Source organism: Hibiscus syriacus, unplaced genomic scaffold, assembly GCF_006381635.1.
Source record: "Hibiscus syriacus cultivar Baekdansim isolate YM2019G1 unplaced genomic scaffold, ASM638163v2 tig00117026_pilon, whole genome shotgun sequence".
NCBI classification, from domain to species: Eukaryota; Viridiplantae; Streptophyta; class Magnoliopsida; order Malvales; family Malvaceae; genus Hibiscus; species Hibiscus syriacus.
Genome location: NW_024063529.1, coordinates 142,168 through 286,346, shown reverse-complemented (window position 1 = coordinate 286,346; position 144,179 = coordinate 142,168). Strand labels below are relative to the sequence as shown.

Sequence of the window (144,179 nt, the reverse complement as noted above, 5' to 3'; positions counted from 1 at the left end):
ATTGTTGCATCCACTGGGGCGGCACATCGCAACCGGACAAGCAGCTATCTAAGCACTGTCGGTCCAGCTCTGCACTTGCCGGTCCGATGGAAAACAAAAGCACAACCACCACCATCGTCATCGTAACCATGCGCCATAGCTCTTACCTTTGCCTCTGCTCAAATCCATGCCTGTATGACCTCAATACTGCTACAAATTTTATTGTTCATGCGTGTATATACACACACTGTAGTATATCTGCCAAATTATCAAACATGGAATGTGTGATTTCCTTGCCATTTAAAACAAATTAAAAAAATCCGTAGTTAATTGGTATCAATATGCATCTGTAAGTTTTAAAAATGTCAACTTTTATTTTTCGATATGTTTTTCTACTGAATTAAAAATAAAATCATTTGACGGGTCATATTTATGAATAAAAATCTTCTAACCCCCATTCAATGCCTATACCCCATCACATTTAAATGACACGTGCAATAATAATTAAACATCAAACTAACGGGAAGTTTGTCATTCTTATTTGAGAAAATAACCTCAGTGACCAAAAATCTCATATAATATACGATTTTAACCAACTTTTTCCGGATTTACCAAAATGACCAACAAAATCGCAATGCGATCGCTAATTCGCAACGCGATCTCCATTATCGCAAATTCGCGTTGCATTTTCGCAATGCGATAGTTGAAAATCGCGTTGCGATGGTCTACAGTATCGTTGCGATTTTCCCAATTCGCAATGCGAATAAGTAAATCGCAACGCGAATTGGGAAATTCGCAATGCGAATAAGTAAATCGCAACGCGAATTGGGAAAATCGCAATGCGATACTGACTATCGCAATGCGATAATAAAAAATCGCAACGAGATACTTACTTTCGCAACACGATACTGACTTTCGCAACGCGATTTACTTAGCGCCATTCGTATTAACGCGTATTTTTTTTTCAAATTCCAAACACGTATTTTTTCTTAATAAATCGGAAAATGAACCGTCCACAGTAATCGCAACTCATAACCTCAAACCCAAAAACACAACACTCAGTCCCATCTCCATCTCTCACTCTCTACGGCGAAATCCGTCCCCATCTCCGAAGATTTCCGTCCCCATCGCCGGCGAAATCCCTCACAACCATTCACAGTCAAAAATCCCTCACAATCATTCAGAAATGGAAAATCAACCTCCGAGGGTTAGTTTTTTTTTATTTTTATTTTGAAATTTTTGCATTATTTTAGGTTTTTCATATTGAGATTGATGATAAGTTTACTGGTAATTTCAATAATAGATTAACCATTTCACTTAGATTTCTTATTAAATTCATTCGATTGCTGCCAATACTGCTAAACTGTTTAGCCTGTGAAGTTAGTATTTGTCTTTGCTTTGTCTTTTGGTTGAAGTAATGCAGAAGAAGAATAGTTTCGAGAATGAGAATCGCAACGCGGAAATGACTATCGCAACGAGATAATCGCAACGCGAAATAAAAATCGCAACGCGAAACCAAAATCGCATTGCGATTTTCATTTCGCGTTGCGATTTTCATTTCGCGTTGCGATTTTAATTTCGTGGTTGCGATTTTCATTTCGCGTTGCGATTGTCTGGTCGCGATAGTCATTTCGCGTTGCGATTCTCTCGTTGCGATAGTCATTTCCGCGTTACGATTCTCATTATCTCGTTGCGATTTTCATTTCAACCAAAAGACAGAAACAGTGTTGCAAATTTTAGTTTCAAGAATAAACTACTATTTATGTTTATTGTTTTGTTTTTGGTATATCTTGACAGTGTAATTTTTGGTATATCTAACTTGGTATGTTTATTGTTTTTTTGTAGAAATTTTTTTCGGCTTCATTGACATTAAGGAATAAAGTTAGCCTAGCCACTACAATTGCTTCGAAGCTTTCACCTGCACAAAGAAAATTGTTTGAAGAAACCTGCTTCGGGCCATGGCTGAGAGTACAGCATCCGGGTGGAGATGCTAGTTTGACCCATTTGTGGCTTCAGACCATGACTAGCGATCTACCCGACAGTATACAACGTGGTGAGGAAGAGATATGGTTTCATTTTCCACCGGCGTATACTTGTTTTGGGCGGAAGGAGTTCTGCTTAATCACTGGTCTACGATTCGGACATGATGATGTAGGCCGGTACACTCGTCATATCACCCGCCCATCATGGTTATCCAGGGTTTTTCCTGATGAGTCAATAGAGAAGCCGAACTTACACGTCGACGACATGAAGAAATTGTTTAATAAGAAAGATGGTTTTACACGGATGAATGACGTCGATGTTGTCCGAGTATGCCTTCTACTACTTTTGTATGCCGGCTTTCTAGGTAGAGAGGCCAGACAACCTATTCCTCAGGAGCTAATATTATTGGTAGAGGACCTAAATGCATGGAATCTGTTTCCGTGGGGTTCGATATATGGAAAGCTACCTGGACTAAGTTGTCGTCTGCCTTTGATGACCGCAAAAGTTTGCGGGGCGATGGGTCGAAATACACTTTGTCAGGCTTTGTTTGGGCCTTTAAGGTAAGAATTTCTATATAATGTTTTCAAAATTATAATTAATTATTTAACAATTACTAATGTTTGTTATTATATTGTTTGTAGATTTGGATATTCGAGGCTTTCCCCAGCATGCGGACATATGCATTAAAATCCTCAGATGATATTCCTAGGGCTATTTCCTGGAAGAGGAAACGTATGTTGGATTGGGAAGACTTAATACCATATGCGACAATAAATAATGTAAGTTAACACAAATACTATCATATATAAACAAGTTATTAATAGTAGACGTTTAACTTTGTTTTAGTTTTTATATTATTAGGAGGCCAACACTCCATTAATGAGACTGACACCCACGGAGGCTGAGCTTGCCACTGATTGGTGGCAAGCTAGTCAGCGTTTTTTTGATGGCACGAATGATGAGCAGCCTCCACTTCCTCCACTTCGAGAGCCATCACCTCACCAGAGCCATCACCTGATCGACCCGACTATACACCTCTACAACGAGAGCCATCACCTATCCCGTCACATCATCGAGTCTCTTCTCCACCATCACCTCATGATAGGCGACCGACAAAGATGCCACGACTTCTATCTCCCTGTTCTCCACCTCCACGGGATGAGTCAAGGGAGTTACGTGATGAGGTCAATGCCTTGCGTGAGGAGATCGGTACTCTACGCGATAACGATGGTGCATGGCGTGTGGAGGTGTCTACTTTACGTGGTGAGGTTGCCGCTCTACGTGAGATGGTAGTATCGTTGCAGAATGAGGTTCATACTCTACGCAACGAGGTAAGTTTAAGATTTTCCATATTTAACTTGATGATAAATTTACTCGTAATTTCACTTAAATTAACCATTTCACTTAGATTGCTTAGTAAATTTATTCGGTTGCTGCCAAAACTGCTAAACTTTTTACTTTAACACTGTGAAGTTAGTATTTGTCTTTGTTTTGTCTTTTGGTTGAAAGTTTGAAATATATTTATCTTTGTTTTCACTGTTTAAATATCATGTCTGTTTATTTACTGATATTTGTATTTTTATTTAGCGGACCGATAAGGTGGATGCTTTACGTCGGGTTTTTCTTGCACGACAGAGTTCACGCATCAGACGGCGTGCACGTGCTATTAAGTCTCCGTGTACCCAATAGTGCGAAGACACCGCAAGAAGAAGCTCGACTCGCCTATCATCCCTCAAGAGTCCACTCCTATCGTTGAAGAGGCCCCTATCATTCCTCGAGAGTCCCCTCCCACCGTTCAAGAGGCCACTGTCATCGTTGAAGAGGTCCCTCCCACCATTCAAGAGCCCGATTCACATGGCGTCATATGTAGGATTCTTGAGAAACCCTCTGACGTGCCGGACATGATGGATTCAAGTTGGCTCTCGTATGAGTTACCAGCCAGTACCATACCGGTATCTGAAGAGGAGAGGAAACAACTACCGGACACAATTCTGGATAACACCCTTTGGGCTAAGACCGCAGTTGATTTTTATCTACACGAGCGAAGCCAGGGGTGTTTCACTGACATATGCAAGCTCAATGATGATATCTATTTGTTGCTTGATCGGTCTTGGTGGGGCGTATTATTAGGGGTCGAAGACAATGGCTATTTCGATGGAGGGGTAAGTCTTATATTTTTCTTATATTTTCATTTGATTAATTTGTTTAAAAATTAATGTAATTCACTAATATATGTATTTTTTTGTAAAACAGCATATCGATGCGTGGGTGTCACGTCTACTAATAATTAGGAAACTTAAGGAAAATAAAAGAAATACACGGTATACAATAATGCCGACGGCTTTTAACGCAGTTCACTTGAAGAATCAACGAGATGAATCATTTGCGTTGGGCAATGGACAAGCTAAACTTTATCCTGCATGGTGGGAGGTCGATAAGGTTAGTGTTTATTTTAGATTGAGTTTAAAGGTATTCATAAATAAGTGCGCAAATGAATGAATTATTACTTATGATTGCAGGTGTTTATCCCTGTTTTGGAACGTAACCATTGGCTTCTCGTCGAGCTTCAGATCCCATCCCTTAAGGCAATAGTATATGACAGCATGATAAATTACATATCATTGGATGATTTAAGAGATATTATTAAGGGATGGAGCTCTTATTTGGCTAAATACTTGGATGCGATAAATTATTGGACTCGTTCTGGAAACAAGAAGCCAAAGAAGCTCAATATTACAGTTAGCAGAGACGAGACCGCACCACAACAAACGAAAGGACCCAGAGGGGATTGTGGTCCTCTCGTATGCTTGGCGTTGGACCGTTTGATCACAGGAAGTATAAAGTATCTACCTCCCACCGATATAGATAGAGCTGCAGTAGGCTTGTGGTTTCGACATTATATGCCTAGATCGATATATACGAGACGCTGCCTACCTGCATCCGCGTTATAAAAATGTCCATAAACAATTGGTATGTTTATAGGCTTGTGGTTTGAAAATGTTTGGTTAAGTACCTAGAATTCAATAATTTGCTGTTTGTAGGTTTTAGATGTGTAGAAAGTGTTGTTTGAGCAAATGTTTGGTTTATGCAGGTTAATCTCAGAAGTGAGCTGCGTGAAAATGATGTATGGCTGCAAAAGTTGATTCAATAGTAGAAGTGTTATTTTCTCTAATAATTATTGCTTATTTTTTGATTGTTTAATTGATTTGTAAAAGGTGATTTGTAAAAGTTGATTTGTTTAATTGATGTTAACATAATTCTTATTTGTGCTTGTTTAATTGATTGAAATGTAATGGTTGATTTTGTTGATTTCAATATGCATTATGTTGAAGGCAAAAAGTACTATCGCAATGCGAAATGAAAATCGCAACGAGAGAATCGCAACGCGAAAATGAAAATCGCAACGCGAAATTAAATTCGCGTTGCGATTTTCATTTCGCATTGCGATTCCCTCGTTGCGATTTTCATTTCGCATTGCGATTCTCTCGTTGCGATTTTCATTTTGCATTGCGATAGTAATTTCCGCGTTGCGATGGACATTAAGATGATTGCCTATTAAGTGATAACAACTGGAACAAATCATAGCAATTTTCAAACTCAAGTTACTAATACATGCCTAACTGAAAATGTTAAAAGTTCACACATAAAATCTACATAATACAACGTTTGCATTTAAAAATCACCTAAGTTAACAGACCCAAATCGCAACGATAGAATCGCAATGCGAAATGAAAAAGGCAACGAGGATTAACATGCATAAACTTTTAACAATTATTATTGAATTCTAGGTACTTAACCAAACATTTTCAAAACAAAAGGAGTATATATGTTAACAAAACTTGCATTATGTGTATTTTATGTGTGCACTTTTAACATTTTCAGTTAGGCATGTATTAGTAACTTGAGTTTGAACATTGCTATGATCTGTTCAGTTGTCATCACTTAATTCATTTGACTATCGCAACGCGAAAATGGTTATCGCAACGCGAAATGAAAATCGCATTGCGATTTTCTCGTTGCGATTTTCATTTCGCATTGCGATTTCATTTCGCATTGCGATTTTCTCGTTGCGATAGCCATTTCGCGTTGCGATAGTCTGTTTTGCCTTCAACATAAAGCAGATTGAAAATCAACAAATCAACTATTACATTTCAACACAAATTATGTACACATCAATTAAACAAATCAACATTTACAAATCATCTTTTACAAATCAATTAAACAATCAAAAAATAATAATAATTCTTATTTCTTCATCAATTATTGAATCAAGAATCAACAACTTTGTGACCTCGTACATCCATTTCACGCAGCTCACTTAAGGATTAACCTGCAGAAACCAAACATTTGCTCAAACAAGACTTCCTACACATCTAAAACCTACAAACAGCAAATTATTGAATTCTAGGTACTTAACCAAACATTTTCAAACCAAAAGGAGTATATATGTTAACAAAACTTGCATTATGTGTATTTTATGTGTGCACTTTTAACATTTTCAGTTAGGCATGTATTAGTAACTTGAGTTTGAACATTGCTATGATCTGTTCAGTTGTCATCACTTAATTCATTTGACTATCGCAACGCGAAAATGGTTATCGCAACGAGAATATCGCAACGCGAAATGAAAATCGCATTGCGATTTTCTCGTTGCGATTTTCATTTCGCATTGCGATTTCATTTCGCATTGCGATTTTCTCGTTGCGATAGCCATTTCGCGTTGCGATAGTCTGTTTTGCCTTCAACATAAAGCAGATTGAAAATCAACAAATCAACTATTACATTTCAACAAATTATGTACACATCAATTAAACAAATCAACATTTACAAATCATCTTTTACAAATCAATTAAACAATCAAAAAATAATAATAATTCTTATTTCTTCATCAATTATTGAATCAAGAATCAACAACTTTGTGACCCCGTACATCCATTTCACGCAGCTCACTTAAGGATTAACCTGCAGAAACCAAACATTTGCTCAAACAAGACTTCCTACACATCTAAAACCTACAAACAACAAATTATTGAATTCTAGGTACTTAACCAAACATTTTCAAACCAAAAGGAGTATATATGTTAACAAAACTTGCATTTGACTTACCAATTAACAATGAACACTTTCATAATGCGGATGCAGGTAGGCAGCGTCTCGAATATATTGCTCTAGCCATATAATGCCGAAACCACAAGCCTACTGCAGCTCTATCTCTATCGGTGGGAGGTAAAAACTCTGTGCTTCCCATCGTCAAACGCGCCAAGCAAAGGCATACGAGAGGACCACAATCCCCTCTGGCTCCCGGCGATTGCTGTGGCGCGGTCTCGTCTCTGACAACTGTGACATTGAACTTCTTTGGCTTCTTGTGTCCAGAATGACTCCAATACTTAATCCCATCCAAGAATTTAGCCAAATGAGAGCTCCATCCCTTGAAAATATCTCTCAAATCAGACAGTGATATGTAATTGATCATGCTGTCATACACTATTATCTTCAGGGATTGGAGCTGAAGTTGGACGAGAAGCCAGTGACGACGTTCCAAAACAGGGATAAACACATGCGATCATAAGTAATAATTCATTTATTTGTGCACTTATTTATTAACACCTTTAAAAAATTTAAAAAATTAACACTAACCTTATCGACCTCCCACCATGCGATCATAAGTAATAATTCTTGCGGAGTCTTCGCACCATTGGGGTGAACGGAGACGTAATAGCACGTCCACGCCGTCTGATGCGTGAACTCCGTCGTGCAAGGAAAACCCGACGTAAAGCATCCACCTTATCGGGCCGCTAAAAAAAATTAATACATAAATCAGTAAATAAACAGACATGATATTAAACAAAGACAAATATGTTTCAAACTAGCATTGTATTCACCCAAATCATTATTCTATCATAGTTCACAAAATGCTCAGATAACATTCCAGAAGTAAGCACTTATATAAACATTTAAAAGGACAACATATATAAACATTCCAGAAGAAGAATAGTTTACTTTCGCAACACGAAACTTAAAATCGCAACGCGAAATGACTATCGCAACGCGGAAATGGCTATCGCAATGCGAAATGAAAATCGCAACGACAAAATCGCAACGCGAAATGAAATCGCAACGACAAAATCGCAACGCGAAATGAAAATCGCAATGCGATTTGTGTTTCGCGTTGCGATTTTGTCGTTGCGATTTCATTTCGCGTTGCGATTTTGTCGTTGCGATTTCATTTCGCGTTGCGCTTTTGTCGTTGCGATTTTCATTTCGCATTGCGATAGCCATTTCCGCGTTGCGATAGTCATTTTCGTGTTGCGAAAGTAAACTATTCTTCTGCTGCAAATTGAAACTTGAATGGATTGCATTACTTCAACCAAAAGACAAAAACAAAACCAAAAACAAATACTAACAAAAACAGATTGGAAGCAACCGAATGAATTACGAGTATGAAAAATCTTAAACTTACCTCGTTGCGTAGAGTATGAACCTCATTCTGCAACGATGCTACCATCTCACGTAGAGCGGCTACCTCACCGCGTAATGTAGACACCTCAACACGCCATGCACCATCGTCTTTGCGTAAAGTACCGACCTCCTCACGCAAGGCATTGACCTCATCACGTAACTCCCCTAACTCATCCCGTTGAGGTGGAGGTGGAGAACAGGGAGATAAACGTCGTGACATCTTTGCCGGTCGCCTATCTTGCGGTGATGGTGGAGAAGAGGCTCGATGATGTGAAAGAATAGGTGATGGCTGTCGTTGTGGAGGTGTATAGCCGGGTCGATCAGATGATGGCTCTAGGTGAGGTGATAGCTCTGGGCGAGGTGATGGCTCCCGAAGTGGAGGCTGCTCATCAACCGTTCCATCAAAAAAACGCTTACTAGCTTGCCACCAATCAGTGGCAAGCTCAGCTTCCGTGGGTGTCAGCCTCTGTAGAGGAGTGTTGGCCTCCTAACAATATAAAAGCTTAAACAAAGTTAAATGTGTACTAGTAATAACTTGTTTATAAACATATGGTAGTATTTATGTTAACTTACATTATTTATTGTCGTATACCGTAGTAAATCTTCCCATTGCAAGGTTCGTTTCCTCTTCCAGGAAATAGCCCTGGGAATATTATTTGAAGTTTTATTGCATATGTCTTCATGGCGGGAAAGGCCTCAAATATCCAAATCTACAAAATATAATAACAAACATTAGTAATTGTTAAATAATTACTTATAATTTTGGAAACATTATATTAAAATTCTTACCTTAAAGGCCCAAATAAAGCCTGTCAAAGTGTATTTGGAACCATCGCCATGCAAACTTTTTCGATCATCCAAGGCAGACGATAACTTATTCCATGTAGCTTTCCATAAATACGAGCCCCACGGAAACAGGTTCCACGCATTTAGGTCTTCTACCAATTTGATTAGATCATTTGGAATAGGTTGTCTGGCCTCTCTGCCTAAAAAGCCGGCATGCAAAAGAATTAGAAGGCATACTCGGACAACGTCGACGTCATCCATCCGAGTAAAACCATCTTTATTATTCAAAAATCTTGTCAGGTCTTCTACGTGTAGACTCGACCTCTCCAGCTCAGGGAAAACCCGGGATAGCCATGATGGGCGGGTAATGTGTCTAGTGTACCGACCTACATCATCGTGTCCGAAGCGTAGACCGGTGATTAAGCAAAACTCCTCCCGCCCAAAACACGTATACGCCGGTGGAAAATCAAACCATATCTCTTCATCACGACGTTGTATAGTCTCTGGTAGATCTCTAGTCATGGTTTGAAGAAACAGGTGTGTCAACATCACATCTCCACCGGGATGTTGTACTTTCAGCCATGGCCCGAAGCATGTATCCTCAAACATTTTTCTTTGTGCAGGTGAAAGCTTCGACGCAATTGTTTTGGCCAGGCTGACTTTATTTCTCAAGGTCAATTGAGCCGAATAAAAGTTCTACAAAAACAATAAACATACTAAATTAGATATACCAAAAACTACACTGTGAAGATATACCAAAAACAATAATAAACATAAATAGTAGTAGTTTATTCTTCAAACTTAAATATGCAACACTGTGAATTTCATATTTGTCTTTGTTTTTTAGTTGAAGTAATGCAATTCATTCAAGTTTCAATTTGCAGAAGAAGAATAGTTTCTGAAAATGAAAATCGCAACACTAAAATGACTATCGCAACGAGAGAATCGCAACGCGAAACTAAAATCGCGTTGCGATTTGCATTTCGCGTTGCAATTCTTGGTTGATTTAATAAGCAATCTAAGTGAAATGGTTAATCTATTATTGAAATTACCAGTAAACCTATCATCAATTTCAATATGAAAAACCTAATAATAATGCAAAAATTTCAAAAAGAAAATAATTAAAAAAACTAACCCTCGTTGGTTGATTTGGTTGATTTTCCATTTCTGATTGTGAGGGTGGCTCTGAGAGATTTAGATAGACGGATTTCGTCGGAGATGGGTGAGAGAGTGAGAGATGGAGATGGGACTGAGTTGTGATTTTAGGTTTTAGGTTATGAGTTGCGATTACGGGATATACTGTGGACAGTTCAGTGTTCCAATATATTTATATTCATGTTTGGAATTTAAAAATAAAATACTTGGCCAGGATACTAATGGCGCTTTGAAAATCGCATTGCGATTATGTATTATCGCGTTGCGAAAGTCAGTATCGTGTTGCGAAAGTAAGTATCTCGTTGCGATTTTTTATTATCGCATTGCGATAGTCAGTATCGCATTGCGATTTTCCCAATTCACGTTGCGATTTACTTATTCGCATTGCGAATTTCCCAATTCGCGTTGCGATTTACTTATTCGCATTGCGAATTGGGAAAATCGCAACGATACTGTAGACCATCGCAACGCGATTTTCAACTATCGCATTGCGAAAATGCAACGCGAATTTGCGATAATGGAGATCGCGTTGCGAATTAGCGATCGCATTGCGATTTTGTTGGTCATTTTGGCAAATCCGGAAAAAGTTGGTTAAAATCGTATATTATATGGGATTTTTGGTCACTGAGGTTATTTTCTCTTCTTATTTTCTTTACTTTTTTATTTTAACATTTTTTGTGCGTAAAAATTAGTTAACCTCTATTTGATTTTTTTTAAATATCAATTTAATTAGGGATGACAACGGGCCGGGTTCGGGCCGTGTATTGGTCCTCCCATCCCCGTTCCCGTTTAAAAAACCAGTACCCGTCCCCGTTTAAAAAATCGCGGGGATTTAAACGGGGATCTCCATCGGGGTAATCGGGGAAAACCATGGGAAAACGTGTATCCCCGTTTAGCATAAACGTTTATTTAAACGGGTATCGGTAGGATTGTTCATTCGGTTAATCCGGTGGCCGAACCGACCGAACTACCATTAACCGAATTAACCGAATTTTTTTTCTTTAACCGTTAATCGAACTAAATTTTTTTTCAAAAATATTAACAGAATCGAATAAATTTCGGTTAATTCGGTTAATTTTTGAATTAATCGAAATTTTTTAGAATTTTCGAATTTAATACTAGAGAGCAGCTGATGTTCCATTTGCTAGGGAAGAACGTGATGTTGGTATAGGTCCCGAGGCTGATTTTAATATGGCTAATTCACATGCTTCGCTTTGTCAGAAGAACGTTAAAGCTTGTGTAATGGAGACAGCTTGTATGAGGTTATTGGAATGCGAGGTGAAAATGAGGGTTGATATCGAAGAGACGAAGACAATATGCAAGTTGCATTGATTTTAAATTCTGCTGGACATAAATTCTAGCTTGCCAATGCTAGTGGTGGGCTTCATGTGTGTAATAGTGAACTGGACGAGGACCCTGCAGCAAGTACACGTTCGTTGGAAGTGGCACAATACCACCAAACCAACCAGACTTTTCCCATTTAACTAGACAATGTTTGTCTATTAAAAGATATTAAAGGTTCACACGTGATTGTAAACAAGAAGTGTAAGCACTATTTTCACGATTAAAAGAAAAAAAGAATATTATGAGACAGCGAAAATTGAGTTAAATTCTAGAAATTGAAGCGGAGACGATGTTTTAAAGTGGGACAATATGGGGTGAAAAAAATAATAAAAAATATTTAAGGGTTAATTTAAAATATGTTATTAATATTATATATAAAAAAATAATTATTTTTAATATTTATCGGGCCGAGTAATCGGGGCAGGGATTACCAAACCCGTCCCCGTCCTCATCCCCGTTTAACATAAACGGGTTTTCCCCATCCTCGTCCCCGTTTATCATCTCCGAATCCTACCCGTTAAATTCGGTTTCCGAATCCCTAAATTTAATACTATTTTATTTATTTTATTTTATTTTATTTTATTTTATTTTTCTCATTTTGAGTTTTATTCTTAATTTAAATTTAAATTCAATCAAATTTGATTTTTTATAGTTTTAAATAGATAATAATTTGATTCTGATTAACTTCAGTTTTTTTTCATTTTAATTTTGGATTTTAATTTTTTAAATTTGATTTCAAAAAGTAGCTTTTGGAGATTATGTGATAAAATTTCAACATTTTTTTGTAAATATTTTTAAAGTAATAATTAATAACATGCTTAAATTATTTTTTTTAAAAGTTCAAATTCTTCAATTTCATAAATAGGTATGCAAACGAATTGAAGAAACACGAACGAGGGTATGTTCATGTTCGTTCATTTAATTTTAACCGACTAAACAAGGAATACAAACAACTAAATGAATTGAATTTCTTGTTCATGTTCGCTTGTTAAGGAATGTAGTTTGATCGTGTTCGTTCATGTTCATTCATTAAAATGATAAACGGATATGAATGAACAAACGTAAACAAACACAAACCAAAGAACGTAAACGAACTAAAATAAATTGAGTTTATATTTGAGAAGATTTTTTTTTCTTTCCAAATAAATTTAGGGTTTATAATTTTCTTTAATTGAATTGACTATTTTTTTTTGAGTTTAAAATTAATTGCATTTTAAAATATTATGGGTTTTAGGTTAAAATTGATTAATTCTTAATATTTTAAACGGGTTTCAAGATTGAGTTGAATATAAACGAACGTACATAAATGACCATAAATGAATAAACATAAATGAACGAACATAACGAACAAATTATCAAACCTTCGTGAATGAACGAGCCATTTGTTCGTGTTCGTTCATTTAATTAAATGAATATAAAATCTTATTCATGTTTATTCGTTTGATAAATAAGCGAACATAAACAAACTTTCCGCCGAATGTTCACAAACGTTTCGTTGAACTTTCGATTCATGTAGATGCCTATTCATAAATAAATGTTAATAGTGTTTGTATAATTTATGGTTTGGAAAAACTTGTTTAAGGTTGAGCAACAAAAAATTGAGTACTCAAAAATTGATTCAGATGATTTATGATTTATATTTTAAAAAATTATGATAACTCAAATTGAATCAATATTTTATAATTAAATCTATTTTTATGATATAAAAGTTATTTATATTTAAAACAATAAAAATAACTTAAACGTACTATATGAAAATATTAAAAATATTTTTTATTTGATTGAAAATTAATTGCTTTAAAAATATTTATGAAAAACTTTGCAATTGTATTGCATAATATCTAAAAAAAAAATTTGAAATCCAAATAAAAAAGACGAAACAAAATTAACCAATTATCATAAATGGTTCAATTTTTTTAAAAATCAAATTTAATGGTAGATAAAGGAGATTTAGAGAGGAATAAATAAATAAAATAAAATGAATTAATTGGAATTCATTATTGAGTTTTTTTTAATTAAACTGGGATTGATACTATAAAAAGAACAAAATTCTAATCAAAAATAAAGAAAACCAAGATAGCGATTCTGTTGGTTTGCTGTTTAGTTATCAATATACGTGGCAACCTAAGAGTGGTGGGCTATAATTAAGGGCATGGGATGGGGGGCAGAAGAATTCTGTTCCATATTTATATATATCTATGTTTCAGGTATAATAAAGGACATGGGATGGGGGCAATGATCTGTTCACGGCGTGTATGTCGGATATCCGTTTCCAGTTTAACGAAGAAGTAACCAGCGGTAGTGGAGTACTCAATTTCGTCTCATTGCGCTTCTAGTGATGAGGTCCTCTTTTTGTATGTACTCAGGATAGAATAATAAACTACACTTATATTTCCACAATCGCCAACAAATGACAGCAAATTTCACAGGCCAATTATTATTATTATTGTATGCAACCTGACCTGGATTCCAAAGGTTTCTCTCCTTCCACTGCTTGAAGGGACTCGAGAGGAGATCATTTAATTTTCAGGTATGTATCACTTTCGACCAAACATATTTTTTCATTTTGCAATGGCGCCGAAGAACATGATTCACATCTTCAGGTCCTCCATGACAGATTGTGCACTCCTCCAAGCTCGACAAATGGAGTCTGAACCGTTCGACATTAGTGAGGAGTCTTCCTTGAAGAGCAGTCCATAAGAACACCCTGATCCTTTGAGGTACCTCCAAACTCCACAGTTTTTTCCATGGTATTCAGTGAGTAAATTTCCTGTCAGATTCCTATCGTCAACCAAGAATATCAGGACCTAAGCAAGCTTGGGGGCGTGAACAGCATCAATACTACGTTGGAGGATTTGATCTGGGAGCAAATCAGAAAGTCTCTCCCAATCCTAATAGCCCGAGGGAAGAATCATACCGCAAGCAGGAGCAGGGAAGAATTAGATCTCTTGAAGGAAAAGACAAGGCGGTTTTCTCCATCTAATCAATGGTCATACCAGAAGTCAGTCTCTCGACCATCACCGATATTCCACGCGATTTTTTCAGTGAAATCAGGCCAAATACATTTTAAACTTCTCCACAATCTTGACTGAGCCATTGTCATGGTTAAGAGTAAAAGGTAAGGTTCCTTCCCATTTATATTTCGCCCCGATAGTTTGCACCCAAAGCTTCTCCGGTTTTGTAATTAACTGAAAGCCGATCTTCATCAAAAAAGGCTTTTTTTTTGTTGCTGCAAATTGTGCAAGCCTAAGCCTCTGTTCTCAATAGGTTGTTGAACCGTTTCCCGTTTAACAAGATTCTCCCAACTTTTTGAATTTATTTATTTACTAGGTTCTCACTAATTTTAAAATTAGGTTAATTAAGTCCTATTTTCTAATTTAAATATTTATTAAATTCTTATCAACTTTGAAATTAGATATTACTTTTTAAATCTCTATTAGTTATAAAATTAGGCAAATAAAATCCTAACTTTAATTTTTAAATTTTAAACTTGATTAATTAACAATTTTTAACTTTGACCGCTCATTTTATTACTATTTATATTCTATCATGATTTCGTTTCATCTTATACTATATTTTTCATATGTTATGACTAAATTTGAAGGTAAAGTATATAAATTTATGTATTTTACACTAAATTTAAAAAAAAACGATATATAATTTAGATATCATTTTATAATTTTTAATAAATAAGAAATTAAATAAAATAATGTATTATAGTCGACGGATTAATTATATACTTTATCTTAAATTTAAAAAGAATTTTATATTACTTTATCATCACCTTTCATATCCCATGCCCATCCTTAATTATGGTATCTTAGGTTTTGGATTTCTGTAGGTTTCGAACTCGAGTTAATCCGAGTTTATATTATTAATTCGCACCTGACAAATTTGCGCTAATCCAAACAAATTTTGATGTTGACATTGTTTAGTTTTATTTAATTTTTTGAAAGGCTTAAAAATAGAGATGGATGAAATTTCTGAACCTGATAAGTCTCGACTCGATCTGACCATCTAGGAGCGTTTTCTTTTTTGAAATTTCAAGACTCGGGATAAGACGAGTTATATAGTAAAAAGTTTCGGGGCGGGACAGGGTCAAGTTTAAGGTGAAAAATCATCGACTCGACCTTACACAGTTAATTTTTATTATACATAGATATATATAATATTTTAAGATTTTTATTATTAAAAATATAAAAATTAATATAAATATATTATTTTTAAAATATTAATATATTCGGATCGAATAGGGTCAAGTTGGGGTTTTGGTCTAATAATAGAGATAGGAAAAAACTTAAAATTTATAGAAGTGGATAGGGTCAAGTTTTAGATATGTATTTCTAGGTCAGGGTCGGGTCGGATGGCCAAAAAACCGGCCCGCCCCGTCCTGTGCCCATCCCTAGTTAAAAATCCCCTTCATATCCGAGTTGAGTCGAAAGTCAACTCTATCATAAGGGAAAATACGAGATTATCTATCTCTTGGGGATCATAACACTTTTATATAGCTGATTTAAGAATTGATTATTGTCTGTACTTATAACCCTACCATTCATCAAATTATAAATACAACTTTAATAGTATTACACTTTTAATTCAATAATACTTCTAATACCTTATGACTTTATAACATTATTGATCACTTAATCTATATCATATTTTATGATAGCAATATACATTAAAACATGTGCCCGTACTTAATTGTGGATTTTTAATCCAACATTATTTTGGTATAAAAACCAATTGAAAGGGGCGTTTTTCCCGAAAAATCATCGGTGACCGGTATATTTACCGATCTAACACCGGTCAGACTATATTTCTCGATCTAACACCCTTAGCAGTAAAGCGCCCCCTGCACCTCGTTATATGCTGATTTGGTGCCACGTGGGGTAAGGCGCCCCCCTGAAGCACGCCTTATGCTAACATGGATACACGTGTGTAAAGCGAGGGTAGGTGTGTAAGTACACATAAGGCGCGGGGCAGGGGCCGCGCCTTACCTGTGAATCTGACACGCGTTAGGAAGGCGCGCCTCCTGCCCCGTGTTATACCCATAATTACCCTCATACCCCGACGCTTCACACCCCAATCCTCCCTATAAATACCCCATCCTCAATCACTTTCATCACACCAAAATCTCTCAATTTCTCTCAAATACTCTTATAATCTCTTCTAAGGTATATTTTATTATATTTTTAATATTTTGTATTTAATTTATTTAAGTATTTAATTTATTTAATATTTTACTTATTTAATTTTTTTGCACATATAAAATGGCAGACGATCTACTTCGTTTGGATGCAAATCATATATCTCGACACTTTGCTGATACGATAACATTTTAACGTTTTAATTTAATTTAAATTATTAGTAATAATTTGTTGATTTATTTAATGCATGATTATTAGATTAAGAATTAAATTTTTTTAATTATTTAATTTTAGGAGAATGACCATGTATTATATCCTTTTATTAGGAATCTTAAGTTAGTGATATCTAGCCGTGTCTTGCCGTATATAGTAGATGTTGGATTCAGTTACATAGGTAGATATCAGGGTCACTGTAAGATAGAGCCAGACCGAATTTCTGCTTTAGTAGAGCGATGGAGGCCGGAGACCCACATATTCCATCTTCCGTACGGAGAGTGCATGATTACACTTGAGGATGTTTCTATGCACCTGGGGCTTCCGGTGGATAGAGATGTGATATTGGGGATAGCGCAAGGTTCATGGACTGCTTTGTGTCGAGATAATCTAGGACGTGTCCCGGAAAATTTTAACAGTAGTCGGATACTGTTAAATTGGTTAGATGCCAATTTTCATGATTTGAGCGAGGATGCGTCTGAGGATGAAGTTAAAATGTATGCACGGGCATGCATACTGCAGCTGATAGGAGGGTTGTTGATGCCGGACAAATCGCGTAACCAAGTTCACTGCATGTGGTTGCGACACCTTGGCGACTTTCATCTAATCGGATCACTCAGTTGGGGCTCGGGAGTTTTGCCTTTCCTGTACAGAGAGATGTGTCGAGCCACTAACTACAGGCGTAATGCTATCGACGGATGTCTCCTGTTGCTACAGTCTTGGGCATAGTATCGATTGCCCTTTTTATGTCCCGTTGTCAAGAACCCATTCGTATTTCCACTACTACTGAAGTAATTGTAAAATTGATTTCGTATATTAATCATTTTATATAACGTATAATATTTTTTTCCCTCGAATAGGTGGTCTACTGATAGGAAAAATCATCAGGAGCTACCTGATGATTTAGAAAAACTTAGGGTGCTCATCGATTAGAAGGCTGACACACATGTATGAATTTTAATGTTTAAAAATCGATTGTAGATTATAGTTATATAATTAGATTATTATTTTGATAAAAATTATATATATATATATATACATTTGTTTTAGTTTGATTGGGTGCCATATTCTACTGATGGTGTGAGGGCGGTGATCCCACATGAGTTGAGGGAACCATCAGATGTTTGGATGGCGATGGTCCCCTTGATCTGTTATGCGACCGTCGAGTGGCCCTCAACTTGTTTGTTTTAGTTATACAATTTGGTTGTTTTCAACCAATTCCGGAAGCACCTCGCAATATGGACGAGTTGCATAGCACAGATAGACACGACAAGACAGATACAGATTGGCTGGTGAGGCATCATGAGTGGATCGTGTTGTGGGAGGATCGACATCGGAGCCTTCCCCGTAGAGAGCCCATTTTACTTGACCTCTTGATGGTTGCTGACAGTTATTATGACTGGTTCAACAGTAACGGGAAACCGTTTCTGCTTCCCGAGGATGCACGAGGGCAGACCTTTCCGCGACGTCGACAGAGATGTTCACTGACACAACACCATCGTCCCCCGACTCGTGGACGGAGAGCAGGTGCTTCCGGTTCATCCTCAGCTGCACCAGCAGGACCTTCACAGCAGCCACTGCCTTTCCATTACCAGATGCCGCCGCCGTCGCCTTCACATGGTTTTATGACCCCGCTGCCGCCACCGTCACATATGACCCCTCCTGGAGGCTATTATGGGTCTATGTTTGCAGATTCGACTTGGGTTTCATATACTGGATATTTGGCGGGTTCAGCCTCATCACCCATGGCCGCAGCACAGACACCTCCTGTACAGTTTTCACACTCAGCGATGTCTGGGTTTTATGAGTTTTCCCAGTTTTCTCAGACCGGTGGGATAGTCAGTCATACACCTCCAAGGTCTTTATTCTATGGAGGTGCTTCATCGTCATCAGCTCCTCATCAACCTAATGTACCTACTCAGGACGACGACGACGACGATGATGATGGTGATGACAACGAGGAGTCACAACCAGTGATACGAAGAAATCCTCTTTGAGACCGACAGCCACCGCCCTGCAGAACACATTCGCGTCGCAGGCATCGATAGATTTTATTTTTTATTATATTTGTATTTAGTTTATTGGACTTTTTAATTGTAATTTTTTATTATTTCTCATTTAATACTTACTTTATTTTGTTAAATTTATTGGACTTTTTTAATGTATTTCAGTTAATTTTGTTTATTATCATTTAATATCAGTTATTGTAATTTGGCTATCATTTACCATTTAATACTTATTGTAAGTTTGTTGTATTTAAAATTATTTTGAAATACCAAATTGTTATCAGTTTGATAAAATTTAATGATTGTATTCAATAATTTTCTTAAGTTTGTCACTTATTATCTTTTTTATTATAATCACATATAACGCAAACGTTTAATCTCGTATTAATGTATCATTTTTTTAATCTTCATCAGCGATTATCGAATGACATTAACTTGAAGTAAATGCAAATTAAAGTACAAGAATTATTATTTGATACGAAAACAATGTCGGTTTCATCTTCTCAAATTTCACCATCATAATAAACAATAGCTGAAAGTCGCGTCATTCTTTGAGTTTAAATGTGCGGCAATATTATATCTGCAAAAAAATCTGAAACAAACCTGATTAAATAAATAATATATGAACGAAAATATAACACAATAAAATTTTTACACATCAACGTAAATCATTTAAATAATATAATTCAGAATTAAAGGTAAGGAGCGACCCCTGCCCCGCGCTATACCTCTACGTGGCGTAAGACGCGCCCCAGGGGCCGCGTTATACCCACGTGTATCCATGTCAGCATAAGGCGCGCTTCAGGGGCGTGCTTTAGGGGGAGCGCTTCAGGGGGGCGCCTTATCCCACGTGGCGCCAAATCAGCAGATAGCGCGGTGCAGGGGGCGCGCTTTACTGCTAAGGGTGTTAGTTTGGGAAATATAGTCTGACCAGTGTTAGATCGGTAAATATACCGGTCACCGATGATTTTTCGGGAAAAACGTCATTCAAATGAGGGTATGTGGAGTTGTAATATGCGTTTCCTTGCCTGAGTAAATGTTTAAGGGTGTTACTGTTGGGATTTTCGGAAGCTCGAATCGACAACCAGAACGGTTTGCAAAGAGGGGTCGGAACGGTTTTGTGTTTAGGGAGTAAGGAGATTGAAAGATAGAAAATTGCACAGCGATTTAGAGTGGTTCGACTTTCTCAATAAAAGTCTACGTCCACTACCTTAGCTCCTCACCAAGGATTTTCCAACAAATTCACTAATTTGTTCTTTCTTTTGATGATAAAGAGTAACCTTACAAACTCCCTAGTTTTTCCGGGCTAAACTAGAACCTTTCCCTAGCTTTTACACGGGCTAAGCTAGAACCTTTCCCCTTTACAAAAGGATAAGAATGTAAACAAGAAAACCTCTCTAAGGTAGGTGTTTACAAGATTGAGCTCTCAAGAATAAAATATTTACAAGAGAAAGATGAAATAAGATTGAAAAACTCTTCTCTTGTGTTTGATTGCTTGGATAATTGTTCTCTTACTTCTTCAAGTGTCCTTAGGTTGTATTTATAGCTTGGAATGTGTTTGAAGTCATATCTAGCCGTTGGGGATGTTTTGGAACCGTTTGGGAATGATTTTTCTGCAAAAATAGGCTGCCCAGAATGGGGGGAATCGTTACCCCTTCATAGGGAATCGATACCCCTTCATAATATTCAAATATTATGACCGTTGGGCTGATGAACAGTAAGGGAATCAGTACCCCCTTGGGGGGAATCGGTTCCCCTTTTACATACTGGAATTTTTGAGCCTCGGGTTACTGTTCGTAAAAACATTTTTGTGCTCAATTTTAAATTAAAAGAACTTTGAATTATTTTTGTAAATTTTGAATAAATTCAATTAAGTCCAAAAACATTTTGTAAATTCAATTCAAGTCCAAAAACCATTTTGTGCATTCAATTCAAGTCCAAAAACCATTTTGCCTTAAATTGTTATATCGAAACATAGTTCAACATTCTCCCCCTTTTTGATATAACAAAACATTTGAAAAATTGTTTTTGACAAAACTCTCCCTTAGTAAAATGTTTAATGAAAAAGATACTAGTTGTTGGAAAACATATGAAAATGTTAAGCTCCCCCTTTTCTCCTTTTTCATTAAGAAATTGAATTTTTCAAACCATAACCTCTCCCCCTTTTTGTTATATCAAAAATAATTCAATCTTTGAAGTTCAAAATAACTTTGGAGAGTAAGTAGTAAATTTGACATTTTAAAAATCATTTGAAAAATCAAAACTCCCCCTGAATAAATGCATTCCAAATAAAATTAAGCTTTTAAGTTCATGACACTTAAACAAAATATTGAATTTCTACAAATAATAACAAACATGTTAGAGGCACATGAAATTCAATATATCCAAGTCTAAAATACTTTATGCAATCAATTGTTGAAATTTGATATTAATACCAATTGTTAAAATTAAGTGCATATGCATAAAGTTTTCCAAAAATGTTATGCATTTGAAAATTTTGATATCAATTGTTAGAGAGATATCATTTTCATTTAAACCACATGCATAAACATTCAAATTTAGGTCAAAATTTTTTAAAATTTGTAAAATCAAAGTATTTGAAAAATTGATATCAATTGTTAGAGAGATATCAATTGCATTACAACCAATTTTGACCAAAATTTTATTATGATGAACTAAAAATTTTGAAAAATTATTAAGACATTAAAATGTTCATCATAATTTCTTTTAACATACATGAGATTAAAAATAATACATAATTACTTAAAATCAAAACTCATGCATGCTTAAAATTAAATGAGCAACCAAATAACCAAAATTAAAAGCATTAAGCTTAGAGGTTACCCATTCCTTTTTCATGTGTGGCTAGAGCATCTTGAATATCATCATCTTCATCACCATTGCTCACACACCTACAAGAGACATTCATTTCGATTTTGGTATCCAAATTTCTTTGGATCCTTGGACGTTAGTTTCAATGCCCCTTGTTCCTTTCAGAACCCATACTTGTCTAATTTTAAAATGTTTTCCTTTCTTCAAAGGACAAATATGTTCCAAATGACCATGAAAATGGCAATGTGAGCATTTTTCCATTTTTACACATAATATGTTATTTTTAGAAATTAATTCTTTTTCTTTTGTTAAGCCTTCAAGCTTAACTTCTAACTCAAAATTTTTCTTTTCTAAATCATTTATTTTGATTTTTGAAAGCTCTAAATCATTTTTCAAAATTTGATTTTGATTTTCAAAATCAACTTTTGCTTTCAAAAGTAAATTATCTTTAATTTTGAGTTTTGAAATTAATTTCGTATATTTGGAATTCATGGTCTCAAATCCCAAATAAGCATCTTGTAACTCATCAAAAGTAAATGAATTAAATTCATTTGAGTTAGAAGATACCTCAACTTCTTCATGAGTGGCCATGAGGCATAGGTTGACTACTTCATCTTCATCATTGGAATCATCTTCATCACTCCAAGATGCAACAAATGTCTTCTTCCCCTTTTTCTTTAGAAGAGGACATTCATACATGACATGCCCCTTTCTTTGACAATCGAAACATACCGGGGGACTCTTCTTCTTGGTTGATTCATGTTTCACTTCCTTGGAAATCATGAATCTCTTGAGTTCCTTCAAGAGCTTGACCATTTCTTCTTTTTGTTCATCATCGTCTTCATCAACCTCATCACTTGAATCTTGATAGCTTTCATTGATGCCTACATCCTCATTCTTCTTCTTCTTCTTCTTCTTGTTTTTCTTCTCTTCCCTTTCTTCATCTTCTTTCACCATCATCTCATGAGTGAGAAGGGAACCAATTAGCTCGTCGAGAGTGAGAGACTTTAGGTTTCTTGCTTCGATAATGGCCGTCTTCTTTGATTGCCACTCATTTGGAAGAGAGTAAATCATCTTCCTCACAAGCTTCTCATTTGGGATTACTTCTCCATATCCCTTGAGACCGTTGACAATCATAGAAAATCTATCCGTCATAGCTTTGATGTCTTCATCGGGTTTCATCTTGAAGTTCTCGTAGCTATGGTTGAGAAGACTTTTCTTTAATTCCCTCACTTCGTCGGTTCCTTCATGAGTGACTTGGAGCTTATCCCAAATTTCTTTGGCACTGGAACAAGATGAGACTCTTCCATATTCATTTGGGCCTAAAGCACAAAATAGAATATGTATAGCCTTAGAATTAAGCTGAAAATTTTTCTGCTCTTCTCTACTCCAATCGTTGTACTTGCCGGGTAGAAAGGAGTAACCGTCCATGATTGAGTACCAAGCTCTTAGATTGTATGATTGAATGAAGTACATCATCTTATTCTTCCAATGTGCATAATTTGCTCCATTGAAGAAAGGTGGTTTGTTGACCGGTTGTGAATCCATAATAGGATATTCTTCAAGATAATAAGCACCGGAGGTGGAAGCCATCTTCTCGGTTGTGTCGGGAATTGGTAGAGCTTCTTCGAGGATCGTCTCAAGGTGGTTAAACCTTCTTAATGAGTTAGGCTCTGATACCAATTGTTGGGATTTTCGGAAGCTCGAATCGACAGCCGGAACGGTTTGCAAAGAGGGGTCGGAACGGTTTTGTGTTTAGGGAGTAAGGAGATTGAAAGATAGAAAATTGCACAGCGATTTAGAGTGGTTCGACTTTCTCAATAAAAGTCTACGTCCACTACCTTAGCTCCTCACCAAGGATTTTCCAACAAATTCACTAATTTGTTCTTTCTTTTGATGATAAAGAGTAACCTTACAAACTCCCTAGTTTTTCCGGGCTAAACTAGAACCTTTCCCTAGCTTTTACACGGGCTAAGCTAGAACCTTTCCCCTTTACAAAAGGATAAGAATGTAAACAAAAAAAACCTCTCTAAGGTAGGTGTTTACAAGATTGAGCTCTCAAGAACAAAATATTTACAAGAGAAAGATGAAATAAGATTGAAAAACTATTCTCTTGTGTTTGATTGATTGGATAATTGTTCTCTTACTTCTTCAAGTGTCCTTAGGTTGTATTTATAGCTTGGAATGTGTTTGAAGTCATATCTAGCCGTTGGGGATGTTTTGGAACCGTTTGGGAATGATTTTTCTGCAAAAATAGGCTGCCCAGAATGGGGGGAATCGGTACCCCTTCATAGGGAATCGATACCCCTTCATAATATTCAAATATTATGACCGTTGGGCTGATGAACAGTAAGGGAATCGGTACCCCCTTGGGGGGAATCGGTTCCCCTTTTACATACTTGAATTTTTGAGCCTCGGGTTACTGTTCAAACAGTGATTTACTGTTCAAATAGTTATTTACTGTTCAAATAGTAAATTACTATTCGTAAAAACATTTTTGTGCTCAATTTTAAATTAAAAGAACTTTGAATTATTTTTGTAAATTTTGAATAAATTCAATTAAGTCCAAAAAACATTTTGTAAATTCAATTCAAGTCCAAAAACCATTTTGTGCATTCAATTCAAGTCCAAAAACCATTTTGCCTTAAATTGTTATATCGAAACATAGTTCAACAGTTACATCCAAGGGAGATAAGAAGTTTTGGACGGGGTGCTATGTACATGTGTAATAGTGAGAAAATAGAGCCTAGAGGTGGTCAGCTTTGTAGATGACAACAACAACAATAAAACCCTATTCCCATATGCAATTGGGTAAGGGGATGTAGGGTAGTAGGCTGCCCCCAATGCCAGGTTGAGAGCAGCTTCCGTGGAAGACCTCCGGCAGTCAGAAAATTAAAAATAAAGATAAAATACAATGCATGTATAAATAAATAAATAAATAAATACATAATTGAACAATCTTCAAATGCGCGTCTGAATGGGAAGTAATCACTGCGTAAAAATCTCTGCATATAGACAGAAACGTAAGACCCGACTAAATTTAAAAGGAGGAAACATGAAGTGAAGGATACACAGAAGTCAGCGATAACAAGCTACGAGAAGTAATATAGTCAAATGGGTTAAAACCTAAACTAAGGCAACACTACTCCGCTACCCTAGTTCTAAGCCTTCATAAATTCCAATGACAGAAACGTATAAAAAGTAGAAGTCATGGAAATTACTACAAAGGTATTAAAAAGAAAACATAAATGTTACACCCTATGGCTGTGACCCACACTACTCAGCTACCCTGGTCTTAAGTCTCCATACTTTCCTATCAGAGGTCATGTCCTCGGTAAGGGCTAAATCCTTCAAATCAAATCTCAAGCAGTCTACCCACTTCCTCCTTGGTCGTCCTCTCCTTCTGGCACCGTCGACTATAATCGACTCTACCCTCCTAACCGTATCCGGCGGTTGTCACCTAAGGACATGCCCAAACCACCGTAGTCTTCCCTCCCTCAATTTTTCGGATAAATGCACCACCCCCAAGGACATCCTAATTGCAGAGTTTGGTGTCATGTCCCACAGAGTCCTACCACATGCCCATCGAAGCATTCTCATTTCTGCGGCCTTTATCCTCCTTACGTGATCCTTCTTGATTGCCCAATATTCTGATCCATACAACAGCGCTGGTCTTATTGCCATTCTATAAAATTTTCCCTTTAGTTTTAGAGGCACCTTCTTGTCACACAAAACTCCAGTAGCAGCCCTCCACTTTAGTCATTCCGCCTTTATACGGTGTGTAACGTCATCATCTACACCCCCATCTTTATGTATCATAGACCCTAGGAAGGTGCAGCTCGTTCATGCTATGTGGATTGAAATCTATGACGATTTATTTTGCAAAGGCAGGTGTAAAAAGATATGAATGTCCATTGCTCGATGGATGCTTCAGGTGCGAGAGCCAAGCTCTCGTATAAATCCATGTGCTTCAACCTTCAATCTTAGGTCCATACTTCTAAATCTTATACAGACATTTTCATATTTTATGATTATTTACATTATATGAATTAAATTTGAGTAATTTAAAATAAATATTCAGAGATTGAATTGTATTTTATTGAGATCAAAGTAGTGGACCTCCTCTGTTAATCACAGTAGGAAAAAAAACAGAAAATACATAATTTATTAATATCATCATTTTCATTCTTCAGTCGTCATGAAAAATCAATATCTGATTAATTCATCATCCACAATCCCTCCACGTCTATCCGTCGCAGTGGCATAGGAAGAGCATTCCCTGTGGCATCGTTTGACGCATTGAAAGAACCATTCCGAACTGCAATGGAACAAGCAGGAACCGAAGCATAATACATTTAACTTCGCACTTGCCGGCTCTGCGGCTAACAAAAGCACTAGCAGCAGCACCGCCATTGCAACCGTCGAGTTGCAGCTCATTCCTTTGACTCTGCTCGACTCCATGTCTGTAATTTCTTAATGCTGCTACGAATTTTAATTGTTCAGATAAACTAGACTGCATATATATAGTAACTGACAAATTGTCTGACATGGAAAGAGTGAATTTTCTTACCATTCAAATCAAAAAAAATTAATTCATTACCAAATAATTTTAAGAGTAAATTACTATATATACCATTAGATTTAGACCAAATATCTGTCTATTTAATTATAACATTGATCTTTAAAATATAAATAACGTAATAATATAAACGAATCTTTATCATAACATATAATATGATCAAAACAATAGTTTCTTGATGTGACTGTTAAAATCTGACGATCACGAATCAGAGATCCATATTCAAGAATAGTATCTTGAAAAAAAAAGGTAATTTACATTTCGATCATTGAGTAGTTCAAATCTGCAGGAAGTGTGCATTCTCAATGCTGAAATCAATTTCACAAAACCATAGCATCAACTTTAATGAGTCGGTCTCTCCGGTCCGAGGAATGGCAAGAAGTTCCAGAGAACGTTTCAGAGGTTTCAAAGACTGAAAGGACACTCATAGTCAGAACCGGTTGTATACGTTGAAGAAGTATAGGAAGGAGAGAGCTTTGCAGCCTCTATGAAGAAAACCCAAAATAACCCAGTTCCCAGTCCATTCGAGACGGATAAATTGTTGGATTAGTATAGTATGTAAGACGATGTTTCAGCAAATTTGCTGACAGCTCTACATCATCTTGCATATTTGAAGAAGCTAACTCTGCCACTTGAATTTTGTTTTCTTTTAACTTCTAGGGACCCTGAACATGCAAAACAAACAGAATCGAGCATAAAAACCAACACAAAAACGAAAACGGCTTCGGATACATTCCCAATAAGAATTATGAACTAAAACTCGGCCACAAGCATTAAACCCGCAGGCACAAAAGCAGTAAAGTGGAATGAACCTTTGGTCGCTAACAAATGGATGGATCGATGTCAACTGTTAGCGACTGTTATGAAGGGGAGGAGTGGACACCGAAATGTCAAATATCGACTGGTTGATCTAAGAGAGCGTATAAAAGCATAAACAGTTTGTGCAGGTACAGAACAGCATCAGTCACTCGTTTCCTTGTCAAGCATATCTTCAGTAAATACTATGTTCTTAAGATCGGCTAATTAATGCAAGTCATACTAAGTAGCAGTTTGTGATAATTCGTATTCGATATATTTTGGCAAATTTGTTGGACTAAACGTGGTTTTCTTGATTCGATAATTAAAGTTAGTTTCGAACAAAATGATCTGTCAGTTATCCAACGATGGAATCATCATACAAGTTCAAGAGCAATATGACTGATGTCATTATCATACCTAAAGATCAGGACTCCGTCAGAAAGTAGGACTAAGATCTTCATCAACCTTGCCAACTGGCTCGAGTATTGATGAGTAGGTGATGATATCGTATTCAAAACCTCTAGCTTTCATCTCCTTCATTAACTTCGCAGCCTCTTCAAACATACCAGCTCGACTGAGAGAGCCAAGAACAGTACTATACGATACCACATCCGGTTTAATCTTTGAATTCTTCATCTTTGTAAGCATTTCGATTGCCCGGTTTGGGCCACCTGTCCTAGCTAAGCCATTTAGAATGATGTTATGAGAATTCAAGTCCGGGACGCAACTGTTTTCTTCCATAGTTCTCAGTAAGGATTGAGCTTCATCTATCATGCCTGCTCTTACCATCCCCGACATGAGTGCATTGTAAGTATAAACATCAGGATTGCATCCCAGCTTCTTCATCTCATTGAATAGATCAACAGCCTTACTCAGATTACCGCACTTTCCGAAAAGTTTTATCATCACGGCATAAAGCCGAGCACTTGAACTTCCACAATTCTCTTTCAATTCCTGAAATAACTCATTTGCAGCTTCATATCGTTTTGCCTTTCCTAGACTGTTGATCAGGCTACAATATGCAGCCGGACAAGGAGGAAAACCTTTTTCATCCATCTCTTCAAGGAGTAACAAAGCTTTCTCGACTCTGCTTGCCTTGCAGAGGCCATCAATAAGGATGGAATACGAATATGAACTGGGAACAACACCATCGGACTTCATCTTCTCAAACCACGAAGATGCCTCGGAAATCGGGGCTTTGTAGTCAAATAAAGCTTTAATTACAGTGTTATATGTTACAACATTTGGTACACATTGCCAAGACTTCATTTCATTAAAAACCTTAAGAGCATCTTCTAGTCGACCCACTTTGCCCAAAATGTTAATCATGTTGTTAATAAGCACAACATCAGGCCTACCACCTTCTTTTAACATGCTCATGAATATTCCATAGGCATCTTCTACCCTTCCGGCTTTTCCGAGCCCCTTTATCAACTCTGTGTAAGTGAACAGTAGGGCTACAGCCATTTCCTGTCATCTCCTGCACTAGACACAAAGCTGCCTCGGTCTTATCTAGCTTAAAATAGATTTCAATTAAGGTTGTATATATCTTTGGTGTAGGCTGCAATCCACTCTCCTTCATTTCCTGAAACAATCTAATGGCGGAATCATAACGGCCTAACTTACCGAAAGTGGACATAAGCGCACTGTATGTTACTGTGTCCGGTAAACAGTTACCCTCATTACACATCTCATTATAGAGCTCGTGAACTTTTTCGTGGTGCCCTTCTTGCATCAACATCAGGATTATAGCATTGTAAGTACTAGCTGTCGGCTGGCACTTGCGGCTTTTAATCTGATAAAACACGGAGAGAGCCTTGTTCACCATTTTACCCTTGCCTAATATTCTCACAATCTCGGACAATTCAGCGGGACTGATAACACATGTGCTCCGAACCATGTCTTGGATGGTTTTCCACATTTCGCCAATAAGTCCCGCTTCATCTAAACAATGAATCAAAGCCAAGTATGTCGTAGAGTCATTTTCAAAATTCTTTCTTTTCCCGGCCCACTTGAAGAACTGGATCTTAACATTAATCTCTACATCTATAGCCAAAACCTCACAAACCAACCGTTGGTCCACCTTCAACTTTAGCACTTCCAATGCCTTCTCTGCATCAGGCCCCCACTTAAATATTTTCAAAATTCTAATAAATCTCTTGTCCAATGTCCGAGCATAAGGGTTCTTCTTCGGTAAATTCCGCTTAAAAGCCAAGTCTGGCACTTCGTTCTCGAGACTAGGCAATCGGAACATTTGTACTATCTCATTATCTGTTCATCAAAATTAGTTTCACACATTTCATCAAATGAAACCATCAAACACATAAAAGATAGATTTAATCAGCAGAAAAGGGTTCTGGGAAGCTGACCTGTTTGCTTGATTCTTTGGCAGAGGTGAGACAAAGTCGATATCGATCGCCGCCTCAAAGCAAACCCCATTAGCATTATTTACTGCGAACAATGTATGTGAAAACGGTGCAGGTGAAAAAAACTACAGCAGAAAACATGTGAACATTAATGCATATAATAACCAACAGATAGGAAATCATAGCTAAAAATCGAAACTTTTAACATTACTCAGCATACAAGGAGCAGAAAGAAAATCATAACCACAATTTCCACTAATTAATTTAAACAAGCTAACATGGATTATGGATTTTGGGGAAAATATAAAAAAGAAAAGAGAAAGACCCAGAAATTATTAAAATTTGTTACATTTTATAGCTTGGGTTTGGAAAGGAACCTTGAAGAGACGGAACAGAGAAGAAGCTGGAGAGAAACGGAGAGGAACAGCGGCTTCAGTCGTCAGTTCTCACTGGAGAAGGGCCAAGTGCGGTGGGGTTGAAAAATTGGAAAATCATGGGATTGTTGGTGTTGGGTTGGGCTATTTTATCGTTTTAATTTGTGGGTTTTAAAGTAATCGAATGACAATCCATTATGTTTTTATCTACACAAATAAGTCGAGTAGGGTTTCAAGCTACACCGTTGAGGTTGATGAGTCGAGCCAAGCAATTTCATAGGAACAATAAGGTTATTGAAGGTTACATTGTCGTTGAAGATAAAGGGTGCTTGGTTCTTGGATGGAAATGTAAGCCCATTGAAGGTTACACTGCTGTTGAAGAAAAAAGGTGCACGTAACTTGTTTGTTTAAATTCCTCAATATTTTTTGTTAGCGTGAATGAGATGATTACTGTAAACCAGTTTGGGATTTAAGAAATTTGTTGCAGATCAACAAAAAACATGAGGTTAGAGAGAGAAGAAAAGAACGACTGAAGAGGGGAGCGAGGAATGGTGTACGGCGAAAGTGTGTGGGGGGAGAAAGCTGAGGTTACGGCAAGAAGAAAAAGGGCAAATTTAAAAGTTGTCCCAAAACTTCTCTGGATTTACTATAAACGAACCGAACAAACATGAATGAGGTATGTTCTGTTAGGAAATAAACGAGTAATTTTCCTAAAACGAGTAATTTTCCTAAAACTATATTAGTGAGAATGCGAAATAAAAGCAAAAAATGATACCCGAAATTGATAACAGAGTTCAACCAATTATGTCTACGTCTTCGGACTGCTGCATATCTTTTACTAAAGAGAGAAAATTTACAGGTGTTTACAAAACACTTACAACTCACAAGAATACTCTCTAAACTCTTTAGTATTAGGAGAAAAAAATGATTTTGGATGATTTTGAAGCTAAATGGGTTATGATATTTATAGTTGAAGCTTAAGGACTAAACTTATAAATACCCTAAAGTGTGAAGGGGCTAAAATATAATTTCTCCATTACCATTTTCAACAAAATTAATTGCACCGAATTCGGCGCCCCCCATTCTTGATTTTTAACGCCTCTCAATTTTAACTTTTCCAACAATCTCCTACTTGAAGACTGATTTTAATCTGTTTTCACACATCGATCAATGCAGCAGCATTTCTGGTCTTGTTACTCTAGCATGCCAACTGAAGCTGGACACAACTTCAGTTTGTCTGTAGTCACCGTCTTTGTTAATATGTATATCGGATTTTGAGCTCCACTAATCTTTTCAAGTTTCAAAATCTTATCTTCTAGAAGAGACCGGATAAAATGATATCGCAATTGCATGTGTTTCGTCATGGAATGAAAAGACGGATTCTTCGCTAGATGGATAACACTTTGACTGTTTCAATACAAGACATTGTTTTCTTGTTCTTTGCCTAACTTTTTCAAGAAACTTTGGAGCCAAATCATCTCCTTGCTGGCTTTCGTAACAACGACATATTCTGCTTCAGTTGTGCAGAGAGAAACTATCTTCTGTAGTTGAGAAACCCAACTCACTGCAGTACCTCCTAGAGTATAGACATACCCTGTAGTGTTTCTTTTGATGTCAACATTTCCGGCTAAGTTAGCATCTACATAGCCTGTCAGTATTGTATCTCCATCTTTGAAACAAAGTGCTTTGTTTGTGAACCCAGAGATATCTGAGGATCCATTTGATTGCTTCCCAGTGTACCTTGCCCGGATTATTCATGTACCTGCTAACAGCTCCCACTGCATGAGCAATATCTGGTCTAGTACAAACCATGGCATACATCAAACTTCCAATTGCTGAGGCATACGACACATTCACCATGTGTGCACGTTCCGTCTTTGGTGACTGTTCTTTGGAGAGTCTAAAATGAACACCTAAAGGTGTACTTACTGGTTTAACATCTTGCACGTTGAACCTGGAGAGTACTTTGTTGATGTACTCAGCCTGTGATAACATCAAAGTCCCCGACTTTGTGTCTCTCTTAATCTTCATCCCAAGAATCTGTTTCGCAGCGCCCAGATCTTTCATTCCAAACTGCTTAGACAATTTTGCTTCAAGTTTATAATCTCTTGCATGTATGAGCCTGCAACGAGCATGTCATCAACGTACAACAATAAAATATGAAGTTGTTGTCGAACTTCTTGATGTAGCAACAATGATATGATTGGCATCTGGTAAAACCACTGCTACTCATGAAACTATCGAACTTCTTGTAGCACTTTCTAGGAACTTGTTTTAAACCATACAAGCTCTTCTTCAACCTGCATACCAAGTTTTTCTTGCATGCCTCTATGAAGCTTTCTGGCTGCCTCATATAGATTTCTTCCTCCAAATCACCATGAAGGAAAGTTGTCTTTACATCTAACTGCTCAAGATGTAGATTCTCTGCAGCTACAATTTTCAACACCAGTCTGATTGTAGACAGTTTCACGACTGGAGAGAAAATTTCATTGTAGTCAATACTTTATTTTTGCTAAAAACCTTTGACAACCAATCTTACTTTGTAGCGTTTGCTCCCATCGTGCTCTTTTTTGATCCTGTAAATCCACCTGCTATGGAGTGTTTTCTTGCCTGGTGGTAATTCAGCTAATTTCCACGTCTGATTTGACATAGGCGAGTCCATCTCATCTTTCATGGAAGACTCTCACTTGACTGAATCCTCTACCTGCATTGCTTCATCATAGCACTCTGGTTCACCATTGTCAGTCAGCAACAAGTAGTGCAAATAAGGAGAACAACACTGGGTTGGTTTGGGAATTATGGAGGAACGTCTCAGTTCTGGTTTGCCTGGTTCTTCTTGAACTGCTTCAGGACTGATCTGAACATCATTTCCAGAAATCTCCTCAAACTCAACAAATTCCTTTGTATCAGCTTCGGTGTTGGAGCTACTTGATTCTATGGTTGACATGTATTTGTACATCACATTCTCATTGAAAATGACATATTTGCTTCTGATGATCTTCAGATTTTCATAGCCCTAAAACTGATAACCGAACTCATCACCACCATAACCAACAAAGGCACATTTGTTGGATTTGGCATCAAGTTTACTTCTTTCAGTAGAATTTATGTGCACATAAGAAATGTAACCAAACATTCTTAAGTGTGAAAGGTTTATTTATTTCTTGCTCCAAAATTCCTCTGGTATTCCACCATCCAAGGGAACAGAGGGCCCACGGTTGATCAGGTAAGCTGCAGTGTTGATAGCTTCAGCCCATAGCAATTTGGGCAAGCCGGTATGTATCCGCATGCTTCTGGCATGTTCATTCAGAGTTCTGTTCATGCGCTCTGCTACGTCATTCTACTGTGGTGTCATGGGAACTATTGTCTCCATCTTGATCCCATTATTTTCTCAGAAATCTCTAAATCTACTATTTTTGTACTCTCCTCCATTATCAGACCTCAACCGCCTGACTTTCAAAACAATCTCATTTTCCACCATGGCATTCCATTTTCTGACGGTATCAAAGACTTCTGATTTCTTCTTCAGAAAATAAACCCATATATTCCTTGTAGAATCATCGATGAATGTGACATAATATAGTGAGCCTACAAGAGATGGAACTGGAGATGGTCCTCATACATCAGTATGAACCAACTCTAACTTTTCAGCCTTGGGTGTCTTGCCAATATTTGAAAAATTGACTTTCTTTTGTTTGCCAAAGATGCAATTCTCACATAGTCTGGCATCTATATTCTTTAGATCCGGCAGCTTCCCTTTTCAAAAAAGTTTCATCCCTTTCTCGCTCATATGTCCAAGCCTTTGGTGTTATAGGTTTGATTTTCCATCAGCATCTGCAACTGCAATGATATTCTCTAAATTTAAGGTTACATAGAGAGTACCAGTCCTCTTACCACGAACAATAACGAGTGCTCATTTGGTAATCTTCCATTCACAGCCTGAAAAGGTTGTACTATATCCTTCTCCATCAAGCTGTCCTACAGAAATCAAATTTCTTTTGAGGCCAGGAATATGTCTCACTCCTTTCAGCTTCCAGGTGGTCTGGTTTGGAAACTTTAATCAAATGTCTCTTTTTCCGACGATCTTTAAGGTTTCATCATCAGCTATATGAACCTTCCCAAAATCACCACTGACATAGTTTTCCATGATTTTTTGATATGGGGTGGAGTGGAAAGATGCCCCTGAATCCAAGATCCATGATTCAATCTGTAATATCCTGAAATTCAGGGTCAGTGACTAAATTGTAAATTTTGAAAACTATGTGTTTGATTTCGAAATAAGTTAAAAAGTTCATGGAATTAATAGTAAAGCTGGAAAGTAATAAGGGTATTATGGTCTTTTCTAAGAGAATATTTTTATTCTCTCTTTTTAAGGAATATAAAAACGTGGGAAATGAGGAAATCTATCCAGAGTCTTCTTCTCCAGCTTCTTCTTCTCCCCGTAAGCCTCAGTTAAAGGTGAGTTTAATTTCAGCTATTTAATTCTTAGATTTATAAGTTGATTTTGATTCTTTGAGTATTATATAAGTTTAAGGAAAGCTTATATAAGCTTTAAACATCAAGAATAGAGAATTAAAAAGGAAATTATATAAAGGGTGTAGAAATGAACTTTTGTTATGGAAAGGTTTTTGAAGTTCTAAAGATGGATTTGACTTGTCAAGGGTCTAATTAAGAAGTTAGAAGCAATAGAATTGAATTTGGAACATGTTGAAAATTTAGTGTAATTCTTGAATTATATATGGAGAATAGGATTTTGATGTTAAAGAGGTGATTAATGAATAGAAATGAGTTTGAATATGAGTATGTAAGTTAAGAATAAGAAAGGAAATGATATATGAAGTTATTAAGCTGAAAAGAGTAGATTTTCGGGCATAAAAATGAATTCTGGGCTATGTGCATCGATGCACATTCAATGTGTACCGATGCATCAAGGCTATTTCCAGAAATTTTTCAGTGTGTATCGATGCACAGGAAGTGCATCGATGCACCCATTAAAAATGGAAACATCGAATGTAGTTAGTGCATCGATGCACACCCTTAAAATGAAAACATCGAAGGTGATTGGTGTATCGATGCATGGGTAGTGCATCGATGCACATGTTAAAGAATGCATCGATGCAGTGTAGAATGTATCGATGCACTTCAAGGGGAAATTGAAATAGACATTTCTTTTGGTCTAAGAAATTATAGATTAGAATATACCAATTGGATACTGATATGTATCAATGTATGATTATATAGATATCGAGCACGAACAAGTTCCGTAACAATTATCAAGTCAAGATTCGATCGAAAGAAAGGAAATCATAAAAGTGGATTGAAACTTAGTGAGGCTCAGGTGAGTGCATATTAGACAGTGTGTTATGTTTAATGGAAATAAGACTTGTGACAAGTCTATTTCCTATAGTAGAATGCATGAACACATTAATATGAGCATATGTTTGACATGATACATGTGTGTTATTGGTTATTGCATATGTTCAATGATATGTGTGAATACAGGTTTATATGATACATGATGAATGTATATAGTATATGTGAACACAAGATGATATGAAAAAGGATATAAGAGTATTATGTGATTTATAGAAAACATATGTGAACAATAAATAACAATGATATACATGTTATAGGAACACAAGAGAAGTGTTATAAGTTACGTGATATATACATATGAAATCATATGAGCAGTGATAAGTACATGTGAAGATATGAAATAATAAATAATAATGCCCATGTTATATGATACGAGAGCTATAGGTATAGTTGGCATGCCAAGAGTTAAGGGTTTACGCGGTCCTTCGGGACATACAGTGATCCTTCGGGACAAATCTCATAGCCCCTAGTGGGACCTCATACGAGCTATGGTGACAGCATAGTGCACAACCTCAATAGACTCACATATCTACAGTTCTCATAGATGTACATGGGCGAACAAAGAGATAACAATAAATATATATATTACATGTAAAGTATATGCTTTTGTGTTATGAATTGTATTATATGATATATGAGATGATGTGTATATTGCTTGATTAATTGAATCATATGTGGCTTAAAAGAATGAATATATGAGTACATGATTATGAGACATAAATGATAAGAATATGGATAGTGGAATAAGGTTAGTAATGGAAATAGTGTGAGATATGTATATGTGTATATTACATTGTATGTAATGTTAAATTGTTTTGGTATGACATCATGAGATGATGTGTTCCTGCATGTTTAAATAATAGAGTTCTTTTATAAATGTAATGCCTCACTAAGTCATAGACTTAGCGTGTGATTGTTTCACACGTAGGTTACAGAAGTGAGAAGAGAAGTTTAGAGGAGCAAGACATGTCAGATTCTCCTTTCCACAATTCAGATCAGAAATAAGTTTAAATTATATGTATTTTGTCATATAAATGTAGTTGGCATGTAAGATAAAAGATTTGTACTGGATGCGCTCTGATCAATTTGTAAAACCATACGTTTTATACAATAGAAATTATTTGGGTTTTATTGGAAATGTCTAACTGAATTTCATTAGATTTTGACAAAGTAAACGTTTTGAATGGTCAATGTGACACCTCGGACTCGTATTCGGGTCGGGTACGGGTAGGGCTATAAAAAGCTGACCCGACCTGCAAAACTGACTGAAACCGACCCGAGTCAAAACTGTTTTTGACCTGCACTGTAGCGATCTGAAACCAACTCGAGACGAAACTGGTGTTGACCTGAACCCGATTTGGACCTGAAAATTGTGGATCTGAACCCGACCTGCATCCGACCTGAGAATGACCTGAACCCGAATTGAATCGAAAATATGATACCCGAACCCGAACTGCATCCGACTGATATGAACCTGAACCCGAGATTGACCTGGTAAATAACTGGTATTACCCGACCTGTTTTCAACCTGACCTGATTTTAACCTGACATGTTTTTAACTTGACCTGTTTTTAACCTGACCTGTAAATGATCCGACTTGTTAATGACCTGATCTGATATTTACCTAACTTATATATTACCATGGACGAAATAATAAGATTTTAATAAAATTATGAGTTTTTTAGTTTATGATGTAATTAAAAAATTAATATGATTACTTTTTAAATGTTATAATAAAATATTTATTATGATAATTAAATTAATAAATAGACATATTATATAAAATTATTTAATAAAATTAATAAAATTATTTAAATGTAAAATAGAAAAACACATGATTAATAATGCAAAGGAAAATTAATATAGTTTAATTTATATAAATTATATAGTTTAATTTATATAAATAAAAAATAATATTAATAATGAAAGTATTTATTATGTAATATATATTAATGTTTTACATTATTAATATAAATAATTTTGGCAATACATTAGTTTACATATGCCCAATACATAAGCTCGCTCTTTTATTACAAATATATATGCATTAGTACTAGTCCATTTGCATTATGTTTTATGGTTTAGTGTTTAGGGTTTTTATAAACTATATATTTTATTATTTTATATAGTTTATACATAGTATTTCTATAAACTATATAAGTAATTTATTTTATATAGTTTATATATATATATATACACTATACATATATATAGTTTATATATACTATACATGGTTTATACATACATATTATATAAAAATATTTAATAAAATTAATAAAATTATTTAAATATAAATTATATAAAACATGATTAATTATGTGTTAAATAATTAATATGTCACATTGCATATTATATAGTTCATAAATAGTAGTACATGTCATATTAATTTCATTTGCATAATTAGTATTTTAGTTGCATGTTAGGTTAATTCACATTAATAGTCATTTATTTTGTTGTTATGAATAAGTAATAATAAAATCCAAAAATAAGTTCATTTGCAATAGTGATAGTCCATTTGCAATAGTGATAGTCCATTTACATTAGTTTACATAGGCCCAATTTATAAACCCGCTATTTTATTATAAATATATATCTATTAGTGCTAGTCTATTTATATTAGGGTTTATGGCTTAGTGTTTATGGTTTAAAGTTTATGGTTTATGGTTTATGGTTTATGGTTTATGGTTTAGGGTTTAGGGTTTCTATAAACTATATACTCTCTAAACTCACAAGAATACTCTCTAAACTCTTTAGTATTGGGAGAAATAAATGATTTTGAATGATTTTGAAGTTAAATGGGTTAGGATATTTATAGTTGAAGCTTAAGGACTAAATTTGTAAATACCCTAAAGTATGTAGGGATTAAAATTTAATTTCTCCATTACCATTTTCAACAAAATTAATTGTACCAAATTCGATGCCCAATTCACCGAATTTGCGCCCCCATTCTTGATTTTTAACGCCCTAAATTTTGACTTTTTCTACATGTTCATGTTCGTTCGTTTAACTTTAATCGAACAAATAAACGAATACGAACATAAACGAATAAAAAAATTATTGTTCATTAAAGAATGTAGCTTATTCATGTTCGTTCGTGTTTGTTCATTTAAATGATAAACGAACACAAATTAACAAACATAAACTCTTTAAACTCACAAATGAGAAAATTTACAGATGTTTACAAAACACTTACAACTCACAAGAATACTCTCTAAACTCTTTAGTATTGGGAGAAATAAATAATTTTGGATGATTTTGAAGCTAAATGGGTTCGAGTATTTATAGTTGAAGCTTAAGGACTAAACTTGTAAATACCCTAAAGTGTGCATGGACTAATATGCAATTTCTCCATTACCATTTTCAATAATTTAATTGCACCGAATTCGGTGCCCAATTCACCAAATTTGACGCCCCCATTCTTGATTTTTAACGCCCCCAACTTTGACTTTTCCAACATGTTCATGTTCGTTCGTTTAACTTTAATCGAACAAATAAATGAATACGAACATAAACGAATAAAAAAATTATTATTCCTTAAAGAATGTAGCTTGTTCGTGTTCGTTCGTGTTTGTTCATTTAAATGATAAACAAACACAAATGAACAAACATAAACTAACTGATGTAAACGAACATAAACGAATACAATAAACGGACGTAAACAAACACAAAAGAACATAAATGAACAAAACAAACGAACGTAAATGAACATAAACTGCAACAACAATAATCACATAAAATTCATTAGTATAAGTTGTAACTTCATAGTTAATTTGTATTTAATTGTTTTGGGTTTTTTTATTTTTATTTAAAATTAATTGAATTTTAAAATATTAATGGGTATCAGATTAAAATTTATTAGACCTTAAAATTTTAAATGGGTGTAGAGAGATTGAGTAAACATAAATGAATGAACATTAAAGAACGAAAGTACACGAACATAAACAAGCATAAACAAACGAAAACGAACGAACATAAACGAACATAAATGAACATAAATGAATGAACATAAACAAACATATTATCGTTCAAGAAAATAAATGAACAAACAACCCTTTTAAACTTTTGTTCATCTTTTTCCTTCACATGTGTTGCATCTTAATAACAAGTTTTTGCAGTCTACATCAATGGATCGACCACACGGCAAAGACAAACTATCATCTCTTTTAGCAGTTAAAAGCAGCAACAGCTCAAACTATCTCAGAGATATTCTTCCTGCCAATCTTTCATGTTTCACTCCTTGTACGGATTTGAAAAGGTTGAAGCGATCAAGTGATCCAATGACCAAAGAGAAAAGGTTGCTAATTACCGGAAAGGGGAAAATGCAAGGCCCTACTTATAGAGCATGATGAATTGCAGCATGATAGAAGTTCCAGTGTTAATGCATCAGATGCCCAAAGATCAGGACCAAGAGATCTCTCTCCTACAGTAAGTACAATGAAACACGACAATTATTCTGGTGTTACTTAAATTTTGAATGCTAATGTTCATTTACTACATAAGGATGCTAGAGCTGCTGGTGTGGATGCTAAGTTTCTCGAGCATAAAAACAATGATCTTCAAAGTGCTGAACAACGTGGTGCCAAGGAATCAAAAGGTTCCGCTTTTCTGATTCGGGTAAAATGTATCATTTTTTTCTTCTAAATTTTTTTACGTATGTATTCAGCAGTCGAAATATTTAGTTGTATTGATATTTGTTTTGATTCTATGCATCAACCATGTAAAGAGAAGTTCCATACCCTTTTTAGTACCGACGCAAGCCAATATGGTAACTCTAGAACATATTGATTTATTGAAATGGGAAGGTGTAATGTGAAACCAATGGGAAAAATTCAGGACTGTAAGGTTACAAGAGCAGCAAAGTCTATAAAGTTTTGGAATGAATTTAGGAGTTCAGAAACCGATCTATGAAGCCTCTAGAGAAATCAAATTGAAAAGACATGCTTTCATTCGTTGTTTATTTGTCGAACTATCTTCCCTGTAGTGATTTCTGTTAATGTTTCTTTTGCTGCTTTCCTCTTCAAATTCACAATACAAGTTGGTTTTCACTTTTTTGATGGTGTTGTGTAGCTGATTTGGGTTGGGGAATTTTTTATGGCCTTCAGGTGAAAGAGAAAGTCCAGCAGAATACATGCAGTTTGTGGGTTATATGAAGGAAATGAAGTCCACAGTGATGAAGATTGGTAATCTTTTACAACGCATTGTGGGATTATTTTCAGGACCTGAGAGGCTTCCTCTTCTTGAGAAGTATGCATCTACTCTAAAATGGCTGTCACCTAAAAAAATAGCTTTAAATTTGAAGGTTGCATTTCTACCACAACGGTTCTTCGATTAGCCGAGCAATTAATTACATCGTCAGTTAGGCATAGCAATAGCATACTCGAAAGCATCAGATAATTTGCTAGTTTATCATACCTACACCATTGATTTTATTTAGCCTATCCATTCATTTCCTTCCCCCTTGTTAAATTGTAACCATTATGGGTGTTACTTTTTACTAGATCTTACTCTCTGTTAACGGATTCAAGGATTACGTACCTGGGAGATATCGTTCTTTGTATGAGCAGTACCTCGAAACAAAAGAAATGCCTGGCAATCAGAGGAATTAAACTTATCTTGTCGGAACAGTTACATAAGGGACGCCATTAACCAAATTGATGCTCGGCTAGGGGTCGAAGTGAAAGCTTGAGACTTCGCCTCGGCATTATACTTTCTAGATCAATGATCTTGGAGCAGTATCAGGAAGGAGAAGAATCATATAATCGCAACTGTCGTGCCAGCTATTGGAAACTTTTGGATGCGTAGCCGAGCAGCTAAGTTGAACATTCATGTATAGAAGAAAGAAACTTTCAGGCAATCTTCCCCTAACTATTTGTTGGTACTAATGCGATTATGAAGGATTGGACATGGCGACCACTGCCTTTTTTGTGTAAATCGAAAACAAGCCAACTAACTTTTGTTCAAATATGTTTCCGTATGGAAACGAGTATGCTCCAAATACAAACGAGTAATAAAATAATTTTGATTTATGCTAATTAACTTTCAAATGATTAAAGGCTAAATTATACTTTTCATCACTCAACTTTAACCATATTTCTTCATTAAATATAAAAAGAACTAATTGGATCGTTCTAGTTTTGAATTGCTCTATTTTTTTATCACTATTAAGTGTTGTGCGGAGTTGACTCATCTCATCTTTTATTTTTCAAATTTTAAAATTTCTTAAAATTATATTTTTTTCTCGTTATCGGTGATACCACTTTTCTTTGAGTTTCATTCTTATATCATGCCTCGTTTTTTTTTCGAGTTTCATTTTCTTGTCATCATTGGCATCGTTTTTCTTTAGAGATCAACGAATCGTGACTAAATCATCGGTAGAAAATTTGTTTATGTTCGTTTATTTATTAAATGAATGAAAATGAACAAGATTTTCTATTTGTTTAAGTGAATGAACAAGCATGAATAAAGGACTTGTTAGTTCATTCATGTTTGTGATCATTTGATAATCCGTTCATTTATGTTTGTTTAAATTTATTCACAAACGTATTTTTGATCCAATAGCTCATTATCCTTTTCATTTAACAATCCAAAAATCTTAACAATTCCTTTACCTCAAGGAATTCCTACATGCAATTATTCGGTTGTGAATTTCGAATATGATTATCTGTCCGTCACCAATATATTTCATTTAGAAAGTCCCTTGAAAACACACGCTCGTGTGTTCACGTGTCGATATAAATATTTCGAAAAAAAACATTAAAAATTTTCAACATATTTCAAATGCCTTACCTGAGTGGTAACAATTTTGACGGATGATATTTTTGCCTGTTCATGGATTAAATTAGACAGAACTCGGGCAATTTCAGCCTATAAATATGTTTACCTATTTCATCTGCAGGGTCTAATTATGGTTTTAGTCCCAGGGATTTAAAAAGGGTTAGATTTATGTTTCATTTACCTTCAGAGGGAACCTCAAGAAGGAAAAACCAAGCCAGCCTACGAATTCCGTGACAGTATCAGAGGGGATAGTTCTTCTGGCAAAGTCTCCAAGCATGTATACGATGTCGGAAAACACCTCGACCCTGTTAAGTTCGAGCACCGCCTTGACGTACGACGACCCCATCGCCCTCACTTGACTGTGCTCTGTCTTCCCTCGATACCCTACCGCAACATCCAGGGTGGTAAAGTCCATGGTATACACATCCCAATTCCTCACCTTCAGTGTCAACACCAAAGATATATCTAGTGTCACGATGGGCTTAGTATGAATTTGCATATGGTTTAAGTGCACCCGTGCGATCTTAATTTCGGGATCCGACGGCCAGAATACCAACACAAAAGCAACTGCGTATAATACACGTCGTCGATCTCACCATTGGATTCCCCTCAAGTGGTGGTAGTAGGGGAAAACAGCATAGTTTTGATTGGGAGACGATTCGGATGGCGAAGGGGTGTGGTAGAAGGACGCTGGCATTGATTCTTTTCGAGCCGATGATGGTTCGAATTCGAAGAGGCCATTGATGCGTTATTGAGGATAATGTTACTCGAGAGGTGTGTGTGTAAACGTAGAGGAGGATAGTGCAATGTTAAGAGGAAGGTGGATTCCTTGTCTGCTTTAAGTATGTGTAAAGTGTATATAATATATAATTGTAGTATAAATATATAATAGGGTAAATATCACTTTTGGTACCTATCTTTCGCATTTGTGTATAATGTGGTACTCTTTCTTTTCCTTTTACAATTGGATAGCTAACTTTTTTTCAATTACATTTTAGTACATTTTAATTAAAGATATAATATGTATTTAAAGATTCAAATGCCGTATTTCATTGTACATTGTAATGAGTATTTTTGTATCACATAATTATGTTATGTCCAACACGATCGTACATGAATATTTAATCATGATCCGTTTAATGTATAAAAAATATAATACCCATACCAAAAGAATTAATGCTTTAGAACAAAGGGCTTTTGTTTTCTAAAACTTTATCGTATCCCACAACGGGCGTTCGTGTTGATTTCTTAGTATACAATGCTCTTATTCAACTAAGTTACTATGACTTTTATGCCCAACGATGCTGCCGTGCCGTTGCATTGCCGCAACGGGCTCGTTGCATCTGGAACACCGGAAAGATGGAGCTGCCGCACATCGTGTTCGTAGGCAGTAGTAGCAATACCTGTGAATATGAAATTGTAATCAATTATAACTTATAAGCAAGCAACACTCGAAAATTATCCAACACCATGAAAATGCATATATTTCAATCTTCCTTTTTCTTTTTTGGTCGGCTCAATTCGTACATATTTGAGCTAATCGTTCATCAAGTACGGCAACAAATACTAGAAGGGTGTCGGGAGAATAGGATAGAGTTCAGCTAACCTACCTGTGCTGACAAGGAAGGGCGAGATACGGAAGTGTCGGACTTGTCCGGCAAATGGGACAAGTAGAATCATCCTCTGCAGAACCTGAAGACTTGTTCTTCGAGAACGGCTGAAGAAAACTTTTGACCGTCAACGAATTAAGAAGTGGGAGAAGCAGCAGCAGCATTTCCTGCGTCATAGCAAAGCAAATGCAACTATGAAAATACATTCATCACAGGCGAAAATCTGGGAAAAACTATCAGTGCCCTTTTAACGATACTACTATGCCGAGACATGTCGAAACATAAGAGATAAAAAGCCATTTTAACAATACAGCTGAGGAATAGGTTTTCCGTAAATTCTGCATAATATGCACCTCGGCTACGGTCTTTATTCTGGTGGAGACTATCCTACAAACAACTACCAATGTAAATTTCAAAAGTAATAGGACATGTAAATGTTTTCGAGCCAAACATTGAGATGCTGGCTTAAAAAGGAAATATTACCGAAAACTCATTCCACACCAACTGGCGATTCATGTACTCAAAGCTAACTGCTCGGTTCATATTAGGGGTTTCATAGACAAGTCTTGCTCTTAAAGCTCTTTCGATGAGGTTTCTATACCTGCATTAGATGAAGAGATGAAAAGGGTCGATGTGAATTCCTGAAGGTAATCAAAGAAAAACAGGTTTCCCGAACCAGATAAAAGTTCCTAATCACCAAGCATGCATGTTCGATAGAATACAGTAGTATATATCAACCCAAAAACCACACAAACCAATCAATTTCAGACTGTAAAGATGATATACGCAAACTTGATACGAAACATTGTAAGTCAAATCACTATGCCTGTTATTCTTGCTTCTTTCCTTTGTATGTTTTTATATTTTCCTCTAACACCAGTGAGACTCGGATAAACATGTTATTAAATACTTAAAACCTACCTTCCTGTGTAAAGAAATATGAGTAGGTTGCCAAATGATGCCGCCTTATAAATCCCTTCGATACGTTGCATTAAACCCCAAACTCGCCGTGCCAATGGCCTCTGGAGAAGGAAAATGAGAATCCACTTCAAATTGTGTCCAAACTCTTCCCAGGGGAATACATGAAGAAGAAGAAGAAGAAAATAAAAAGGGACAAAGGATACATAGAATCTGCACCTGCTCAGAATCACCCCATCGACGAAAAGCAGAGAATGACTGTAAACGAGCCCAAATATACTGACCACCAACCGCGGCAATGCAATACCACATCTTCTGAGCAACAGTTAGCCCCGGCCCTTCCAAACCCGTTCTTACTGCAGAAATATAAGAGTAGCACAAAGTAAGGCCATTGATAAGGCTGCACGAGAATAAAACAACATACGAGCAAAGAAAAGACAACTTAGTTTTGATTAATAACACTGGTATATTGCAGTCATAAATTACTACAAACAACAACGCAACTAGTTATAAATGGCAACCAAATAGTACCTGATTTGGTTGGCAAACTAACATGTCATGTTACTCAGACTCATGTGTGAGTGTCGGGTACGGGTACATGATATGCTTAGTTTTTTTTCTAGGTTTTTTTATGTATTTGGAATAGGGGTGAGCAAAACTTGACTCGACTCGAAAAACCGATCTTTTCGACTGGACTTGGCTTGAATTGACTTTGAGTCATAATTTCATAAACTCGACTCGAAAAAATTTCAAGTTTAAGTCGAGTTATAAAATATAACTCGAAATAGGAATTAGTGGATTGGTTTCCAAGTTTAAGTTGAATCCCTCGACTCTGTATGATATAAGTAGATCATATATGAAAAAAATATGAAGAAACATATATGTATGATTATAGAAAGCCATTTAAATTGGAATCAAATAATACCATTATTATAAATATTTATAATTAAATTTAAATAAAAACTCGAACAACTCGACTTGAATTTTTTTACTCAACTTGATCGAACGCTCACCCCTAATGTGGAGGGTTCTTGCCTTCTTGGAGAGTCAGATCCCATATTAATGTTTGATGATGTGTCAGTCATTCACAAAAGAATGATGAGTCGGAGAAACATCGTATTCGTAGCACAATAAAGATAAGTCCAAACCTTCTTACCTTTTCCTCTTATTTCCATGGCACGTTCATCTCGGTATCTCAGATTCATAAGAGCAATTCCTGGAGTAGGTTTATCTACCCAAATTGAGAACCTCCAAATGAGAAACTCAAGGAAAGCATCAAGTTCAGGTTCATACTGAAATAACATTCCTGGCTAACCCCAACAAAACAAAGAAACAAATTCAGACAATTGCATAGCACAACTTCATTTTTTTTATAGACCATGAACGGATTCAATAACAAAAAGATACCTTCATCAAGGAGAAAACTTTAACCAGCTGTTCTTTCAACATAGCTGACATCTCAACATCCAATCTAGTGGCATCAAACTGATTAACTCTAGATATCGATATCAGTATCGTTGAATGCTGCAACAATTGATTAAGAACAGTTCATAAAAGAGTCTACAAAAAGAATTCCATCCTTGAAATTTATATAATCGTAATCTATGCGCCGAAAGACCAAAACTATTTCTACAAATATCTTACCTACAACACTAATGAGACTCAGCTAGATTTAAGTTAAAAAAAAAGTTTCCCATGGATTCTTAAGGCCAATAATCGTTAATTGAACAAGTAAAAGGAAAATTAACAAAGGGTAATCTCTTTAATTGCTCAACTTAATCAAAATTTTCACACACACAAAAAGAATTACCATATTGTAATTCTCACACAAAAGTACAGTAACAGAGTGCTACCCATAAATTTTTCCCAATATCATAATGCAATTACATTCAACATTAGCAAAACTATACCTTGATACCCAAAATTCAAAATTCTCATACAAAATAAAATTAAAAACCACCCAGAATTTTCCCCAGATAGATTTCAGTTAAATAAACAAGTTCCCGTGAAATTTTCCCAAAAAATCATTAATTGAACGGTTAAAAGGAAAATGAACATAGGGTAATCTCCTTTATTGCTCATCTTCAAGTCTACAACTAATATTTCACAAACAATTTAAGAAAAATAAGATTAAAAGAGCTAACCTGATGAGAAAGAGAAACGGAGTGCCAGTGAGGAAGTAACTTTTGGTAAGAATTAATCCATGCATCTTCTCGCGGTGCTGGTGCTGGGGGTGGTAATGGATTGCTTCCAAAACTAATCATTTGATGAGATTAAAATATGATTTTTCCTCCCTCTTTTTAGAAAACAATAGTTGATGAGATTTGTTTGTTGTCGAAGTCTAGAAGATGGGGTTTGCCTCTTTCATTTTTCTCCTGGTCTCTGCTCTGTTTCAGCAATTGATGCTAACAGCTTCGAGAGGTGGACACCACTCGCAATTTGCAACTCATTGATTGCATATAGGTTTAATTTGTAAATTGGTAACAAATTATACCTGAACTTCTAGATTGGTCCTTAAAGTATTATTCTGTCATAAAAGCTATTAAGCTATCATATTTTACAAATGACCCCAAAAAGTTGATGTTAACGAAAATTCGACAACTTTAAGGGCATCCATGATATGTATAGGTCAACACATAATTAGGGATCATTGAATTATTCGAAAACGGTAGATTCTAATCCGAATCGATTTTATAGAATTAGATTTTCTTTTAAAAAATCAGTTTCAAGTTTAATAAGATTAGGTTTTATGAATGAAAAAAACGAGTCAAATCAAATTTAGATGAAAAATCTTTAACCCAATAATAATAAAATCTTCTACTATATATTTAGGAATAATTGTTATAATAATTCTCATTATATGTTTTCTCCCAAATAAAAACATACTCTTTGAATAACTATATATCTCATATTACTAGATTTATTGGCATGGTCTTGTAAAGCAATCAACTAGCAGTACAAAAGTATTTGATTTTCCAACCTAACCCACTTCCTGTGAAAGGCAAGCCACAGGATATTGAATCCATACAACCCTTTTATAATTTCCCAAGTACAACCTTTTTGTTATAAAAAAAATCGAGTGAACTTACGAGTTACGACCACTTCACACCGCATCATCCAATAAGTTCGGAGTTCGAATTTCAACATCTACAACTTTTTTCTTCAATACTACACCTTTTTTTCAATAACGTGTTACGTATATATAAAAAAGACCGATATGACCAAGCAAACTTCATAACACTTTGCACGGCATTATTCAAACACAAACAAAAAAGTAAAGAGAGAAACCCACAAGATCATCTGGTTGAGTCTCCCCTTTCAGCAACACCGATTATCAGCAATACGCTAGATCCGGTCACACCACTTTTCCCAATGTCGACCACATCGGATTTTTGGATCAGGCAAGCAACCATTCAATTGCTCACCAATGCTTGCTCTTGACAGTCGTTCAATAAGATATAGTACCAGGTAGAGGAGTAATCAAGAACATATTCTCGAGAATACAACTATTGCAAACACAAGGCAAATAGATGTGTCGCATGCAAGTCATAGCAACATGGAGGAAGTTGAGAACCCTGAAACCGGGTCAAAAGGGTTGTGATTCAAAACCCTGTAAATAGTCTGACTTAGTTTAACGAACCAGAAAAAGACTTGAGTTATAGAATCTAAATGGAATTGATACAGAACAGGCTTACCGGAAAATTAGATTCTCTAAGAACAGGAGGATGATTTCTGAACCCAAACTTGTTTCTGCAAGTCAATAGGGAAAAAACATGAAACCAAAGGTGAACAAAAAGATGACAGATTTTGCAGCTGATGCATCATAGAATTCATTCACCTCATGGGCTCCGGAGCTTGTAGGAGCTCCTCTTTTGGAAGGCTTGACCTCATTTGATATGACAGATCCATCATCTTTAATAGTATGGGCTGCTGGGCCCCGACCAAATTGCCGACTGGAACCTGCGTGAATGGGGTCATCAATATGATATTCTAGTACCTCTGTGCGTGACAACGGTACTGAATCAATCAATTATGGATAGACTAAAAACATTTTTCCAACGGAATATTACATCCAATGCTTCCATTAGCTGTCAAGATTATAGGGGCAGAAAATGAGGTAAATTAGCCTGCCCCACTTCTTGCAAATTCAAAGAGAACAACTTGATATAAGAACTGTATCCCAAATCCATCCACACTTGCAGACACCAGGATATACATGTTATGAAGCACTAATACCTTCCATGGAACTGCGAGAAGACTGTGCTGATTGTAACACAAACGGTGTCAGACGTTCCTCATTTGATTGTGAAAAATCAGCACGAGGGACCCATACACCACGATCAGGTCCATCTCTATTTCTTGTACGTTTTTCATGCTTCTCACTTCCAGAACCTGAATCATGAAGTCACATTTTTTATGAACTTATCTGAAACTCTTTTTGCATCACCATCAGATTTCAATGCAGGCATTTCAATAGGAACATGACCATTCATACCCATTCGTGTATTAGTTGGCTGGGGAAGTTTTTTGACTGTGTCTGGACTCATAGCTTGAGTTTTCTGCTGAGGCTGAACTGCTTCTGAAGATTGACTTTGGCCTGCTTCATTTCTCAAAAATATGCTCCTTATTAACTTTCCACCAACCTTGCGTCTTTGACCCTGTCCTGAAGCAGTTGGACCAGGTGTATTTGCTCCAGGAGATAATGCACCCTGCTGTTCAGACACACCCTCTGGCACCTGAGAATTAAAAAAAGGAACATAATTTGCATACGAAAAATTGAAAGAACCAATTCAAAATTCAACTCCATAAACAAACATAAAATGATACCCATCCCAATATATATAAAACTTAAATATATAACAATGGACACCATGAGTGAGTGGAAACAAGACAAACTAAAGGCAAATATCTTACATTAGGAGCCTCTCGGTCTTTTGGTTTCACGAGAAGGATTTTTTTCTTGCCAGAGTCGGCAGAAAAAGTAATTCCACTTACAGAACGATCAATGCCGCGGACTGCAACACCACTTATTATTAAGCAAAAGCATGGGAAAGGAAACACAATGAAAAAAGAAAAACCAAGAACCAAAACAACCTGCATTCTAAGGTACTTAATCTATCACCAAAACAAGATATGCATGTTTGCAGACGACTTTGAACACTCAAGAGATTGATATTAATTTAATCCAGTAACACACACTAGAACAGCATGAGCCATTTTTTTGTGTGAAAAACAATATATAACTTGGCTTTTTCACTAGAACTGTGTCTTGCAAATATTCACAAAGATAACAATAACAAGCTGGGTAAATGCTGATACAACTCTATGTGGATCATAACCTCTGCTAAGACTGTTTAAACCCTCACCAGTTCCATTCTCTCTTATTTCTTTTGCGACAGAAGTCACGGATTGATCCTCTTGCTTGGATGCTACAAAAAAATTGGACTTTTTTGCACCTTTTGCACTGTCTTTTAGAATATACTGCCAATCAAACAAGTTTCGTCAAATGATAATATAACAACTATACACCTTCAGAGATTGGACATGCACTCAGTGTAACAAACTATACTGCCAATCAAACAAGTTTCGTCAAATGATAAAATAACAAACTATAACCTTCAGAGATTGGACATGCACTCAGTGTAAGACAAGATCATTGGGAAAGATCATTGAAAATTGCTTCATATTAAAGAGGCAATTAATGTAATATTTAAGAACAAAAACATTCATGCAAATTTGATTCAATGATTTGTAAAATATTAAAAGCATCATACAGGCATTCACCTAAAGATAGCACCCAACAGGTATTTCAAAAGAAATTTCAAGGTGCTTCAAATTTCAGAAGCCAATCTATTTTGACATCTTATTAGACCACAAGTGCCTTAATAAGGCGAGTGCTTCTAATCTTTGCATGCAAAAAGAAAGCAAAAACCAATATCAACTACGAACAGAGTCACAGTTATAAAGCAAACGATCCAGATATGTAGAAACTATGCTCTTGTATAAATAAAAGGCCTCTGATTCACTGGTAGGGCGACTTTATAATAGAAGTTCACAATGTAAAGATCCTATTTTTCGGAAGTACTGAAAGGTTTACATCCACATGCAAAGTACCATATGCTCAAATGTCCAGCAATAACTAAATGAGAAAGATATTGACTTAGATACCTTTTTCTTGTCAGAGCTCTTGCTACTTGATCCGGACTTGCCTGCAGACGCAGCAGTAATTTTTCTGCCAACCTTTCTTGTAGTTATTGACCCCTGTCATCAAAACAAACTATAATTTGTTCACAGAAGGACTGCTTATTAATTGATTTTCATTTCTTTCTCCTTTTCCGGGCCACAATTTTTAACATAAGGATCCCAAGGAAATAGTGACCCATGTAAGTATTACTTAACATATTTGACTGCAGTATGTGTGACAGACATCTCATGGACAATACTGGTAAAATTGGATTTTAATAATTCAAGTGGAAATTTAAGAGGAAACCATGCAAATACTGCCAACAGTATGCCCATCCTATTTTAATAAAGTTGGATCACATAGGTGAAAGCTCAATGAGTTAAAAAAAATAAGTATATGAAAAATTGAAAGCACAAAGACTTAATGTCATATAAACAGGGGAAAGAACAAGATATAACGTGATCTTTTCCAAGGTAAAGTACCTGAGTTCCACTTTTGGCAGCTCGCTTCTGACGCACAAATTCCATTAGTGGTGTTACAACAGGAGTTTCCTTTGGAGCACCTGAAAAAGAATAAAGTGGAATCAATCACATTCATATTAGGGTGGCAAAAACTCATAAATAGAGTTCACAATTTTGCATTCCTTCTATCATAACTAACCAGATAGTTCAGCTTCTTTTCTCTCCAACTGAATCTCAGCACTAGGAAGATTCTCAACAGGTTTTGCAATCAACTTGAGAAATTCCAGATAATCAGGATCTAGTTAATTAAAGAAAAAGAAAATTCAGTACAAGATAACAAGTTATAACTGACACTTCGATGTTAGTCCAAAAAGCTTCCATTAAATAATATGACGAACAATAAACTCCTATTTAAAAAAATGCACCTTTGAAAATAGTCCCTTCACGACCATCCTTTTTATTGCTAGGATTTGGTACACGCTGTGAAGGAGCATATTCAACAATGGCCTTAAATTGAGTACCTGAAATAAGGGGAATCAAAATGATAAATTAGAATAGAAGGACCAACAGGTAAATTAAACTTGGGCAGTTAAATTAACATATTGCAATCAAATTGAACAAATGTAAACAACAATTGCATTTCATATATTTAGAAAGAATCATATAAACTGTCTAAAACAAGAAAAATGTGTCAGTACTCAGTAGTTCATAAGCATCATAAAGAATCACACATTTAACCATAACATACCCTTCTCATTAACAAATACATGCCCGTCAAAGAATTCAGCAAACTCAAAGACATCTTCAGGTCTCTTGAAGTTTATGTAGGCTCGTGAGTAAGTCTGTTGTTTATGGCTGCAAAGTGAGGGAAAAAAAAGATCCACGAGGATCAAAAGATGGAGTATAAGGAAAAAAATAACTATAAAATCATGTTCAAAAGAAGCTATCAATCAAACTTTTGAAACTGTCTTCATTTTCTATAACTTTCCATCTTATCTTAGTTAAATCACATGTCCTTCCCCAATCCTTCAAAAACGACTAGCATTTACAGTTTGCAAATTATGATAATCTCTTGTTAATTTTATGCAGGTCTCCATGAAGCAAAGAAGTAAATCACCATTAAGAGGATCATACTCCTAAGAAAAACAAATACATTAAAAAAGAACTTGGCTCTCAAATTAGTTTCAAATTTTACTTACAATTATTCCAACCTACCCTTTTACCCCAGCTGCTTAAGAACAAGAATTTTTAAACCCCGTTCAACGTCATAAATAAAAAATCCAACAGTGCAATCACAAACTCTGCTCCATTTGATGCCCTACGAACTAAATTACAAACCATAATGCAAAAAAAAAAAACGAAAAACAAACGAAACAAAACAAAGAAAAGGGGTACTACAGATTGGGGGAACTAAATGTTAGAAACCCTAACCTGGACTTGCCGAGACGGAAGGAGGACCAATTGTAGCGATCACAGAAACGTTCGTCGATTTGAGAAAAGAAAAACGATTGGGTAACTGACGGCGGCAGATGCCTTATCACCACTTTCGTTTTACGCAGCGGCTCCTTCATCTCGATTTTCTCTTTTCCCTCAAATTCTTCGTTTGGGGATTCAATTTTGCCAGTTTCGTAAAGAGTTACTTGTTTTCGTGAAGAGTAGTTAATATTCTCTAATTTAATTGTATTTTATTATGAAAATACTACAAATTTATAAGTGATTTATGGATAACAATATCTACTAATAAGAATATTTAACTTTAATAATCATGCACTTAACTTATAACAATTTTATCTATTTAATAAAATAATGAATTAAACAAATTATATATTTTTAAAATTAAAATTATATTTAATATTCATCGAAACTATACTTTCATTGTGATTTTTTATAGAAGTTATTAATTTTACTAAAAGTAAAAAGAATTTAGAATTACGATAAAAATTTATAATTATAATCGTAAACTAAATATATAATTAAAAAATCTTTTTATAATTATTAACACAAAAAGTTAATCACTTCAAATCCAATAACAACCAGACTAGAAAAAAATTAAAAAGTTTAACTAAAAAATAGACAAAAGATATATAAAAACAAATATGATCACAGTAAATGAAATATAAAAGAGAATTAATCGATTGAATGGTCATTGATAAACAATAAATTAGAGTCGAGCAATATAAGAAAAATATCAATGAATGCAAAACGTGCATTCAAATCAAATTCAAGAATCTAAATCATGAAAGATTAATATGATAACAAATAAGTATCATTTTAATTAATTATGGCGATGTCAAATCTAATCTTAAGAAAAAAATTAAATAAGAATAAAAGTCAAACAATTAAAAAATTAAAAGATAAAAAAAAGTGACCTCAAAATAGAAAAAAATATGTCATAAAAATAAGAACTATTAAAAATTTTAAAAACAAAAATATAATATAATAAAATAAAATAAAAATATGAAATGCCAATAATCGATAACTAACGTCGAAATTAACGAGGTCGTGACCCAATAAAAATAAAGAGGAAAAGGGACCAACAACGCAAAATCAAAAGAAAAATGAACTCTCACTTTTAACGTGAGTTATTAAATAATTTGATTTTAAGATTATAATATAAAAATTAAATTAATTTTAAAATTTTATATAACTAAATAATTTCTAATATACTTTAATTATTTTTTAACAAAAAATCAGTGAAATTATCTTTTTTAAAAACTTAATTAGAACACTAACTAAGTGATTTTAATGATAGAATAATTATTGTTTTTCCTTGAGATTCCATGTTCGAGCACCCTGAATGTTAGGGGCACGAGAGTTCAATGATAAATAGTAGAGAGTCATATTTAAACACATATTGCCTTGTACTTACTCCAGTTGATAGAAAAACTTAATCAGAAAGTTTTGAAATTAAAGGACCAATATAGAATATTTTTATAGTTTGGAGATTTTTCTGAAATTAAACCAACAAAATAGAGTTTTTTAATCGTGAAGAAAACAATTTCGAGTGGGTTAAGAAAATGTCTTCTGTTCTATGCTATCTCTGTTTCTCTCTGTTATCGTTTCCAAGTTTTCAGATATGAATTTCAACTCTTTTGCTTATTTCTTAAAAGCTAAGAAATGAAATTAAGAAAAACGAACCATAATTGGATCGCACTCGAAATTCCGCCCTTAAAATCCCAAAATCAATCGGAATTAATCAACAATTGTGAATTGTCATTTGTTTTCAATCAAGCCAAACAGATCAATCTTGAACTCTTCAAATTCAATCGGATTAAATTTAATTTGTTTTTTTCTTTTCATATCAATTGTTCGAAATGGATTCCAGCATGCGAGCGGTAGAATCGTATAGGAGAGCACGGATGATCGAAGCGGCAACCTCGGATGAAGACAAAGTAACGCCCGTTAATGAGTTAGATGAGATCAGCCAGCTCTTGAGATCGTCGCATGTTAGTATCGTGAAAGAGGTCTCCGAATTTGTCTTGAAACGACTCGATCATAAAAGCCCCGTCGTCAAACAAAAGGTAATGGCATTCAGTTCGCTTCGAAATTTGTTTTGTTTTGCTTAAATCTAGTAAATCATAATATATGTGCATGTATGTATATATATATATATATAATTCATAATTGTTTTGGCTTATGCTGGAAAAATAAGTAAAAAGTGAACAAATTAGCTCAATTTCGTCAAGTGGTTAAGTATCAGTATCAACATATGTATAATAATATATATATATACACAAACACATATACAAATTGCTAAGTTAATGTTCTGAGTTACTGCATGTTTACGTGCGGGCGAGTGTATCATTTGATGGTAAATTATAGAAAATGTTGATATGCAGACTTTGAGGTTGATAAAATATGTCGTGGGAAAGTGTGGTGCGGAGTTTAGGAGAGAGATGCAGAGGAACTCAGTGGCCATACGCCAGTTATTTCATTACAAAGGGGAGCCGGATCCTTTGAAGGGGGATGCACTCAATAAGGCTGTACGGAACACTGCTCATGAGGCTATTTCTGCTGTATTTGCCGAGGAAAATAATATCAGTAAGCCTTCGCCTGCGGATGACCATAACAAACGAATTCAAGGATTTGGGAACACAAGCATCGAAATGCCATCAGGTGATAAGAAATCGTTTCTCAGTGAGGTTGTTGGTATTGGCAACTATCAAGCAGGGAATTAGTAATTTAACTCAGAGTCGTTCGTTTAGAAAGAATGATAACGGAAATTACAAGGGTCCTACGCTTCGAAGATCCTTGACTACAGAAACTGACAATTCTGATAGGTATGAACCAGTTGTATTGCCCAATGGTACTCGAGGGGTTTCCAAGAATACTGCTAGTGGGCCTTGGGGGCAGGACGTAAGTGAATTCAAGGCAGAAACAAAAAATAGGGAATCTAGCTCAAATCATTCAGAGACCAAAACTCGTGAAGAGAGATTGTTGGAAACCATAGTGACATCTGGTGGTGTTCGTCTACAGCCTACTCGAGATGTCATTCAGGCTTTCCTTCTGGAGGCTGCGAAGCTTGATGCATCGGCTTTAAGTCATGCGCTTGAATCTAAGCTTCAATCGCCAATATGGCAGGTAACTTTTTGCTCCTATGTACTGATCATGAGATGACAAGCCCACTGAGGGTGATAGGCTCAAACCTAGGCTATCTACCCACACGTCTATTCTTGTGCACACCACACTCTCTTCTGATTACATGATCATGTTGCATGTTGCTGATAATTTTATATTGATTTTTTTTAAAAGAACTACAGTATAGTGGAGCATTTGTGTTTTTGGTTATCTTTTAACCTTAATCAGAATTACTGATGATCAGGTTCGAATGAAAGCCATGTGCGTGCTTGAGTCCATTTTGAGGAAAAGGAAGATGAGCACTTTCTAGTTGTGGCTTCTTATTTTACGGAGAACATGGATGTTGTTTCAAGATGTTCCGAGTCTCCCCAGACTTCTCTAAGAGAAAAGGCTAACAAGGTAAATGTGCAATCCTATGCTTTACATTTAAACAGCAAGATAATATACCATCTTTGTTACATTGTAAGCTCTGATATGGAGCACTGTTTTTGGTGCATGCTTTCCCCCCGGTTGATTTACAAGGCATCTATATTAAGCATTAATTAAGTAAACTTGTGTCATTGGAATAAAGGAAAGTTCATTTTAACTCATGCTTGAGTTCATTAAGGTCTTACATTGAGGTTCCATGATAAAGGAAATTTTCTTTTTAAAATTTGTATTTTGGTTTCATGATGACGTGTTAGAAAACTAATTTTATTTTCCCTCTTTTTTTCACTTCATTAACGTCTTGCATTTAACTGATGGCATATTTATCCATGCCTAAGTTGATGTAGGGTACTAATTCCTTCTTCTAAAATAATATATATTTATGCAGGAAATATTTGCTGTCTTACTACATTAAGTTTTGGATGCTACCTCATTTTTTCCTTTAAACATCATTCCAGAAACGGAAATATGCCCTTCAGATTTTTATTATTATTGTGGACAACTTTCTCTTTTCTTTTTGTTCAAATTTATAAATTCAGACATACTAGCGGTTGGTTCTTGACAGTTGTCACATTATGTTTCAGTTCCTTTGTTTTGGTTCCTCTGCATCAACTGCTATATTTGTGATCTTTGTATGATCATTATGTTTTATCTTTATTTCTTTTGATGTTATGGTCCTTAATATATGGGGACTGAGTATTTGTTTTTTACACTAGATGCTGATTTAGAGACGGTAGGGATGCTTTTTCCGAGTTAATGAAGTACATACTACAGTTGAATGGTTAATGTATATATGGTCTTGGTAAACAGGTGTTGAACCTTTTGAATGGGGAACAGAGCGGTGGTTTGGCAAGTCATTCAGAAAAGTCTTTGAAGGTAGAGATGACACCAGTTCAAATGCCTGACCTGATAGACACTGATGATCAGGATGATTATAATGAACTAGACAACTCTACAAAAAAACATGATCAAAAGACAGCTAATCCAACAGCAAAGCCACTTTTTGATGACTTATTAGGAGATAGCCTGGATTCTGGTCTCAGCACCAGGGAACGGGAAAATGATGATGGTCCCTTTGCGGATGTATCCTTTGACACTGATGACGGTAGAGAAAATGCGGATGATCTCTTCTCTTGGATAACTATAAATGACAAATCAGTTGTCGAAGATAATTATATGGCTGCAAATAAAAAAATCTGAAGTAATTGATATCTTTTGAACCACTTCCGAAGCTCCGCCAGAGAATCAAAATAATAATAATGATGGTGGTGTAATGGCTGACTTGTCGGTGAATGAGAATTCATCTAATTCTAAGCAGAAAGAAATCTCTTCTGAGGCACACCCTGAAAATCTATTTTCCAGTATCAACAATCATTCTAGCAATCAAGCTTCTAATGATGCTTTGAGTGGTATCCATGGTTCTCAAGCCGCTGGGATGAATGCAAATATGGTGTTTCCTTTAGGAAACGCGCCTTATACCGTTCCCCCCGGAATAATGATGAAATCTGCCTTTTCTTCTCAAGCTATGAATTATGGTGCTATGGGGAGTTTCATTGCTCAGCAGCAATTACTTGCAACAATGTCTAACTTACAACACTTTGGTAATTATAATGCAAAAAACGATGGCATCAATAATGTTTCCAGTGGATCCAACGGAGGATCACCTCTGCCTGATATATTCCAGCCAAATTTTACAACTCAAATGCCTAGTTCAATGATACATAGCTCAATGAAAGAGGACACCATGGCATTTGATTTTATTCGGTGAGTTTAAGTTCTAGCATATGCTATTTAATTTAGTCTTTACATGAATTTCCACATCACAGTGGTAAGTTTATACTCTTGAAGTCAGAGTTCCATGATGTGTCAAAATTTATGAGATCCTACGTTAGAATGAGGGAGAATCAAAATGTTTGAGCCTTTAGCTTCTTCTTAATCCTATCTTTTGTTTGTCTTGTGATTCACGGTACGTGTCATTTAATGTTTGATGACACCTCGGTTGATCTTGAATCTGGTTTCGGTTTCACAGGACCATCTTGCAACTGCTCGTGATCCGAAAAGGACGGTATAAGGTATAGTGCTTGCACCCAACATGTCGCCTTATATAATATTCCGATGCTTAAATAACAGTACCGTTGTTTTGCATATAATGACGGGGGATATCCTTAAATTGAAAAAGAGTAGGCTATAAATCTCGTATAGGCTTTGTTTGTGTTTTGCATGAAGGAAAGTTGGGAAAATCTTGTGCAGTGAACTGTTTTAGTTTTCACCATCGGCACACCTCGACTCTTTAAGGTTTTGTTTTGTTTTGTTTTGTTTGGAAAAGAGAAAAATATTGTATAGAGGAGGAGGCTTTCAGGGATAGGGTAAAGGATAGTAAATGCTGGAATTCGAATTCCGTATTTGCTGAATCCCATTTGTTCATCATGGTTACATGAACCAACTTAGACGAGTTGAAGTAATTATTTATTTATCTATTTAAAATTACTCATAATCACATTTGTTAATTTTTAGCTCTTACTTATGGAATATTTTACTTCTCTCCTTTTCTCTTGATCTTTTGAGTGTAAAATTTTGTTTCCAAAGAATTTTACGTTGATCAAAAGATTATCGAAATATATTCTTTTAGATTAAAATAATCAGTTATTGAGCAAAAAGATAGTAAAGAATCTAGGATATTTGGGTGAACATCAAGGCTCATACTTCTTACTTTAGCTTCACTTCCATCTTGCATATTCGTATCATAGTCGGGTTTGACGGACACATGATTTTATGTCGATTTTATTGAGCTTGGGAGGCTTGCTTGGTACATCAATGAAATTATGATTTTTTACACTTCTTTTCTATCACTATTTCTTTCAATTGCTTATTTTCCTCACTGCATAATCTGATTAGAACAAAAAATCTTCTGCTCCTTTTATGTGTCTCTTTTTATGCCCTTCCAATAAATTTTTTACACATGTACTTTTTATTTTATGACTACTTATGTAATCTTCCAAAATAATTATTTCCTATTTTTCTTCATCTTCAACCTTTAAACCCATTGAAACATTTACCTTTTCTGCAACAAAACCCGTAGGAACAGTCTTCTATGAATATGAAACTATTAAATATTGTTAGAAAATATTACGTTAATCCGAGAATGATATAGAAAATTAATTATAAAAATATTATTATAAAATTAAAGGGATATAACGAGAATGATATAGTTGCATAGGATAAGTAGGTGTCCTCCTTTGAACCTTCCATTGTGAAAGTATATTTACTTTACTGGTTAAACAGTAGATGCAATGTCATTAAACTGTTTTGTCGTTTGTATAAATAATGACATAATTCACACAACTATCTCTCTAACAATATAATTTAGTTTTCATGGGTATGTCTTTAGCCACGGACATCGTCTGATTCTATAAGAGTTTGAAACAGTTATGTCCAATAGTCTCCTTGAAACCATAGATTAAGAAAGGTAGACGAAAGAGTTCCGAATCATTTCGGATTAAAAAGAACTATTCAAATTTCACCTACCTGATTTACTTCATCGTTATTAATCAAAACTTGAATTCTTGATCATCATTATTAACTTCATTGTTGTTAATCAAAACTTAAACCATCAATATTTAAGGTGTGCCCCACAAAATGTACAACCACAAAGATCTTGCAAAGATTTTGAAATCTATTTATTTGAACTCCTACACATAAATTAATGGAACAATGTCTCACATTAAAAAATTAAACTAAAAAAATATTCCTTAAAGAATTTGCAATTCATAAATTCAAAAAATTGAAGAAAACTTATTTTTGGCGTAAATTTCTCTTGTTTTCCGCTCAATATTTGTTTTGCAGAATTTTGGCACTTCCCTTGTACACAAGGATTAAACTCAAACGAATTCTTTATCATCTCAAAAAATAAGAAAATAAAATATGTCTTAAGATTGTTAGAAAAGATTGCATTAATATGAGAATGATATAGAAAAATAATTATAAAAATATCATTATAAAATCAAAGTGATAGAACGAGTTTACTCTGCCTTAAAATTATTTTTCAAAATAACAATTTGAGACGAAATCAAACCTGAGAAAATAAAACAAAGAAATTAAACTTAATAAATCAAATTAAATAAAAAAAATACTCTTTTCATTTTGATCTATCGATCGAAAACAATTTAGGCTTATCACTACACAGTTTCCTTAAGATAGATTTTCGGTCATTCCTTTGGTATTGGAGTTCGTTGGTCGTATGTCTTCCAGAATATAACAACTAGATGATCAGCTACAGTAGCACAACAGTAGATATCACGAACTATTCTTGCTTTCGACAATCACCGAAAAACTAGTGAAAGAGAAAATTTCCTTCTTTTTGAACTTGTCAGAACTTATTGAAACTTTTAACTTGTGTTTAACTTAACAGGTTAACTCAGTATTTATAGGGTATTTTAAGAGAGATTTAATTAAATCAGATATCTTTTAATAGTTAACTTTAAACAGATAATAATATATATTTTAATTTGGTATATTCAAAAGATAAGTTTTTTACCATTCAACCTTAAATATATATTATTTTAAGGGTAAATTACGCATTTAGTACCTATTAAAATTCAAATTAAAGATTATCTTTTAATTTACAATAATCAAAATAAATATAAATTTAATATAAATGTAAATATTAAATCCAACAATTAAATTTATCCTTTTTCCAACAATCCAACATAAATAAAATTGATGATGTTTTATAACATGGAAAGATCCCTAGACAAAGGACTGCAAAGCCATTCTGAATATATATATATAGTCATGCACGTCACGTACTGTTGCATGTGCTGATCTAATTCTGTATAATCACATGCATGTTTTTTTTTAATTTAAATCTTTACTTTCATTGTTCTATTTTCTTTTTAATGTGATAATAGTAAATATAATATAAATGTAATCAAAACCTAACATAAACTTTGGGTAAAATCGATCAAATGGGGTGTTGAAAAACAATTGATTCGTATAAAGGGAATTGTTTTATAAGATAGAAAGATTGCTACAATAACCAGGGAAAACACAAGATCACCTAATGTCTTTGGAAAGACGTCCAAAAGACATCGTCTTACAACCCATGTGACACTATATCAGTTACACTGCTAAATTTTTTCCTCAAATCATTATTCTAATATTTTTACCATAAACTTTGATACCAATAATAAATTACTAGCCTACATACAATATACATGCCTATCTTCGTGTATATATATACCCACACGCGGTGCACTCTTTTGTGTACTTAAGTAACTAGTTTTAAGATATTAGATTTTAGATATTTCGTGATAAATAATATATTGTTATAAATATTTATTTATGTGGATGTCTATCTCTATCTATAAGTACTTTAATATCAATTAGAGTTAGAGTTCTATATGAGATATACTCCTTATGCTTATAAATATGGAGTTCAAGGAAAGCATTATAAACAACTCATATAGCGATAATAATACACTTCTCTATCTTATTCCTATATCTCTTGTTATTTTTGTTCTTCTTATTGCTTCGCTTAGATTATTTCATACCACGTTATCAGCACGACATGTTCAGAAGCGATAATTTTATCGAAAACTAGATTCATCATTTACAATTTTCATTCGAGATATGAGATGATAAAAAATCATATAAGTATATTTTATACTACTTTTGATATGTTATTTTATTATCTGTCTTGATAATGATAAAAAAAAATATTTTTTTAGTTGGGTTACACATTAATATTTAATTAAAAATCTCATACATTGATCTTTGGTAATTTCATAATTGTTACTATATATATATATATACATATAATCGAAAAAAAGAGTATGAAGCATAGAATAATCGAAATCATGTCGCCTCTTACTGTTTAACATTTAAACTGTATGATTACATATTTATTATTATTTGAATATCCTAAGAGTTTAATTGATTTACTTAGATGTGAAATATTCATGCAATTAAAGTTTATTTCATTCAATGCACATGATCACAGCAGCTATTACCTACCACTGGTAATTTTTATTTGTTAACGATATCAATTATATTATTTTAGTCATGGGAAATTTTGATGTGTCGAAGTGGAACTAAAAGAGACTAATTTCCAGATATTATTTTTTCTCGTAAAGCTATTGACTTGTATCGTCCAGCCATTGCTTTAATGTTCCAATATTTGATAAAGAAAATTACTATTGTCCATTTTTCCTTATAAAATTACTTGTGATATGATACTATGAACATTTTTTTTAAACAAAAAAAGATGAATGTGATTGATAGCAAACTTTCTGTTTACTTTACTGATGAGATCTAGTGATTAGCATGTAATCAGGTTTATGATTGGATTTTCCTATCTTACCTGTTACAACGAGTCGAATTATTAAACTTCAATCAAGAATGTTTATTTTTCAAGTCTTATTCTGTTTGCGACTTCAATCAAGAATGTGATAGCTATATAAATAATGATTGTGAGTGTGAATCAAAGAATTGATATTACGAATGAATTTTAAGTGATAACTTGATCGTTGGGTCTCAATGAATAAATGTAATTTTATTTTTCTTTCCCTTTACATTAAGTATTTTTTCTTCGAATTCTTAAGAAAAATAATCGATATATTGTACTCCATTTTTTAATGTACTCTTGTTCTAGTAGCTCTAGTCCATTCCTTGAAGTAAATGTGACATCTTATAATAAAAATAAATAAAGATCACCTTAGCAATCATGATCGTAATAAATGTAACCACAGTCATGGTCACAATTAAGGAAGTGAAAGATGTGGTCATTTTATGAATACTTACACCCATCAGAAGTGAGATTATAAAAAAATGAAAAAAGTGTCAATCCGATTATAAAAATAAACTCTTTCTGTTATGATAAATCTTTTGGGTTTTTTTTTGTAGTATGCCAAAGCATCACGTAGATCTTTATCAATAATTATTAAATAATAAAGAAAAGAAAATGGAAACAACTTTTATTTCTAAGAATGGTGAAGGTGATTATGACATTATAATTCTAACTTAATTAGAGTTCTTGACATAGATAATAAAAGGTAAAATGTAAATGTTGATTAGTAAATACTATTTTCTATTGCTTGTGAATTTTGATTTGTGGTAATGGTTTTACCATGAAAAGAAAATTGTTTCAATGCTTATGATGGTAAACGTGAGAACAACCATGACGATGACGACATTAACAACCTCCAAGTATTCTTACCATGGTTTATATTTATTTGTCATATTTTGCATAGTAAATCGATATTAATATTTGTAGTACAAAGTTTATTGAAAGCTCCAAAAGAGCTAAATGTATTTCTATTTGAATAGACAATTTTAAGACGGATAATACACTTTCAAGTTTTGAGAAAACTTATGTTTGTTTAATTTTCTTTTATTTGTGCTACATGTATTTTATAAACTAGAAATTTACAAGTTATGAATGAGATTGAATCATATTTTATGGTAAACTAGAAGTTTAAAAGTTTAAAATTTTAATTAGTTCGCATGATTGGCTAGATCATCTCAATCAATAATGACGTGAAAATTGTTGAGATTTATATAAATTAAAAGAACCTAAATTTCTTGTATTATTTGTTCTCAAAAGTAATTTAGAACATCACTATTTAAAGTTGAGACTGAATATCTTGCATATCTGATTGAAATATGGCCCATTTATCCACAAAGTAGAATATTTTGTGGATGCATCTATGAGATAAATCATATGTATGTTATCAACTCACAACTTATATTTTTATGAGATTATTTACTAGATTAGAAAATGAAATATTTAAGATTATGCAATCAAGACTATTTGTCTTGCTAAACTTGGTGAGTTTATACTCAGGCTTGTAAAGATCATATTGTACATCAGTTGAAAATAATTGTTACAAAGCCTATAGTTTATGAATAAACAGTTTAAATATGTTATTGCCTCCTTTTAATAACTAAACTATGAGAACAAAAATTCTAGTATCTATATAGTAATCCACGCATAGAACTACTACTCATCAAGCCAACAAGTTCTAGAATGAGTCTCACTTTATTGAATGCTTTGAGATTCAATTATTTTTCATCAGGGGAGAGAAGAATCAGCTAGATGAAAATATAAATGAATTTTATTTATATCCTTGTACATAGTGATGTGAACCAGAAGTTCATAAGATAATTCATAACAACTTAACTGCCATAATTATTTAATGATCTAATGAGAGTAATCAAGTCTCATATACTAGCTGAAAATGCTCTAAATTTGAATTGAAATCTTAGAAGGATAACATGTTAGAGCAAAAGAATATAAACCATACCCGAAGCATAATAGTTCCGACGATTAAAGTTCTTGTAAATGAAAAGTAATATAAGATGGTCATATAGCGGAGGCGGGTACTCCTGAAGAAACCCAAGGCATAACTAATAATACAACTCTAGAAGAGTTTCAGGTACGTGAAAATTAAAAATTAAAATATTGAAGAGATCTCGATAAGTTATGTCATTACGAGAAAAGGATGGAACAAAAAAAAATAGAAAAGTTGTTTACAACGATTTTACAAATAATATTTCTATAGAAGTAAAGAAATAAGGATCTTGAATTGTAATTTATCCAGAAGTATAGATGTGAAAATAATTTGAGATACGTGAACAGACGTTATTCAAGTGAAGTTAAATCAACTTCCAAAACATGAACAAATAGTCCAAACACCTGCAAAAGGTGTAATGCAAGTAAGGTATAAATGAGTAGTCGAAAGATATATAAATACAACTTGAATCATAAAGACTTTAAATTCGTGGTGGATGCAATTACTTTATTACTATGGCAGTTATGAAAATTTTATAGTGCGTCTATTGGTTTGTGGATCAATATATAATGATGTTTATCCCTGAAGGATTAAAATACTAGAAGCATTTATAAATTCCTAGGAAATTTGTGCAAATATATTTGCTTAAATATTTAGATGGAATTAATCAATCTGAATGTGTATGATATATTTGAATTGATGAGAGCCTACTCGCTCATATGTCTTTATAAAGACATCAAGGTCAAATTATAATATTTGTATATTTTGCATTAAAACTCTTGAAGAGCTTTAAAATATAATTTCTGAAGAGTTTCAAAAGTATCTTGCTTGTTTAAAAGAATATTTGAGATAAACAATCTTGAAATCAAGCTTTATCTCGACTTGTAGATCGAGTACTTAAATTAGATCAATTGAAAAGATGATATATCAAAGGAAACATATTTTTCTTAAGTTTCCTCCCTCGTGATCTTCAAAAGAAGAGTAATGTAAATATTTGACGAATATGTTCAAGTGATGATCTGAAAAGATCTATTCATTGATGCATTGTTTACTTGAACATTTGAAGATTGTATTCAAGATTAAGTTGTAATACTCAAAGATCTTATATGATAATATCATGAGGGGGAGTAAATATGTGTTGTACTCCTTTTCCCTTAACCAAGGTTTTGTCCCACTGGGTTTTCCTAGTAAGGTTTTTAATGAGGCAACATGTTATATGTATTAAAGATATGTGTACCCTTTTCCTTCATTAAGATTTTTTTCCCATAGGGTTTTTATCTTAATAAGGTTTTTAACGAGACACATTATCTTCATTGACATCCAAGGGGAGTGCTATGAATATTTATTTATGTGGTTGTTTATCTCTATCTTTTATATGTATCTATAAGATAGGGTTTTGATATGTTTTATTATTAGGACTTTATTAACAATTAGAGTTAGAGTTCTATCTGAGATATACTCCTTATGCTTATAAATATGGAGTTAAGAGAAAACATTGTAAACAAATCATATTGAGATAATAATACATTTCTCTCCCTTATTCATGTTTCTCTTGTTATTTTTGTTCTTCTTATTGCTTCGCTTAGATTATTTCATTGCATATTTATCTATTTCTATATTAGATAAATATAATTATTTGTGTATATAACATGTAAACATAAAATGATGTTCCGTTCATAATAATTTTAATTATTTATGAAAATTAAATTAAATGAAAACTTCATGAATATAAATACACATTTTACAAAAATTTATTTGTACTTTTAATATTTATCAATTTATTTATTTATATCAAATTTTGATTAAAAAATTGACACGTGTCTTAAATGATTCAATTTGACTTAAATTATTATTCAATTGTTTCACTATTTTTTAATAAAAAGGAATTTATGTGGCTGTGCTTATCACAATTTATTTTTGTTTCTCTTTTCTTATATCTCTTTCTTGAATATTAAGCATCCATTTCCCCTACCATGTGCAAATATGCATCTTAGGTATGGACAAAACATCTTTTTTTTAATGAACCCATTGGCTCCATCAAATTGTGATTGCACCCATTTGCTATATTTATTACATACTTTTTTAGGTTAATTTATAAGTAGTAACATTTCTCAACTTGGTTTTTTAAATAAAAATAAATAAATTGATTTGATATTTTAACAAGTAATAAGATTATTAATATGATATTGATCGATTGAAATATTAACAGTATTAAATATTACGCCTTATAATTTGATTTGTCGTTAAAATATCACGCTAACATTACGTATTAGTTTATAATATATATATATATATATATATATATATATTAATTACATTTGATAATTTTACTATTTTGTGCCCATTGGTCTAGAAGTAGATTATCTTAAATCAAATGTAGATTAAGTTATTTATGAATAGATTTATTTATGAGCATGATTAAAATGTATATTAATTGTAAAATAATTATTTAAACGACTTGATGATTTTTAACTTCATAAATAAAATCGGAAATTCATTGAGTATCTATATAAACATTAATTAACATTTCAAATATACATACAATGCCTATTCATGGAAATTTAAGAAACCAATTCTAAAACCTATCAACTGGGCTTGAAAATTATGAAAATGTCTCTTTTATGATTATATTTTTTGAAACAAAAAGTAATAACAATGCTTAAAATTTAAATACTAATATTATATTTATTAATGGCATACATTTTAACACAGATTTGTAATTAAATAGTGTCTTAATCACTTATATTAAATATTATATGTGTTAAAAACAACTACTATTCTTTTTTTTAAGATTTAGTTTAATATCTATTTTATTTGAAATTCCAACTAAATCGTGGCCCTCCATGATGATGGATCAAAAGATCATCACCACCGTTGGATATGTCGAACACCGAAGTTTGACCAAGAAAGTGTTGATGTTGTGCTCTTTGCATTTCCTTTTGCCTCCTAATCTCCAAAACTTTCCTATGTGAATTCGAATGCTTCGTCGACAAGAACGTCGGACTCGCAGCGGGTCGGTATTCGGGTACCAACCGGCCCGATTTGTACCTCACCCCACACGCGTTACATAGCGTTTTTGGACCCATCGGCCCGGTCCTCCATTGCGGGGTCTTATCCGAAGCACAATGTAAACATTTCCGACCCCATGATGACTCCGAACTAGCTTTTGCACTCTCTCTTTTCTTTTGACCCGTGGGGTTTGGGTTGAGCTGAAGGACTCGAGTGGACCAATCGCACGGTGCGGCCTGCGGACGTTTGGACCGGGCCTTCCCTGGAAGCGGAGCCCCATGTTGGAAAATCGGATCAATGGAGCTTCGAGATAAGGAATCGGATCGCGCTGAAGAAGAGGAGGATTCAGGTGTGGGTAATTTTGCGAAAATGGGGTCCGTCGAGAACGAATCATCAACGAAATTTGTGAGCCATTCAAGTTCAGTCAAATCATCATACTGTAAAAAAACAAATTTATTAATTATTTTCTACAACTAAGTCATACATATATATAATATAGATGACTATTTTACATAATAAGTTAACAAAATAAATAATTTTATTTATTTTAAAAAAACTACTCCAACCATTAATATCATTAACATTAGACTCCAAATTTTACTTATTATTAAGTTATTTACTGTGTTTATATTGATTCGTTTAGAAACTAGTAAGATTTTATGAATACGTTGATGGCAACCTTTGAGGATTAATGGTATCAATATTGGGCTAAATTTTAAATTTTAAAAGGTAAAAGGATTTAATTTTTCACATTTTAAGTAAACTATAGAGACTAAATCTTAAATGTTACAAAACTATATGGATTGATATCAAATTTTGACCGTTTAGAATTCCATTTTTACGGAAATTAAAAGATTAAAATAACGTTAACTTCACGTAAATGGTAAATTTATAGTTTTAGCTTTACCATGCAAAATTAGAGAAATAAATTAAATTATTACCGGGACGCAGAGTTCGCCGGAGAACTGAGAGGAGTGAGTGAAATTAGCTTCAGAGAAGTGGCTTTCGCTGCCGAATACGGAGGGATTGCGGGTGACGGTGGAAGAGTCAGCGGAATTACCGGCGACATTGTCGAAGAAACCGTCACCGATAACGGCTTCTTTGTTAGAGAAGTCAAGGAGATCTTCGACGGTGAAATTCTTCCCCAGCTTTTGCTCCACCGTCATAATAACCTCCGGTGAGAAATCTCCGGTTGATGAACCGCCGTAATAACCTCCGACGAAGAAGTCTCCTGCCTGCATTTGAGCCTTTACAATGTTCCACTTCCTATTCACGATATATATATAAATGAAATTGGAAATGGTATTTTAGAGAGACAAAGCTTTGGGGCTTTGAGAGTCTCTGTGTGTGTGTGTGTGAGAGAGAGAGAGAGAGAGAGTGTGTGTGAAGAATGAAGGGAGAAAGGGTGGGGTTTTGAGGAGTGAAGGTGAATGGCGTAAATGTAAATATTTGGAAATGGGAGCATCTTTCTTTACATGCAAAGCATATTATATTACACTAATTTAATAATAGTAAAGATCATCGATCGAGTGATATTGATTGTAAAGAAATTGTTGTCATTCCTTGATGTACTAAGTTCGAACACTAAAAATGTTGAGGGTATGAGCTTTAAATGTCAAATGATTGAAAGTTATATTTAAATAGATATTATATTATAATTATCTCATATTAATCGAAAGATTACCACGAACTAAGTTACTTATTACCTAATGATTAAAAGATTTGATTATATAATATATATATATATATATATATATTGTTTTGGGGTTTTCTTAATATTGTTTTTATTGTAGTTTGTTGATGATATGGGTGGGGAAATTGTAAGTCCTTGAATTTTTTGTTACGTGTGTTTCTTCTTCTTCTTCTTCTTCTAAATTTATTAGTAGTATAATTTAAGGTTTAGTATGCCTGATCTTTGTCTAAATTAATTTTAATCTAGATTTGAGTATATTTCAATTATCAATCGGATAGCATATTATAATGATTGGTTTATATTGTATTTTTTCAGATGTATCAACTTTGATTGTACTTATAACTTCTTAAAAAAATATTATAACAATTAAACCATTTCATTTCTAAGTAATTTAAGAAATTAATAGCACGAATTAACTTACTTTGGTGGTTAAAAGAATCGTTGTTGTTCCTAGAGACCATGAATTTGAGTATCAGTGACTGTAACATGATGATTGAACATTCATTGTTAAATAGTAAAAGGAAAAAAAATTAATAGGTTTTTTTCCGATGAAAGATTCTATATTTCTATTAGTAAAGAGAATATTGTTCTTTCCAAGTATCTTAAGTTTGAATAATTTGATATGTAAATAAACAAATTTATCCATGTTTAAAATTCAACACATACTACTTTGAAATAAGATTTTGTTGGTGTTCTAAAAATAATTAAAAGTTAGTTAATATATCAACAACAATTAATTGATCAAGTGGGATGAGACACTAGATTTCTAAAGCATGGTCAGGAGTTCGAATCTTGGCATCTGTGTATGAAGTAAATTTGATTGGGAGGGTTGCCCCATAATAGGCCTATGTAAAATCCGATCTGGATTAGTCGGTTAATAGATAAGTGATTAATTTTTTTAAAAATTTCAAAATGGAGACTTAATTAATGTTCTAGTTAGTTTTACATATTTTTAAAAAATATGTATTTTGATATCAATTAAATTATAAATTTACATATATATAATTCATTTTCTACGTATAGATATTACATATAATATAACTAATTAACAAAATATAAGCCAATAAACATTTCACGTCTGGTAAATATAAAAACAATATTAAAAACTTTCTGTTAATATATTTTTTTAATTGTTTAGAGTATTTGTAAGATAATATATGTTTTAAATTTTTTTAATTGTTGATAATGCGCATACATCTTATAAACGCAACTACACAAATTTAGATCTAAGAACAAAAATTTATATTTACTAATGAATTTAGTTAATAAATTTAAAAATTACTTAATATGTCCATTGGAGAGATTAATCGGTATAAAATTGAAACTCAACTCCATTTTTTATATTTGAAAATTATGGTCCGTTTGTTTACTGAAAACATTTTTCAAAAAATATTTTTCATAAAATAAATTATATTTTCTGAAAAATATTTTTTATAAAACATTTTACAATAAATAATATTAGATGCAACAAGGTGTAAGGTGTAGCTAACCATGATGGAGGCAGCTGTAACATAAAAGGGTAACAGTTATGTCGGCCAAACACATCTATTCCCTCCATGGGAGCTTTTAATTGCCCTTACTTAAAACCCACCCCTTTTAATTATTAGTTATTGACCTTGTGGAGAAAACATATAAATTTTATCCTAATTGCTACAATATTAATATTCTTTTCCAAATTTAAGTCATTTAAGAAAATAAGATTAAAATTAGATTCTATTCAAAGTCGAGTTAGATAAGATATTTTCAATTTAAATCAAATCAGATCATTTAACTATTTAAATAATATTAATTAAATTATTTTTGTTAACATTTTATAAAAAAATTAATATGATAATTAATAAAACAGTCACTTATTATTATATACATATTCTTTTAATTTGATTTTAATTTTAATCTACTCTAATAAACTTAATCCTTCAATTATATTATTTAAAGTTAATTACCATTTCATCTTTCAATCATTTAGATGCATAATATTCGGGTAAAAAGATCAAGTAAAAAAAATCTCATTTTGTTATTTTCTTTGAAAGTTCAGAAAGAAATATCTTTTGATTAATGTAATTAATATCTTTTAAGAGGGTGAGTTGGACCCACTTAGCACGTGACAAAAGAGTTGGAGGTGTCAGCGATCATGTGATTATCTTTTTCTAAAGTTTTAAATAAACTGTGAGGGTGGGGCCATAGTCCACGTGGCATGCATTAATTGAGTTTTGGCAGTGGGGACCACTTTCCATTTTATGCTTCTCCTACCCTCCCACACGAGCAATATTCCTTTGTTAAGAATAACTAACATGGTAGCACGTGCAAACTGATATCACGTGATTGGCAGCCATCACACGTGACTCAAAGTCTTGGTCTCCCCCTTTAATTTATTTTTTAATTAGTATGGAGAAATTATAATATAATATATGTTTAAAATTTTTATAGTTGTCGATAATGTATATACATTCTATAAATATAACCGTTAGAACTTGTAACCTCTAAAGATAATAACACTCTTTTGTCACTGAGATAGCTCAATAGATTATCCACCTTTAAAATTTGGAATAATGTAAAAATGATATTTTTTATTAATAAACTTTGAAATATTATACAATGATTATTAAGTTTATCAAACTATTATAAAATAATTAATAAATTTATCAAATTTATTATGATTTTATAATATCGTAGAGACCATTCTATAACAATTCAATAAGTTTAATAAACATTTTATAATATTTAAAAGTTTGATGACAAAAAAAATATTTTAACATTTAATGACTTTTGATGTACTTTACCCTTAATATTTTTAGAGACTCCCATTGTTTTTGAAAATATTAAATCCATCATTTACTTTTTGATATAATTAAAGCACTAGTAGACATTTATATTATTTCAAAATCCCTATCAAGTGGTAAATAGTTTGATATGACTTAAGCAATGTTTCGAGTTCCAATCTTTATATATGTAAAAAACCCTGCTACAAGACACCCACCAAAATTAAATATATGACGCGAATCAGTCTCAATTAGTCAAAGCAAAACCTTCAAACCTAACAATTCCATATCTTTATTAAGATTTACAGCTGTGTGAATCCATATTTTTTTTTCAGATTAAATTTCAAATTAGTGGAAGCTACATGATTTTCACCATAGGCATATGTCTTTCAAGCTATAAACGTATCGAGTTTGAACAACTGCGTTTGTAGATTGTGTGCATTATAAATGATTAAGATTTCGAAGAGATACTGCTTTATAATTATCTCATGCAAAAAAAAATAGCATGCTTGAAAATAAACGAACATAAACAAAAGTCTATTAGGTTAAGCTTGATTCATATACAGCCCTACACTTTCAAAATAATTACCACTGAACTGTAAATGTTAAAATGTTGACAGTTTTTTAAAACTATGCCTAATCATCATAAAGAATATGTAGCAACATCTACTATACCTCGGTTGCCATGGAAGAAATTAGAAATGTAGCCTTCTTTATGCAATTGATGCCCTGTTTTTTCATAAATAAGAAAACAATAGTGATGAGCTTCAAATAGTAAAAGTGAAAAGTTGTGCAGAGTGAAGAAAAGACAACCCTAGCACACTGACCATGCTAGCCTGCATCGGACAGCTTCTTGACGAACGGCTCTCTTGGGATCATTGAGAGCCTTTATTACAGCTCGTATTACCTGATAAACAACAAAGACACAAATTTAAATGCAAATACAAAAGGGGGGGGGGGGGGAGCAGTGAGCATCTATCTACATGCACAGAAAAGTCTCGATAATGGTTGACGTGCCTGTGTTCTCATCGGATAAATCCTTGAATGGGATAGTCTAGAAACAGCAACAAGACACTGCAGGGCTGTCTCACGAACAAGCTTAAGAAGCCGAGAAAGAAAAAAAAACATTTTCAAAAACAACAGTATACATCAGTATTATACGCATTAAATGGAAATAGAATTAGAAAAGACAATTTCAAGGTAGATGAATAGGAAATTATATACAATGGCATTGCAAGTATCGATAGTCCACCTATTTCCTTCTCATTCTGAATGTTATTCCATAGAATAACAATGCGTACTAAGGAGCACAAGATAGATAAACATATATATATATATATGTGTGTGTTTTCTTTGAAAAGAATTTTTATTACCATCGTATGAGGGTATTGAATAAGATCGATGAGGCAATTGACGACCGTATGTGCACTATCTGAAACAGCTTCTTGGCCTGCATGCAAACACAATATTTGTAAAACGTACTACGACACTCGAGTAGATGCTTGCTTTAAATGTAAAATCGTAATCTAATACTTTTGATGGGTTTACAGTTATAGGCTACCAAGCCTTCATGAAACACCTAAGAACAAAAGATATATTTCTTGCAAGCATTTCAAACGTTCTCCAAAATACATCTAGGGAAGTAACAATACAGATTATATATGTTGCCACTTCGGGTGTTTGACAGGACACGGGAAAGTAACATATAGATACAATACTTAAAAATGTTTGATGCAAAGAATATATATATATATATATATATATATATATATATAGGTTTTAAGAATTAGCTAGTTAAACAATTTACTTTCATGTAAAGTTCGTTTCTTTTCCCACTATTTACTTGTTTTTAACTAAGAATGATTTTGATAATTTTGCTATTTTATTTACTGCAAATTTCGAGAAAGCAGAAAAGCAATCATACAGAGCATCGGTCATTAATTAAGCTGTTCCAACAATTATTCAGTTTGGGAAACATCTTTTGCTTCTATCTTTTCATCATAAGCGAAATCCTTCAAGGATAAATATGTGTCAAAGCAGTGAATTTACAAATAACAATCTACCAATGTACAGTTAGGCTCACCATTTTTGTGCATCAATATTCCGGACAAGACCAACAGGAGACCATAAATAACATCTTTATCCACAACATCGTCGCTTAATGCAGATAAACCATCCAGTAGCATTGGAATTATCTACATAAATAAAATATGATTAGTGTCGTAATAAACTTACTCAAAGTGTTTAATATATCTGAGAAACGCTTAATATTCTAATAGCAAATTTTATTACTAACCTTCTTGGTGTCACTTAAGACAACTACTAACGGAGTATCAATGATAATATGCGCAGAATCCCGTAACACAAAGAGCCTGAAATCACATTGCAGGTTAAGAAATCAATCGATATATTTAAACATTTAAAGAAGATTGAAATGGATGCAGATGTGGTTATGATGTGACAAAGCAGCCAAGTAATAAAATTTAAGCTGTATCACAGACTGGATCAGATCTGTCGTCAAAATGATGAGAAAGAATGATAGGCAATTACAATCGGATTCAACTCCATAATTTATAATTTAGTAGGCATAAATCATTCAAGCATGTACTAACCTGGGCAAATTGAAAATGGATACCATATATATACACACAGACAATAAACATACAAAAACATTAATGAATAAAGATCATCTTTACCTTGAGAGTGGTTCCAATTTCATAACTAGTGATTGCAAAAGGGGCATTATTGTTGAGAAAAATCGTTGCTTATAGAGAGGACGTATTACTGCATGGAATTCCTGATTCAAACACCGTTCAGAGTCACCCATAAGGATCTGAAATGCATCTGCTACACTTTTCATCACAGAATGATGCAAATCAAGCTCATAATTGTTTTCTGAGACATCCTTTTCTTGATTAGAGATATCAGCTTTTCCACTTGACTGTAAGCACTGTAAAAAGATCATAGTCATGTCCTTAACTTTTTCATGGCCCTGCATAATCAAACCTTTTCCAATCCATGCAAGTCCCACAATAGCATGGACTTGAAGGGAGGTACAACTTCCAACAATTTCATAAATTATTTAAACCTGTGTCATGGACACCGATGATTTTGGCTTGGGTATTAGAGGAACTATTCTTTTGGAAAATCCATAAACTTGACTGAAGAAGTATATCTATTGCTTCCTCCAAGGTACAATCACTTGAAGTTCGTCCTCCAATGGATTCTAGATCCAATTTGTTAACCATAGAGCCTAAAGCTTGGGCTGCTACAACATTACCGTTGAGAAGGGTTGTCATGAATAGAGAAACTATCACTCTCGTATTTGTAATGCGGGTTTGAGGATGCACTGCTATAATCACTGCAGCAAAAAGTGAAAGAACCCATTCATCTCTACCGGAACTATTATCTTCTTCTTCAGCAAATTGAAGCCTTTCTTGCTGGAGCAGCTCCTCCGATGGAAAAGAAAAGGTTGATAAAAGTATGTTGTAACTCTTTTGCACAATTATGCTTTGCTTTTCCTCTGAATAACTTGCAACAGCAAGTTTCATTGCATCAATAACTCCCTTAAATAAAAAGTTAAAAATAAAATATTAGTGCCACATAATAATCCCAAAGGACCGATGCAAAGTTCATAAACACTTGAAAAAGCTTACTCTTTCGTTGGTTTCACTAGCATTGAAGACCATGGTACTCTCAATTTGGTTCCAAATATTAATAGCAAATTGCAATAGCAATTCTTCAAAGCCCTTGCACAGCGTATCCAGCATCCATGCCAATAATTATATTGTACCCAAAACAAGGGAGGGGAAGATGAGGAACAAGAAACCGTTTCCCAACCTCGAACCCAAAATAAAAAATAAATAGGAGCAATAATTTAAGGTAGAGTTATATACCATGGAATCACCTTATCAGAATAGCATCTCAAAAGGCAAGTTGCAATTTCTGCTGAATTCATACTTCCATGGACCTAAGAAAACAGAAGGCAACACTGAATTATAATCACACAATCATATTATCTCCCCTATCACCAAAAACGCTACGTTTCCTTCAATTTCCCCTCCATACTATCTCCCAACCCTAAATCTAGCCCTTCTAGTTCACTCTCCGATTTCACCGATCAAATCAGATATCAAAAGCCTTTTCTCGACTCCTTGTTGCACAAATCTGAAGCTCTGCTGCTCAAGGGATTCCCCGTGGAAACGGCGAAAGATTTCAACGACGTCGTCGAGGCTTTCGGCTTCGAGGAGTTGCCGTACGTCGGCGGTGCTGCTCCTCGGACTAACGTCGTCGGCTGTGTTTTTACCGCGAATGAATCGCCGCCTGATCAAAAGATCCCTTTCATCATGAGATGGTTCAGGTAATCAATTTTCCATTAATTTTTTACCAATTTTATTAAAAAATAATAATAAAATCGTTAATATTTTTTCATATTAAGCTGTCGCCGTAAAACCGTCCTGAGTTTATTATTTGTTCTTTTATATTGGGATAGAATTACTTTTTAGTCCTTGAATTATACAGTTTCTCAACTTGGTCTCTTCACTTGACATATTTTCTTTGTCTTGGCACAGAAGTATTGTATCATCTAAAAAAGCTTAGATATCATACCGAAAAACTTGTCAACTTTATTGGATTAAAAAATTGTTTGTCTCATTCAAAGTGTTTTATTTGAACAAACAACAATTATATATATTTTTTACCCTTATATCTCACTATTTTATACTTATCGAAACAAATCTATCAATCACATTTTAGGGATAATTTTATCATTTTTCTTAGTCAAATATATATTCTAAAATCATATACATAATCAATGTAAGACACAAATAATAGTACTAATGGGATGGAGAGAGTATTTTTCAACAACAAAATACTTTCACATTAGATAAAAGTAAAACTAGAAATGATTTTATAATTTAATTAATTTATTTTAAAAGATTAATTAATTAATTAATTAATTAAAGATATGGTAATATAATTTAAAATTTGACACACAATATGAATGATAATAGCTAGTATACACTTTCGAATATTAGTTAAATTGATTTTATATTTAATCAAATATCGATAATTATACTAATGGGTTGGTTCAACTGGTAAGCAGTTTGATATCGCTTAAGCAAGCTCTCAGGTTCGAGTCCTTGTGTATACAGAAAATTCCCGCCGGAAGACATACCTACCAAAGTCAGGAGTGTGACCCGAGTTGGTCCAGATTAATCAAGGCTAAACCTTAGAACTGAATAGCAAAAAAAAAATCAATAGTTATACGAATATATTAAGCAACTTTTAAGTTATAATACGAAAATGAACAGAAAGACGTAAACAATACGATCAATATATCAGGCAAATAAAGGAATTGTTAAACCTTTGGTTATCATTTTCTAAGTAGATGTATTAAGTTTATATTTCAAGTGATGCCGAGCTCGGGCAAGTACGATTATTGTCGACATTACGATCTTAATGCACAAATTCTGAATTTATGATTGAATGGTGTTAATTTTTAATCAATATTAATTGAAGTTCATTCATTCATTTGATTTAACAGGTCCTGAATTTCCATCAAAATTGTTCTTCTTTTGTGAAGTAGAGCCAGGAAGTGGAGGAGAAACACCCATAGTTCTAAGCCTCATGGTGTACGAGAAAATGGAGAAATACCCCGAATTTGTGGCTCGACTGGAGGAGCATGGATTGATATACACGAGGGTGTTAGGGGAGGACGACGATCCTTCATCTCCCATTGGTCGTGGCTGGAAGTCTACGTTCTTGACATCGGACAAGGCAGTGGCTGAGGAAAGGTCAGTGGTTTCCTCTCCATCTTTGGATCGTAGAGATTATAATTGACTTATTCCTTCTCATTTGAACGTAAAGCTTCGGTTAATGATCCACCATGAAATTACAGACAATTAATATCGTCTAATTTAAAAAATTTGCAGAGTTTGAGAGAATATTGAGAAGAGGAATAGAGTTTGATAAAAAGGATTTCTTTTTCAAATCTTCTTTTTCTTGTGTTATCTCTCAAACTCTTCCTATCTCCTATATCAGATTACATTAACTAACGATAATTTTATAGTAGATCATCGACTGCAACTCTCTACCTAAATAGGAAAAGATGAATTATTTATAGCCATCACGACTCAAATGGTCTTTCATCATTTCTCTTGTTCTTGAAAACAATTTTCATCATGTTTCATTTTTATGGTAATTATAAACATAATTATGTTTCGTTTTGGAACTTGAAATGAGATTATAGACACGTGTCAATAATAAATTTTTAAAAAATAATCGTCAAATTTCATGTGTTTCAAATATACAGTTAAGTACATATCTTCTTAACTCTCTGATCCACATGCTTTAAATACTTGATTGATATGGAAATGATGATACTTTGGAAAAGTTTTGAAGTCTGAGGGTTAATGAGGGCTTATAGTGAAATTAACCCAATATCTTTTTCTTGCACTAGAAGTTATATACACCGAACAAATAATTAACCGCAAAACTTATCGCAGGGCTGCAAAGCTAGGGATTAAGCTGGAATGGACGGGAGACGGGGTCAAAACAATAATGGGCCCAATTCCAGCCATTTAATATGACAAATCAAGGCAACGCAAAACCTGTTTCAACAGCATGGTGGCCGCCTACACCGGGTGGGAAGACGCGAGAAACAACCCGGTGAAAGCAGTGACTTTCGGGGTCGGCCAACCGTGCCGGCCGACATCATCTACGACTACCTGAAAATCCTCGAAGATGAATGTGCTGCCTTCCCTTGGAAGAAAGGAGATGTTTTGTTGATCGATAATTGGGCGGTTCTCCATGCTCGACGTCCGTTCGACCCGCCTCGACGCGTGCTGGCTTCACTCTGCAAGTAGGACTGCACAAGTTTATAACATTTTCACTTGTGTTATTTCGTATGGTATATGTGATCAATACGCTCTATATAATCAATTACGATGATTATCAATAATGAAAAATATTAAAAAGAAATGTAAATTCTACCTTTTAGGGAAAATTTTCCAATTCTAGTTTAAATTTTAAGATTTTAAATAAAATTTGAGATAATTACTTTTTAGTAAACTTATCTATTTGGTCACTTACCTATTATTTAATTTTTATTTTGATCACTCAACTATTATTTTTTTCAAAATCATACTTAACATTATATTTTGGTCTTGGTGTTATTCGTCAACCAGCTGAATTCATTGTTTTTCCTTTACTTCTTATTTTTTCGTCTCCTTTTTTTTTTAAGTTTCTAATAATTTTATCTTTATAGTATGTTTTCCTCCATTTTTAAAACATTTTCGATATTCTTTATCGATCATTTGATTGTTATGTTTGTTTATTTTTCTCAGGGTTTGATTTGATATTATCTCAACTAATTAAGATGATGTTTATTTGCTATCTTGCTAATATTCATTGTTTTGGACATCATATCGGGTTTAGATAAGCATTTTGCATTTGTAAATAGTTTTCTCATAACGTTCGACGGTGATTTACAATTATTGATGAGTTTTCAATAGTTTAATCCCTCGTTGTGGTTCATTTTGTTGATATAGTCATATATGTTTTTATCTATATTTTGTTAGAGTTTTTTGGTTGAATTTGTTATATTTTCCTTATATAGTACTTATATGATTTAAGTGACTATTTTTTTGGGCTATTTTGCCGGAATAATGCATACGGGGAGGTTTAATTCCCCAAATAATGCACTTTAATTATTATTTCCCCAAATGGGGTGATTGCTATAGGAAATATGGAAAGCTCGGCGTCTTCAGATTTGATGGAGCTGGCGTGGGAGCGGTGCATGTATGATTGATCTCTCGGCGTCTTCAGTTGGATTCTTCATAGGAACTCTCGGCGTCTTCAGTTGGATTCTTCATAGGAACTCTCGGCGTCTTCAGTTGGATTCTTCGTAGGAAATCTCGGCGTCTTCAGTGCTGTGCATGGGACTGGACGTGAGAAATCACGGGTTCTGCAAGGAGAAAGCACGGGTTCTGCAAGGAGAAAGCACAGAAATCACGGGTCCTGGGTCCTGCAGGGCTGCACGTCTGCATGTGGGGTCCTGCACGTCTGCATGTGGGGGGCATGCAACTGTTGGATTTCTCGGCGTCTTCTTTACATTTAGGTAAGGATTTCTCGGCGTCTTTGCATGGATGGCTGGATATCTCGGCGTCTTCTTAACAAATAAATCCAATAATGCATGGATGAGTTACGAATGTGTTTATAAGAGACTGCTCGGGCTGAGGCAATGTGAGAGTTTGGGGCTGAGGCAATTCACAATTACAGAAGCAGTGAGAGAGTGAGAGGGAGATTGATCAGCAGTAAGATCACAAAGCATAGCCTGAGGTAATTTAAACTCAAGCCCTAGATCTCATTTGATTCTTGTTTTAAAGGTTTAGGGTTTCATATTGATCTCATAATTTTAGTTTCATAAGTTTATTAATTTTGTGATTATATGTTTTTACACTCTGAAATAATAATTTATATGTTGTTACATAATTTGAAATAAGGTTGGGACCATTTTGGAACATTGTAAAGTTTTAGGGACCGTTTTGTAAAATTTAAGGAATTTAAGGAATAAGAGTAAATTATTAAAAGTTGTTATACTATGCTGGAATTTAGTATTAGTATGCTTAATTGGTTAAATTAGAAAGAATTTAAAATTTATGGATTAAATTGTTAACTTTGAAAATGTTGAGAACCAAATAGTAATTAGGGATCGTTTTGCAAAATTTGAGGAATTTAAGGAATTAGAGTAAATTATAAAAAGTTGGTATACTATGCTTGAATTTAGTATTAATATGCTTAATTGGTTAAATTTGAAAGAATTTATAAATTTAGTGATTAAATTGCAAAGTTTGAAAATGTTGAGAAGCAAATAGTAATTAGGGATCATTTTATATTTGATGTTTATTTTTTATTAAAGTAGATAACATGCAATTGATTATTTGAATAAAACAATGTAATAATTGAGTGTAATATTTAATTTTTTTTTGTCTAGATTTGTTGAAACATGGTCGAAGAAAATGTTCTTTTGAGGCTAGATGGTCGACACATTTCGAGTAATTTGGGAGAACTGGTAATATGATCGATTTATTTTTTTATTTGAGAACGGTGTATTAATTCTAATTACAATGATTAATAAATTGCAGGATGACGAACAACGAGTCCTTCGTCCTCGACTTATCAACTGTGAGATGCCAGATCAACGTATTGTTGATAATTTGAAAACAGTGGGTTTTTATGATGTTGCTTTTGTAAGAGAATTTCGGTTGATCCCCGGTTTGATAAGTGCATTAATTGAAAGGTGGAGACCAGAAACTCATACTTTTCATCTTCCATGTGGTGAATGTACGATCACTTTGGAGGATGTGGCTTTACAACTAGGGGTTCCTACAAATGGAATGGTAGTGGTTGGAAATACAGATCTTGACATGTTTGCAATATGTGAGCGTTACCTTGGGAAGGTACCAGACAAAGATATAGCAAAAGGGTCACGGTTGAGATTATCCTGGTTGGCAAATGAGTTTAAGCTCGATCCACAATGTAGTGAGCGAGACATTATATATGCAACTCGAGCATATATATTACGTTTGATCGGTTTTCAGCATCATACTCTGCGGCTCCAGATGTTCCACCAACTTCATTTGCGCTTTCCAACATCGCCACAAAGCTGTTCATCGACCTATATGTTGGGTTATCGAAATGACTCTCGAAACCCATTTGAGATGAAGTTTCAACCGCATTTATTGATGACCCAGGCACATTAGATATATTACACAACTCAACAAATAACTCAATAATTGGAATATTTGTTGAGTCATGTAATTCAACCATAGTTATAATATCATCGCCTTCTTCAAGTGGTACTGCAGCATACCTGACCGGATTGGGACATACCATAAATCTGTACCTCAAACCATCAACTTTAGCACGTATTTTTCTTTCTATCCTCTCCTTGATCTCTGCAAATGTGATGTCCCTTTTAAACATCATATTTATAGGTGTTTCAGACTGAAAAATAACTCCGACCTCATTTTCCATCATATGTCCATTGTAATGGACAATCGTGAAAAATTTGTTGCTCATTTTCTCTACACGTAAAAATATAGATATTCAGAATAAATTACATTAATAATGTAATGAAAATTAATTATTTACAAAACTATAAATAATAAATATAAATTATGTTAACAATTGTTTTATAAAAATAATACTTAAATACATTATTATTACGGTAAAAATGTCAGGATTACATAATGGGAATTTTTTTCCCACTAAATCAAAATAAAAATTCTAATAATTATTATATAAAAATACAACTAAAAATTACACGAAAATTTAAATTAACAATAATACTCAAACTTAAATTTTCTGTATACCTAATCATCAAACTTACATTTTCTAATTTTAAATTAACATTAGTACTCTAAATTACATTACTATGGTCTCATGAACAAAATTTAAATGTATCATTCTCCTAACATATATGAGCATTCTTTCAACACGAAAAAAAACAGAGTTCGCATGGGAAACGAGAAAGAACTTACGTGTTTTTGAACGACGTTAAACCAAAGCTCGAAAAATTACCGAACCAACAAAAATCTCCAATATCACTTCAAGCAGCAGCTCCAATTGAATCTAATGCAAAAAAAAATTCCCTCACTTGCTTCTGTAAGTTAAAACCAACTGCATGCAATGAAATACAATACCCACCCCTATTTTATAACAAGTCCGTGCACCAATTATTGACCTTTTTTATAATACCATCCTGCAATTGAAGACTTCGAGTAAATTATTAGTCTCAAAGCATACAACAAATCTCACGCTTCAGACGAATCTCACGCTTCAGACGAATCTCACGCTTCAGACGAATCTCACGCTTCGACCACAAAGAATACAGACGCATGCAGTACGAATCTGAAGAAGAAGACGCCGAGATTTCACGACCACCTGCAACCAAATATTCTCCATGTATAGCTTAAGACGCCGGGAAATCGAACGCCTCTGTAACCCTATTAACTAAAGACGCCGAGCACTCCTATTATTATTGTATTCAACTGTTAAATCAACTCTGCATGCATGCAGAGATGAAGACGTCCAGGCCCCCAGAATGCATGCACGATTCAGAGAGTCATGCAGAGATTCCCGCCAGACGACAGGTGAAGACGCCGAGAGATCCACCTTGGCATTCCTTATAGCATGCAGAAGACGCCGAGAGATCCCACAGTCCAATTGCTTGAAGACGCCGAGCATTCCCATAGTGTCATAACCCCAAAGACGCTGAGAAATCAATCATGAAAAAATTAACCCTAAAAACACCGAGATATCCAAAGAACCAATTGAAGCACTGTACATTTCACCCCATTTCGGGAAATAATAAATAAACTTGATTTTTTTGGGAATTAAACAATCACTAAATCATTATTTGGGCAGTTTTGCCATTTTTTTGTGTTAATAATTATAGGAATAAGTCTTAAATATATGTTTTACTTTACCTTTATGGTTGTAAACTTTGTAAGTTTAGATATTTTCTTTTTTTTTCCATAAATCCAAAAACTTTTTTTAAAAAATAGGGTAAAGTACACAAATGGTCCCTCAAATATAGGGTGTTACTTTTTGAGTCCCCATACTGTTAAAAGTTACAAAATTATCCCTTAACTATAGAGCATTACTTTGTTGAGTCTCTTGACTATTAAGAGTTATAAAATGACCATTTGACTATTCATATGTTCCAAACTCGTCATTTTCTATTAAAAATTTGACGACAGTCTGAGCTGAACGTTAACCTATTAATTGTAATATTATAAAATATAATGTAAAAATCCTAAAAGACTAATATATCTTAGTCAATAGATTAACGTTGAACTCAAATTGACATCATTTTTTTAAAGAAAAATGATGAGTATAAACATATAAATAGTCGAATGATTATTTTATAAATTTTAATAGTCAATGAACTTAATAAAGTAGCATCTTATAATCAGATAACTATTTTATACTTTTAATAGTTAAAGAATTCAACAAAATAGCAACATATAATATTTGCATACTTTAGCAATAAAACATTCATGGACTAAACGACGAACAAAGCCCCCAAAAAAAATGAAAACTTGAACTTGACGAGCGGTTTACATTTTAAGCATATGTGTCTTGTATCCTCTTTACTTCCCCCATTGAAAACACATGATAAAGCGGATGCTTTCATAAGATTGTGTTCAAGTGAAGCCTTTAAATTTAACGATAACATAGTATTTGTCTTCAATGGAGATCAGCAAAAACAGCAAAGCTTTGCTTTTTGACCTGAACCAAAGACAAAAACAGAACCCCTAACGTTGTTTTAGCTTTGGTTGCATGATTGTTGTTCTAAATTTTTCCTCTTTTTTGGCATCGAGTAAAAGGGGAATCTCCACTGGTTCCATCATCTCTTTTCTCTCTCTCACATGGCTTTAGATAGTAAGAACCCACACCTCTTATCATAGTGCTTTTACACTTTAAGTTGTTGAAAAAACAAACCACTTTGTTCTTCTGGGGCGATTTAATGGGATTTTCAGGCTCTTTACACTGGATAGCTCCTGACATGTTTGTTGAAAGGCTTCAGAGAACTTACATTTCAAATGAACACTTGTTTTGTTTCATTTCATGAAGTGGGTCCTTCATTGTTTTGAGCTTTCACCGAGTGATTCTTGTGTTTTTAAGGTATAAGGTGAGTTTTCTATGAATGATTTTTGGAATCCATTTCCATGGTTCATGTAATTTTCATTTGTTGATTTCTTTGTTTTAAATTTGTCATTTCAACCCTAAAAAGTTAAATATCATTATATTTTAAATTTGTCATTTCTTAATAAAAAATTGATGACAATTTAAATTGGATGTTAATATGATGTATAAAGTATGATAATCGTTTGATATTTTGATATAAGATTTTTTTCATATATCATACAACATATTAATATTAAGCTCAAAATGTCATCAAATATTTAACAGAAAATGATAAATTTAGAACATAATAAATAGTTGAGTTACAATTTTATAACTTTTAATAGTCGAGACACTTAATAAAACAACATTATATAGTTAGAGGAATATTTTAAATAAAAATGTACATAAGGCCCTCGTACTTTTTTTAAAATAAAAAAAAACCAATGTGGTAAATTTTTTTTTTGCACTTAATGAGGTCATTCAAGTCATAAAAAAATTAAATATGATCTTTTGATCCACGTTTTTTGTCGTTGACCAACGAGTATGTTACTTTGTGTTGATGTGACATATTAAACAGTCTCACATCCTATTTTTCTTTCAATTTGGCCATCAAACTTAACAAAATAACTCAATCTGTCCCTCCTATTTTTTCTTTTATTTTGGTCACTAAATTTTAAAATTTTTAATTTAATCACTCAACTTTTAAATTGCTCCTATTTTAATCATCATGATTTATTTTATTAATATTTATGTATGATGTAACATTTTTTATTTTTAACCAAAGATTTCTTTTTTTTTTCTTTCATTACTAGATTCAGCGAACCCATATTGAACTTGCAAAAAAAATTGAAAAACTGGGGATAAGCTACTTAATCGGGTAACGAAAGGAAAAAAAATCTTTGTTGAAAAGGAAGAAAAATGAAATCAAAGGATAAAGGAGGAGAGTGCATATTTGGAAATATATAAAGTAGATGAATTTTTTTAATTGAATTGTAATTTTTGGAATATTTGTTTGTTTCAATATGATTTAAAATTTTTAATTTAATTAATATTATTTTAATAATATATTAATAAAATAAGAATAACAAATGTCACATCATATATAAATATTAATAAAATAAATCATGATGATCAAAACAAGAGTAATTCAAAAGTTGAGTGATTAAATTGAAAACTTTTAAAGTTTAGTAACTAAAATAGAAGAGGTAAGATATTTGAGTGATGAATGGTATACTTTTCTCATATATAATAACATTAAACATATGGTTGAGTGTCAGATTGAGTTGTTTTCTTGAGTTGGAGGGTCAAATTGAGAGAAAAAATAGGATGTTGGTCAGCTTAATGTATGACATCAGCACAAAGTAACATAGCCATTGGTCAATGACGGAAAACGTTGGTCAAAGGACCACATTAAGGGTTTTTTTTTACTTAGTGAGTCACATTGATTTTTTTTAAAGACGAGGGTCTTAGGTACCCTTTTGCCAACATTTTATAACTTTTGATAGTCGGAATACTCAATAAAGTAACACTCTATAGTCGAGGATTATTTATGTACTTCACCCTAAAATATAAATACTAAGATATATCATATTTTTTTGTATAAATATCTAAAATATTTTTTAATTGACGTAGATATCTCAAAGTATATTTTTTAATCTAGACACCTAAAATATTAATTAATTTTTAATTAATATGTAAATTTTAAGTATTTGGACGAAATTACACTTTAGGTACGTAAGTTGACAAAAAATATTCAAATATTTCAAGTATCTAAATGAAAAAGGTTGATACTTAAATATATATTTTGATAAGAAAAATTGATTACTTGTATAAAAATAATATACTTTAAATATTTATTTTCGGCAAAAACTACAATTTTTACCAACTTTGCATGTTATCTATATGGATCCCATATCTGGTTGGGTTTGCATTTGTTTCTCATATTTTATATAAATCATAATTTCAGGTAGTTCCTGGTTGAACAGGTCCGATCGATGCAAAATTGTTTTTTTCATATTTTAATACTAAGTTTAATGGTATGCATTTTAATGAAATACCAAGTTGTTAAAGGTTCATTAATCACATATAAATGTTGGGGGGGGGGGGAATTACCCCTCTGTACATCCGGTTTTTTCATGGATGTTTACCGGCCAGACTAATGACCAATTTTACCGGACAGGTCACTGGTTCTCGGTTCAATTGGTCGGTTTGGTCCATTTTTTTGTCCATGGTATCTGTTTATGAATGATTGTCATTAAACTATGTTAGCGAGTGTCGTATATGAATGCATGCCATGCATGTCTGTCATGGTTGTAACTTGAATGGAAAAATGAAAAATCCGGGTGAACTAATGACCGATTTTACCGAACAGGTCACTGGTTCTCGGTTCAGTTGGTCGGTTTGGTTCATTTTTTAGTCCATGGTATCTGTTTATATTGAATGAATTATGATGTTTTTATTGTCTAAATCCATAGTAATGATGATGGAAAACAGGACTGCTCCTGGTCCAGTTGTGGGTTGGCCACCAATTCATTCCTTCAGGAAAAATCTTGCGAGTTCTTCGAAACCAGCATCGTAAACAGCGAGTTGTCTCCCCGACAAGGTTGCCGATGAACAGAAAGTGGTGGCGGCCGGACCTAATGTTAAAAGCCTATTCGTGAAAATCAACATGGCTGGAGTTCCGATAGGAAGGAAAGTTGATCTCAAAGCCTATGATAGCTACGACAAACTCTCGACCGCTGTTGATTAACTTTTCAGAGGCCTTCTTTCTGGTAAAGTCATTGTACTATTATTTCCGAATCTGTTGAACGTATTTATTGATTATGTGATGGAAGTTTGATATGATGGCCAACCGGTTCACATCGATGTTGATGTTAATCGAACTATTTTAGACTATGTTAAAGATGATCGTAGCTGACAGACAATCGTTAATTTCATATGTTTGTCTTTCGTTTAAATCCTCTGCAGCTCAAAGAGATTCTTCTGCTGGTGGAGTAGTGAACAAGCAAGGGGAAGAGAAACCTGTTACCGGCTTGTTGGATGGAAATGGCAAATACACGCTTGTTTATGAGGATAATGAAGGCGACCGGATGCTTGTCCGCAATGTCCCATGGCAGTAAGCTTCTTATCTGTGTCGTCATGTAGTTTTCAGTCTTAAAACCAGCATTAGATCAGATATACCGAATCGGATTGTTTGATCATAGTTAGCCGTGAATTGGATTTGCAGCATTTTTGTATCGACGGTGAAACAGTTGCGTGCATTGAAGAGGTCGGAATTCTCCGTGATCAACTGTGTTACAATAACCGGGGGAGGGGGGGGCAAGGTTTCATTAACAAAAAACCCTTATGTATGGTGGTAAAAGAGTGTAAAAGAACTCGAACTCTGATATATGGTGTTAACGAACAACCGGAGTATCTTGTAAGTCTAAATTGAGTTGGTTTGATTGAATTATTAAGTCCAATGTTGATACTTGATAGGACTCTCAACTCGAAAATCCAAGTTCAAAACCAAGTCGGCCAACTAAAATCTCACTGGCTGCTGTCAAAGTCAGAAAGTGAAATAAACAAATGTATAAGTAGATCGCTGTGAGCTGTGTGGGGGTGTGGCTGCTATGGTTGCTGCTGCCATCGTAAGCTCCATCTCCGGCTGAGAGTTTGTGGTGCACTCATTTTGCATGAAACTTGCGGCTAACAGATTCGTAGTTAGGGACTTGTAAGACTGCCAAACAAGAAGGGTAAAGAATCTCATAATCCGGTCGATAATATTCAGAAGAAAAAAACTCCGATCAAATAATTACCAGTAAACTGGATATTTACCTTCGCCGAAAGATGCCATGGTTAGAGGTGAGGATATAATCTTCTTAGCCATATTGGTAATATCCTGCAGCTCGACTTCGTCCACCATCTTTAAGAACGAATGTACAGATTTCCTGTCAAGGAATGAGATAAAACAAGTAATAAGAAGATAAATTACGTAATCCTTTCGAAACATAGGCTCAAATAAACTATGCCGATTCGGTTGACAAACATGTAAAATCTCACTGAAAGAGAACTGAAACCCAACTTTCATGGTCGGTCTGGACAAGACAAAGCGTTCAATAGCAAGGTAACCATGTTTGTAATAATCACCGAAGTGACTACTGTCGAGGATTAGTATCGCCCGGCATTTGGCTTGAAGAAAGCCAAAAAGGGAATTTTGAAACATATTTGAGAACATAAAGATCACTTATTTTAAGTAACAACGATTAATATGAATCTTACGTTCTATAACATGCATAAACTTACGTTTTTGTTCGCATGTATGTGATACGAGCATGAAGACGAGGTTAAAAACATATATTTTCTTAGCTATACTACTTGGATTCTTCATTTTTCTTTAGGCAAGCCATCTTGAAACCCGTATCCGACGCATATTCAATAAATGCAGCAGATGTGATCCTCTGAGGACCATCCAAGTACGCAGAAAAACTTAGAAAACGTAGGACAAACCCATGTCGAAAACATAAGCATATCCAACACTTGCACCAGAGGCCGAGTAACACGATTTCTTAGATTTGGTGTAGGTGATCATGCAGGAATAAAATGGGATATTTAAACAAAAAAGCGTTAGAAGTCCATAAACTCACCGTTCTCCGTAAGTCAAAATCTGCCTTCCGATGTCTTCAGCCACAATCATCTGAAAAATACAACCGATTCAATATTAGAAGTCATTTAACTGAACAAAAAAAATTATTAATATAAAAGAAGAAATTAATAAATGAAAATTGCCAGAATAATTCACAAGAGCATACTCTAGATTCTAGATTCATCAGTACTGCCGATTTTGTAGCCTCTTGAGCACGTTTTATCATTAGCCGAGAAACAGATCCTTCTGTTGCCAACAAAATCAATTCTTCGGCTGCTATGTCGACTGCTTTCGAAACAAAATCAGAGCTCTGGCATGAAAGTTAAGCAAATTCAGCTCTTTTGCAAATATAAATCGAGGCAAACAAGATACTGAAAGACCAGATTAACGACATCGACTTAAGGTACATTCTTAAAGATCAGAAGGCCACTACTGATATATGATGACAAATCATGCTTATAGCATGCCATAAAAGAAAAGACGACATGCACATCGACACATGCATGTTGAAACACTACTACAATTGTTTTGCACGAATAAACAGCAAAGAAGAGTACATAACGATAGCCTTACTGTGCTGCCATAGATGCCGAACAATCCCGTGTTATTGAAGATGCTGTTGAATGCAGAGAAAGAATGCATCTGCTGATACTCATTCAATACACGGAGATCTGTTTCCAAATATAACGGAGAAGAAGAAAAGTGAGCACGTAAATTGTCTGACAAATGACTTCAGCAACTCAGCTGAAATCAGATGAAATTTGCGGATATAGGTATGTATTTGACTAAGACTCATGTTTCTGTTTACGTGTCCTATACGAGTACTTTAAGAAAAATGAAGGCTAGGAATAACATAGGGGCTACAGGCTAGATAAAAGAAAAACTTACATAGCCGAGAGTGCATCCCTTTCCCAGGACCCCCAGCTGAAAATGAGCTACCTCCTCCCATAAGCATCTGTAGGTCAACCAGAATCATTAATACCATTCAAGTGGTAATCATATGAAATGATAAGAGAAACTAAAAGGAAAAAAAATTGGGAAGATTTTTCACAAAAATATTCGTCTGGCCCGAAAGTTTCACAGTGAATCTTAATAAATGAAAAAGGAAATGAATACATGATTATAACAAAATTAAACAATAAATGAAGCAAAGTTCAAAACCCGGCACCTGCATTACAGTCAAAGTGACAGAGTCTTTCTCGTTATTCCAGCCACCAGTTACTTCAAAAGCAAGAGCAAAATGGGTACTCTGCAATTTACAACCAAATCGTTCAATCTACAAGAAGAAGAAATCTAGAAGTTCGAAAGAGAGTTTTTATATCAGATGAATGGTACAAGCATACCGGTGAATCAGATCGACGACGGAAATCGCCACCAACATAAACAGATTTTGGCTCTTTCGGTTGGGGTCCGACTGGGAGGTCGGACAGAAGTGGCTCAGCAATCTGAAGAAGCTCTTCATTTTCAATGCCAGATGCTGCCACGACAATTCTATTCCCCTTATAGTTCTCCTGAAACCCTCGAACAAACCACCATTCAGCAAAACAAGCACATAAATAAACTCGGAAATGTCATCAATCACACAAAAGTCATATGTTCGCAGTACTAATTTCTTTTATATATATGTAAAAGAACATACAAGGTTACAGATAGAATAGAAAATATCCTTACAGTAACGAATTCTTCCAAAATGCTGCTGTCCAATCCGTCTATTGCTGTTTCGGAAGCCAAGAGAGGATTGGCCAGTGGACCAGAGTAACCAGTGGAGTGAACTGCCTCCAAAATTAAGCGCTCAGGGTTTTTCAAAACTTCCTCCAACTCAGCTTTAATCTTTTGCACCTGTACAGGAATGTGGTACATATTGAAAACTCAAAATAAGGGAAAAGAAATTCCAGGATCTGAGCTTATTATTAATAGCCAAAGCATCGGGTCCTCATTCCCAAACCACACAGGTATAAATGCTAAAGCTAGAAATCTACATAAATTGGCATATAACTTTACTTGTACACAAAACAGTAGAGCTAATTAATGTGAAGTGCATAATTTTATGAAAATTAGTCAATGGTACGTATTGTAATTAACATAAAGTAAGTTTGATAGGATGCTGGAAAATTGGGAAAGATTTAAAACAGATTACCTCTTCATTAACTTCCCAATCCATAAAAGCGGGATTTCGCACACAGTCAATAAGCAATTCTACCATTTCAGGAACATAGGTCTTAAGGGCATCAACCGTGTATGTCATGCACTCCCTCGAGGCCGAGGCCGATGTGTTACCTCCAATTGCCTCAACTTCCCTAACGACGCGCAAGTGGCTGCGGTTAGTGCTCTTGAATGCCATTCGCTCAAGCAAGTGGGAGGCACCAGATGATATTGGTGTTTCGTAAATGGAACCACAATTAACAAATACGCCAACCGAGGCAGCAGGAGTCTGGTAAAACAAGCAAAGAACATCACTACACCGTAACCGATTAAACAATCAACAAACTGAGGTAGCAGCAACACTTAAGATGGAATAAGGGTTGAATAAATGAAGAGAAGATATTTCGGATACCGGTAATTGCTCCGAGGCGATTCTCACACCATTGGAAAGGGTTTTAACCTTAGTTTCACTGGGTGCGACGTAATCAGGTAATGAGGGCGGAAGGGAAATGCCGTCTAACGGTGTATCCAAAGGAGCAACAGCACTTGAAGTGGTGAATCGAGCAGCTGCCAAATTACCAGTGCGACCCTATTCATAAATGTTCGAAAATCATTTCTCTGTAAGTGACTAAACAAAAATCTAATTATTTTCCCCATTTTACCATCAAAACAAAATACTATTGGCAAGAAACAATCGTATCATATAAGGAATACAAACACGAAATAACAATAACCAATTAACTTCATGGAGCGCCTAATGAAATGAAGAAAAAAAAAATGTGACTGAATGGACATTGAAATGGGTCTTGAACCGAAACCCATGTGACAAAAAACCCATAAACTCGTTCTGGGTTTTCTTCTTTCATATTGATTTAATGTAGTTTCTCGAGAAACAAACAGAAAACACATAGGGTATTGGGCGCTAAAGAAGAGGAAAAAAAAACTGACCTTGAGTGCCCTGAAACGGGAAAGAGCAGCTCTATACATGGTGTCTGATCTTCGTGGATTTTAAGGTTTTAGGAACTCTATTTCACTGTCTGCAAAAATGTGTGTGTTTGTTGAGGCAGAAACAATGAAGGGAAAATGAAAAAGAATTGGTATTGAACGAGAAAATGGGAAAAAGGCGTTGAGTTCGGTTCCGTTCCGTTTTAAAAGGCTTAATGAAGTGCTTTCCACGTTCATTTTCAGTAGGGTTTTAGTCCCCATCTTTGCCACCTCAGTAGTTAAATTAAGAACATTTCAGTAGTTTTTTAATGCGTTAAAATGCATATAAATATTTCCAAGTGGGCTAAGAAATTTGTTGTTCTTGTTTGAAGATTCAGGCTCGAACATGGAGGATATGATTGTTTGATTGTTGAAAGATTTAGAGTTTTGAATATATATTATTTAAGATATGAATAATTAAATGATCATTTTATAAATTTTTAGTAATAAAAAATTTAATAAAATAACATTTATAGTTATAGGATCATTTTTTAAATTTTAATATCAACAATTCAATATTATAAAATTAAGAGACCACTTTGATCTAAACATTATATGTTTGGTAATAAATTATTATTTTTAAATATAATTTAATCATTTAATTAAAATATTATTATAATATACCGCATACACTTAAAATATTACACGAATCAAGTGACCTCGGTGATAAAAGAATTGTTGTTATTCCTTGAAGTCCCGAGTTCGAGCACTAAGAATGTTAAGGGTGTGAGCGTTTAATGTAAAATGATTAAAAGTTATCTTTGAACAGATATTACATTGTGATTACCTTATATTGAAAAAATACAATCAAATATTAGATAAAACAGTGGTTTAGTCCTAAAAAATTATGCATTCTAATAATTTAGTTATAATTTGAAATAACTCAATAAATTAACTGTTTATATTTAAGAATTTCTTTAATTTGATATTTATTCTTCTCCTAAGTCCTAAATTACTTATTTTTCTCTCAAAAATATTATATTACATTACTTTTCATGTTACTTTCTTAGTATAATAAAAATTAATAAGAATTTATTTTATTTTATGAAAGAGTACGGATGGATAGAGGCAGTGGCCGACGATTGGAAACTTTAAATTATTATATATTTTAGATAGTTTATTTATATTTTTTATAAATAATATGTTTCAGCCCTCCCTATAATTTTTAAGTTAATCTCCTAAAATTTTAGAAATTTGCCCATGGCACAAAATCATGTGTCCGTCCATGACAGTTATCTAACAACTGCTTTGATCTCACGTACTCATTTGATTTGACGGTATCACAGAAAGAATAAATTGATAGAATCTTTAAATATGAAAAATTAAATTTATTAAATTATTTCAAACTATGACCAAAGTGATAGATTTTATAAATTTTAAGAACTAAAAATATTATTCTACCAAGACCAATTAGACATATGTTTTATTTTTAATAACCAATAACATATTTGTAGACTGTAGTAATAGTTTATTTGAGCATTAAAATTGTAAATTTAGAGAAAGTAACATATTTATTAGCAAATACATAATTGAGTGACTTGAATTATAATTTACTTTTCTAATTGGATTAGGAATTGATAATGGACTAAACATACTATAGATAAACTTAGAGAAGACATATAAAATGGTTGTCCCTTGTTCTCATATATAATAGAGTAAGGGGGAGGTAAGATAGTAGGCTGCCTCCAATACTAAGTTGAGAGCAGCTTCCGTAGGAGACCTCCAAATTATGAAAATGCCCTCCATGAGACTCGATCCCACAACCTCAAGGTTAAGAACCTTGTGCTCTACCAACTTAGTTTAAAAGGATTAAAGACTCAGATTCACCAATATATTTAAATAACTATTTTTTTAATTTTAATATAATAGACATTGTAAATAGTTTTACATCAATGTTTGTAAATTTAAATTTTAAAAAGTATATTTTATAATTATTTAAATTATATTCGATTTAAATCGAGACGAAATTATCTGCTTATATGTTAACGCTTTTGTGGATTATTTGAAATGGCCGAAGCCTAGTTGTGCATAATTAATGACATAAAATATTATTGTATCAATTAGGCCTTTTTATTAATTTATACGGAACTTAAATATTATATACTAATTTGAACATAAAACATATCTAAATATATAGATTAAGATATGTATCTATATAAATAAGTTCAAATTTACGTCGTGTTTAATCTCTTTTACTATTCATCTTTATGATTAGGGGTAATATTATATTCTTATTTTTAATTTTTAATAATTTTGTTTTTATAAAACATTTTTCTCTTCATCTACAACATGTTGTTTATCTTTTGGGAAATTTTCATTTATTTGATTGTTATTTTTGTTTATATTTTTTTAAAGTGAATTTGACATATTCACAACTACGTAAGATGGCGTTGATTTGTTATCATGTTGATCTTCTATGCTTTGAACTCTCAAATTAGATTTAGATACCATATTTGCATTTGTGTATAATCTTCTCATGTCCTTCAATTTTGAGTTGCGATTTGTCATTGCCAGTAACCTTTTAATAGTTTGATCATCTTTTATGGTTTATTTATCGTTGCAGTCAGACTTATTTATTTTACCTTTTATTCAAGTTTATTTAGTTATATTTTTTAATCTTTCTTTTGTATGACATTTATGTAATTTAAGTGACTAGTTTCTTATATTAATGATTATAGAAAATTGTATTTATTATGTGTTTAATTTATACTTATAGTGGTAAACTTTCATTGTAATTTAAATATTTTAATTTAATAAAATTAACAATTTTTATTAAAAAACTATACTAAAATAAATTAAAAAATATTTATACAATAACTACATACATATTTATTATTTAAATATTATAAATATGCTCCTTATCATATTTGAGTAATCTCAAAGGTTTAAAGAAGTGTTGTCGTTATTTGAGGTATTGAATTTAAACCGTTATAACTGTAAAGTATATATACATTGTCATTTTTTAAAAAAATTATGAACTAATATTAATTTGTAATTATCACATACTACTAAAAAAAGTTAATAAGAACAGGAATTAACTGATATTTGGTAGAATAGCAACACTTTAAGTACTTAATTTGAATGTTTTAAAGTTGGAAGATCAACTATAGGAGGACTTATAATGCAATTAACCGTGTTTGTGACACATATATTGTCTATCCCAGTCTCTGTCAACTATCTTCTAGGACTTCTCTTTCAATCTCTGTTGAAACAGAGAAATGGGTACGAAGAAGAAGACTCTATTCTTCGCTTTTCTGCTACTGCTATCCACTGCTCATTCCTTCTATCTCCCGGGTGTAGCTCCTCGTGATTTTCAAAGGGTACTTTTTTTTCCAATATCCCGCTCTGGATTTTCTCTTTTTTCTTGTTTTATCTTTAATGTTTGTGGGATTCGTGGGTGAGTTTTTGTTTTTTGTTGATGGGATATTGTAGTTTGATCTAGGGATTTTAAGTGTTGATCTGATGTGCAGGTGTATTCATTTCTCTTTTTGATCTGTACTTGTTTTCTTTCTCCTTCTGCGGTTTCCTTTTTAAAAAAAAGTTTGGATTTTGATTTTAGTTTCGTTTTAATGGTGATTGCGTTGCTTGTTTTGGATTTTGGTTCTGAAATGGTGTACTAGTACTACCGTAAGCTTAACAACATTTGCTACCAGAGATGGACCGATGGTGGTATAGTTTTAGATATTTTCTTTGTATTTTTCTAGTTTAATTTCACCCCTTTCTAATTTTGTATTTCGCACCCTCTAACTTTCTAATATAGGTTCCTAAGTTGGCACTCCCCAGTATAAAATTTTGTTTCCGGGCCTGATTGCCTTTAATATTCGGATTTCGGACTCGGATTTTTCTAGGAGTTTCCGTGAATTTGATTGATCTTTGGAGGTCAAATACATGGATGATGTATCCATGCATGCCTGTCAGTACCTGCACAAAAATGAAGAGTTGGAGCAGCATAGTTTGCTACTACCATTTGAATCTTAATGCTGGGATAACCATATTTTGCTTAACAAATGATGGAATGTTTAGAATGTAACTGGAAGCTGGCGTTTCGTAATATTTTTTGGCGCAAGCTTATAAAGAGTGTTTTAGAATGCAACCGAAAGCTGGCCTGTCTGTGTTAATTATTTCATATTTGACTTGCAAAATGGACCGCGTTTCCTGATTATGGTGTAATGTGAATTGCAAACACCCTTTGCTGATCCCTGACGTGATCTAGTTTTAAGCTCATAATATCATTACTGTTATGCATGGTTAATTTTTATAAAGCTTATAACTTAGCCATTTGATCACCGGGGGCTTTTGGCGTGGTTTGAGAATTGAGGAATACTAGAGCTCTCAGTTACTCTCTCACGATTATCGATATCAAGAAATAAAGGCTACGTCATTCTTTCTCAGCATCACACCTTTTCTTTTTCTTAAAATCTTCTGAAATTAAAGATGTGTTTCTCGTAATTTATTTCCTTAAATCCAATGAATATCCAAAACTATGAAGATAAATACAATAATTTTTCGAAGTTTCAAAAGATTATCGACTATATAGGGTTAAAAGCATAAAAGCATATTTGGTGTTAATTTTATGTGGCACCGGGGCTATTTGTTTGTACGATCTAATGTTGGTAAGCCTGCAACGCTGTTTTGCATTTTTCTTTAGTATCCTCAAGGGTACATATTACTTTGCTTGAAAAAATTGTCCGTTTCCTAATTTTGAAGGCAAGGGATCTGTGGAGAGAATATTCAGATTATATTGTTCTGCTTCTGAATTTTGTTAAAGTCTTCAATATCTTTTTTTTTCATGGTTTTTATCTCCTTTATTGTTATTATTGTATTAAGACTTAAATTGTCCTTTTTCTGATTCTAAACAGGGTGATCCCCTTTATGTAAAAGTGAACAAATTGTCATCTACAAAGACTCAACTGCCATATGACTATTATTACTTGAACTACAGTAAGCCACCCAAGATCCTGAACAATGCTGAAATTTGGGGGAGGTGCTACGTGGTGACCGTATAGAGAATTCTGTCTACACTGTGAGAATCTGTACCTTTTGTATTCATATGCTGTTGGTGACAAGTGTTCTTTATTAAAAGCTTTATATCTTCAATCTCATTTCGTGTTTATCATTTTTTGTTCTTTAGTTCGAAATGAGGGAGGATCAGCCTTGCAAAGTAGTTTGTCGAAAAAAACTTGATGTTGAATCTGCAAAGAATTTCAAGGAAAAAATTGACGATGAATATCGAGTTAACATGTAAGTAATAAATGTGATGCCTTGGATTCATATTTCCTTGTTCCTTTTTCTTTTTGGAGATGTTTTATGTGATTCTTACCCTCTATTTCTTTAATGTTTGTTTTCACTCCTTTTACTGCTTGTATTATTATATGGTGCATGTTCATACTAAATTATATGGAGTTGATGCACAGGATTCTCGACAACCTTCACAAAGGAGAGATGGGAGTCAGTCAACAACATATGAACATGGTTTCCGTGTTGGGTTCAAAGGGAATTATGCTGGGGTATGATGCTCTGGGAAGTTCGTATTACTTTCAAAGATTTATGTGTTTTTTATGTTTTCTTAGCCATTCCTGTGTCATTGCAGAGCAAGGAGGAGAAGTATTTTATCAACAATCACTTGAGCTTCAGGGTTATGTTTCACAGGGATACTGAGACTGATGCTGCTCGAATTGTTGGATTTGAGGTTACTCCGAACAGGTTTTATATCAATTCCTTTTTTACTTTCTTTTCGTTCATTTGCATTTGTTTTGACATTTAGTTAGGTTTTGCAGATTTGATTATAACTTAGTCCTTAAGAGTTGTTTCAATGCAGTCTTCAATTTGATTCTAACTTAGCAAATTTAATTGTTCATTTGAAATATGCTACTCAAAAGGGGTGTGAAATTGTGATGGAATTTGTCTTCATCATGCAACATGAGAAGCTAACGTTTTTCGGACCAGGGTTATTTTCTATTGTTTATCAAATGACTCATCTGTGTCTCTTGTAAACAGTATTAATCATGAATACAAGGAATGGGATGAGAAGAACCCCCAGGTAACAACATGCAATAAGGATACCAAAAATCTAATTCAAGGTAGCACTGTTCCACAAGAAGTTGACATAGGCAAGGAAGTTGTTTTTACATATGATGTAACTTTCAAGGTACTCGGGAGTCAGGCGGCTCAGGCCCTCCCATTCTCATTCTTGTCATCATTTTCCCGCTGCATATCCTAATGCATAGGTTAATTTATGGTTTTTTTTCTTCAGGAGAGATATCAAATGGGCTTCTCGCTGGGGCACATACCTTCTGATGAATGATGATCAGATACACTGATTTTCTATCATAAACTCGTTGATGATTGTTCTCTTCTTATCTGGCATGGTGGCCATGATCATGATGAGAACGTTGTACAAAGATATTGCAAACTATAATCAGTTGGAAACCCAGGATGAGGCTCAGGAAGAAACGGGATGGAAACTTGTCCATGGGATGTCTTTAGGCCTCCAATCAATTACGGTTTACTCTGTGTTTATGTCGGCACAGGTGTCCAGATTTTTTCGATGTCTCTCGTGACAATGATATTTGCGTTACTGGGCTTTTTATCTCCTTCCAATCGTGGAGGGCTCATGACTTCTATGGTTCTCTTGTGGGTTTTCATGGGAATATTTGCCGGTTACTCTTCGGCTCGTCTATACAAAATGTTCAAGGGCATGGAGTGGAAGAGAATTGCCTTGAAAACAGCGTTTATGTTTCCGGGTATCCTGTTTGCCATATTCTTTGTGCTGAATGCACTAATTTGGGGAGAGCAATCTTCTGCCATTTGGTACAATGTTTGCTCTTGTTTGCTTATGGTTCGGTATATCAGTTCCCTTGGTCTTTGTCGGCAGTTACTTTGGTTTCAAAAAGCCAGCCATTGAAGACCCTGTGAAGACCAGCAAAATTCCTAGACAGATAGCCGAGCAGGCATGGTATATGAAACCAGTCTTCTCAATACTCATCGGAGGCATTCTTCCATTCGGGGCTGTATTTATTGAGCTCTTCTTCATCTTGACATCAATATGGCTAAACCAGTTCTATTACATCTTCGACTTCCTTTTCATAGTGTTCGTTATTCTAATAATCACTTGTGCGGAGATAACGGTCGTGCTTTGCTACTTCCAGTTGTGCAGTGAAGACTACCGTTGGTGGTGGAGATCTTACTTGACTGCTGGTTCCTCTGCTCTTTACCTTTTCCTGTACTTGGTTTTCTACTTCTTTACCAAGTTGGAGATCACCAAGCTGGTTTCAGGCATCCTTTACTTCGGGTACATGGTAATCGTTTCATAGGCTTTCTTTGTCCTGACCGGGACAATCGGCTTCTATGCTAGCTTCTGGTTTGTTCGCAAGATCTATTCTTTCGTGAAAATCGACTGAAATTGAGAATGTAGAATGAGGATCAGACCTATAAGAATACACAATGGACAAGACGAAAGCATGATGTGGAATATTTCTGGATGAAGATACGGTACGGAATTTTCCTGTTGTCTCTACTCTCAACATTCTCGTTTTCGTTTGCTCAATTATCATGTTGTAGGCTTGTCCTGGTATTTAATGTACACTGTTTAAGGACTGTACTCTTTTAAGTAGTTTCTCCTAGGCATAAAATCTATGATCCAGTCATATATCGGTCCTTTGATATCGACTTGCAACGACTTGCAACGAAACATATTCGTTAATGCTTACCGGTCTGTTTCTTTGGACGAAGATAGCATTGCGTCCAAATGAGACTGTTGGAGAGTTTGGTATAGAACATCTTGTTGTTCAAGTATGTAGTATAAATTGTTCTTCAAACCATTACTACTTCTATTTCCTTCTATTTGGGTTTCCATCTTTTCCGATTAGCTTGCTTTCCCAGAGGAAACTCGCACTTGTACTCGGGTTTTACTAAAAGAAACTCGTATTCGGTTCGGTTATTGTGCTAATTTTGAGCACACATAATCAGGCTTGTATTCGAGATGGGACTCCATTCGTATTTTCACCGAGTAAACAAGCTTAATTTCTTTCGGATTTATCATTAGTTAGAGAAACGAAAGTTTAAATACCAATTTTGAAGAATTAAGTACTTCATGTACCGATTTGTATAATGAACATATTATATATAATTACTCCTCAAATTATGCATTTTGTCCAAAGCCCGAAGGTATAACGCGAAGCCCGAGCCTAGTTCCCTAAAGGTGTAAAACTACATTATATAGTTTTCATAATTCGATAATTTATAAAAGCTCACATTAATCATTTATATTATGTCTTTTTAGCAGGTGGGGATAATTTTATTTTAATAGTTTGGGACAGTTATAAAGTAGTATTTGTTTTAATGAATAAATCTGTGTTAGGTGAATGGCAACGTACCGTGACAACGAAGCTGATTATTACCACTAATATCTATTTTGGGTTGTGTTAATAAGTTTTTTTTAACAAATTTAAATAAGGTTTTAGATTCCAAGTTTGCGGATGGGAAAAAGTTATGTGAGAACTTTGTTCCTTATTTAAAAGTTTTGTCTCAACTTGATTTGATTTCAAATATAGGGAGGGATATTTGGCTCCAATTCAGTAGGTTTCGTCTGTATCAGACAAGATTGTTTTTTTAATTCAAGTTTGAGTCGAGTCGTGTTTGGATTTAGAGTAAACATATCTAACTCCATCCACTCGAGGAATAATAGTATAATGAACTTTTATATATTTAGAGATAATTGCTATAATACTTCTCTTTTATATAAATATTTTTTATTAGGTCTATGTTTTACCTAATAAAGATTAAAAAATTATATATATATTTGTGTTGAGTGGATTGGACGTGACTTTCTTAAACTCAAGTCGAATCGGATGACGGATAAAAGAGTTATATACTCGAATCAAGTTCAAGTAGATTAAAAACCAGACCGACTCACAACCATCCCTAAATATATATAATCAGGACCATTGGACCAACGTAACTATCAAACTAGCTAGATGTCTTGAAAGACAAGTTAATTAATTATAACCTAGTCAAATGAAATAAACCGAAAACCCCATTAATTTACACTAATTTGTTTGTGAATTTAGTGGGATAATTTGTCCTTAATTTCGGGATTATGTTGTTGTCTTCGTTGTATATGTTTGACGACCATTCATTTAGAAATGCTCGAATTGTCCTACACTATGTCCCAACAAGCTTGTTTTCAATGTAAAGAACATTGGGTCGCTATGACATTCGTGAAATCTTAAACATATGTGTTTGTGTGTGTTATATATTCTATGTTTTTGCCTAGAGTCTAAGGAACATTTGTTGTACTTAAATGGGCAATCCTTGTACCACATATAAGTAATTTACACCATGTTTAACTATTATGTTTAATATCAAATAATCGTTCAAAAATAAGGTTAATATCAAATGAACGATCGAATTTCAACTCAGTTAATTTCGTTTGAAAATTATGAATTTGTATACCTTTAAATATAATTACCATCGATTTAAAGTATTTAAAAGATTATAGGTACATTAAGTGTTGTATAATTTTTTTAAAAATAAAATAATCAGAAGCATGGTTAATATTAAAAGGATGGGTATAATTTATCTTGATCCAAACGACATCAATGGTAAATGAATTGTTGTTATTTTTGAACTTATATTTACCCTATATTAATAAAAAAATTAATTTTAATTTTAAAATATTTTATTATTTTCATTTCAGTTAATCTCTTTTTTTATCTTATGAACTTTAAATTTTTAGGTTATTTTATTTTATTTTGAAAAATAACTTTATTTTATGACTTTTAAACATCATTTGATAAATTTTAAAGTATTTTTCATAAATATTTAAAAAAAATCAAGAAAATAAAAAATAATTTATATATATAATATTTTTAAGTTATTTCACTATTTTTAAAATATAGAGTAATATATTTATATCATAAAATAATTAAAATTAATTATGAATTAAATAAAAGATTAAAATCAATGGGAATATCTAAAAAAATTAAACTTGTGAACTATAAATCATCTTATCACTACACTACGGATGCGTTGAACAACTAAACTTCTATTCGTTGCCGAATTTTAGATTGTTTTAATAAATAATGTAGAAATTTCAATGAAAATGATGGGTAAATCACATTCACATCACTGGCAAAGAATCAAAGTTTTAATCTAAGCACTAAAATATGTTTACTTAAACATCATTTTATTATTTTAAAATATATTAAAATATCAAAACAATTAATTTTATAATAACATTGATATCTATATGTTTCTATGATTAAATTACAATACTAATAATGTATCCAATTTTAAAATAAAAAGAAAAAGAACACTGAAATTTATCTAACTTGTTGACATGTTTGTTTATTAGGGTGAAGACATACATATGTGCAATTTTTTTTTAAAACGTTATCATATTAAATACATAAATAAATTATATACAGTTGAATGTAATATATATATATATATATATATATATATAAACTAACATCATTTTAATAGTTTTTATAATAGTTTGATTTTTTTAATAAACGTATTAAAGTTGACCCAAGATGAATATGGGTCAGCTTTTGGTGCATAATTGAACTCTTGAGGCAAGTTGGATCTCAATGGAAGATATTTGAGTCCATTTGAGCCTAGAAAAAGGGTCTTTTATATGTAAGCAATGTAGAGGGTCTAGAAGGTCATTATCCCATTACAGAATTTTATGGCTGATTCATCCCTTATTTCTCTCTAACGTGACGTGAGATTATAGGTAAAATCTAGTTTTATCCACTCCCCTACTAATATTATTTCATCTTCCTCTTTCTCTCTTCTTAAACCCAAAAAAATTTATAGAAGCAAAATCGGTGAAGGTTAAAAAGATTCAAGGGCTTAGGAGGTAAGACATCTAATCTTTATTATCTAGCATTTAACATTAGATTTTATTAACATAGAAAAAGTACAAATGCATTTAACCATTTCACATTTAAACATTAGGAGCCTAGTAATATTTGTTTAAAGATACATTTAACCATTTCACATTAAATGCTTACATTCTTAACATTTTTGGTGCTCGAATCGAAATCTATGTAAATAAAAACAATTCATTCGTACATTCTCGAGTTAATTTATTCTCCATAGAATAAGATAAGTCGTAAGCTTGAGTTTTGAATGAATTTAACCTCTAGGGTGAAGAAAGCTCTGTCCAATGCATTCATGCATTCTAGAGTTTCTTAAATTATTCTCCATGCTTATAAAAAGAGTTTCACTAAATAATTTTTTAGTTGTGGTATCTCCAATCGCTCAATTAGTGTATGCTTAAAGGGTTATATTTAAATATTTTAAAAATTCTATATATAAAATAATATTTTAAAGAAGTTCATGGCAAAACATATTAATTTTGAGTTGTTAAAGACATTCTAAACTTGATCAAATATATGCCAATACAACAGTCAAAAATAATTTTTGATAATTGGATATCGAGTATTTCAGAAGACAACGATTGGCAACGTTCAAGATCTAGGTTTGATCAAGTTAAGAACAGTCTTTGATAGCTCCAAATGAACATGTCTTGTTTAAATTCGTGCAAATGTATATCTTTGACACACCATATATATTTATCTTTTTTATTCACTTTAATCCAACCTTCAATTTTTTTTTATCGATTTCTACGACACTAACAAAAAAGAAACTTGCTGTTAAAATTATATTGTAAAAACGTATTATATCATATGTATCTTTATAAAAAATCAATATAAAAATTATTTGTTGTTTTAAAAATGTTATTCAGGTAAAAAGGCCCTGGGAGGATCCACCGACTCGATCATAGTTTCGTTTTTTCTACATATAAAACAAAGAAGATACCTTTAGACTTGAGTGTTTACGTTGACCCACAAAAGTTTTAGAGTGCATTTGGTTCACGGAGTGTAAGATTATCGGTGAGAATAAAAGATTATCAGAGAATAAGATTATTGGAAATGTTGTATTTTGTGTTTGGTTGGTTTAGCAAAAATGTAAGATTACCGTGTTTGATTAAAAAAATAAAAGATTATTGGAATATATATTTGACCAAATTATCATTATTATATATTTGTATAATATTACAAATTGTAAAATATTTATATATTTTCTTTCAAAAATTAAATTCATAATATTTATATAATTTTTTTTACAAAATTAAAAATATAAAAAAAGTTTAATGAAAGGATAAAAAAAGTTTTAACTCATGAACTTCATATAAAATTTTAATTATAGATTTTTTTTATAAATCTAAAATAATTTAAGGATAAATTTATAATTTAACATTCATAAAATTTTTATTATTCAATAACAGAAAAAATATATTTTTGAAAAAAAATAAAAATTTAAAGACATTTTAATCCAAAACGCCGGTAATATTACAATACCTAAGGGAATAGAGGTAATGACATTCTCGATAATATATCACAAAAATCTAATATTAATAATAAAATATTATCGAAAATGAGATTCTCGACCAACCAAACATGCCACAATCTTTAAACCAAAAATCCCCTATAATTTTGGCAAAGAAAGGGTAATTTCGGTACACCACCGGAAAATGAACGCTCAAAATAGAACTGATATTGCCAAAATTAACGCCGGTGACTGAATATCCACGTTCCAACCAATCAAATCCTTACACGTAACCCTCCTTTCTCCACGTGTCCCCCAATCAATGCCTCCTTCACCGACGCCGTCACTTCGCTTTCCGTACCACCCACCGATAATAAAAAAAAAAACAAAATAAACCGAAAATAAATCCCATTCTCCGTTTCTCGTCGAAGCCCTAATTTTCCACCATTTTTTGTAATCATCAAATCTTTTGGATCTCCGATGGAAGAAGACGAAGAGATCCAATCGTACCCAGAGGCGGCCACTACCGAATCTGCATCGCCGGCGTCGCCGTCACCGCCGTCTAATAGTCGTGTAACCATGGCGGTAGCCGCCACGCCTCCTCCGAACTCGCCACCTCCAGAAGAGCAGGATCTGCACGAAAAGGCGATAGTGCTGGCGCTTCCGCCGCCGCAGAAGTCGAAGAGTAACGGCGGTGGAAGGGAAGACTGCTGGAGCGAAAGCGCTACGGGGGTTTTAATTGATGCGTGGGGAGAGAGGTATTTGGAGCTGAGCCGTGGGAACTTGAAGCAGAAGCATTGGAAAGAAGTGGCGGATATTGTGAGCAGCAGAGAGGGTTATGCGAAAACTCCGAAGACGGATATTCAGTGTAAGAATCGAATCGATACGGTGAAGAAGAAGTATAAATTGGAGAAAGCTAAGGTTGCCGCCGGAGGTGGGCCCAGTAACTGGGTGTTTTATGAGAAATTGGATCAACTTATAGGATCCTCGGCGAGGATTCCTACTAATTCAGCTTCCCCCGCCTCTGCCGGTGGTAGCAGTGGAAGTGCTGACTTTTTGTCTAAAGTACCGATGGGGATTCCAGTCGGAATCCGATCCAGTTTGAATCCATATCGAGTTTCTCAAGTCCAAGAAAGACGACAACAACTACACCAACAACAAAAGCAACCGAGAATGGTTGTATTGAAGAATCAGAGGAAACAGGGTCCGGTGGATATGGACTCTGAGGATGACAGGGATGATGATGATGTGGATTCTTTCGATAGTTTACCACCGCCTTCAACAGGAAAGAAGGGAAAGAAGGCAAGGAGGGTGGTCCATAAGGGTGCCAATTCAGGTGAAAAAAGAAAAAAATGGGGGAACTCGGTTAAAGAATTGACTGAGGCGATATTACGGTTCGGCGAAACGTACGAGCAAGCGGAGACAGCAAAGCTTCAACAAGTGGTGGAGATGGAGAAGCAGAGGATGAAATTCGCTAAGGAGATGGAATTGCAGAGGATGCAGTTTTCATGAAGACTCAGCTGGAGATTTCGCAGTTGAAGCAAGGAAAAAAGGGTGCCGTAATCAGCAACTCCGGTAATCATCATAGCAAAGTTAATAACAGTAATGACAACAATAACAATAGTGATTGTAGTAATTGAGTTCAGTAGGATTGGAATTTGATTAGTGGGTTAGATTTTATGTGTTTATTTGTGTGTAATGAGTAAAGACGCTAGATTTGTATTGGAATTTGTAGGGTTTGTTTTTTCAAGTGTAGTTATCATGCTTTTCTTTGTTGTACTTGATTTATCACAATTGAACTTGAAGAAGATAATGTGTACTATGTGTTAGTGACTAGATGCTCTATTAGATTGTATCCAAAGAAATTTCTCTTGAATTCATCGTGGATGTTGTTGGATATTGTCGGATCAAATCGGTTGGTGGTCGGAAACGTGAGGCTTGTGACTAATCCCTGCCTGGTCAGAAAAGTTGGGCTTGTAACTAGTCCCTGTCCGGTCAGATATAAACACAACTACGTTGCATGTGTGTGGTGAGCATTGCAGGTCTATATACCCTCTCTCACCAGAAACATACTGTGGTTGCATTGCAAATGAAGAACCTATGGCAAGACTTGGCAAATCATCAACAGTACATGATTAGGAGATTAGAAAGAAGTCAACTTCTAGAGCTAAATATGAAGGGTACGGAATTCGGTGAACGGTCGAACATACGAAGCATGAAATTCTATTCAACAAGCATGTTCCTTTTTCTGTTAAGCACAAATTCATACAAAAAGTTAACATTAAAGCTTGTCTTCTTTGTTTATTAAAAGTTGGTCAAACAAAAGCTTGCATCTAGGATTTTAGTCCTCTCTAAAAGTCAGATTTAGACGACCTGGACGGAGATTTGTTTCCTCCAAGAGATTTCCAGGTGCAGTTTTTTGCTTAATTGCAGTCACGCCATGAAAGATGTGTCTAGATTTACCACCAAATACAAGCACATCGCCAGATTCGAGTTCAATCTTGTCTGCTTTTTCGACTTCCTTTTCGTCACCATATAAAAATTCTGCTGCATCTCCAATGGAAAAGGAAACCACGGGTAATCCTTTACGTAGACTTCTCGGGCTTTCATCCTTATCCTGCAAACAACACGAGCTGAGTCTTTCAGTTGTAAAAATAAATTTATGAAATCCTAGAGGAAAGGGCGGGAAGAAAGGATTATTTCAATTAAAGCGGAAATAGTTGGGTACTGATAAGGACTTTTGACGATGGCATGCGTAAAAGGATGAAAAAAGGGGTTAAAAGTTCAGACCTGATGAAGCCCCAATCGACCACTTTCCGAGTAGAAATTAACAATGCAGATATTTGGTGACATCCATGGGAGACTGTCTTCTGCATGGCTAGCCTTAGTCTTTTGTTGAATAAGGGAATGCGAATCTTTTATTGCCTTCTCAACCAACTGATAGAATTCGCGAGGAATAGCAGGGGGAACAGAACTGTCGATTGGCCGAAGATCTCCATAGATACCTGTCTCTGGATCCCAGTTTTTGCCAAGGCACATCATTCTCAAATGCAACTTCGCACCATCACGGTAGCCTGGTTGATAGAAACCTCCAGAACCTAAACCAAGAGCTCGACAAGCTCTTACAATTTTGACCTAGAAACATACAAGGATACAAAGTAAATTAACACAGATCACAGTCCCAATCGCATTCACCCTTTTCTAACATTGTAAGAATTCATTTTAAAACATGTAAAAACACCGATAACATGGTCAAAACCTATATTAATACAGGTATGTGCTTGAAAAAGGAATATTTTCCATGTAACGGAGGTTCCTTCAATGGTCATATTCTCACAACCATGTTCATATACGTATTGGACACCAATGCTAAGTATTGGTATTTCAAGAATAATGAAGTGTGTATAGGTCAAAACACCTCAAACCAATGGATGTTGAGCCATTGAACACTCAAGGTTGCTGCAAGTCCCACCATGGTTATTATAACCACAAACACCACTAGAATAAGACTGTCGTTTCAACTCTTCATTTTTCTTGAAGTATCTGTGTCTGGCACATGAATATAGGGACATGAAACCTCCATCGATCCTCCAAATACATAGAAAACATGGAAAATTTTGACGGACACATACTCACATCAGAAACTTGGACCTGAGTCTGAGTAACATAGAAATAAGATACTCAAATTCAAGTTGCATAGACATATCAACAAGAAGGAAACACAAGTAGCTCATGGGTAAACTGGAGATATAGCAATTATCGAGAGAATTCTCTAGAAGCACATATAGCTAGAAGATTGAGATACAACATTTAGCAAGCCTTACCTGATCAGTTATAGGCAGATATTTCTTTAGAAGCACCATTCCGGGTCTCAATATGTTTCCTATTTGGCCTTCGGTTGATCTTTTCATTTCATTCCGCTTTTCTCTATTCTTTACAAGCAAAGATGGTTTGAGCATGACTGGAGTTCCGATTTTGGGCAAGCAAATGTCAAAAGGCTCAATCACATCTTGGCACTTAGCCAGACTCGAATCATTGATAACTGAACTATTTTGGGGACTCCTTTCTTGCGATGGTTCGGATTTCTCGGACTTGTCTACCGAATCGGAGATGTTAACCTTGTTGGATAGATCATGATGCAGTATAGCTGCACAGCTCTCAGTATCCTCAACTGATGAGAGTTCATTCTGGTCTTTATCTACAACGGGGATTGAGCCGATAGAACCCGAATGACAAGACAATGACTGATAATTGTCCTTAAGGGCCTCATTTGGAGTGTCCCGGGTTTTAGGAGTATCATTTTGACCTTGAAATCCAGTACCAAAAGGCAATGGTGTTTTCGGCCTATATTCATAAACAGCAGCATGCCCATGCTTAGAGTAACTTGAACAACTTCGAGACATGTTACGAAATTGTCTCCCTCGGCTTTCCAACATTCCATCATCCTGAGTATAGTTAGACTTTCCACCAGAATCCCCAGCCTGGAGATGGTGATCAAAATTATTTAAACCACGGAAAAGAACAAGAAAAAACTTTTTAGTTACTCGTGACCCGAAACATTAGCACCAGAGAATCTGCTAAGAAATTTTGACAATCCATAGAAATCAAAATTCATGATTTCGAAAGGGAAAAAAAAACGGTTCCCCCATCGGCAAACCTTATAATAAACTAAAATTAACTCTACATTTTATAATTAATGGTAAATACATAAATGACATTGAATAACGGCAAATAAAATTTCTTCAAATTTAGCAAACTATGCACCTTCAATTTTACTAAGAACTAAACCTTTTCAAGTAATTAATTTTAATTTTAATTTTAAAAAAAGCGTAAAAAATGAGTAATTAGTAAAGTTAGAGAAGAACTTACAGGGCTGTGACTATGATTGGAATAATCACCGCGAGATGAGGGCCGGCCACCGCGAGATGTCCGCTCGCGGCCGCGATACATATTCGCCGGCGAATCGAAGGGGGAGGAGAGTTGGGAGAATATTGGCGGGGGAATATATTGGACAGGTAACTGAAAAGCTATTGTGTCTTAACTCATATTTTTAAAGTAAGATTCTAAATGTAAGCGAAGAGTCATAGTCTGTTAGATACAATAAATTATTATTATTATTTGGCTAAATAATAGTTTTGCTCCCTGAACTTATATCATAATCTCAAATTATCAAAATTAAAAATTAAATGTTACTTTATTTGACATAAAATCTATTTTTAAATAGAACTTATTAAGCAACTTCATTAATGAAAAATAGGATCACTTTCTGCATCATGATTCAAATAATTACGTATGTAGATGTACATGTTATCAATGATTAAAAAAATTAACGGATATATTACTTGACAAAAATATTAAGATGAAGAGATGAAAATAAATTACTAATATAAGACAGTGAAAAATTAATTTTTTAAATAGGATGAAATGAGTATTGAAGAAAGAAAGTCGATCATAGCACCCAACATCTTCAAGAAGACAATCCAAGAATTCAATGTCTTCAACTTTTTCATCTCCGATAACTAGTGTTTTGGTAAGTCATGACAATAGTTTACATGAAAAAAAAGAAAGTCAAATGTTTCAATCATATATAATTGCAGTGGACAGAGATCAATCGTAATATTTCGACAAAAAATAAGATATCGTGTCGTCTCATCTTTATGAAGACGTCTATTAATTTAAACTTTTTTAGTGGTACTATAGAAAACACCTCATTTAAGAAAATAATGTAAAATATATAATTAGACAACATTATTTATACTATCTTATAATCACTTAATATTATTAAAAAAATTAAAATAAAATTGTATGATAAAAATATTTGAGGGTATAGGTGTAATGTTTGTAAAATCCCAAGGGCATATATGTCTTGCTGAACACCTTATAGCAAAAGAAGTAGGCTAAATTCTTTAGTGAATCCGAAAGTCTTTTATCCGAAGCAATGTCATCGATAATCCATTGCTCTTGCTTCCTCACTCGCCCGTCTTTCTCTAAACCCCAATTTCCAGGTTTGTTACTGCTCCATCTTTCTCTAAATTTGAACGTTCTTTGATTAGTTTATTGTTCATCTTTGTTTTTTTTTGTTCTTTTTGCTGTTGCCGCGGCCGTCTTTCGGGTGGGCCTGAAATTGGGCTTCGACTTGAAATGAGTGAGTTAGGAGTCGCCACCGACCATTTTAAAAAACATTTAGGTAGGTCAGACACCATTTTACCTGGTCTGCGTTTTACCATAAATGTGTCGGGTTCGGGAGTCAGTTACAGTCAAGGAACGATTAGCACCCTTGAACTGCCCTTTCGATACCAATTAATTTGTCGGTTGTCTTTAATTGTTGTTGTCGGAATTGGGCTTGTGTTGTCTCGAGTCTAATATCCTTCGCTGTGAAGTTGAAATTGACTCTGAATGAACCTGAAAAGTTGTTTTTTGACAGTCAGCCGCCCCTTCGCTGTGAAGTCGAGCTTGTGTTGTCTTGAGTCCAATATCATTCGTTGTGAAGTTGAAATTGACTCTTAATGAAACTGAAAAGTTGTTTGTTTCCATTCAGTCACCCATTCGTTGTGAAGTTGAGCTTGTGTTGTCTCGAGTCCAATATCCTTCGCTGTGAAGTTGAAATTGGCTCTGAATGAAACTGAAAAGTTGTTTGTTGACAGTCAGTCGCCCCTTCGCTGTGAATTTGAGCTTGTGTTGTTTCGAGTCTAATATCCTTCTCTGTGAAGTTGAAATTGACTCTGAATGAACCTGAAAAGTTGTTTATTGACAGTCGCCCCTTCACTGTGAAGTTGAGCAACCACCATCAATTTTCTGAATGCACTTTTAAATCGAGCATCTTTCATCTTGAAGTTGAAATTTGACTCTAAAAGCTGTAAAAAAAATTATGAGTGCTAAAAATAATAAATGTGATGCTCTTAAGTATGTCTAAGATACATGCAACATGAATGAGTTATGTTTTAGCTCTTGGATTGGAAACCCGTGTTTTGTCTGCCAATCTGGTCCTTGGAATCGATCATGCCCCATTTGCTTCTCGAGCTTTGGCTTTATAGACCTTTCATGTCTAAGACTATTTTGTTTGAAAAAAAATTATCCTTTTTTCTTGTTTTAGGAGGGAAAAGGATGAAAATTCTGTAAAATATTGTTCGCAGTTGAATCAAATTGTAAACATGAGTTCAAAGTATACAAAAGGAATCAATATCTCTTTTAATGCTTTTAGAGTTATATCTCTTTGACAAATAATCAAATGAGTGAGTTGGCTTTAGGTTGACCTAAGGTTTCAGCCATAAAAAAGTCTTTTTTTTTTGTTATTGCAACGTGCTTTTTTTTGGTTTGACATTTTAATTGAGTGCAGACAAAATGACGCAACTAGCATGATCAATTACTAGACCTTTTATTTCAGTCCTCTGAAATCTTCCATTTGTTCAAGCCTCGTAAGCTCCTCTAACAAAGGTAGTGTAGAAATATCGGTCTAAAAATGAAATTCCTGAGTGCTTGTGTGAATTTGACTATAACAGGTGTTCTTTAACTCCCTTAGTCCATCATTACCGAAAATTTCTTGCTTAGATAAATTTGATTTAATTTGTCATTATCTGGCTAGCTGAATCCATAAAGCTGGGGCGTTTAACAAATTGCTTTAGAGGGACAACTTAACTTTATAATCAAGTTAACTGAAGGGTTCATCTCATGACAAAGTCTTCGGCCGGACAATAACAGTGGAGCAAACACCGAATTACCAAGTGTTCGAGCAATGTCACGGTTTAAACGTAATTTACTCATAAGGCCAGGGCTTTCAAGTTTCCTCTATAACCAATTGCCTTAGTGGAATAGCTCAGCTTTACGGATTTAATTTCTTAAGTTTGTCAAGAAGAACCTGTTATAGTCTAGGTGTTGAAAGTCAAGGAATCTCATTTTTAGAGTTCAATTTCCAAGCAACTGACCTAAACTAGATTTACCTACTCGACTATTCCATCTGTAAAGATAATGATCATTGAACGTCTTAAATAAAAAGTATACTAATGTCATATGCAAAAGGATGCCCCATGTTGTCCGCACCTTATGAAAGGAAAATGTTATATTGGTCTATTGCAAGAGCAGGGTACGGTGTTTGAGTGCATATTCTGGGTAAAGTCAAATTCCTTGTTTTAAATCATGTTACTTCGTCAAAGATCTGTAACTTTGAACCATTTACAGAGTTTCTTAATTCAGATGATATTCAAAGAATTGCAAGTTTGCAAATGTGATTAATTGCTTAACGTCTTTAAAGTAACATAAATTTATTTAAAAGTCCTTACAAAAACTTGAGGAAAAAAATAAAAAACAAATTCTAATAGAATGCCTCAAATGATGAAATGATCTTCCTCACTTGGATGCCCCCAAGTTGTTGAAGTCGATCCAGTTCTGGTTACGCATCTTCTGCACGACTCTCTTGAATGTATAACAATTCTCAATTGTGTGCCCTGGGACACCGTCGTGATATTCACAATGAGCATTCTCGTCATACCACTTGGGGTATGGGGACTTCATGGTTTCCACCAGGTATGGTGACACTACATGGGTGCCAAGAAGTTACTGGTAAAGCTCTTTGTAGGTCCTGGGAATAGAATCAAAATGTTCCTATTTTTTATGAGACATGTGAATGTAATAAAAAAGAAAAATAATGTGAAATATGCAGGAATGCATGATACATACAATGTTCGAGGCATTGATAAAAAATGTGTCTGTTATTAGAAATAATCCTTATTGGAGGCAAAAGTGTTTTATCTTTTAAGAGACAAAAATATCCTGACAGCTTCTGACATGTTTACTAGTCTTCTACCTTCGTCTGTCACCGGTTGAATAACCTGTCGAACCGCTCTGGCTTCTCTGGATGAACCGTGCAAATGTTGAGTTTCTTTTTGTACTGGCCCAAGAAGTCTCAAATGACTGCATCTCTGACATTTATCTTTTGTTGAATATGTTCCCAACGAATATGTCATTGGAGCCCTCAATTGATAGGAACTATGTAAAGTTCATTTGTTTGTTTCTTGAATTTGTCAGTAATGATCTCCAATTTCAGTTATCGTTTTGTCATTGTCGTCTTTGAAGGGACTCCTAAGATCAGTAACCTTCGTCTTGACCCTACAACCTCTGCCAATTAGTTCTTCAAATATAGACTTTCATTGTGCTTGATGTAGACCTAGTTCATTTTGAGTCCTTTATAATGCATCAGAGTGATATACTCTTCAATTGTGGGCACCACGTCTTCTGGATTGAATGTGACACATAGTCGCCTTGTAGACTATCCTCTGCATTTTCATCTCTTGTATTACAACCCTTTTGTTCATTAATGCAATATATTTATGTTTAACAAACACGTTTTTGGTAGATCAACACCTCTTTTGAATAAAGCAAATGATGAAAATAAAATAAAAAAGAACAAAAATGAAAAGAGTTAGTGAAGTAAAAATAATTAAATCAGTCATGAAAACAAAAGTCCTACCCCACATGCTAATTATTCCTACCCGGACATAATATTTATCCCGCATGTTAATTTCAAACAAATTTTAACCTCATATTTGTCTAGTTCGCATGCTTTGAACAGAAAGTAAAGCAGGAAATAATTCAAGCATCCTAGGGTTTGAAATGAGGTTTTAGGGTAGGCTCCATTTCTCTATAGTGTCCCGGTTTAGGTTCTAAAAAAAGGTACCCGAGTTCTCATTGCTGGTGCCCCTTGGGCTTATCAGACCCTTAGTCCTAAGCCCATTACAAACTTATGTGGATTAAGTTAAACTCGGGAGGAAACATTCTCTTATGCCCATACGGAGAATAAATTCACACGAAGGCATAAGGTATATGAATCCCGAAGGTTACTTGCTAGGCCCATACGGTGAATAAATTCACACGAATGCGTCGCTTTCACCCCCACTTAAAACGGGTTTGGAGCTCGGGTTTAGAGCCTTAGATGAAATTTTTTCAAAAATCTGAAATCATTGAAACAACGTCAGTACAACTATTTATTTGAAAAAAAAATAATCAAAGGTAAATAATTGAATAAATTAATTAAAATTAAAATTTATTATTTTCGCACAAAAAGACAACCGAAAATTAATTTCGGCCTGACTCACTTATCGATCCCCAGCAGAGTCGCCAAGCTGTCGTAGTTGTCTTTCGGGTGGGCCCAGAATTGGGCTTCGACTTGAAATGAGTGGGTTAGGAGTAGCCACCGACCATTTTAAAAAAACATTTAGGTAGGTTGGACACCATCTTACCTGGTCTGCATTTTCCCAGAAATGTGTCGGGTTCGGGAGTCGGTTACAGTCAAGGAAGGATTAGCACACTCGAACTACCCTTTCGGTACCAATTAATTTGTCGTTTGTCTTTAATTGTGAAAATTAAAATTAAAATTTAAAAAATTCAATTCGAATTAATTACCTTTGATTAATTGAAAATATCCCCCAAAAGTAAAAAATATTAGATAAATAATAATAAATAAATATTAAATAAATGAAAAGAAGGAAAAGAAAAAAATAATACTAAAATAAAGAAAATAAAAACATCAAATAAATTAAAAGGGAAAAAATGAAATAAAAAGTAATAAACTAAATGAAATAAATATAAAAAAGGAACCCATAGATGAAGGAACATATGTTGAATTTACCCAAAGTTCAAAAGCATTGTTTTTTTTCTTTTTGATCTCACGCATGCAGAGCCTTTTTTAAGGCATTTGCAAATTTAGAGAAAATAATCTCAGTGATAAAAAATGCCTTATAATATACGATTTTAACCAACTTTTTTTGGATTTGCCAAAATGACCAACTAAATCGCAATGCGATCGATAATTCGCAACGCGATCTCCGGTATCGCAAATCAGTTTCCAGATTCGCAACGCGATTCTGACTATCGCATTGCGATTTCCCAAATTCGCGTTGCGATTTCCCAAATCCGCGTTGCGATTTTCCTAATTCGCAATGCGAATACATAAATCACAACGCGAATTTGGAAAATCGCAATGCGATTACGTAAATCGCAATGCGAATACGTAAATCGCAATGCGAATACGTAAATCACAACGCGAATCTGACTATCGCAACGAGATTCTGACTATCGCAATACTGAATTTCAAATTCGCAACTCGATTTCTGAATTCACAACAGGTTTTAGTTTCGCAACACAAATGTTTTGGGTATATAACTACGCAGCAACAACTCATAACCTAAATCCCTAAATCGTAACTCATTCCATCTCCATCTATCACTCTCTCCGGTGACATCCGTTCCTATATCCAACGACATCCTTCCCCATCCGGCAACAGGTTTTAGTTTCGCAGCTCGTTTGTTTAGTAAATTAATTTACAATAATGAAATCATCTAATGTTAATCATGTTTGGATAGATTTGTGTTTTGGAAGGTCATGGGAGAATGTTCATGGTGTTTTACAATATATGTCTTTACCCATGAATCTTCAACTAAAACTGTCATTAAAAAAGTTAACTTATGAAACTCTAATGTTACGTGTTGCAAATAAATTGAATTTAGAGCCCTAAGTGGGTTTAGGCTATCTTATCAGAGAAATGGTAAAGTTTATTTGTTAACCGACAATGAAGATGTTGAACGATTCATTGCTTACATTAGTGTTTCAAGTGATGATGTTACATTGTATGTTGTTGAACCTAGAAGTAGTGAAGTTGGGTCAGTAGCGGGTAGTAATCAACTAAGTTTTTCAACCCCAGTTTATGGTGCTCAAAATTTAATGGTTCCACCACAATTTCATCACCAAGAAAATATTGTTTCACCACATTTCCAATACCAAACACAATCTCAAAACCCACAACCTTTCCCTAATCCAAATCCCAATCAACTTTCAGCACCAAATTCCGGTTTTCGTATTGACCAGTTAGACGATGATGAGCCAACAGAAAAATTTATGAGTACTAGTCAGTATTCGAAATTTGATCTTTGTCAATACCCGAACTTTGATCTTGGTCAATACTCGGATTTTGATGATTTTTCAGAAGAAGAAACAGACCCTGCGTGTAATGATTTTGATATTGGTCAATACCCGAATTTTGATGATGAAACAGTCGTTGCCGAGGAAGATGTTGTTGATGATAATGAGGATGAAGTTACGACTGTAAATGAAGATGTTGAACATCCATTCTGTAATTCATATAACACTGAAGAAGAAAAAGAAGAAGAAAAAATCCCCAAAGAAAAGTCCCCGAAGAAAATGCCGCGGGAGTATAACTGGAATATGCCAGAATTACTTCAGATACCGGAAGAAAAGTTGGTAAAGATAGCAGTTGATTGTTACACAAAAATTATTCGTATCAAGAAAGATGATTGTTTTGATACAAAGGAAGACTTGAAGATAGCTTTGTATACGAAATGTGTGGAAGATGGCTATCAACTAAAAGTTAACAAATCAAGCAAAGATCGTTTCGAAACAAGGTGTATGATTAATAAAAACTGTACGTGGCGTATGATTGCAAAGAGGATAAAAGATTGCGAAATGTTTCAAGTTAGGACTTTTATTGATAAACATACATGTTCAAGAACCCAAGTTTTTCCTCACCATAGACAGGCAAACAAAAAGGTGTTGGGTGATTTTCTGGCTGAGTTAATGTTTTTGAATGGCAGGGTATATCGGGGACATGAAATTATGACTGACATGAATGCTCGGTTCAAGATTAGTATCTCATATTCTCAAGCTTGGAGAGCCAAATGTTATGCCTGGGTCGGTAACTCATATCAAAACAGATAGAGATGGACGCTTTGAGTTGTTGTTTATCGCCATTGGTGCTGCGGTTAGTAAATCAATATAATTTTGTTGACTCATTTTTTTTAGTTACATGCATTTCACATTTAAATGATTATATTTCTTGTGTATATGATTTTGTAGATTCGTTCGTTTATTAATTGCATGCACCCAGTTATTATAGTTGACGAAGCACATTTAAAAGGTCGATACATTGGAGTAAACTTATTAGTAGTAGCCATGGATGCTAACAATGGGATACTGCCAATAGCTTACGGGGTTGGCAAATCTGAAACCTCTGATTTATGGACATGGTTCATGGGGCATCTTAGGTATTACATAGGTCCTATTAGTAATCTGACAATCATATCCGATATGGCAAACTCAATTGACAACGCTGTTAGAAGGTGTTTCCCAGATGCTTTTTCATTTGTATAGAAATCTAAAATCAAGGTCTGCTGGTATAAAAAATCACAAATGGACATACTGGAAGGCTGTAAAAGCTTATCGGGAAGTGGATTTTAATAAGCATATAAACTGTTTAAGACGTGTTTTGCCTCAGTGTGCTCAAACACTAGAAGATGTCGGGTTTGAAAGATGGTCAAGAGTACATCAACTTGGAGCAAGATATGGTTTCTTGACGTCTAATAGTGCAGAATCAATCAACGCTCTAAGTCGTCATTCCCGAAAATTACCCATTACTATGTTAATGGAGTTTTTTCGAGCCTCTATTCAACAGTGGTACTACAAGAAAAGAAACCATGCAAGTATTATTTCTTTAAATTCGTAACTTATCATATATTTTACTAAGTATTATTTATTTAAATTTACAGGAACATTGGAACATCGTGTTACACCATGGACTGAAAAAAAGATAACGAAACGTATTGTGAAGTCAACGTCATGGAGAGTTGAACCATGTTCAAACACTTTGTTTGAAGTACTGGATAATAACTTAAATGGGCTTGTCGATCTAAATGCAAAGACGTGTAGTTGTATGAAATGGAAAACATCTGGTTATCCGTGTGGCCATGTTATAAAAGTTTCTCTTCATCTAAACCAAGATGATTAAAGCGCATACGCTATGGATTGCTACACTACAGAAGTATATCGACAGACTTATGGCGAGATTGTCTACCCTATTCTACATCATTCTGAGTGGGACATACCAGATGACTTACAAAAAATTTTGCCACCAGCCATGGACAGAAGGCTACCTGACCGACCAAAAAGTCACGATCGTATACCGTCTAAGGGTGAAGAGAATAAGAGATCGACATGTAGTCGGTGCAAGGAAAGTGGTCATACAAGGTTGACATGTGGATCACCAGTGTCATCACAATCATCTTTTCCTCTACCAAAATATGGATCCTCATCAAAATCCCAATCACAACCGGCTTCACCTTTTGGGACTGTTAACTTAGGTGATTTTTAAATGCAAACGTTGTATTATGTGTATATTATGTGTGAACTTTTAACATTTTCAGTTAGGCATATATTAGTAACTTGAGTTTGAACATTGCTATGATATGTTAAGTTGTTATCACTTATTAGACATTCATTTGACTATCGCAACGCGGAAATCGCAACGCGAATATGACTATCGCAACACGGAAATGACTATCACAACGCGGAATTGACTATCGCAACGAGAGAATCGCAATGCGAAATGAAAATCGCAACGAGTGAATCGCAATGCGAAAATGAAAATCGCAACGCGAAATTAGTTTCGCGTTGCGATTTTCATTTCGCATTGCGATTCTCTCGTTGCAATAGTCTGTTTTGCATTCAACATAATGCATATTGAAATCAACAAATAACCTATTACATTTCAATCAATTAAACAAGCACAAATAATAATTATGTACACATCAATTAAACAAAACAACATTTACAAATCATCTTTTACAAATCAATTAAACAATCAAAAAATAATAATGAATTATTTCCTCATCAATTATTGAATCAACTTTTGCACCCATACATCCATTTCACGCAGCTCACTTCAGGATTAACCTGCAGAAACCAAACATTGAATCAACAACACTTTCTACACATCTAAAACCTACAAACAGTAAATTATTGAATTCTAGCTACTTAACCAAACATTTTCAAACCAAAAAGAGTATATATGTTTAACAACACTTGCATTTGACTTACAAATTGTTTATGGACACTTTCATAATGCGGATGCAGGTAGGCAGCGTCTCGCATATATCGCTCTAGCCATAAAATACCGAAACCACAAGCCTACTGCACATCTATCTCTATCGGTGGGAGGTAGAAAATGTGTACTTCCTGTCGTCAAACGCTATAAGCACATGCATACGAGATAACCAAAATCCCCTCTGGCTTCCTTCGTTTGTTGTGGCGCGGTCTCCTCTCTTATAACTTAACATTGAACTTCTTTGTCTTCTTGTTTCCAGACCTAGTCCAATAATTAATTGCATCCAAGAATTTAGCCAAATGAGAGCTCCATCCCTTAATAATATATATCAAATCAGACAATGATATGTAATTTATCATGCTATCATATACTTTTGTCTTTAGGGATGGGAGCTGAAGCTCGACGAGAAGCCAATGAGTACGGTCCAAAACAGGGATAAACACCTGCATCGAAATGTAATAATTCAAATTGCGCACTTATTTATGAACACCTTTAAAATATTTAAACAAATATACTAGCCTTATCGACCTCCCACCATGCAGGATAAAGTTTAGCTTGTCCATTAGCCAACACATATGATTCATGCCGTTGATTCTTCAAGTGAACTACGTGAAAAGACGTCGGCATAATTGTATATCGTGTTTTTTTTTATATTTTTCTTCAATTTCCTTACAATTAGAAGACGTGTCACTCATGCATCAATATGTTGTTTTACAAAAAAGACATATATTATTGAATTACATAAATTTAAAAAAAAATTAATCAAACTGAAATATAAGAAGAAATATAAGACTTACCCCCCATCGAAATAGTCGTTGTCTTCAACCCCTAATAATACACCCCACCAAGACCGTTCAATCAACAAATGCATATCATCGTTGATTTTGTATATGTCAGCGTAACACCCTTGGCTCCGCTCATGTAGATAAAAATCAACTGCGGTCTTAGCCCAAAGGGTATTATCCAGAATTATTTCCGGTAGTTGTTTCCTCTCCACTTCATCTGTCGGAATGGTACTGGCCGGTAACTTATACGAAAGCCAACAGTCATCCATCATGTCTGGCACGTGAGGGGGCTTCTCAATAATTCAATATATTACGCCGTGTGAATCGGGCTCTAGAATGTTGGGAGGGACCTTTTCAACGATGACAGTGACCTCTTGAACGGTGGGAGGGGACTCTTGAGGGATGATAGGGGCCTCTTGAACGATAGGGGAGGCCTCTTGAATGATGACAGGTGAGTCGGGCTTTTTCTTACGGATTCTTCGCACTATTGGAGTGAACGGAGACGTAATGGCACGTGCACGCCGTCTGATGCGTGAACTCCGTCTTGCAATAAAAACCCGACGTAGAGCACCCACCTTAGCGGGCCGCTAAAAATAAATTAATACATAAATTAGTAAATAAACAGACATGATATTAAACAGTGAAAACAAAGACAAATATATTTCAAACTTGCACGGTATTCACCCAAGTCATTATTATATCATTGTTCACAAAATGCATCAGATAACATTCCAGAAGTAAACACTTATATAAACATTTAAAAGGACAACATATAGGTTTAGTGCAGGTTCAATGACAACATAAAGAGTAGTAGTTTATTCTTGAAACTTAAATTTTCAACACTGTGAAGTTAGTATTTGTCTTTTGGTTGAAGTAATGCAATTCATTCAAGTTTCAATTTGCAGAAGAAGAATAGAATCTGAAACTTAAAATCGCAACGCGAAAATGACTATCGCAATGCGAATTTGACTATCGCAATGCGATTTTCATTTCGCATTGCGATTCTTTCGTTGCGATAGTCAAATTCGCATTGTGATAGTCATTTTCACATTGCGATAGTCATTTTCGTATTGCGATTTTGTTGTTGCGATTTTCATTTCGCATTGCGATTCTCTCGTTGCGATAGTCATTTTCGCGTTGCGATAGTCATTTTCGCATTGCGATAGTAAACTATTCTTCTTCTGCAAATTGAAACTTGAATGGATTGCATTACTTCAACCAAAAGACAACCAAAAACAAATACTAACTTCACAGGGTTAAAGAATAAACAGTTAAACAGTATTGGCAGCAACCGAATGAATTTACTAAGCAATCTAAGTGAAATTACTAGTAAATTTATCATCAAGTTAAATATGAAAAATATTAAACTTACCTCGTTGCGTAGAGTATGAACATAATTCTGCAACGATGCTACAATCTCACGTAGAGCTGCTACCTCACCACGTAAAGTAGACACCTCAACACGCCATGCACCATTGTCATCGCGTAAAGTACCGACCTCCTCACGCAAGGCATTGACCTCATTACGTAACTCCCCTAACTCATCCCGTGGAGGTGGAGGTGGAGAACAGGGAGATAAACGTCGTGGCATCTTTTCCGGTCGTCTATCATGAGGTGATGGTGAAGAAGAGGCTCGATGATGTGACAGAATAGGTGATGACTCTCGTTGTGGAGGTGTATATTCGGGTCGATCAGGTGATGGCTCTGGGTGAGGTGATGGCTCTCAAAGTGGTGGCTGCTCATCATCCGTGCCATCAAAAAAAAGCTTACTAGCTTGCCACCAATCAGTGACAAGCTCAGCTTCCGTGGGTGTCAGCCTCTGTAATGGAGTGTTGGCCTCCTAACAATATAAAAGCTCAAACAAAGTTAAACGTGTACTAGTAATAACTTGTTTATAAACATATGTTAGTATTTGTGTTAACTTACATTATTTATTGTAGTATACGGTAGTAAATCTTCCCATTGCTGCAAGGACCGTTTCCTCTTCCAAGAAATAGCCCTAGGAATATCATTAGAAGTTTTTAATGCATATGTCTGCATGGCGGGTAAAGCCTCAAATATCCAAATCTACAAATAATATAATAACAAACATTAGTAATTGTTAAAGAATTAATTATAATTTTGGAAACATTATATAAAAATTATTACCTTAAAGGCCCAAATAAAGCCTGACAAAGTGTATTTGGAACCATCGCCACGCAAAATTTTCCGATCATTAAAGGCAGACGACAACTTATTCCGTGTAGCTCTCCATAGATACGAACCCCACGGAAACAGGTTCCATGCATTTAGGTCCTCTACCAATTTAATTAGATCAATAGGAATAGGTTGTCGGGCCTCTCTGCCTAAAAAGTCGGCTTGCAAAAGTATTAGAAGGCATACTCGGACAACATCGACGTCATCCATCCGAGTAAAACCATTTTTCTTATTTAATAATCTCGTCAAGTCTTCCACGTGTAAATTCGACTTCTCCGTTGACAGCTCAGGAAAAACCCGGGAAAACCATGATAGGCGGGTAATATGTCTAGTGTACCGATCTACATCATCGTGTCCGAAACATACACCGTGATTAAGCAAAACTCCTCCCGCCCAAAACACGTATACGCCGGTGGAAAATCAAACCATATCTCTTCATCACGACGTTGTATAGTCTCTGGTAGATCGCTAGTCATGGTTTGAAGAAACAGATGGGTCAACATAGCATCTCCACCCAGATGTTGTACTTTCAGCCATGGCCTGAAGCAAGTATCCTCAAATATTTCTCTTTGTGCAGGTGAAAGCTTCGACGCAATTGTTTTGGCCAGGCTTGCTTTATTTCTTAAGGTCAATTGAGCCGAATAAAAGTTCTGCAAAAACAATAAACATACCAATTTAGATATACCAAAAAGTACACTGTGAAGATATGAACAATAAACATAAAGAGTAGTAGTTTATTCTTCAAACTTAAATTTGCAACACTTTGAATTTAGTATTTGTTTTTTGGTTGAAGTAATGCAATTCATTCAAGTTTCAATTTGCAGAAGAAGAATAGTTTCTGAAACTTTAAATCGTAACACGAAAATGAAAATCGCAACACGAAAATGACTATCGCAACGCGAATTTGACTATCGCAACGCAAGAATCGCAACGCGAAATGAAAACCGCAACTACAGAATCGTATTGCGATTGTCATTCTCGGTTTCAAATACTAAAATTGAAAGAAACTTGAATGGATTACATTACTTCAACCAAAAAACAAAACAAGGACAAATACTAACTTCACATGGTTAAAGACTAAACAGTTTAGCAGTATTGGCAACAATCGAATGAATATAATAAGCAATTTAAGTGAAATGGTTAATCTATTATTGAAAACACCAGTAAACTTATCATCAATTTCAATATGAAAAACCTAATAATAATGCAAAAATTTCAAAATAAAAAATAATTAAAAAAACTAACCCTCGGTGGTTGATTTGGTTGATTTTCCATTTCTGACCGTGAATGGTTTCGCCGGAGATGGAGACTGATATCGTCGGCGATGGGGACTGATTTTGTCGGAGATGGGGACGGATATCGCCTTAGAGAGTGAAAGATGGAGATGAGACTGAGTTGTGATTTAGGGTTTTAGGTTATGAGTTACGATTACGGGATATACTGTGGACGGTTCAGTGTTATGATATATTAATATATTCGTGTTTGGAATTTGAAAAAAAAATACGCGTTGGATACGAATGGCGCTATGTAAATCACATTGCGATAGTCAGATTCACATTGCGATAGTCAGATTCGCATTGCGATTTACGTATTCGCATTGCGATTTACGTATTCGCATTGCGAATTAGGAAAATCGCAACGCGAATTTGGGAAATCGCAATGCGATAGTCAGAATCGCGTTGCGAATCTGGAAACTGATTTGCGATACCGGAGATCGCGTTGCGAATTATCGATCGGATTGCGATTTAGTTGGTCATTTTGGCAAATCTAAAAAAAATTGGTTAAAAACGTATATTATAAAGTATTTTTTGTCACTGAAGTTATTTTCTCTTTAATTTAAAGAAAACTTTCCCTGTTAGTGCTAGCAACCAAGCAACCTTCAGTGGTAGCCATGGAACCGAGAACTCTCTTCCATTAAGCAACAACGGTCCAGCAATTCCCTCGGAAATCTGCACGTACTCGATCGGAATCTCACAATGGAAACCCAAAATCGTCTTGTAATCGAACCCCTCCAAGGGCAATCCAGATAATGACTTGCCCATTAATCTCTGCAACGACTCACGCCTAATTGCAACCGCCCTCTTGCTATCACCTAATTTCGATTCCAACGAATACTAAGGAATTGTTCCCGCCACAACAGATTTAATTATCTACTCGTCTTCCTCCGTTAAATCTGTCAAAGGCTTTTCATCGAACAATTTCTGGGCAGCTAATGTAGAGAGCTATAGATGAGTATTCGATTATGTCGATTCGATCATCATCAAGCCTTGCATAGTTAAATCCTAGAAGATAATCAACTTGTTCTAATTGATATTGCAGGGCCATGGAGAAGGAAATTAGTAAAGCCTAAATCTCAACTCCATAAGCGGTTCTCAGTATTGGAGAAATAGCAGTAATTTGAAGTGAACATTACCTTTCTTTTTTAATCAAATCAGAAATTGATAAACAGAGATGCAATGATAACATCATATAATTATTGTAAGATAAGCACTCCAAATCATCCAAACAAACCCGTGAAGAAATTCAAACAAAGATTGTTGAAAAAGAAAATAAGTAGGCCAAATACTTATCTCAATCGCGATTCTTAAGCTCCTCGAGTTGCTGGTTTAACTGCACGATTTTAACAAGAATGCTAATAACAGAGAAAAGGATCCAGTACAGAATAAGGGCGGCGACGATGAGAAACGCGTGGCGTTGGCTTAGTTAACGTCTTTGGTCAGTCCGCTAATTCGATTGCTGGTTCAAACCGGTGGCTCCTTGGTTTTCAGCAAGCAGTGATGGACATAATCCAGGTTCCAAGGATCCCAAAGTCGAACCATCTATCAATCTTCTCTCCGTTGATGTTTTTGTTGCTGAAACTGGTGACGTTGAGGCTCTAAAAAGCGCTGATTGGAAGTGGAAAGCGTGTAGCGTTGGAAGTGGCTTTTTTTTTTTTTGGAAATGGGGCCTGTAAAAAAAATAATTATAATATATAAAATAATAACAATTATAACAATAATAATAATAATAATAATATAATAATTTTGTAGATCCGGATAAAAACAAGTATCTACCGTAGTAATAGAGATTTGGGGTTCTTTTGATTCAGCTATATCTTGTGTTTCATGTGTTTTTTGCCCGGAAAAAAATGAATTTTTGATGCGAATTTGGGAATAAATTTTGGGGTATTGTAATGGGTTTTTGAAGAGTGATTTGGGAATAATACAAAGCAGCAATGTAAGCTTTTGGGGTTCTTTTAGTTCAGCTGTATGCCATGTTTAATTTGTTTTTACACCTTAAAATGATTGATTTTTTTATGCAAAATTGGAAGTAAATTTTTGTAACTTAATTAATTCGGATCAAGTATTATAGATTATCGTTATGCTCGAACCTCTAACCCAATTTTTTGCTTTCACGTCGCTAGTATTCTAACCATCGACCTTGGCTTCATCCTATTAGACTGACTAGTAGTTGGTAATTTAGCTATATGTCATGTTTCATATGCTTTATCCCTGAAAAAAATGATATTTTATGCTAAATTTGGAAATAAATTTAAAACTACTCGTAGAACTGAACTGATGGCGGAGAAAGCTATAATGAATGCAAATTTTTGGGAGGTTAAATTTGATGAGTGAAAACAGGGAAGGCGGCATCTTTTATGTGTAAAGTAGAAAATTTCCGACCATCCTTTAAAGATGTGAACGAGCCGGTTGAGATTCATCTTCTATCACGAGAACTGGGTAGAAGGTCCTTACTCCGTTGTCAAAAGTCGGATGGAAAGCGGGTCGTTGGTTGTATTTCATCACATTATGATCAGTTTTTACAACATTTAGCTGCGCTTGAGGTATGACGGTGAGTTTCATGAGCAGCTTCATTTACTCTTGTTATTTATTTCTGCTTATAGTATCAAAGATCAAGCTAGTTTTTGTAAGTAGATGTGTGTTTTGTACATATAGTGTGTATATAAAGCTTAAGATATATGATTCGAAACCTTGAATTTTATTTGAACTTTGCCATGTTTTAGTAGATGAAGTCACTTGTCGAGAATTAATGTATTTTCCTCTACTTTTATCGAACTTTTCTAATCAACTGATGCTGGAGGCAGGGAGATTTACCGTTAAGAGCTCCGGTGACAGCATTTCTTGCTACCAATGTCTTGATATTCACCGCTCCTTTCAAATCCCTAGCGGAAACATGTGAAGCAGATAACTCCATTTTCAACATGCCTTTACTGCTACTAGTAGCCCTTATTGGTGCCACGGTGGGAGGTATCTTTGTAATTCTTTTATCGTCTTTACTTCTCAATAATACAACTTTGAGTGCTTTGCAAATTACAAATGACACATGAACACGGTCCTGCAATTGGTATTTTATTGTTCAAACCATCTTTGTTTTACTTGAAGAAATTGTTAAACCTTAAGTACACTCGGAAGATATTCTAAATGACTAATTTGCTCGGTCCGAGATATGTCTCGGGTCACAAAAGCTGATGGTTTTCCCCTTCTAAACCCCGGAACTATTATTTCCCTGACAATCCGTAACTTGTACCTCAGGATTGCTTGCACGACAGAGGAGAGGCGAACTGCAGCGAGTGAATGAGCAGCTGCGCCAGATCAATACCGCTCTTAGAAGGCAGGCGAAGATAGAGTCATATGCTCCCACCCTGAGTTATGCTCCAGTTGTCGGTAGAATATCAGAAGAGGACATAATTGTTGATCCGAGAAAGGAAGAGTTGATTTCTCAATTAAAGAATGGGAAGAACCATTTAAGGAATCAAGAACCTGAGAAGGCTTTTCTAGAGTTTCAGACGGCCTTGGAGCTTGCTCGGAGTCTAAAAGATCCTATCGAAGAGAAGAAGGCTTCCCGGGGTTTAGGAATATACCACTCTGTTAACCCATCATCCCCATCTCAAATTTTGTAGTATTTGGTTATATGGGAACCATATATCCGATAATGAAAAAATCCCAAGTTGTTTATGAATACAATAGCAGCGAAGAAACAAGACGGGAGTAAATTGTAAAGCCTTTAAATGTATATAGCAGCGAATAAACGCGACGGGAGTAAATTGTAAAGCCTTTAAATGTATGTTATGTAATATCCATTGGAGTCTAAACGTTAGTTTGGTTTACTCAGGTGCTTCATTGCAAAGGCAAGGCAAATATCGAGAAGCCATTAAGTATCATTCAATGGGACTCAGGAAGCATATGGAGCGATCGCCGATTGTTACACCGAGCTCGGAAACCTGGAGAAAGCAAGGTAGATTCTATGACAAATATATTGCTAGGTTGGAAACGGACTGATGAGACCTGCTGCATATCCGATAGCTCTGCCTAATGTAATTCTGAATAGTTTTAGAGCTTGGCTGTTGTTTAGTTGCAGCCTTTGCAGATGCAGAACTTGTGAACTTTAACACTGTTTTTTGTTGGATCGTGTGCTTCAACTCTTCTTTTTCGTTGTTCTGAAGTAATCGATTAATGGCAGTTCGGTCCGTCACTTTATTGTTAAGTACCAGTTCGACCCGTTTTGTTGTAAGTACCCTCTTATTCAATTAAGTGGACTTCGACAATGGTTTTGCGATCGAAAAACGTCTTTCACGTTGTTTTTGTATAAATTTGGGTCCGGAACTGGGGTTAGTTGAACCAGGAGACGTTAAGTCGTGCTCATAATGCAGAATTTTGTAGACCCTTCGCTCCCTTCTTCAGTATGCATTGTTTGTTGCAGAAACTGAAGCTGTGAAATTGGTCATTATTTGGGATTTTCAACACGCAGGCCAGTCCGTCCCAAGTAATGATTAATTGATTTAAAATATGTATTTTTTATTAATATTTAATTATATAAAATATGTAAATATTAATATAAAATTATACTCTTAAATATTTTAAAAAAAAAGTGAAACGGGTAACTTATGAAAACTTGGGCCCAGGCTTAGGAAAAAAGATTTCGGCCCTACCTGTTATATATGAAATTATTATTTTACCCTTTCATATACAACTACTAGAAGAGTAAAATAAGATAATCATAAACGATGTCAACAAATTAGAACTCATTCTGAATTAAAATTTTAGAATTTTTATATAAGTTCTTACAATGACCATGTTCTAAAATAGCCCCTAAAACGTAAAATATCTTATATCAATATTTAAATCACCAATATCATTTTTATTTTGATCTTTTTGCTCATATGTCTAGTTAAAAAATTAATCTATCTTTAAGTTGTGTTCAATTCTTCGGAAACATATTAATTTATTTTAAGTCAAAATAAGTACCTAAAGTATTTTTTATCAAAATAAATACCTAAAGTATTCAAAAAAAATTATCTAAGTACCCTTAGTATTCTTTAATTAACGTCACATGTCAACTTTCATAAAACTTAGATGAAAATGTTTGAATAGTTTATGTACCTACTTTGACATAAAATACTTTAGGTACTATTTTGACTAAGAAGACAAATTTATATACTTACTTTGACCAAAAAATACTCCAGTTTAATTTAGATACTTATCTGTGACTTAAGCCTATTTTAAGTTGTGTTCAAATCACAAGAGTCAAGACCGTCAAACACAAATTAACGGCACGTTGACAAAAAAACTAATTTAGTACGTAGGTTGGGGCCTTACACAGAATGTTTTGAGATTGAAGGATCGATTTAGAATGAGGTCATAGTTTGGGGACTTCATGTGCAATTAACTCAAAATATAAAAGTAGACAATAGAATAAGCACTAAAAGAACGATGGTTTAAATATGTTCTATTTGTTTTCTATACGTGTGTTGGGGCAGCAACCCTATGGAATATATGAGAATACAATAAGAAGGATTGACACAATCAGGCAAACATATATGTAAATGCAATATAGAGAGAAGAAAAAGCTGGGTGCAATGCAATCTCGCTTCTATGTAAAAGGGGAGGAAAACACATTAAAAAGCCTCCTAAATGTTATTTTTTCTTTAGAACTCGAATAAAACCTGCAAATGAGAGGGAATTAAGGATATAATATATTACCGCACAAACCCTGATTTTGGATTTACTGATAGTACATTAGCTGCTGGGCAGCCGCAATGTTCTGGAACCTGCCATCGTATATGGCCTGGCTTGCTCCAGAAGTACCGACTGCCATCGCTGCTTGCTTGAGAGGGTGCTGTCCCTGAGGGTGCATTAGGGCGTGCACACTGCCCATTTTATTCATGGCAAGTTGCCGCTCGTAGTCTAAAATGTCGGTGGCTGAAAGCCCAGGCAACAGTGTGGCAGCAGGAGGAGGAAGTGGATTTGAAGTTGTCCCGGGTGGTGTAGGTTTGCTGCCCCATGAGCACTGCATAAAACAAATTAAAGAAGGGATTGAAATTTGAAAGTTGGAAGCACAATGCCACAACCTACGTTAGTTGGACTCAGGTGTGCCAGATTCTGGTATGCATCCGAAACAGGTATAAAGTTTTTTTTTTCATGTATTTGGAGGATCATTGAAAGTCATATCCACATAATGTGTTGAGCCCGAATGTCAGATATAGATCAGCAAAAACGAATCCAATGAAAACAACCGTCCATTGCTCATTTTGAGTAAAAGTTATGCAAAGAATTCCTAAAACATCCTCCTCCAAACGCTTCAGTAGAGAAGCCAAATTTCGAGTAAAAGAAGAGAATAAACCTTAATTTGCTTGCCACATAAAAACAAATGAGCGTTCCCCAGTTGAATAGCCAAAGCTGCCTCAGCATGAGTACTGTATCTCACAAAGCCAGTCTTTATCACGTTGGACTCGAACCTCCTCAATCACCCCATCACCAAGAGCGTGGAAGTGATAGTGGAGTTCATGTTGGGTGACCTGCCGGAATAAAAGATAATCAGTTTTATTCAAGAACTTAACATGTTCCTTTACAGTACAAAGTAAACACAAGGCCAACTCTTGCAAGCACTCAAAACTGCATTAGAGGATGGGATTGCTTGGGGTCCAAATACAGACAGACGTTTCAAGCTCAAACCATCATTGGTTGAAAAGTTTATTAGAAGAATGGGAGTTCTCAAGGTCCATATATGTTACTTGCCTCGGGAGCAAGATTCCCGACGTAAACAGTAGTATATTGAGGATTATTCTCAGGAGCCTCGTTGTTGGTTGTTGTCTCTTTAGCATCCTCTGCATCCAATGCTAAAAATGTAAGTTCATTTCATATCCACCACAAATTTAAAGACCCATAAAAAGGTTGAATAGAAGCAATAAAATACTGGTGACAATTTTGGGGTTTGCATTGAACGAAACAATAATAATGTGAATGTTTGATTTGAAAGCTGCAATAAACACACCTGATGAGCCATTGGTTAGCTCTACCACACTTCTGGCATCAGAACTCTGCTTGTCATCGCTGGTACAAACACCCTTCGTTGCCCAGTTTTTTTTTTTTGATAAGAAGATAGGCCTCATTAAAAAACCCCTTCATGATTAATGGAACAAAAAAATGTTCCTTAGTCAGCAGAAGGAGGAAAAGAGTGCCTTAATAACCATTAATAAACAAGAGTTACATAATGTTTAACAACAGAACTCTCCCTTACAATAATAAACCCAAATGCTGAAAGAATCCATACACACTGAGTATAAATTAGTGCTAACTGCAGTTCTTTCAGCTCAGCTGCTATAATTTAATGAAACGATACTATAAACAAGGTACAATTTATGACAAAAGAAAGGGAAACTTATTTTCAGATAACTATTTCAGCAACCTATAAAGAATAACTTCCAAGCATGAAAGAAATGTAATCAGATTTTGATGCGGAAATTCACAGCTTTATTGATTAGCTAAAGCTGAAGTCAATGAAGATAAAACTTATATTGAGTAGAAAGCATTTATCTTACCACTTAAAAAACTAATTGCACTTTGTGAATCCTGAACAGATAAAAGAAGATATCAATAGATGAAGCAACATTATAATGGAAGAGAAAAACAGAGCCACCAGAAGGTTAACCAAGAAACAGTACCTGCTGGTTGCGAAATGAAACAAACCCAAATCCTCTTGAACGTCCAGTTTTCTGATCCCACATAACCCGTGCATCCCTGAAATCAGTAAAAGCATCAGTTTTGTTATTCATATATGATCACTCTAATAGCAATATGGAAAACATTAATCGAGGTTTACTGACAAATAAATTTGCACTTTCCAGATAGTTTAGCATTTACTTGAATAAGTAACAGCACGTGCATTTACTGGTATCAAGATCAAAGGATGTGGTGCTTACGAAGAACTGGGATAAACAGAAAAGCAAGCAAACATCATTGCATCAGTAACCTCAGGACTGAGATCCCCAACAAAAATGTTAAAGTGACCTGCACCAATTATGATAGTATAAAAAAAGTAGATTAAAAGATAATAATTTCCAACTCATAATACATGTCTGAGAGGAAATTTTGCAAACAAAAACACGCACAAACCCGATGTATCCTCTCCTGACCAGTAGCATATGCCCAATTGACGTTAATAAGCTGTCCAAATCTGCAGATTACATGATATGAGGTAAAAGCACGCTCAAAATAAAGTAAGAGGGGAAAAAGAATTCGAAATTAACACTTACAAATGCCTTCCATTTAGAGATAATATAGCAAGAGCAGCTGATCTGCGATCGAAGTAGTGGATAAATCCATATGATGACTGCTTAATTAGAGAGAGAAAACAAAAGGCATGTCAATCACTTGGTAACCAATAGGCTAAAGGAAAAGGGCGAAAGCCTATTAAAGAATGTTAACCATAGAACATTTTCCTTTCTGATAAACAATACCTTTTCCTTTCTGATTAGCTTGCAACCTTCAACAGGACCAGTACTTGCAAAAACTTCTTGGAGTAATGGTTCAGTCACTTGTGTATGGATGTTTCCCACATACCTGTAGTTTCTCAAAATAAAAACTAGAAGTTTAAAAGGAAAAGAAAAAAATAAAAGGCTATAAGTAACTTCCTGGGTTGTGAGGAAGAGGAAAGAACATAAAAGCTATTACATTTGGAACACTATTCAATCATCAAGTCAAAGTGATAACAGCTCAGAATTTAGCATTTAGGGCACCAACAACATTTTCAACCACCATATTCACGAAGGAAAGTGTACACAACATCAACATGTATGGACATAAAGCATAAAAGTGACTGGGAAGTTGCTCAATTAAGAAGGGGTAACAACAAACACACAAAATGAAGAAGAAAAAGAAGGAAATAAGAAGAAAATAAAATCTAGGCAAAAACTCACACACTGCGGCAAGTACTTTGATCAAAACCAGGAGGCAGATTTCCACTTGGGATTGGCTCTATCTGCAAAATAAATATGTGAACAAGAAGGGAAATAGAGAAGGGGAAACAAAGAAATGATGTACAAAATGTCCCTTTCCACAACCAAATTCTAAAGCTTTAAAATGACCACATCAAAGAAGGACGATTTTTTTAAGGTATCCAACACTCAACCTATAAAAGGCAAACAAGTTGCACTTTCAACTTAAAGCCAAATACTATTATATCTGTTTGCTTTCACTGTGATCCCTTTAAAACCCTTTGGTATTTCAGAGGAAACCAGACCAAAATATTCCGCCTATTCTAGACAAACATACTTTAGCAGAATTGTAGTGCCTGCTCTAAATGTATCTTTGAGAGAATGCAGATATATTAAAAGTACCATGTAGGCATGTACTTATAAATTCGATTCATGGAGTTAGTCTAAAGAGTCCCAATTCCCAAAATGAAATTCAGGAACCAAACCATGTTTTATGTCCTAACACTACTATTAGGAAAGAAAGGAATAAATAAATAAACTGCACATTTTTACCCAACATTTGCAAACACGAGCTAACGATAGCACGTATAAGCATGAACAAATAGTAGAAGGGTTGTCCAAGAAAGATAGGTAAGGGAACTAAAAGACATCTAATCATTTTTCAACATTTGCAAAACAATAAGAAGATTTTGATAACAAGTTAAATAAAACCATAGTAGTGAAAAACGCCAGTAAATGAGAATGAAAACACCTATTAGCTTGCAAATTGCAACTTCAAATAAGAGAAATAACATTGCAATTTCAAGCAATGATGAAAATTGAAAAATATTAAGAAACAGAACAACCTCTCATCCAATTCCAAACCCGAAACAATGAGTCTCACTTTACAAAGGACAAATCCGTCCTCATTTCCAAAAAAAAATGCAGGAAAAGGAAAGGAAAGAATAACCTTTCCGATCAATAAAGCATGTCAGACCGCTGAAGGCAACAAAGCGGGAAAAAATCCACTCAACACATGCAAAACCCATGGGAAAAAGTTGTATTTCAAAAGCTAAATCATCGCCACATAAATTCCCTAACAATCCCTACCTCAACCAGTCAATTACAAACAAGAAACAAAAATACGAGCTCGAAGATCATAAAACGCAAAATCCAACAAATCATGCCTAAAAACCGAATCAAGTACTCCTAGATGAAGAGAAAAAATAAAAAAGATAATAGATTAAAAAAATAGTAGAAAACTTGTGGAGGAGCTAAGATGCCTGGGTGATAGAGAGACTGTTGTTGGAGGAGAGCTTGCTGCATCAAGGCTTGTTGCTGTTGTTTCAGCCTCTGGTGCTGCTTTTTTCTTTTTCCTTTACAAGGAGATTTTCTATGGAAAATTAATCGGTTTGTTTGGTTTCGAGAAAATCACCCCTTGTCTTCCTTCGCCTAGGGTTCGATGAGAGAAAATAATAAGAGAAAATAACCTCTGATAAAAAATATTTTATAATATACGATTTTAATCAATTTTTTTTGGATTTGTCAAAATGATCAACTAAATCGTAATGCGATCGATAATTCGTAACGCGATATCCAGTATCGCAAATCAGTTTCCAGATTCGCAACGCGAACTTCGACTATCGCAATGCGAACTTGGACTATCGCAATGCGAACTTGGACTATCACAATACGAATATATAAATCGCAATGCGAATATATAAATCGCAATGCGAATATGTAAATCGCAATGCGAATATGTAAATCGCAATACGAATATGTAAATCGCAATGCGATAGTCGACTATCGCAATGCGATAGTCGACTATCGCAATGCGAACTTGGACTATCGCAATGCGAATATGTAAATCGCAATGCGATAGTCGACTATTGCAATGCGAATATGTAAATCGCAATGCGATAGTCGACTATTGCAATGCGAATATGTAAATTGCCATGCGATAGTCCAAAATCGCAACGACTGGTGGTATTGTATTTGTTTCTTAAGAATTTTCTCTAAAAAGATAGTATTCACACGGACTTGTCGAAGACACGTATTACCACGACCACGACCACGACCCGACCCGACCCGACCCGAGACGGACGACGGCGGTGCGCGAGAGTCCCCCTTGTTCTCTATCACTCAACAAGGAAGTGGGAAAGTCAATCCTTAAATACCATTCCCAATAGTGTTTCCAATACTATGTGGGATTTAGCATTACCAACACTTGTTTCCAATACAATGTGATTATTCAGGAAACAATTAACAATCATGCACCTTAAAACAACTGAATCAACAACCAATTGCATTAGTATTATACGATTAAATATGTCATAATTAAATGTCAATCTACAATCAATCGCGATTATTGCAATTTTAAGCAAAACATTCAAAAATAATATCACTATTTAAGGCTCAATCTCACATAGTATTGGGAACAAGTGTTGGTAATGATCAATCCCACATAGTATTGGAAACACTATTGGGAATGGTATTTAAGGCTTGGCTTTCCCACTTCCTTGTTGAGTGATAGAGAACAATGAATGAATATTAAAATTTTAAAATTTCATTCTTAGATTTTTGAATCTATCACGGATTATTGATATCTCACTCCAAATCAAGCATTTAATTATTTTCTTAATTACCACCATCACTCTTGGTAGGTGATTTATAAATTTCTATATAAATCTTAATTGGGTCTTAGATATGCATTGATTCTAGACTAAGGAGTTACCCCTCGCCTTAATGTACCAAAAAAACATTTAATTATTTCTTTAACTACTAAAATCATTGTTATTAATTCATCTAATTTTAATCTTAAATTTTCTAATTCAAACAAATTGATCATCTTTTATATAAAGAAAAACATAACATTGAATCTTAAAAAGAAGGGAAACTTAAAACAAACATCAATATCCTAAACCTAAAATTAGCAAAAGTAGAAAAAAAAAAGAGATAATTGGAATACAACGAGAAGAAAATCGAAGAAAAAAATTTATTTCTTTATTTTTTATTATCAAAACCTCTTTTGAATGATTTTAATAATTAAAAGTAAGAGTCAACACGATGAGATATATATTCAAAGACGGTCTCATTTAAAAAATAATAGGTGTGTTTAATCTAACGAAGAGAATAACATGAATATAAATTTTCTTAAATAAAAGAATCAATATAATCAAATTGAATTGAAACTCATCAAATTCAAATTAAATACTCACCTATAGTACACGTACAAGATTTATAAATTATTTTCATCATATGGAATATAAAACATTTTTTATTATAAAAATAAAAATTAATCATAAATTAATTTCGGTTTAGTTTAGATCATAATTTCTAAATTTATATTTATACAAACCGTCCAAACACTTATATTTGTCATATCAAACAGGCACCCAATCATATTGAATAGAGAAAATAACTTCAGTGACCAAAAATGTCTTATAATATATAATTTTAACCAATTTTTTTTATATTTACGAAAATGACCAACAAATTCGCAACGCGAACTCTAATTTCGCAACCCAGTTTCCAAATTCGCAACGCGAATTTGTAAATCGTAACACAGAAGTCAAATTCGCAACACAGAAGTCAAATTCGCAAAGCGCGTTTATTTTCGCAACGCGAATTTTATTTTCGAATTCGAAACACAATATTAATTTTGCAACACAAATATAAACAGTATTATCGCAAATCATAACCTAAAACCCTAAATCACAACTCAGGCCCATCTCCATCTCTCACTCTCTACGGCGACATCCGTCCCCATCTCCGGCGAAATACTTCCCAATCTCCGGCGAAATCCGTCTATCTCCATCACTCATAGCAACCCTCACAACCATTCACGGTCAGAAATGAAAAATCAACCACCGATGGTTAGTTTTTTTAATCTCTTATTTTTATTTTGAAATTTTTGTATTATTATTATATTTTTCTTATATTGATGATAAATTTACTGGTAATTTCAATATATATAGATTAATCATTTCACTGAGATTGCTTAGTAAATTCATTCGGTTGATGCCAATACTACTAAACTGTTTAGTCTTTAACCCTGTGAAGTTAGTATTTGTCTTTGTTTTGTCTTTTTGTTGAAGAAATGCAATTCATTCAAGTTTTAATTTGCAGAAGAATAGTAGTAATTTATTTTAGTTTCGCGTTGCGATTTTCATTTTCGCGTTGCGAATTTAAGTTTTAGAAACTACTCTTATTCTGCAAATTAAAACTTGAATAAATTGCATTACTTCAACAAAAAAAAAAGACAAATACTAACTTTACAGTGTTGCGAATTTAAGTTTCAAGAATAAACTACTACTATTTATGTTATCCTTGAACCTGCACTAAACTTATATGTTATCCTTTTAAATGTTTATATAAGTGCTTACTTCTGGAATGTTATCTGATGCATTTTGTGAACTATGATGGAATAATGACTTGGGTGAATACCGTGCTAGTCTGAAACATATTTGGCTTTGTTTTCACTGTTTAATATCATGTCTGTTTATAGTGTATAATTTTTAGTTTTTGGTATATCTAACTTGGTATGTTTATTGTTTTTGTAGAATTTTTTTTTCGGCTCAATTGACCTTAAGGAATAAATTAAGCCTAGCCACTAAAATTGCGTCGACGCTTACACCTCTACAAACAAAATTGTTTGAGGATACTTGCTTCGGGCCATGGCTGAAAGTACAATATCCGGGTGGAGATGATATGTTGACACATTTGTTTCTTTAGACCATGACTAACGATCTACCCGAGAGGATACAACGTGGTGATGAAGAGATATGGTTTCATTTTCCTCCAGAGTATACTTGTTTTGGGTGGGAGGAGTTTTGCTTAATCACTGGTCTACGCTTCGGACACGATGAAGTAACCCGCTACACTAGTCATGTCTCCCACCCATCATGGTTATCTCTGGTTTTTCCTGAGCTGGCAAAGTCGAAGCCGAGTTTACACGTCGACGACTTGAAGAGATTATTTGTTAAAGATGGTTTTACTCGGATGGATGACCTTGATGTTGTCTGAGTATGCCATTTATTACTTTTGCATGCCGGTTTTTTAGGCAAAGAGGACAGACAACCTATTTCTGATGACCTAATATTTTTGGTAGAGGACCTAAATGCATGGAACCTGTTTCCGTGGGGTTCATATCTATGGAAAGCTACCTGGAAGAAGTTGTCGTCTGCCTTTGAGGACTAAAAAAGTTTGCAGGGCGATGGTTCTAAATACACTTTGGAAGACTTTATTTGGGCATTTAAGGTAAGAATTTCTATATAATGTTTCCAAATTTATAATTAATTATTTAACAATTACTGATGTTTGTGTATTATATTGTTTGTAGATTTGGATATTTGAGACTTTTCCCAGCATGCGGACATATGCGATAAAAAATTCAAATGATATTCCTAGGGCTATTACCTGGAGGGATATGCCTGTTGGATTGGGAAGAGTTACTACCATATACGACGATGAATGATGTAAGTTAACACACAAATACTACCATATAAAAATAAGTTATTACTAGTGCACGTCTAACTTTGTTTGAGCTTTTATATTGTTAGGAGGCCAACTATCCATTACAGAGGCTGACACCCACAGAGACTGAGCTTGACACTGATTGGTGGCAAGCTAATAAGCAATTTTTTGATGGGACGGATGATGAGCACCCCCCACTTCGAGAGCCATCACTTGATCGAGCCGATTCTACAGCTTGACACCCGGAGACATCACCTGATCGAGCCTCTTCTCCACCTCCACCATCACCTATTTCATCACATCATCGAGCCTCTTCTCCACCATCATCTCATGATAAGCGACCGGTAAAGAGGCCACGACATTTATCTCTCTGTTCTCCACCTCCACGAGATGAGTTAGGGGAGTTACGTGATGAGGTCGGTGCTTTCCGTCATGAGGTCGATACTTTACGTGAAGATAATGGTGCATGGCGTGATGAGGTACGGTCTTTATGTTGTGAGGTGGATGTTTTATGCAATGACAATGGTACGCTACGTTGTGAGGTATCTACTTTACGTGATGAGGTAGCCGCTCTACGTGAGATTGTTTCATCGTTGTAGAATGAGGTTCATACTCTACGTAATGAGGTAAATTTGTTTAATACTATAATAAAAATGCAAATAATATTTTTTCGGCATTATTTATTTATTTATTTATGTATTAATTTATTTTCAGCGGCCCGATAAGGTAGATATTTTATGTCGGGTTTTTCTTGCACGACGGGGTTCACGCATCAGACGTCGTGCACGTGCCATTACGTCTCCTTTCACCTCACTAGTGCCAAGACTTTGTAAGAAGAAGCCCGATTCACCTGTCATCATTCAAGAGGAGCATCCTATCATTCAAGAGGCCCCTCTCATCGTTCAAGAGGCCCCTCCCACCGTTCAAGAGGCCCCTGTCATCGTTCAAGATGTCACTCCCACCGTTCAAGAGCCCGATTCACATGGCGTCATATGTCGACATATTGATAAACCCCCTCATGTGCCCGATATGATGGATACGAGTTGGCTTTCGTATGAGTTATCGGCCAGTACCATTCCTCAGCAGGAGAGGGGAACACTACCGGACATAATTACGGATAATACCCTTTGGGCTAAGACCGCAGTTGATTTTTATTTACATGAGCTGAGCCAGGGGTGTTATTCTGATATATGCAAAATTGACGATGTTATGCACTTGTTTCTTGATCGGTCTTGGTAGGGTTTTTTATTAGGGGTCGAAGATAATGGCTATTTCGAAGGGGGGTAAGTCTTATATTATTCTTATATTGCATTTTGATTATTGTTTTTAAATTTATTAATAAATTCACTAATATATGTATTTTTTTTATAAAACAGCATATTGATGCATGAGTGTCACGTCTTCTAATAATAAGGAAATCGAAGAAAATAAAAAATAATCGATGGACTATTATGCCGACGTCTTTTCACGTAGCTCGCTTGAAGGATCCGAGAGATTCTTCATATATATTGGGTAATGGAAAAGCTAAACTTTATTCTGCGTGGTGGGAGGTCGATAAGGTTAGTATTTATTTTTTGAATATTTTAAAGGTGTTCATAAATTTTATTTGATATGCGCAATTATTTATTATTGCAGGTGTTTATTTCTGTTTTGAAACGTCGTCATTGGCTTCTCATCGAGATTCAGCTCCCATCCCTGAAGACAATAGTATATGACAGCATGTTGAATTACATATCATTGTCTGATTTAAGAGATATTATTTGTAAGGGATAGAGCGTTCATTTGGCAAAATACTTGGATGCGATTGATTATTGGACTAATTCTGGAAACAAGAAGCCAGAAAAGTTCAAAGTTACAATAATCAGAGACGATACCGCGCCACAACAAACGGAGGGAGCCAGAAGGGATTGTGGTCCTCTGGTATGCATGTGCTTGGAACGTTTGACGACAGAAAGTAAACAGTTTCTACCTCCCATAGATAGAGATATAGGTGCAGTAGGGTTGTGGTTTCAACATTTTATGGCTCGAGCGATATATGCGAGACGTTGCCTACCTGCATCCGCGTGCTGAAAGTGTGCATAAACAATTGGTAAGTTTGAGAAAGTGTTGTTAACATATATACTCTTTGTTGGTTTGAAAATGTTTGGTTAAGTACCTAGAATTCAATAATTTGTTGTTTGTTGGTTTGTGATGTGTAGAAAGTGTTGTTTGAGAAAATTTTGGTTTCTGCAGGTTAATCCTGAAGTGAGCTGCGTAAAATTTATGTATTTATGCATAAACAATTGTCTGGAGTATACTTTTTTTGCTTGTTTAATTGAATTTTACATTGATTTGTAAAAGTTGATTTGTTTAATTGATGTATAGATAAGAATTATTTTTTGCTTGTTTAATTGATTTGTAAAAGTTGATTTGTTGTTTTAAATTTAAATTTGCATTATGTTGAAGGCAAAAAAGACCTGTTGAAGGCAAAAAAGACCTGTTGAAGGTACACTTTCGCAATGCGAAAGTCAAATTCGAGTTGCGATAGTCAAATTTGTAACGCGAAAGTCAAATTCGCAACGTGAAAGTCAAATTCGCAACGCGAAAGTCAAATTGGCGTTGCAATTTTTACGTTTCGATTTCGCATTTCTTATTTGACTTTCGCAACAATTGCAACGCGAATTTGACTTTCGCAACAAAAAATCTAATAAGTGATAACAACTGAACAGATCATAGCAATGTTCAAACTCAAGTTACTAATGAATGTCTAATGTATTCACACATAAAATACACATAATACAACGTTTGCATTTACAAATCACCTAAGTTAAAAAGTCCCAAAAGGTGAAGCCGATTGTGATTGAGATTTATTGCAATTTTGATTTCCTTTTGCTTGGCACCATATGAATATTCTCTCATGACCCTCCAAAACACAAATCTATCCAAACATGATCAATATTATATGATTTCATTCTACAAATTGTAAATTAATTTACTAAACAAACGAGTTATAAACTATATATCATCACTAACTTAGAGATGAACATACCTTTATTAAGTTGATAGTTGATAATTTGGGAGAGAAATCATTGAAAAATTATATAGAAATAAAATTATGTAAAAAAAATGCCTTCCGAATATTATCCATTTCATCCAGCTCATAAAGATAGGATAACCGTTAACCGAAATAGTCTGAGAGAAACATAGCTGATGTAGAAACAGTTGCATATTTAAAATCTCGAAGGCGATCCATTTGGTTCTCAAACATTTAAAGCATCAGAAGCATTTCGGACTTATGATTTGGGTGGTACTCTGAAGCATTTCAGACTTATTATTTTTATTATTATTACAAGTTGTAGCCCTCAATTATCGGGATTTTTAGTTGCCATTTGTTGCATTTTCCGTATACCACCCAGATCATACGTCCGAAACGTTTCTGACACTTTAACTGTTTGAGAACCAAATGCATCACCGTTGAGATTTTAAATTTGCAGCTGCTTCTGCATCAAGTATGTTTAGCTAAGACAGTTTCAGTTTATGGTTAGCCTACCTCAATGAGATGACTGAAATGGATAATATCCGAAAGGCATTCTTCGGATATTCAATCTTCTTACTTGTTAACCAAAAATTATAATGGTCGGGATTTCCCTCACGTTTAAAGTTGAAAAAAAAACAATGGAAATTAGGAATAATCAATGATAACATGCATATTGGCTAAGTTATTCCATTGAGTAAGTTGTTGTTTGGATGGAACAAAGGCTTGAGCTAATATTTATAGTGGAGCCGAAATTTATATATATTAAAATTCAAACTCAAATTGAAATTTCAAACTCCAATTACATATGAAATGAATTTGAAATGCAGTGTTAAATTGAACATGGAAATTGCATAATTGATTCATATTGTTCAAATAACATGCTTTATGAACCATCAACCTAAAAGACAACATTGATTGAGTTTAAAGCTGAGTTGTGAGTTGATGGGGTTGTCACACTTGTCACATGGTGGGAATAAAGTACTCACATGGAAGAGATAGATTGTTTTGTTATGCACAGCTCATCCCATCTGAATGAAAATATATATACAATATAATCAAACCAAAACATACATACACAACAAATTTATATATAACAATGTTCAAATAATGTACCCACAATAACGAAATTAATCCAATGAAAAAGGATTATTTCTAACGAAGTCCGGAACATTATTTTCCAAATAATGTACCCATAACAATGTTCAAATAATGTACCAACAACAATGTTTAATTCATTTGTTGTTTAATTTTCAATCTGCATTATGTTGAAGGTAAAAGCTACCTGTTGAAGGTACACTTTCGCAACGCGAAAGTCAAATTCGCGTTGCGATTTTCTCGTTTTGATTGTTGCGATAGTCAAATTCTCAACGCGAAAGTAAAATTCGTGTTGCGATTATTGCGAAAGTCAAATTTACAACACGAAAGTCAAATTCGCATTGCGATTTTTGCGTTGCGAATTTAATTTTCACGTTGCATATTTGACTACATAAAATACAACTGAAAAAGATAAAAGACAACAATCTAATAAGTGATAACAACTGAACAGATCATAGCAATGTTCAAACTCAAGTTATTAATGCATGTCTAACTGAAAATGTATGCATTCACACATAAAATACACATAATACAACGTTTGCATTTAAAAATCACCTAAGCTAATAAGTCCCCAAAAGGTGAAGCCGGTTGTGATTGAGATTTTGATTTTGATTGCGATTTTGATTTCCTTTTGCTTGGCACCATATAAGCTTTGGATTTTGATGATGATCTATATTTTGGTAGAGGAAAAAATGATTGTGATGACACTGGTGATCCACAGGTCAACCTTGTATGACCACTTTCCTTGCACCGACTACATGTTGATATCCTCTTCTCTTCACCCTTAGACGGTATACGATCGTGATTTTTTTGTCGGTCAGGTAGCCTGCTGTCCATGACTGGTGGAAAAAATGTTTGTAAGTCATCTGATATGTCCCACTCAGAAGGATGTGGAATAGGGTAGACAATATCAGCATAAGTCTGTCGATATACTTCTGTAGTGTAGCAATCTATAGCGTATGCGCTTGAATCATCTTAGTTTAGATGAAGAGCAACTTTTATAACATGGCCACACGGATAACCATATGTTTGCCATTTCATACAACTACACGTCTTTGCATTTAGATCGACAAGCCCATTTAAATTATTATCCAATACTTCAAACAAAGTGTTTGAACATGGTTCAACTCTCCATGACATTGACTTCACAACACGTTTCGTTATTTTTTTTTCAGTCTATGGTGTAACACGACGTTCCAATGTTCCTGTAAATTAAAATAAATAATACTTAGTAAAATATATATTAAATATGATAAGTTACGAATTTAAAGAAATAATACCTGCATGGTTTCTTTTCTTGTAGTACCACTGTTGAATAAAGGCTCGAAAAAAAACTCCATTAACATAGTAATGGGTAATTTCCGAGAATGACGACTTAGAGCGTTGATTGATTCTGCACTGTTAGACGTCATGAAACCATATCTTGCTCCAAGTTGATGTATTCTTGACCATCTTTCAAACCTGACATCTTCTAGTGTTTGAGCACATTGAGGCAAAACACGTCTTAAACAATTTATATGCTTATTAAAATCCACTTCCCGATAAGCTTTTACAGCCTTCCAGTATGTCCATTTGTGATTTTTTATACCAGCAAACATTGATTTTAGATTTATGTACAAATGAACACCACAAAGTCCATGAAAAACATTTGGGA

General features: G+C 34.4%; 6 protein-coding genes and 8 pseudogenes across 7 annotated transcripts; 6 read left to right on the top strand and 8 right to left on the bottom strand.

The window, feature by feature from the left end:
• Positions 1-26,845: 26,845 nt before the first annotated feature.
• On the bottom strand, positions 26,846-30,122 carry LOC120196066 (pentatricopeptide repeat-containing protein At3g16010-like). Its single transcript, XM_039197957.1, is given in 5 exon segments — positions 26,846-27,148; positions 27,699-28,728; positions 28,730-29,552; positions 29,651-29,771; positions 30,025-30,122. Coding segments are annotated over 3 exon segments (1,911 nt in total). The 5' UTR covers positions 29,727-29,771; positions 30,025-30,122; the 3' UTR covers positions 26,846-27,148; positions 27,699-27,716.
• A 13,287-nt stretch (positions 30,123-43,409) lies between these two features.
• Positions 43,410-47,065, bottom strand: LOC120196019 (peroxisome biogenesis protein 2-like). Its single transcript, XM_039197926.1, has 8 exons — positions 46,844-47,065; positions 46,107-46,223; positions 45,856-46,009; positions 44,919-45,055; positions 44,703-44,803; positions 44,265-44,382; positions 43,782-43,948; positions 43,410-43,574 (listed from the first exon to the last, which is right to left on the bottom strand). The coding sequence occupies exons 1-8, from the start codon at positions 46,961-46,963 to the stop codon at positions 43,436-43,438; spliced, it is 1,053 nt and encodes a 350-aa protein (XP_039053857.1). The 5' UTR covers positions 46,964-47,065; the 3' UTR covers positions 43,410-43,435.
• Positions 47,066-47,717: 652 nt separating this feature from the next.
• On the bottom strand, positions 47,718-53,002 carry LOC120196097 (regulator of nonsense transcripts UPF3-like). The gene is made up of 13 exons (XM_039197977.1): positions 52,776-53,002; positions 52,093-52,199; positions 51,770-51,865; positions 51,544-51,642; positions 51,366-51,445; positions 50,868-50,960; positions 50,066-50,180; positions 49,614-49,714; positions 49,195-49,435; positions 48,936-49,091; positions 48,538-48,659; positions 48,395-48,449; positions 47,718-48,309 (listed from the first exon to the last, which is right to left on the bottom strand). Exons 1-12 carry the CDS (start codon positions 52,913-52,915, stop codon positions 48,411-48,413), a joined length of 1,389 nt encoding a protein of 462 aa, XP_039053908.1. The 5' UTR covers positions 52,916-53,002; the 3' UTR covers positions 47,718-48,309; positions 48,395-48,410.
• A 1,635-nt stretch (positions 53,003-54,637) lies between these two features.
• LOC120196028 lies at positions 54,638-58,116 on the top strand (annotated as a pseudogene).
• Positions 58,117-67,446: 9,330 nt separating this feature from the next.
• Positions 67,447-68,991, bottom strand: LOC120196026 (GATA transcription factor 4-like). The gene is made up of 2 exons (XM_039197931.1): positions 68,587-68,991; positions 67,447-68,082 (listed from the first exon to the last, which is right to left on the bottom strand). The coding sequence occupies exons 1-2, from the start codon at positions 68,884-68,886 to the stop codon at positions 67,447-67,449; spliced, it is 936 nt and encodes a 311-aa protein (XP_039053862.1). The 5' UTR covers positions 68,887-68,991.
• Positions 68,992-72,792: 3,801 nt separating this feature from the next.
• LOC120196080 lies at positions 72,793-76,130 on the bottom strand (annotated as a pseudogene).
• On the top strand, positions 76,093-78,973 carry LOC120196025 (annotated as a pseudogene).
• Positions 78,974-87,233: 8,260 nt separating this feature from the next.
• Positions 87,234-88,351, top strand: LOC120196024 (annotated as a pseudogene).
• Positions 88,210-92,654, bottom strand: LOC120196090 (mitochondrial-processing peptidase subunit alpha-like). Of its 2 annotated transcripts, none has more exons than XM_039197973.1 (12): positions 92,508-92,654; positions 91,972-92,187; positions 91,555-91,848; positions 91,089-91,256; positions 90,761-90,928; positions 90,586-90,666; positions 90,306-90,372; positions 89,991-90,088; positions 89,584-89,727; positions 89,419-89,468; positions 88,610-88,722; positions 88,210-88,511 (listed from the first exon to the last, which is right to left on the bottom strand). In XM_039197973.1, exons 3-12 carry the CDS (start codon positions 91,756-91,758, stop codon positions 88,459-88,461), a joined length of 1,146 nt encoding a protein of 381 aa, XP_039053904.1. In that variant the 5' UTR covers positions 91,759-91,848; positions 91,972-92,187; positions 92,508-92,654; the 3' UTR covers positions 88,210-88,458. The 2 variants fall into 2 exon arrangements, with proteins under 2 accessions (XP_039053904.1, XP_039053903.1); XM_039197972.1 differs by having other exon boundaries at positions 91,972-92,148; positions 92,508-92,646.
• A 3,072-nt stretch (positions 92,655-95,726) lies between these two features.
• Positions 95,727-100,167, top strand: LOC120196092 (annotated as a pseudogene).
• A 5,085-nt stretch (positions 100,168-105,252) lies between these two features.
• Positions 105,253-106,661, top strand: LOC120196091 (annotated as a pseudogene).
• Positions 106,662-107,153: 492 nt separating this feature from the next.
• Positions 107,154-109,898, bottom strand: LOC120196095. Its single transcript, XM_039197974.1, has 5 exons — positions 109,752-109,898; positions 109,138-109,363; positions 108,707-109,068; positions 107,673-108,017; positions 107,154-107,499 (listed from the first exon to the last, which is right to left on the bottom strand). The coding sequence occupies exons 1-5, from the start codon at positions 109,830-109,832 to the stop codon at positions 107,224-107,226; spliced, it is 1,290 nt and encodes a 429-aa protein (XP_039053905.1). The 5' UTR covers positions 109,833-109,898; the 3' UTR covers positions 107,154-107,223.
• Positions 109,899-110,806: 908 nt separating this feature from the next.
• LOC120196067 lies at positions 110,807-128,026 on the top strand (annotated as a pseudogene).
• Positions 128,027-130,248: 2,222 nt separating this feature from the next.
• LOC120196023 lies at positions 130,249-134,370 on the bottom strand (annotated as a pseudogene).
• Between the last annotated feature and the right edge of the window lie 9,809 nt (positions 134,371-144,179).

Excerpts from the sequence above, each read along its gene's own strand:
- LOC120196095 (XM_039197974.1), bottom strand. The coding sequence starts at position 109,832 with ATGTATCGCGGCCGCGAGCGGACATCTCGCGGTGGCCGGCCCTCATCT. Across the intron at positions 109,364-109,751 it reads CCAATCATAGTCACAGCCCT|GCTGGGGATTCTGGTGGAAA; the intron begins GTAAGTTCTTCT and ends CACCATCTCCAG. Across the intron at positions 109,069-109,137 it reads TCCAAATGAGGCCCTTAAGG|ATGAACTCTCATCAGTTGAG; the intron begins ACAATTATCAGT and ends ATAAAGACCAGA.
- LOC120196097 (XM_039197977.1), bottom strand. The coding sequence starts at position 52,915 with ATGAAGGAGCCGCTGCGTAAAACGAAAGTGGTGATAAGGCATCTGCCG. Across the intron at positions 51,866-52,092 it reads TGTATTTGTTAATGAGAAGG|GTACTCAATTTAAGGCCATT; the intron begins GTATGTTATGGT and ends CCCTTATTTCAG. Across the intron at positions 48,660-48,935 it reads TTCTCGCAGTTCCATGGAAG|GTTCCAGTCGGCAATTTGGT; the intron begins GTATTAGTGCTT and ends CCATTCACGCAG.
- LOC120196019 (XM_039197926.1), bottom strand. The coding sequence starts at position 46,963 with ATGATTAGTTTTGGAAGCAATCCATTACCACCCCCAGCACCAGCACCG. Across the intron at positions 44,383-44,702 it reads ATATTTCTTTACACAGGAAG|GTATAGAAACCTCATCGAAA; the intron begins GTAGGTTTTAAG and ends CATCTAATGCAG. Across the intron at positions 43,575-43,781 it reads GCCCTTCCTTGTCAGCACAG|GTATTGCTACTACTGCCTAC; the intron begins GTAGGTTAGCTG and ends TCATATTCACAG.
- LOC120196026 (XM_039197931.1), bottom strand. The coding sequence starts at position 68,886 with ATGCAGGCAGGAGACTTCTTCGTCGGAGGTTATTACGGCGGTTCATCA. Across the intron at positions 68,083-68,586 it reads CCGGCGAACTCTGCGTCCCG|TATGATGATTTGACTGAACT; the intron begins GTAATAATTTAA and ends GTTTTTTTACAG.
- LOC120196090 (XM_039197972.1), bottom strand. The coding sequence starts at position 92,546 with ATGTATAGAGCTGCTCTTTCCCGTTTCAGGGCACTCAAG. Across the intron at positions 90,089-90,305 it reads AGGGATGCACTCTCGGCTAT|ATCTCCGTGTATTGAATGAG; the intron begins GTAAGTTTTTCT and ends ATTTGGAAACAG. Across the intron at positions 88,723-89,418 it reads ATTTTGACTTACGGAGAACG|GAAATCTGTACATTCGTTCT; the intron begins GTGAGTTTATGG and ends ATTCCTTGACAG.